Genomic DNA, 144179 nt, shown 5'->3' with positions numbered 1-144179 from the left:
GTGGTACTTCTGGTTTACCGGAATGGGGTTCGATTCCCTGCAGTGCTCTGCTCAATTTGTTGGATTTACATGGTTCATTTTTATTTTCTGCTCATTCTGTTGCCTTTTCATAGATGATAAACCCCAGGTTCTTTACTGTGTTTGCATACTATGAAACTATAAAACCATGGGCTATAGCCCCTACCGTACGGCATACTATAGCACGCTGTTTTTCATCATTTTTGAGGATTTGTAAAAAATTCAAAATTTCAAAAACATGGGTTATAGCCCATCGTTTTTAGAAATTTTGATTATTTTTTTAACCTTGTTTTTCATCATTTTTGAACATGGGCTATAGCCCCTACCGTACGGCATATTATAGCACGCCGTTTTTCATCATTTTTAAGGATTTGAAAAAAAAATCTAAATTAAAAAAAAACATGGGTTATAGCCCATCGTTTTTTGAAAATTTGAAAAATAATTTCAACCTCGTTTTTCATCATTTTTGAACATGGGCTATAGCCCCTACCGTACGGCATACTATAGCACGCCGTTTTTCATCATTTTTGAGGATTTGAAAAAAAGAAAAAAAAATCAAAAACATGGGTTATAGCCCATCGTTTTTTGAAATTTTGATTTTTTTTGATAGCCCATGTTCATTTTTGAACATGGGCTATAGCCCCTACCGTACGGCATACTATAGCACGCTGTTTTTCATCATTTTTGAGGATTTGTAAAAAAATCAAAATTTCAAAAAACATGGGTTATAGCCCATTGTTTTTTGAAATTTTGATTTTTTTTTTAACCTCATTTTTCATCATTTTTGACCATGGGCTATAGCCCATACCATACGGCATATTATAGCACGCCGTTTTTCATCATTTTTGAGGTTTTGAAAAAAATGAAAAAAAAAAAAAAACATGGGTTATAGCCCATCGTTAAAAAAAAACAAAAAAACAGTAACCTCGTTTTTCATCATTTTTGACCATGGGCTATAGCCCATACCATACGGCATATTATAGCACGCCGTTTTTCATTTTTGAGGTTTTGAAAAAAAAAAAAAAAAACATGGGTTATAGCCCATCGTTTTTTGAAAAAAAAAAAAAAAAAGGTAACCTCGTTTTTCATCATTTTTGACCATGGGCTATAGCCCATACCATACGGCATATTATAGCACGCCGTTTTTCATCATTTTTGAGGTTTTAAAAAAAATGAAAAAAAAACAAAAACATGGGTTATAGCCCATCGTTTAAAAAAAAAAAAAAAAAAAAAAGGTAACCTCGTTTTTCATCATTTTTGACCATGGGCTATAGCCCATACCATACGGCATATTATAGCACGCCGTTTTTCATCATTTTAAGGTTTAAAAAAACAAAAAAAAACAAAAAAAAAAACATGGGTTATAGCCCATCGTTAAAAAAAAAAAAAAAAAAAAAAAGTAACCTCGTTTTTCATCATTTTTTACCATGGACTATATCCCATACCATACGGCATATTATAGCACGCCGTTTTTCATCATTTTTGAGGTTTTGAAAAAAATGACAAAAAAAAAAAACATGGGTTATAGCCCATCGTTTGAAAAAAAAAAAAAAAAGAAAAGTAACCTCGTTTTTCATCATTTTTTACCATGGACTATATCCCATACCATACGGCATATTATAGCACGCCGTTTTTCATCATTTTTGAGGATTTGAAAAAAAGAAAAAAAAATCAAAAAACATGGGTTATAGCCCATCGTTTTTTGAAATTGATTTTTTTTAACCTCGTTTTTCATCATTTTTGAACATGGGCTATAGCCCCTACTGTACGGCATACTATAGCACGCAGTTTTTCATCATTTTTGAGGATTTGTAAAAAAATCAAAATTTCAAAAACATGGGTTATAGCCCATCGTTTTTTGAAATTTTGATTTTTTTTGATAGCCCATGTTCATTTTTGAACATGGGCTATAGCCCCTACCGTACGGCATACTATAGCACGCTGTTTTTCATCATTTTTGAGGATTTGTAAAAAAATCAAAATTTCAAAAAACATGGGTTATAGCCCATCGTTTTTTGAAATTTTGATTTTTTTTTTAACCTCGTTTTTCATCATTTTTGAACATGGGCTATAGCCCCTACCGTACGGCATACTATAGCACGCCGTTTTTCATCATTTTTAAGGATTTGAAAAAAAATCTAAATTTAAAAAAACATGGGTTATAGCCCATCGTTTTTTGAAATTTAGAAAAAGAAAATTACCTCGTATTTCATCATTTTTGAACATGGGCTATAGCCCCTACCGTACGGCATACTATAGCACGCTGTTTTTCATCATTTTTGAGGATTTGTAAAAAAATCAAAATTTCAAAAAACATGGGTTATAGCCCATTGTTTTTTGAAATTTTGATTTTTTTTTTAACCTCGTTTTTCATCATTTTTGACCATGGGCTATAGCCCATACCATACGGCATATTATAGCACGCCGTTTTTCATCATTTTTGAGGTTTTGAAAAAAATGAAAAAAAAAAAAAAACATGGGTTATAGCCCATCGTTAAAAAAAAACAAAAAAAAAGTAACCTCGTTTTTCATCATTTTTGACAATGGGCTATAGCCCATACCATACGGCATATTATAGCACGCCGTTTTTCATCATTTTTGAGGTTTTGAAAAAAATGAAAAAAAAACAAAAACATGGGTTATAGCCCATAGTTTTTTGAAAAAAAAAAAAAAAAAGGTAACCTCGTTTTTCATCATTTTTGACCATGGACTATATCCCATACCATACGGCATATTATAGCACGCCGTTTTTCATCATTTTTGAGGTTTTGAAAAAAAAAAAAAAAAACATGGGTTATAGCCCATCGTTTTTTGAAAAAAAAGAAAAAAAGAAGTAACCTCGTTTTTCATCATTTTTGATGAATTTTTTTCAATTCCTCAAAAACGATGAAAAACGGCGTGCTATAGTATGTCATACGATATGGGCTATAGCCCATGGTCAAAAATGATGAAAAACGAGGATAATTTCTTTTTTTCAAAAATTCAAAAAACGATGGGCTATAACCCAACTTTTTGAAATTTTGAATTTTTTTCAAATCCTCAAAAATGATGAAAAACGGCGTGCTATAGTATGCCATACGATATGGGCTATAGCCCATGGTCAAAAATGATGAAAAACGAGGATAAAAAATAAATTCAAAAATTCAAAAAACGATGGGCTATAACCCAACTTTTTGAAATTTTGAATTTTTTTCAATTCCTCAAAAACGATGAAAAACGGCGTGCTATAGTATGCCATACGATATGGGCTATAGCCCATGGTCAAAAATGATGAAAAACGAGGATTTCTTTTTTTTCAAAAATTCAAAAAACAATGGGCTATAACCCAACTTTTTGAAATTTAGATTTTTTTTCAAATCCTCAAAAATGATGAAAAACGGCGTGCTATAGTATGCCATACGATATGGGCTATAGCCCATGGTCAAAAATGATGAAAAACGAGGATAAAAAATAAATTCAAAAATTCAAAAAACGATGGGCTATAACCCAACTTTTTGAATTTTTGAATTTTTTTCAAATCCTCAAAAATGATGAAAAACGGCGTGCTATAGTATGCCATACGATATGGGCTATAACCCATGGTCAAAAATGATGAAAAACGAGGATATTTTCTTTTTCAAAAATTCAAAAAACGATGGGCTATAACCCAACTTTTTGAAATTTTGAATTTTTTTCAATTCCTCAAAAACGATGAAAAACGGCGTGCTATAGTATGCCATACGATATGGGCTATAGCCCATGGTCAAAAATGATGAAAAAAGAGGATTTCTTTTTTTTCAAAAATTCAAAAAACGATGGGCTATAACCCAACTTTTTGAAATTTTGAATTTTTTTTAAATCCTCAAAAATGATGAAAAACGGCGTGCTATAGTATGCCATACGATATGGGCTATAGCCCATGGTCAAAAATGATGAAAAACGAGGATATTTTTTTTTTCAAAAATTCAAAAAACGATGGGCTCTAACCCAACTTTTTGAAATTTTGAATTTTTTTCAATTCCTCAAAAACGATGAAAAACGGCGTGCTATAGTATGCCATACGATATGGGCTATAGCCCATGGTCAAAAATGATGAAAAACGAGGATAAAAAATAAATTCAAAAATTCAAAAAACGATGGGCTATAACCCAACTTTTTGAAATTTTGAATTTTTTTCAAATCCTCAAAAATGATGAGAAACGGCGTGCTATAGTATGCCATACGATATGGGCTATAGCCCATGGTCAAAAATGATGAAAAACGAGGATAATTCTTTTTTCAAAAATTCAAAAAACGATGGGCTATAACCCAACTTTTTGAAATTTTAAATTTTTTTCAAATCCTCAAAAATGATGAAAAACGGCGTGCTATAGTATGCCATACGATATGGGCTATAACCCATGGTCAAAAATGATGAAAAACGAGGATTTTTTTTTTTTTTTAATTCAAAAAACGATGGGCTCTAACCCAACTTTTTGAAATTTTGAATTTTTTTCAATTCCTCAAAAACGATGAAAAACGGCGTGCTATAGTATGCCATACGATATGGGCTATAGCCCATGGTCAAAAATGATGAAAAAAGAGGATTTCTTTTTTTTCAAAAATTCAAAAAACGATGGGCTATAACCCAACTTTTTGAAATTTTGAATTTTTTTTAAATCCTCAAAAATGATGAAAAACGGCGTGCTATAGTATGCCATACGATATGGGCTATAGCCCATGGTCAAAAATGATGAAAAACGAGGATATTTTTTTTTTCAAAAATTCAAAAAACGATGGGCTCTAACCCAACTTTTTGAAATTTTGAATTTTTTTCAATTCCTCAAAAACGATGAAAAACGGCGTGCTATAGTATGCCATACGATATGGGCTATAGCCCATGGTCAAAAATGATGAAAAACGAGGATAAAAAATAAATTCAAAAATTCAAAAAACGATGGGCTATAACCCAACTTTTTGAAATTTTGAATTTTTTTCAAATCCTCAAAAATGATGAGAAACGGCGTGCTATAGTATGCCATACGATATGGAATATAGCCCATGGTCAAAAATGATGAAAAACGAGGATAATTTTTTTTTTCAAAAATTCAAAAAACGATGGGCTATAACCCAACTTTTTGAAATTTTGAATTTTTTTCAAATCCTCAAAAATGATGAAAAACGGCGTGCTATAGTATGCCATACGATATAGGCTATAACCCATGGTCAAAAATGATGAAAAACGAGGATTCTTTTTTTTTTTTAATTCAAAAACGATGGGCTCTAACCCAACTTTTTGAAATTTTGAATTTTTTTCAAATCCTCAAAAATGATGAAAAACGGCGTGCTATAGTATGCCATACGATATGGGCTATAGCCCATGGTCAAAAATGATGAAAAACGAGGATAATTTTTTTTTTTTTAATTCAAAAAACGATGGGCTATAACCCAACTTTTTTAAATTTTGAATTTTTTTTAAATCCTCAAAAATGATGAGAAACGGCGTGCTGTATGCCATACGATATGGGCTATAGCCCATGGTCAAAAATGATGAAAAACGAGGATTTCTTTTTTTTCAAAAATTAAAAAAACGATGAGCTATAACCCAACTTTTTGAAATTTTGAATTTTTTTTAAATCCTCAAAAATGATGAAAAACGGCGTGCTATAGTATGCCATACGATATGGGCTATAGCCCATGGTCAAAAATGATGAAAAACGAGGATTTTTTTTTTTCAAAAATTCAAAAAACGATGGGCTATAACCCAACTTTTTGAAATTTTGAATTTTTTTCAATTCCTCAAAAACGATGAAAAACGGCGTGCTATAGTATGCCATACGATATGGGCTATAGCCCATGGTCAAAAATGATGAAAAACGAGGATAATTTTTTTTTTCAAAAATTCAAAAAACTATGGGCTATAACCCAACTTTTTGAAATTTTGAATTTTTTTCAAATCCTCAAAAATGATGAAAAACGGCGTGCTATAGTATGCCATACGATATGGGCTATAGCCCATGGTCAAAAATGATGAAAAACGAGGATAATTTTTTTTTTCAAAAATTCAAAAAACGATGGGCTATAACCCAACTTTTTGAAATTTTGAATTTTTTTTAAATCCTCAAAAATGATGAAAAACGGCGTGCTATAGTATGCCATACGATATGGGCTATAGCCCATGGTCAAAAATGATGAAAAACGAGGATAAAAAATAAATTCAAAAATTCAAAAAACGATGGGTTATAACCCAACTTTTTGAAATTTTGATTTTTTTTCAATTCCTCAAAAACGATGAAAAACGGCGTGCTATAGTATGCCATACGATATGGGCTATAGCCCATGGTCAAAAATGATGAAAAACGAGGATAATTCTTTTTTTCAAAAATTCAAAAAACGATGGGCTATAACCCAACTTTTTGAAATTTTGAAATTTTTTTAAATCCTCAAAAATGATGAAAAACGGCGTGCTATAGTATGCCATACGATATGGGCTATAACCCATGGTCAAAAATGATGAAAAACGAGGATATTTTTTTTTTTTTTAATTCAAAAAACGATGGGCTCTAACCCAACTTTTTGAAATTTTGAATTTTTTTCAAATCCTCAAAAATGATGAAAAACGGCGTGCTATAGTATGCCATACGATATGGGCTATAGCCCATGGTCAAAAATGATGAAAAACGAGGATCATTTTTTTTTTTTTAAATTCAAAAAACGATGGGCTATAACCCAACTTTTTTAAATTTTGAATTTTTTTTAAATCCTCAAAAATGATGAGAAACGGCGTGCTGTATGCCATACGATATGGGCTATAGCCCATGGTCAAAAATGATGAAAAACGAGGATTTCTTTTTTTTCAAAAATTCAAAAAACGATGAGCTATAACCCAACTTTTTGAAATTTTGATTTTTTTTTAAATCCTCAAAAACTATGAAAAACGGCGTGCTATAGTATGCCATACGATATGGGCTATAGCCCATGGTCAAAAATGATGAAAAACGAGGATTTTTTTTCTTTTTTCAAAAATTCAAAAAACGATGGGCTATAACCCAACTTTTTGAAATTTTGAATTTTTTTCAAATCCTCAAAAATGATGAAAAACGGCGTGCTATAGTATGCCATACGATATGGGCTATAGCCCATGGTCAAAAATTATGAAAAACGAGGATAATTTTTTTTTTCAAAAATTCAAAAAACGATGGGCTATAACCCAACTTTTTTAAATTTTGAATTTTTTTTAAATCCTCAAAAATGATGAAAAACGGCGTGCTATAGTATGCCATACGATATGGGCTATAGCCCATGGTCAAAAATGATGAAAAACGAGGATAATTTTTTTTTTTTTTAATTCAAAAAACGATGGGCTATAACCCAACTTTTTTAAATTTTGAATTTTTTTTAAATCCTCAAAAATGATGAGAAACGGCGTGCTGTATGCCATACGATATGGGCTATAGCCCATGGTCAAAAATGATGAAAAACGAGGATTTCTTTTTTTTCAAAAATTCAAAAAACGATGAGCTATAACCCAACTTTTTGAAATTTTGATTTTTTTTTAAATCCTCAAAAACTATGAAAAACGGCGTGCTATAGTATGCCATACGATATGGGCTATAGCCCATGGTCAAAAATGATGAAAAACGAGGATTTTTTTTCTTTTTTCAAAAATTCAAAAAACGATGGGCTATAACCCAACTTTTTGAAATTTTGAATTTTTTTCAAATCCTCAAAAATGATGAAAAACGGCGTGCTATAGTATGCCATACGATATGGGCTATAGCCCATGGTCAAAAATTATGAAAAACGAGGATAATTTTTTTTTTCAAAAATTCAAAAAACGATGGGCTATAACCCAACTTTTTTAAATTTTGAATTTTTTTTAAATCCTCAAAAATGATGAAAAACGGCGTGCTATAGTATGCCATACGATATGGGCTATAGCCCATGGTCAAAAATGATGAAAAACGAGGATAAAAAATAAATTCAAAAATTCAAAAAACGATGGGCTATAACCCAACTTTTTGAAATTTTGAATTTTTTTTAAATCCTCAAAAATGATGAAAAACGGCGTGCTATAGTATGCCATACGATATGGGCTATAACCCATGGTCAAAAATGATGAAAAACGAGGATATTTTTTTTTTTTTTAATTAAAAAAACGATGGGCTCTAACCCAACTTTTTGAAATTTTGAATTTTTTTCAAATCCTCAAAAATGATGAAAAACGGCGTGCTATAGTATGCCATACGATATGGGCTATAGCCCATGGTCAAAAATGATGAAAAACGAGGATAATTTTTTTTTTTTTTAATTCAAAAAACGATGGGCTATAACCCAACTTTTTTAAATTTTGAATTTTTTTTAAATCCTCAAAAATGATGAGAAACGGCGTGCTGTATGCCATACGATATGGGCTATAGCCCATGGTCAAAAATGATGAAAAACGAGGATTTCTTTTTTTTCAAAAATTCAAAAAACGATGAGCTATAACCCAACTTTTTGAAATTTTGATTTTTTTTTAAATCCTCAAAAACTATGAAAAACGGCGTGCTATAGTATGCCATACGATATGGGCTATAGCCCATGGTCAAAAATGATGAAAAACGAGGATTTTTTTTCTTTTTTCAAAAATTCAAAAAACGATGGGCTATAACCCAACTTTTTGAAATTTTGAATTTTTTTCAAATCCTCAAAAATGATGAAAAACGGCGTGCTATAGTATGCCATACGATATGGGCTATAGCCCATGGTCAAAAATTATGAAAAACGAGGATAATTTTTTTTTTCAAAAATTCAAAAAACGATGGGCTATAACCCAACTTTTTTAAATTTTGAATTTTTTTTAAATCCTCAAAAATGATGAAAAACGGCGTGCTATAGTATGCCATACGATATGGGCTATAGCCCATGGTCAAAAATGATGAAAAACGAGGATAAAAAATAAATTCAAAAATTCAAAAAACGATGGGCTATAACCCAACTTTTTGAAATTTTGAATTTTTTTCAAATCCTCAAAAATGATGAAAAACGGCGTGCTATAGTATGCCATACGATATGGGCTATAGCCCATGGTCAAAAATGATGAAAAACGAGGATTTCTTTTTTTTCAAAAATTCAAAAAACGATGGGCTATAACCCAACTTTTTGAAATTTTGAAATTTTTTCAAATCCTCAAAAATGATGAAAAACGGCGTGCTATAGTATGCCATACGATATGGGCTATAGCCCATGGTCAAAAATGATGAAAAACGAGGATAATTTTTTTTTTCAAAAATTCAAAAAACGATGGGCTATAACCCAACTTTTTGAAATTTTGAATTTTTTTTAAATCCTCAAAAATAATGAAAAACGGCGTGCTATAGTATGCCATACGATATGGGCTATAGCCCATGGTCAAAAATGATGAAAAACGAGGATAAAAAATAAATTCAAAAAATCAAAAAACGATGGGCTATAACCCAACTTTTTGAAATTTTGAATTTTTTTCAAATCCTCAAAAATGATGAAAAACGGCGTGCTATAGTATGCCATACGATATGGGCTATAACCCATGGTCAAAAATGATGAAAAATGAGGATTTTTTTTTTTTCAAAAATTCAAAAAACGATGGGCTATAACCCAACTTTTTGAAATTTTGAAATTTTTTCAAATCCTCAAAAATGATGAAAAACGGCGTGCTATAGTATGCCATACGATATGGGCTATAGCCCATGGTCAAAAATGATGAAAAACGAGGATTTCTTTTTTTTCAAAAATTCAAAAAACGATGGGCTATAACCCAACTTTTTGAAATTTTGAATTTTTTTCAAATCCTCAAAAATGATGAAAAACGGCGTGCTATAGTATGCCATACGATATGGGCTATAGCCCATGGTCAAAAATGATGAAAAACGAGGATATTTTTTTTTTTCAAAAATTCAAAAAACGATGGGCTATAACCCAACTTTTTGAAATTTTGAATTTTTTTTAAATCCTCAAAAATGATGAAAAACGGCGTGCTATAGTATGCCATACGATATGGGCTATAGCCCATGGTCAAAAATGATGAAAAACGAGGATAAAAAATAAATTCAAAAAATCAAAAAACGATGGGCTATAACCCAACTTTTTGAAATTTTGAATTTTTTTCAAATCCTCAAAAATGATGAAAAACGGCGTGCTATAGTATGCCATACGATATGGGCTATAACCCATGGTCAAAAATGATGAAAAATTAGGATATTTTTTTTTTCAAAAATTCAAAAAACGATGGGCTATAACCCAACTTTTTGAAATTTTGAAATTTTTTCAAATCCTCAAAAATGATGAAAAACGGCGTGCTATAGTATGCCATACGATATGGGCTATAACCCATGGTCAAAAATGATGAAAAATGAGGATTTTTTTTTTTCAAAAATTCAAAAAACGATGGGCTATAACCCAACTTTTTTAAATTTTGAATTTTTTTTAAATCCTCAAAAATGATGAAAAACGGCGTGCTATAGTATGCCATACGATATGGGCTATAGCCCATGGTCAAAAATGATGAAAAACGAGGATAAAAAATTAATTCAAAAATTCAAAAAACGATGGGCTATAACCCAACTTTTTGAAATTTTGAATTTTTTTCAAATCCTCAAAAATGATGAAAAACGGCGTGCTATAGTATGCCATACGATATGGGCTATAGCCCATGGTCAAAAATGATGAAAAACGAGGATTTCTTTTTTTTCAAAAATTCAAAAAACGATGGGCTATAACCCAACTTTTTGAAATTTTGAATTTTTTTTAAATCCTCAAAAATGATGAAAAACGGCGTGCTATAGTATGCCATACGATATGGGCTATAGCCCATGGTCAAAAATGATGAAAAACGAGGATAAAAAAATAATTCAAAAATTCAAAAAACGATGGGCTATAACCCAACTTTTTGAAATTTTGAATTTTTTTCAAATCCTCAAAAATGATGAAAAACGGCGTGCTATAGTATGCCATACGATATGGGCTATAGCCCATGGTCAAAAATGATGAAAAACGAGGATTTCTTTTTTTTCAAAAATTCAAAAAACGATGGGCTATAACCCAACTTTTTGAAATTTTGAATTTTTTTTAAATCCTCAAAAATGATGAAAAACGGCGTGCTATAGTATGCCATACGATATGGGCTATAGCCCATGGTCAAAAATGATGAAAAACGAGGATAAAAAATAAATTCAAAAAATCAAAAAACGATGGGCTATAACCCAACTTTTTGAAATTTTGAATTTTTTTCAAATCCTCAAAAATGATGAAAAACGGCGTGCTATAGTATGCCATACGATATGGGCTATAACCCATGGTCAAAAATGATGAAAAATGAGGATATTGTTTTTTTCAAAAATTCAAAAAACGATGGGCTATAACCCAACTTTTTGAAATTTTGAAATTTTTTCAAATCCTCAAAAATGATGAAAAACGGCGTGCTATAGTATGCCATACGATATGGGCTATAGCCCATGGTCAAAAATGATGAAAAACGAGGATTTCTTTTTTTTCAAAAATTCAAAAAACGATGGGCTATAACCCAACTTTTTGAAATTTTGAATTTTTTTCAAATCCTCAAAAATGATGAAAAACGGCGTGCTATAGTATGCCATACGATATGGGCTATAGCCCATGGTCAAAAATGATGAAAAACGAGGATAATTTTTTTTTTAATTCAAAAAACGATGGGCTATAACCCAACTTTTTTAAATTTTGAATTTTTTTTAAATCCTCAAAAATGATGAGAAACGGCGTGCTGTATGCCATACGATATGGGCTATAGCCCATGGTCAAAAATGATGAAAAACGAGGATTTCTTTTTTTTCAAAAATTCAAAAAACGATGAGCTATAACCCAACTTTTTGAAATTTTGAATTTTTTTTAAATCCTCAAAAACGATGAAAAACGGCGTGCTATAGTATGCCATACGATATGGGCTATAGCCCATCGTCAAAAATGATGAAAAACGAGGATTTTTTTTTTTTTTTTTTAATTCAAAAAACGATGGGCTATAACCCAACTTTTTGAAATTTTGAAATTTTTTCAAATCCTCAAAAATGATGAAAAACGGCGTGCTATAGTATGCCATACGATATGGGCTATAGCCCATGGTCAAAAATGATGAAAAACGAGGATAATTTTTTTTTTCAAAAATTCAAAAAACTATGGGCTATAACCCAACTTTTTGAAATTTTGAATTTTTTTCAAATCCTCAAAAATGATGAAAAACGGCGTGCTATAGTATGCCATACGATATGGGCTATAGCCCATGGTCAAAAATGATGAAAAACGAGGATAATTTTTTTTTTCAAAAATTCAAAAAACGATGGGCTATAACCCAACTTTTTGAAATTTTGAATTTTTTTTAAATCCTCAAAAATGATGAAAAACGGCGTGCTATAGTATGCCATACGATATGGGCTATAGCCCATGGTCAAAAATGATGAAAAACGAGGATAAAAAATAAATTCAAAAATTCAAAAAACGATGGGTTATAACCCAACTTTTTGAAATTTTGATTTTTTTTCAATTCCTCAAAAACGATGAAAAACGGCGTGCTATAGTATGCCATACGATATGGGCTATAGCCCATGGTCAAAAATGATGAAAAACGAGGATAATTCTTTTTTTCAAAAATTCAAAAAACGATGGGCTATAACCCAACTTTTTGAAATTTTGAATTTTTTTCAAATCCTCAAAAATGATGAAAAACGGCGTGCTATAGTATGCCATACGATATGGGCTATAGCCCATGGTCAAAAATGATGAAAAACGAGGATAATTTTTTTTTTTTTTTAATTCAAAAAACGATGGGCTATAACCCAACTTTTTTAAATTTTGAATTTTTTTTAAATCCTCAAAAATGATGAGAAACGGCGTGCTGTATGCCATACGATATGGGCTATAGCCCATGGTCAAAAATGATGAAAAACGAGGATTTCTTTTTTTTCAAAAATTCAAAAAACGATGAGCTATAACCCAACTTTTTGAAATTTTGATTTTTTTTTAAATCCTCAAAAACTATGAAAAACGGCGTGCTATAGTATGCCATACGATATGGGCTATAGCCCATGGTCAAAAATGATGAAAAACGAGGATTTTTTTTCTTTTTTCAAAAATTCAAAAAACGATGGGCTATAACCCAACTTTTTGAAATTTTGAATTTTTTTCAAATCCTCAAAAATGATGAAAAACGGCGTGCTATAGTATGCCATACGATATGGGCTATAGCCCATGGTCAAAAATTATGAAAAACGAGGATAATTTTTTTTTTCAAAAATTCAAAAAACGATGGGCTATAACCCAACTTTTTTAAATTTTGAATTTTTTTTAAATCCTCAAAAATGATGAAAAACGGCGTGCTATAGTATGCCATACGATATGGGCTATAGCCCATGGTCAAAAATGATGAAAAACGAGGATAATTTTTTTTTTTTTTAATTCAAAAAACGATGGGCTATAACCCAACTTTTTTAAATTTTGAATTTTTTTTAAATCCTCAAAAATGATGAGAAACGGCGTGCTGTATGCCATACGATATGGGCTATAGCCCATGGTCAAAAATGATGAAAAACGAGGATTTCTTTTTTTTCAAAAATTCAAAAAACGATGAGCTATAACCCAACTTTTTGAAATTTTGATTTTTTTTTAAATCCTCAAAAACTATGAAAAACGGCGTGCTATAGTATGCCATACGATATGGGCTATAGCCCATGGTCAAAAATGATGAAAAACGAGGATTTTTTTTCTTTTTTCAAAAATTCAAAAAACGATGGGCTATAACCCAACTTTTTGAAATTTTGAATTTTTTTCAAATCCTCAAAAATGATGAAAAACGGCGTGCTATAGTATGCCATACGATATGGGCTATAGCCCATGGTCAAAAATTATGAAAAACGAGGATAATTTTTTTTTTCAAAAATTCAAAAAACGATGGGCTATAACCCAACTTTTTTAAATTTTGAATTTTTTTTAAATCCTCAAAAATGATGAAAAACGGCGTGCTATAGTATGCCATACGATATGGGCTATAGCCCATGGTCAAAAATGATGAAAAACGAGGATAAAAAATAAATTCAAAAATTCAAAAAACGATGGGCTATAACCCAACTTTTTGAAATTTTGAATTTTTTTTAAATCCTCAAAAATGATGAAAAACGGCGTGCTATAGTATGCCATACGATATGGGCTATAACCCATGGTCAAAAATGATGAAAAACGAGGATATTTTTTTTTTTTTTAATTCAAAAAACGATGGGCTCTAACCCAACTTTTTGAAATTTTGAATTTTTTTCAAATCCTCAAAAATGATGAAAAACGGCGTGCTATAGTATGCCATACGATATGGGCTATAGCCCATGGTCAAAAATGATGAAAAACGAGGATAAATTTTTTTTTTTTTAATTCAAAAAACGATGGGCTATAACCCAACTTTTTTAAATTTTGAATTTTTTTTAAATCCTCAAAAATGATGAGAAACGGCGTGCTGTATGCCATACGATATGGGCTATAGCCCATGGTCAAAAATGATGAAAAACGAGGATTTCTTTTTTTTCAAAAATTCAAAAAACGATGAGCTATAACCCAACTTTTTGAAATTTTGATTTTTTTTTAAATCCTCAAAAACTATGAAAAACGGCGTGCTATAGTATGCCATACGATATGGGCTATAGCCCATGGTCAAAAATGATGAAAAACGAGGATTTTTTTTCTTTTTTCAAAAATTCAAAAAACGATGGGCTATAACCCAACTTTTTGAAATTTTGAATTTTTTTCAAATCCTCAAAAATGATGAAAAACGGCGTGCTATAGTATGCCATACGATATGGGCTATAGCCCATGGTCAAAAATTATGAAAAACGAGGATAATTTTTTTTTTCAAAAATTCAAAAAACGATGGGCTATAACCCAACTTTTTTAAATTTTGAATTTTTTTTAAATCCTCAAAAATGATGAAAAACGGCGTGCTATAGTATGCCATACGATATGGGCTATAGCCCATGGTCAAAAATGATGAAAAACGAGGATAAAAAATAAATTCAAAAATTCAAAAAACGATGGGCTATAACCCAACTTTTTGAAATTTTGAAATTTTTTCAAATCCTCAAAAATGATGAAAAACGGCGTGCTATAGTATGCCATACGATATGGGCTATAGCCCATGGTCAAAAATGATGAAAAACGAGGATTTCTTTTTTTTCAAAAATTCAAAAAACGATGGGCTATAACCCAACTTTTTGAAATTTTGAATTTTTTTCAAATCCTCAAAAATGATGAAAAACGGCGTGCTATAGTATGCCATACGATATGGGCTATAGCCCATGGTCAAAAATGATGAAAAACGAGGATATTTTTTTTTTTCAAAAATTCAAAAAACGATGGGCTATAACCCAACTTTTTGAAATTTTGAATTTTTTTTAAATCCTCAAAAATGATGAAAAACGGCGTGCTATAGTATGCCATACGATATGGGCTATAGCCCATGGTCAAAAATGATGAAAAACGAGGATAAAAAATAAATTCAAAAAATCAAAAAACGATGGGCTATAACCCAACTTTTTGAAATTTTGAATTTTTTTCAAATCCTCAAAAATGATGAAAAACGGCGTGCTATAGTATGCCATACGATATGGGCTATAACCCATGGTCAAAAATGATGAAAAATGAGGATATTTTTTTTTTCAAAAATTCAAAAAACGATGGGCTATAACCCAACTTTTTGAAATTTTGAAATTTTTTCAAATCCTCAAAAATGATGAAAAACGGCGTGCTATAGTATGCCATACGATATCGTTAGCCTCATAGGATAAATGCCTAAGTCATTTTTTGGCGAAATTGAGATTTCTGCCTACAGGTGCTCTCCTGGGGCTGCTGCATCGTCCTGGATTAGCGCCTATGTCCTCAGCCAATCACAAAGCTCACTATCTTCAAAAATGATGATCTGCCTAAGTCACTTGTGTGATTTGAGCATTTTTACGTTGCCGCCTAACTCACTTTGTGTGACTTGGGCATTTTTACATTGCATACACAGCAAACAACAGTTACTCTAATAGACCCCCAGGTGTTTAGTATGGAGTTAACATCACTCTAATAGACCCCCAGGTGTTTAGTATGGAGTTAACATTACTCTAATAGACCCCCAGGTGTTTAGTATGGAGTTAACATTACTCTAATAGACCCCCAGGTGTTTAGTATGGAGTTAACATTACTCTAATAGACCCCCAGGTGTTTAGTATGGAGTTAACATTACTCTAATAGACCCCCAGGTGTTTAGTATGGAGTTAACATCACTCTAATAGACCCCCAGGTGTTTAGTATGTAGTTAACATCACTCTAATAGACCCCCAGGTGTTTAGTATGGAGTTAACATCACTCTAATAGACCCCCAGGTGTTTAGTATGGAGTTAACATTACTCTAATAGACCCCCAGGTGTTTAGTATGGAGTTAACATCACTCTAATAGACCCCCAGGTGTTTAGTATGGAGTTAACATCACTCTAATAGACCCCCAGGTGTTTAGTATGGAGTTAACATTACTCTAATAGACCCCCAGGTGTTTAGTATGGAGTTAACATTACTCTAATAGACCCCCAGGTGTTTAGTATGGAGTTAACATTACTCTAATAGACCCCCAGGTGTTTAGTATGGAGTTAACATTACTCTAATAGACCCCCAGGTGATTAGTATGGAGTTAACATTACTCTAATAGACCCGCAGGTGTTTAGTATGGAGTTAACATCACTCTAATAGACCCCCAGGTGTTTAGTATGGAGTTAACATCACTCTAATAGACCCCCAGGTGTTTAGTATGGAGTTAACATTACTCTAATAGACCCCCAGGTGTTTAGTATGGAGTTAACATCACTCTAATAGACCCCCAGGTGTTTAGTATGGAGTTAACATCACTCTAATAGACCCCCAGGTGTTTAGTATGGAGTTAACATCACTCTAATAGACCCCCATGTGTTTAGTATGAAGTTAACATCACTCTAATAGACCCCCAGGTGTTTAGTATGGAGTTAACATTACTCTAATAGACCCCCAGGTGTTTAGTATGGAGTTAACATTACTCTAATATACCCCCAGGTGTTTAGTATGGAGTTAACATTACTCTAATAGACCCCCAGGTGTTTAGTATGGAGTTAACATCACTCTAATAGACCCCCAGGTGTTTAGTATGGAGTTAACATCACTCTAATAGACCCCAGGTGTTCTGTATGGAGTTAACATTACTCTAATAGACCCCCAGGTGTTTAGTATGGAGTTAACATTACTCTAATAGACCCCCAGGTGTTTAGTATGGCGTTAACATCACTCTAATAGACCCCCAGGTGTTCTGTATGGAGTTAACATTACTCTAACAGACCCCCAGGTGTTTAGTATGGAGTTAACATTACTCTAACAGACCCCCAGTGTTTAGTATGGAGTTAACATTACTCTAATAGACCCCCAGGTGTTTAGTATGGAGTTAACATTACTCTAACAGACCCCCAGGTGTTTAGTATGGAGTTAACATTACTCTAACAGACCCCCAGGTGTTTAGTATGGAGTTAACATTACTCTAACAGACCCCCAGGTGTTTAGTATGGAGTTAACATTACTATAATAGACCCCCAGGTGTTTAGTATGGAGTTAACATTACTCTAATAGACCCCCAGGTGTTTAGTATGGAGTTAACATTACTCTAATAGACCCCCAGGTGTTTAGTATGGAGTTAACATTACTCTAATAGACCCCCAGGTGTTTAGTATGGAGTTAACATCACTCTAATAGACCCCCAGGTGTTTAGTATGGAGTTAACATTACTCGAATAGACCCACAGGTGTTTAGTATGGAGTTAACATTACTCTAATAGACCCCCAGGTGTTTAGTATGGAGTTAACATCACTCTAATAGACCCCCAGGTGTTTAGTAGACATGTATTAAAAAATGCCTAAGTCACAGATTATTTTCTTGAAAATGGCCTAAGTCACTTTTTTTTGTTATGGAATGACTCTCATGTTTATCTTTTTGTAAAAAACATTTTGTTAACCCCTCAGGAAGCCATTGTAAAAATCTGCATTAAAAACTCTTACATACTTGCGAGAAAATGTGTTTTTTCTTATTATCCGAAAACCATAAAAAATGACTTAGGCATTTATCCTATGAGGCTAACGATATGGGCTATAACCCATGGTCAAAAATGATGAAAAATGAGGATTTTTTTTTTTCAAAAATTCAAAAAACGATGGGCTATAACCCAACTTTTTTAAATTTTGAATTTTTTTTAAATCCTCAAAAATGATGAAAAACGGCGTGCTATAGTATGCCATACGATATGGGCTATAGCCCATGGTCAAAAATGATGAAAAACGAGGATAAAAAATTAATTCAAAAATTCAAAAAACGATGGGCTATAACCCAACTTTTTGAAATTTTGAATTTTTTTCAAATCCTCAAAAATGATGAAAAACGGCGTGCTATAGTATGCCATACGATATGGGCTATAGCCCATGGTCAAAAATGATGAAAAACGAGGATTTCTTTTTTTTCAAAAATTCAAAAAACGATGGGCTATAACCCAACTTTTTGAAATTTTGATTTTTTTTTAAATCCTCAAAAATGATGAAAAACGGCGTGCTATAGTATGCCATACGATATGGGCTATAGCCCATGGTCAAAAATGATGAAAAACGAGGATAAAAAATAAATTCAAAAAATCAAAAAACGATGGGCTATAACCCAACTTTTTGAAATTTTGAATTTTTTTCAAATCCTCAAAAATGATGAAAAACGGCGTGCTATAGTATGCCATACGATATGGGCTATAACCCATGGTCAAAAATGATGAAAAATGAGGATATTTTTTTTTTCAAAAATTCAAAAAACGATGGGCTATAACCCAACTTTTTGAAATTTTGAAATTTTTTCAAATCCTCAAAAATGATGAAAAACGGCGTGCTATAGTATGCCATACGATATGGGCTATAACCCATGGTCAAAAATGATGAAAAATGAGGATTTTCTTTTTTCAAAAATTCAAAAAACGATGGGCTATAACCCAACTTTTTTAAATTTTGAATTTTTTTTAAATCCTCAAAAATGATGAAAAACGGCGTGCTATAGTATGCCATACGATATGGGCTATAGCCCATGGTCAAAAATGATGAAAAACGAGGATAAAAAATTAATTCAAAAATTCAAAAAACGATGGGCTATAACCCAACTTTTTGAAATTTTGAATTTTTTTCAAATCCTCAAAAATGATGAAAAACGGCGTGCTATAGTATGCCATACGATATGGGCTATAGCCCATGGTCAAAAATGATGAAAAACGAGGATTTCTTTTTTTTCAAAAATTCAAAAAACGATGGGCTATAACCCAACTTTTTGAAATTTTGAATTTTTTTCAAATCCTCAAAAATGATGAAAAACGGCGTGCTATAGTATGCCATACGATATGGGCTATAGCCCATGGTCAAAAATGATGAAAAACGAGGATAATTTTTTTTTTAATTCAAAAAACGATGGGCTATAACCCAACTTTTTTAAATTTTGAATTTTTTTTAAATCCTCAAAAATGATGAGAAACGGCGTGCTGTATGCCATACGATATGGGCTATAGCCCATGGTCAAAAATGATGAAAAACGAGGATTTCTTTTTTTTCAAAAATTCAAAAAACGATGAGCTATAACCCAACTTTTTGAAATTTTGAATTTTTTTTAAATCCTCAAAAACGATGAAAAACGGCGTGCTATAGTATGCCATACGATATGGGCTATAGCCCATGGTCAAAAATGATGAAAAACGAGGATTTTTTTTTTTTTTTTTTAATTCAAAAAACGATGGGCTATAACCCAACTTTTTGAAATTTTGAAATTTTTTCAAATCCTCAAAAATGATGAAAAACGGCGTGCTATAGTATGCCATACGATATGGGCTATAGCCCATGGTCAAAAATTATGAAAAACGAGGATAATTTTTTTTTTCAAAAATTCAAAAAACGATGGGCTATAACCCAACTTTTTTAAATTTTGAATTTTTTTTAAATCCTCAAAAATGATGAAAAACGGCGTGCTATAGTATGCCATACGATATGGGCTATAGCCCATGGTCAAAAATGATGAAAAACGAGGATAAAAAATAAATTCAAAAATTCAAAAAACGATGGGCTATAACCCAACTTTTTGAAATTTTGAATTTTTTTCAAATCCTCAAAAATGATGAAAAACGGCGTGCTATAGTATGCCATACGATATGGGCTATAGCCCATGGTCAAAAATGATGAAAAACGAGGATTTCTTTTTTTTCAAAAATTCAAAAAACGATGGGCTATAACCCAACTTTTTGAAATTTTGAAATTTTTTCAAATCCTCAAAAATGATGAAAAACGGCGTGCTATAGTATGCCATACGATATGGGCTATAGCCCATGGTCAAAAATGATGAAAAACGAGGATAATTTTTTTTTTCAAAAATTCAAAAAACGATGGGCTATAACCCAACTTTTTGAAATTTTGAATTTTTTTTAAATCCTCAAAAATGATGAAAAACGGCGTGCTATAGTATGCCATACGATATGGGCTATAGCCCATGGTCAAAAATGATGAAAAACGAGGATAAAAAATAAATTAAAAAAATCAAAAAACGATGGGCTATAACCCAACTTTTTGAAATTTTGAATTTTTTTCAAATCCTCAAAAATGATGAAAAACGGCGTGCTATAGTATGCCATACGATATGGGCTATAACCCATGGTCAAAAATGATGAAAAATGAGGATATTTTTTTTTTCAAAAATTCAAAAAACGATGGGCTATAACCCAACTTTTTGAAATTTTGAAATTTTTTCAAATCCTCAAAAATGATGAAAAACGGCGTGCTATAGTATGCCATACGATATGGGCTATAGCCCATGGTCAAAAATGATGAAAAACGAGGATTTCTTTTTTTTCAAAAATTCAAAAAACGATGGGCTATAACCCAACTTTTTGAAATTTTGAATTTTTTTCAAATCCTCAAAAATGATGAAAAACTGCGTGCTATAGTATGCCATACGATATGGGCTATAGCCCATGGTCAAAAATGATGAAAAACGAGGATAATTTTTTTTTTCAAAAATTCAAAAAACGATGGGCTATAACCCAACTTTTTGAAATTTTGAATTTTTTTTAAATCCTCAAAAATGATGAAAAACGGCGTGCTATAGTATGCCATACGATATGGGCTATAGCCCATGGTCAAAAATGATGAAAAACGAGGATAAAAAATAAATTCAAAAAATCAAAAAACGATGGGCTATAACCCAACTTTTTGAAATTTTGAATTTTTTTCAAATCCTCAAAAATGATGAAAAACGGCGTGCTATAGTATGCCATACGATATGGGCTATAACCCATGGTCAAAAATGATGAAAAATGAGGATATTTTTTTTTTCAAAAATTCAAAAAACGATGGGCTATAACCCAACTTTTTGAAAATTTGAAATTTTTTCAAATCCTCAAAAATGATGAAAAACGGCGTGCTATAGTATGCCATACGATATGGGCTATAACCCATGGTCAAAAATGATAAAAAATGAGGATTTTTTTTTTTTCAAAAATTCAAAAAACGATGGGCTATAACCCAACTTTTTTAAATTTTGAATTTTTTTTAAATCCTCAAAAATGATGAAAAACGGCGTGCTATAGTATGCCATACGACAGGGTACCCCAATAGGCGGCCCGCGGGCCATTTGCGGCCCACAGAGCGCCCCCTTGTGGCCCATGAAAGAATTTTTTTTAAGGGTCCCAGATTAAATTAAATGGGGGTCAGTAGCCTATGCATGTCAAACTGGGCATCCTTTTCAAATGGGGTCTTGCCCTGAAAATGAATTTTCAGGGCAAGACCTCGACCTCGCGCGTGCAGACTCGGCCCCCAGCCTGGTACGCTAGTCAAAATATGGCCCTTGAGGAAAATTAATTGGGGAACCCTGCCATACGATATGGGCTATAGCCCATGGTCAAAAATGATGAAAAACGAGGATAAAAAATTAATTCAAAAATTCAAAAAACGATGGGCTATAACCCAACTTTTTGAAATTTTGAATTTTTTTCAAATCCTCAAAAATGATGAAAAACGGCGTGCTATAGTATGCCATACGATATGGGCTATAGCCCATGGTCAAAAATGATGAAAAACGAGGATATTTTTTTTTTTTTTTAATTCAAAAAACGATGGGCTATAACCCAACTTTTTTAAATTTTGAAATTTTTTTAAATCCTCAAAAATGATGAGAAACGGCGTGCTGTATGCCATACGATATGGGCTATAGCCCATGGTCAAAAATGATGAAAAACGAGGATTTCTTTTTTTTCAAAAATTCAAAAAACGATGAGCTATAACCCAACTTTTTGAATTTTTGATTTTTTTTAAAATCCTCAAAAACGATGAAAAACGGCGTGCTATAGTATGCCATACGATATGGGCTATAGCCCATGGTCAAAAATGATGAAAAACGAGGATTTTTTTTTTTTTCAAAAATTCAAAAAACGATGGGCTATAACCCAACTTTTTGAAATTTTGAATTTTTTTCAAATCCTCAAAAATGATGAAAAACGGCGTGCTATAGTATGCCATACGATATGGGCTATAGCCCATGGTCAAAAATGATGAAAAACGAGGATAATTTTTTTTTTTTTTAATTCAAAAAACGATGGGCTATAACCCAACTTTTTTAAATTTTGAATTTTTTTTAAATCCTCAAAAATGATGAGAAACGGCGTGCTGTATGCCATACGATATGGGCTATAGCCCATGGTCAAAAATGATGAAAAACGAGGATAAAAAATAAATTAAAAAAATCAAAAAACGATGGGCTATAACCCAACTTTTTGAAATTTTGAATTTTTTTCAAATCCTCAAAAATGATGAAAAACGGCGTGCTATAGTATGCCATACGATATGGGCTATAACCCATGGTCAAAAATGATGAAAAATGAGGATATTTTTTTTTCAAAAATTCAAAAAACGATGGGCTATAACCCAACTTTTTGAAATTTTGAAATTTTTTCAAATCCTCAAAAATGATGAAAAACGGCGTGCTATAGTATGCCATACGATATGGGCTATAGCCCATGGTCAAAAATGATGAAAAACGAGGATTTCTTTTTTTTCAAAAATTCAAAAAACGATGGGCTATAACCCAACTTTTTGAAATTTTGAATTTTTTTCAAATCCTCAAAAATGATGAAAAACTGCGTGCTATAGTATGCCATACGATATGGGCTATAGCCCATGGTCAAAAATGATGAAAAACGAGGATAATTTTTTTTTTCAAAAATTCAAAAAACGATGGGCTATAACCCAACTTTTTGAAATTTTGAATTTTTTTTAAATCCTCAAAAATGATGAAAAACGGCGTGCTATAGTATGCCATACGATATGGGCTATAGCCCATGGTCAAAAATGATGAAAAACGAGGATAAAAAATAAATTCAAAAAATCAAAAAACGATGGGCTATAACCCAACTTTTTGAAATTTTGAATTTTTTTCAAATCCTCAAAAATGATGAAAAACGGCGTGCTATAGTATGCCATACGATATGGGCTATAACCCATGGTCAAAAATGATGAAAAATGAGGATATTTTTTTTTTCAAAAATTCAAAAAACGATGGGCTATAACCCAACTTTTTGAAAATTTGAAATTTTTTCAAATCCTCAAAAATGATGAAAAACGGCGTGCTATAGTATGCCATACGATATGGGCTATAACCCATGGTCAAAAATGATAAAAAATGAGGATTTTTTTTTTTTCAAAAATTCAAAAAACGATGGGCTATAACCCAACTTTTTTAAATTTTGAATTTTTTTTAAATCCTCAAAAATGATGAAAAACGGCGTGCTATAGTATGCCATACGACAGGGTACCCCAATAGGCGGCCCGCGGGCCATTTGCGGCCCACAGAGCGCCCCCTTGTGGCCCATGAAAGAATTTTTTTTAAGGGTCCCAGATTAAATTAAATGGGGGTCAGTAGCCTATGCATGTCAAACTGGGCATCCTTTTCAAATGGGGTCTTGCCCTGAAAATGAATTTTCAGGGCAAGACCTCGACCTCGCGCGTGCAGACTCGGCCCCCAGCCTGGTACGCTAGTCAAAATATGGCCCTTGAGGAAAATTAATTGGGGAACCCTGCCATACGATATGGGCTATAGCCCATGGTCAAAAATGATGAAAAACGAGGATAAAAAATTAATTCAAAAATTCAAAAAACGATGGGCTATAACCCAACTTTTTGAAATTTTGAATTTTTTTCAAATCCTCAAAAATGATGAAAAACGGCGTGCTATAGTATGCCATACGATATGGGCTATAGCCCATGGTCAAAAATGATGAAAAACGAGGATAATTTTTTTTTTTTTTAATTCAAAAAACGATGGGCTATAACCCAACTTTTTTAAATTTTGAATTTTTTTTAAATCCTCAAAAATGATGAGAAACGGCGTGCTGTATGCCATACGATATGGGCTATAGCCCATGGTCAAAAATGATGAAAAACGAGGATTTCTTTTTTTTCAAAAATTCAAAAAACGATGAGCTATAACCCAACTTTTTGAATTTTTGATTTTTTTTTAAATCCTCAAAAACGATGAAAAACGGCGTGCTATAGTATGCCATACGATATGGGCTATAGCCCATGGTCAAAAATGATGAAAAACGAGGATAAAAAATAAATTAAAAAAATCAAAAAACGATGGGCTATAACCCAACTTTTTGAAATTTTGAATTTTTTTCAAATCCTCAAAAATGATGAAAAACGGCGTGCTATAGTATGCCATACGATATGGGCTATAACCCATGGTCAAAAATGATGAAAAATGAGGATATTTTTTTTTTCAAAAATTCAAAAAACGATGGGCTATAACCCAACTTTTTGAAATTTTGAAATTTTTTCAAATCCTCAAAAATGATGAAAAACGGCGTGCTATAGTATGCCATACGATATGGGCTATAGCCCATGGTCAAAAATGATGAAAAACGAGGATTTCTTTTTTTTCAAAAATTCAAAAAACGATGGGCTATAACCCAACTTTTTGAAATTTTGAATTTTTTTCAAATCCTCAAAAATGATGAAAAACTGCGTGCTATAGTATGCCATACGATATGGGCTATAGCCCATGGTCAAAAATGATGAAAAACGAGGATAATTTTTTTTTTCAAAAATTCAAAAAACGATGGGCTATAACCCAACTTTTTGAAATTTTGAATTTTTTTTAAATCCTCAAAAATGATGAAAAACGGCGTGCTATAGTATGCCATACGATATGGGCTATAGCCCATGGTCAAAAATGATGAAAAACGAGGATAAAAAATAAATTCAAAAAATCAAAAAACGATGGGCTATAACCCAACTTTTTGAAATTTTGAATTTTTTTCAAATCCTCAAAAATGATGAAAAACGGCGTGCTATAGTATGCCATACGATATGGGCTATAACCCATGGTCAAAAATGATGAAAAATGAGGATATTTTTTTTTTCAAAAATTCAAAAAACGATGGGCTATAACCCAACTTTTTGAAAATTTGAAATTTTTTCAAATCCTCAAAAATGATGAAAAACGGCGTGCTATAGTATGCCATACGATATGGGCTATAACCCATGGTCAAAAATGATAAAAAATGAGGATTTTTTTTTTTTCAAAAATTCAAAAAACGATGGGCTATAACCCAACTTTTTTAAATTTTGAATTTTTTTTAAATCCTCAAAAATGATGAAAAACGGCGTGCTATAGTATGCCATACGACAGGGTACCCCAATAGGCGGCCCGCGGGCCATTTGCGGCCCACAGAGCGCCCCCTTGTGGCCCATGAAAGAATTTTTTTTAAGGGTCCCAGATTAAATTAAATGGGGGTCAGTAGCCTATGCATGTCAAACTGGGCATCCTTTTCAAATGGGGTCTTGCCCTGAAAATGAATTTTCAGGGCAAGACCTCGACCTCGCGCGTGCAGACTCGGCCCCCAGCCTGGTACGCTAGTCAAAATATGGCCCTTGAGGAAAATTAATTGGGGAACCCTGCCATACGATATGGGCTATAGCCCATGGTCAAAAATGATGAAAAACGAGGATAAAAAATTAATTCAAAAATTCAAAAAACGATGGGCTATAACCCAACTTTTTGAAATTTTGAATTTTTTTCAAATCCTCAAAAATGATGAAAAACGGCGTGCTATAGTATGCCATACGATATGGGCTATAGCCCATGGTCAAAAATGATGAAAAACGAGGATAATTTTTTTTTTTTTAATTCAAAAAACGATGGGCTATAACCCAACTTTTTTAAATTTTGAATTTTTTTTAAATCCTCAAAAATGATGAGAAACGGCGTGCTGTATGCCATACGATATGGGCTATAGCCCATGGTCAAAAATGATGAAAAACGAGGATTTCTTTTTTTTCAAAAATTCAAAAAACGATGAGCTATAACCCAACTTTTTGAATTTTTGATTTTTTTTTAAATCCTCAAAAACGATGAAAAACGGCGTGCTATAGTATGCCATACGATATGGGCTATAGCCCATGGTCAAAAATGATGAAAAACGAGGATTTTTTTTTTTTTCAAAAATTCAAAAAACGATGGGCTATAACCCAACTTTTTGAAATTTTGAATTTTTTTCAAATCCTCAAAAATGATGAAAAACGGCGTGCTATAGTATGCCATACGATATGGGCTATAGCCCATGGTCAAAAATGATGAAAAACGAGGATAATTTTTTTTTTTTTTAATTCAAAAAACGATGGGCTATAACCCAACTTTTTTAAATTTTGAATTTTTTTTAAATCCTCAAAAATGATGAGAAACGGCGTGCTGTATGCCATACGATATGGGCTATAGCCCATGGTCAAAAATGATGAAAAACGAGGATTTCTTTTTTTTCAAAAATTAAAAAAACGATGAGCTATAACCCAACTTTTTGAAATTTTGAATTTTTTTTAAATCCTCAAAAATGATGAAAAACGGCGTGCTATAGTATGCCATACGATATGGGCTATAGCCCATGGTCAAAAATGATGAAAAACGAGGATTTTTTTTTTTCAAAAATTCAAAAAACGATGGGCTATAACCCAACTTTTTGAAATTTTGAATTTTTTTCAATTCCTCAAAAACGATGAAAAACGGCGTGCTATAGTATGCCATACGATATGGGCTATAGCCCATGGTCAAAAATGATGAAAAACGAGGATAATTTTTTTTTTCAAAAATTCAAAAAACGATGGGCTATAACCCAACTTTTTGAAAATTTGAAATTTTTTCAAATCCTCAAAAATGATGAAAAACGGCGTGCTATAGTATGCCATACGATATGGGCTATAACCCATGGTCAAAAATGATAAAAAATGAGGATTTTTTTTTTTTCAAAAATTCAAAAAACGATGGGCTATAACCCAACTTTTTTAAATTTTGAATTTTTTTTAAATCCTCAAAAATGATGAAAAACGGCGTGCTATAGTATGCCATACGACAGGGTACCCCAATAGGCGGCCCGCGGGCCATTTGCGGCCCACAGAGCGCCCCCTTGTGGCCCATGAAAGAATTTTTTTTAAGGGTCCCAGATTAAATTAAATGGGGGTCAGTAGCCTATGCATGTCAAACTGGGCATCCTTTTCAAATGGGGTCTTGCCCTGAAAATGAATTTTCAGGGCAAGACCTCGACCTCGCGCGTGCAGACTCGGCCCCCAGCCTGGTACGCTAGTCAAAATATGGCCCTTGAGGAAAATTAATTGGGGAACCCTGCCATACGATATGGGCTATAGCCCATGGTCAAAAATGATGAAAAACGAGGATAAAAAATTAATTCAAAAATTCAAAAAACGATGGGCTATAACCCAACTTTTTGAAATTTTGAATTTTTTTCAAATCCTCAAAAATGATGAAAAACGGCGTGCTATAGTATGCCATACGATATGGGCTATAGCCCATGGTCAAAAATGATGAAAAACGAGGATAATTTTTTTTTTTTTAATTCAAAAAACGATGGGCTATAACCCAACTTTTTTAAATTTTGAATTTTTTTTAAATCCTCAAAAATGATGAGAAACGGCGTGCTGTATGCCATACGATATGGGCTATAGCCCATGGTCAAAAATGATGAAAAACGAGGATTTCTTTTTTTTCAAAAATTCAAAAAACGATGAGCTATAACCCAAGTTTTTGAATTTTTGAATTTTTTTTAAATCCTCAAAAACGATGAAAAACGGCGTGCTATAGTATGCCATACGATATGGGCTATAGCCCATGGTCAAAAATGATGAAAAACGAGGATTTTTTTTTTTTTCAAAAATTCAAAAAACGATGGGCTATAACCCAACTTTTTGAAATTTTGAATTTTTTTCAAATCCTCAAAAATGATGAAAAACGGCGTGCTATAGTATGCCATACGATATGGGCTATAGCCCATGGTCAAAAATGATGAAAAACGAGGATAATTTTTTTTTTTTTAAATTCAAAAAACGATGGGCTATAACCCAACTTTTTTAAATTTTGAATTTTTTTTAAATCCTCAAAAATGATGAGAAACGGCGTGCTGTATGCCATACGATATGGGCTATAGCCCATGGTCAAAAATGATGAAAAACGAGGATTTCTTTTTTTTCAAAAATTCAAAAAACGATGAGCTATAACCCAACTTTTTGAATTTTTGATTTTTTTTTAAATCCTCAAAAACGATGAAAAACGGCGTGCTATAGTATGCCATACGATATGGGCTATAGCCCATGGTCAAAAATGATGAAAAACGAGGATTTTTTTTTTTTTCAAAAATTCAAAAAACGATGGGCTATAACCCAACTTTTTGAAATTTTGAATTTTTTTCAAATCCTCAAAAATGATGAAAAACGGCGTGCTATAGTATGCCATACGATATGGGCTATAGCCCATGGTCAAAAATGATGAAAAACGAGGATTTTCTTTTTCAAAAATTCAAAAAACGATGGGCTATAACCCAACTTTTTGAAATTTTGAATTTTTTTCAAATCCTCAAAAATGATGAAAAACGGCGTGCTATAGTATGCCATACGATATGGGCTATAGCCCATGGTCAAAAATGATGAAAAACGAGGATTTTTTTTTTTCAAAAATTCAAAAAACGATGGGCTATAACCCAACTTTTTGAAATTTTGAATTTTTTTCAAATCCTCAAAAATGATGAAAAACGGCGTGCTATAGTATGCCATACGATATGGGCTATAGCCCATGGTCAAAAATGATGAAAAACGAGGATAATTTTTTTTTTTTTAAATTCAAAAAACGATGGGCTATAACCCAACTTTTTGAAATTTTGAATTTTTTTCAAATCCTCAAAAATGATGAAAAACGGCGTGCTATAGTATGCCATACGATATGGGCTATAGCCCATGGTCAAAAATGATGAAAAACGAGGATAATTTTTTTTTTTTTAAATTCAAAAAACGATGGGCTATAACCCAACTTTTTTAAATTTTGAATTTTTTTTAAATCCTCAAAAATGATGAGAAACGGCGTGCTGTATGCCATACGATATGGGCTATAGCCCATGGTCAAAAATGATGAAAAACGAGGATTTCTTTTTTTTCAAAAATTAAAAAAACGATGAGCTATAACCCAACTTTTTGAAATTTTGAATTTTTTTTAAATCCTCAAAAATGATGAAAAACGGCGTGCTATAGTATGCCATACGATATGGGCTATAGCCCATGGTCAAAAATGATGAAAAACGAGGATTTTTTTTTTTCAAAAATTCAAAAAACGATGGGCTATAACCCAACTTTTTGAAATTTTGAATTTTTTTCAATTCCTCAAAAACGATGAAAAACGGCGTGCTATAGTATGCCATACGATATGGGCTATAGCCCATGGTCAAAAATGATGAAAAACGAGGATTTCTTTTTTTTCAAAAATTAAAAAAACGATGAGCTATAACCCAACTTTTTGAAATTTTGAATTTTTTTTAAATCCTCAAAAATGATGAAAAACGGCGTGCTATAGTATGCCATACGATATGGGCTATAGCCCATGGTCAAAAATGATGAAAAACGAGGATTTTTTTTTTTCAAAAATTCAAAAAACGATGGGCTATAACCCAACTTTTTGAAATTTTGAATTTTTTTCAAATCCTCAAAAATGATGAAAAACGGCGTGCTATAGTATGCCATACGATATGGGCTATAGCCCATGGTCAAAAATGATGAAAAACGAGGATAATTTTTATTTTTTTAAATTCAAAAAATGATGGGCTATAACCCAACTTTTTTAAATTTTGAATTTTTTTTAAATCCTCAAAAATGATGAAAAACGAGGATTTTTTTTTTTCAAAAATTCAAAAAACGATGGGCTATAACCCAACTTTTTGAAATTTTGAATTTTTTTCAAATCCTCAAAAATGATGAAAAACGGCGTGCTATAGTATGCCATACGATATGGGCTATAGCCCATGGTCAAAAATGATGAAAAACGAGGATAATTTTTTTTTTTTTAAATTCAAAAAACGATGGGCTATAACCCAACTTTTTGAAATTTTGAATTTTTTTCAAATCCTCAAAAATGATGAAAAACGGCGTGCTATAGTATGCCATACGATATGGGCTATAGCCCATGGTCAAAAATGATGAAAAACGAGGATAATTTTTTTTTTTTTAAATTCAAAAAACGATGGGCTATAACCCAACTTTTTTAAATTTTGAATTTTTTTTAAATCCTCAAAAATGATGAGAAACGGCGTGCTGTATGCCATACGATATGGGCTATAGCCCATGGTCAAAAATGATGAAAAACGAGGATTTCTTTTTTTTCAAAAATTAAAAAAACGATGAGCTATAACCCAACTTTTTGAAATTTTGAATTTTTTTTAAATCCTCAAAAATGATGAAAAACGGCGTGCTATAGTATGCCATACGATATGGGCTATAGCCCATGGTCAAAAATGATGAAAAACGAGGATTTTTTTTTTTCAAAAATTCAAAAAACGATGGGCTATAACCCAACTTTTTGAAATTTTGAATTTTTTTCAATTCCTCAAAAACGATGAAAAACGGCGTGCTATAGTATGCCATACGATATGGGCTATAGCCCATGGTCAAAAATGATGAAAAACGAGGATTTCTTTTTTTTCAAAAATTAAAAAAACGATGAGCTATAACCCAACTTTTTGAAATTTTGAATTTTTTTTAAATCCTCAAAAATGATGAAAAACGGCGTGCTATAGTATGCCATACGATATGGGCTATAGCCCATGGTCAAAAATGATGAAAAACGAGGATTTTTTTTTTTCAAAAATTCAAAAAACGATGGGCTATAACCCAACTTTTTGAAATTTTGAATTTTTTTCAAATCCTCAAAAATGATGAAAAACGGCGTGCTATAGTATGCCATACGATATGGGCTATAGCCCATGGTCAAAAATGATGAAAAACGAGGATAATTTTTATTTTTTTAAATTCAAAAAACGATGGGCTATAACCCAACTTTTTTAAATTTTGAATTTTTTTTAAATCCTCAAAAATGATGAGAAACGGCGTGCTGTATGCCATACGATATGGGCTATAGCCCATGGTCAAAAATGATGAAAAACGAGGATTTCTTTTTTTTCAAAAATTAAAAAAACGATGAGCTATAACCCAACTTTTTGAAATTTTGAATTTTTTTTAAATCCTCAAAAATGATGAAAAACGGCGTGCTATAGTATGCCATACGATATGGGCTATAGCCCATGGTCAAAAATGATGAAAAACGAGGATTTTTTTTTTTCAAAAATTCAAAAAACGATGGGCTATAACCCAACTTTTTGAAATTTTGAATTTTTTTCAATTCCTCAAAAACGATGAAAAACGGCGTGCTATAGTATGCCATACGATATGGGCTATAGCCCATGGTCAAAAATGATGAAAAACGAGGATAATTTTTTTTTTCAAAAATTCAAAAAACTATGGGCTATAACCCAACTTTTTGAAATTTTGAATTTTTTTCAAATCCTCAAAAATGATGAAAAACGGCGTGCTATAGTATGCCATACGATATGGGCTATAGCCCATGGTCAAAAATGATGAAAAACGAGGATAATTTTTTTTTTCAAAAATTCAAAAAACGATGGGCTATAACCCAACTTTTTGAAATTTTGAATTTTTTTTAAATCCTCAAAAATGATGAAAAACGGCGTGCTATAGTATGCCATACGATATGGGCTATAGCCCATGGTCAAAAATGATGAAAAACGAGGATAAAAAATAAATTCAAAAATTCAAAAAACGATGGGTTATAACCCAACTTTTTGAAATTTTGATTTTTTTTCAATTCCTCAAAAACGATGAAAAACGGCGTGCTATAGTATGCCATACGATATGGGCTATAGCCCATGGTCAAAAATGATGAAAAACGAGGATAATTCTTTTTTTCAAAAAATCAAAAAACGATGGGCTATAACCCAACTTTTTGAAATTTTGAAATTTTTTTAAATCCTCAAAAATGATGAAAAACGGCGTGCTATAGTATGCCATACGATATGGGCTATAACCCATGGTCAAAAATGATGAAAAACGAGGATATATATATTTTTTTTTATTCAAAAAACGATGGGCTCTAACCCAACTTTTTGAAATTTTGAATTTTTTTCAAATCCTCAAAAATGATGAAAAACGGCGTGCTATAGTATGCCATACGATATGGGCTATAGCCCATGGTCAAAAATGATGAAAAACGAGGATAATTTTTTTTTTTTTTAATTCAAAAAACGATGGGCTATAACCCAACTTTTTTAAATTTTGAATTTTTTTTAAATCCTCAAAAATGATGAGAAACGGCGTGCTGTATGCCATACGATATGGGCTATAGCCCATGGTCAAAAATGATGAAAAACGAGGATTTCTTTTTTTTCAAAAATTCAAAAAACGATGAGCTATAACCCAACTTTTTGAAATTTTGATTTTTTTTTAAATCCTCAAAAACTATGAAAAACGGCGTGCTATAGTATGCCATACGATATGGGCTATAGCCCATGGTCAAAAAAGATGAAAAACGAGGATTTTTTTTCTTTTTTCAAAAATTCAAAAAACGATGGGCTATAACCCAACTTTTTGAAATTTTGAATTTTTTTCAAATCCTCAAAAATGATGAAAAACGGCGTGCTATAGTATGCCATACGATATGGGCTATAGCCCATGGTCAAAAATTATGAAAAACGAGGATAATTTTTTTTTTCAAAAATTCAAAAAACGATGGGCTATAACCCAACTTTTTTAAATTTTGAATTTTTTTTAAATCCTCAAAAATGATGAAAAACGGCGTGCTATAGTATGCCATACGATATGGGCTATAGCCCATGGTCAAAAATGATGAAAAACGAGGATAAAAAATAAATTCAAAAATTCAAAAAACGATGGGCTATAACCCAACTTTTTGAAATTTTGAAATTTTTTTAAATCCTCAAAAATGATGAAAAACGGCGTGCTATAGTATGCCATACGATATGGGCTATAACCCATGGTCAAAAATGATGAAAAACGAGGATTTTTTTTTTTTTTAAATTCAAAAAACGATGGGCTCTAACCCAACTTTTTGAAATTTTGAATTTTTTTCAAATCCTCAAAAATGATGAAAAACGGCGTGCTATAGTATGCCATACGATATGGGCTATAGCCCATGGTCAAAAATGATGAAAAACGAGGATAATTTTTTTTTTTTTAATTCAAAAAACGATGGGCTATAACCCAACTTTTTTAAATTTTGAATTTTTTTTAAATCCTCAAAAATGATGAGAAACGGCGTGCTGTATGCCATACGATATGGGCTATAGCCCATGGTCAAAAATGATGAAAAACGAGGATTTCTTTTTTTTCAAAAATTCAAAAAACGATGAGCTATAACCCAACTTTTTGAAATTTTGATTTTTTTTTAAATCCTCAAAAACTATGAAAAACGGCGTGCTATAGTATGCCATACGATATGGGCTATAGCCCATGGTCAAAAATGATGAAAAACGAGGATTTTTTTTCTTTTTTCAAAAATTCAAAAAACGATGGGCTATAACCCAACTTTTTGAAATTTTGAATTTTTTTCAAATCCTCAAAAATGATGAAAAACGGCGTGCTATAGTATGCCATACGATATGGGCTATAGCCCATGGTCAAAAATTATGAAAAACGAGGATAATTTTTTTTTTCAAAAATTCAAAAAACGATGGGCTATAACCCAACTTTTTTAAATTTTGAATTTTTTTTAAATCCTCAAAAATGATGAAAAACGGCGTGCTATAGTATGCCATACGATATGGGCTATAGCCCATGGTCAAAAATGATGAAAAACGAGGATAAAAAATAAATTCAAAAATTCAAAAAACGATGGGCTATAACCCAACTTTTTGAAATTTTGAATTTTTTTCAAATCCTCAAAAATGATGAAAAACGGCGTGCTATAGTATGCCATACGATATGGGCTATAGCCCATGGTCAAAAATGATGAAAAACGAGGATTTCTTTTTTTTCAAAAATTCAAAAAACGATGGGCTATAACCCAACTTTTTGAAATTTTGAAATTTTTTCAAATCCTCAAAAATGATGAAAAACGGCGTGCTATAGTATGCCATACGATATGGGCTATAGCCCATGGTCAAAAATGATGAAAAACGAGGATAATTTTTTTTTTCAAAAATTCAAAAAACGATGGGCTATAACCCAACTTTTTGAAATTTTGAATTTTTTTTAAATCCTCAAAAATGATGAAAAACGGCGTGCTATAGTATGCCATACGATATGGGCTATAGCCCATGGTCAAAAATGATGAAAAACGAGGATAAAAAATTAATTCAAAAAATCAAAAAACGATGGGCTATAACCCAACTTTTTGAAATTTTGAATTTTTTTCAAATCCTCAAAAATGATGAAAAACGGCGTGCTATAGTATGCCATACGATATGGGCTATAACCCATGGTCAAAAATGATGAAAAATGAGGATATTTTTTTTTTCAAAAATTCAAAAAACGATGGGCTATAACCCAACTTTTTGAAATTTTGAAATTTTTTCAAATCCTCAAAAATGATGAAAAACAGCGTGCTATAGTATGCCATACGATATGGGCTATAGCCCATGGTCAAAAATGATGAAAAACGAGGATTTCTTTTTTTTCAAAAATTCAAAAAACGATGGGCTATAACCCAACTTTTTGAAATTTTGAATTTTTTTCAAATCCTCAAAAATGATGAAAAACGGCGTGCTATAGTATGCCATACGATATGGGCTATAGCCCATGGTCAAAAATGATGAAAAACGAGGATAATTTTTTTTTTCAAAAATTCAAAAAACGATGGGCTATAACCCAACTTTTTGAAATTTTGAATTTTTTTTAAATCCTCAAAAATGATGAAAAACGGCGTGCTATAGTATGCCATACGATATGGGCTATAGCCCATGGTCAAAAATGATGAAAAACGAGGATAAAAAATAAATTCAAAAAATCAAAAAACGATGGGCTATAACCCAACTTTTTGAAATTTTGAATTTTTTTCAAATCCTCAAAAATGATGAAAAACGGCGTGCTATAGTATGCCATACGATATGGGCTATAACCCATGGTCAAAAATGATGAAAAATGAGGATATTTTTTTTTTCAAAAATTCAAAAAACGATGGGCTATAACCCAACTTTTTGAAATTTTGAAATTTTTTCAAATCCTCAAAAATGATGAAAAACGGCGTGCTATAGTATGCCATACGATATGGGCTATAACCCATGGTCAAAAATGATGAAAAATGAGGATTTTTTTTTTTCAAAAATTCAAAAAACGATGGGCTATAACCCAACTTTTTTAAATTTTGAATTTTTTTTAAATCCTCAAAAATGATGAAAAACGGCGTGCTATAGTATGCCATACGATATGGGCTATAGCCCATGGTCAAAAATGATGAAAAACGAGGATAAAAAATTAATTCAAAAATTCAAAAAACGATGGGCTATAACCCAACTTTTTGAAATTTTGAATTTTTTTCAAATCCTCAAAAATGATGAAAAACGGCGTGCTATAGTATGCCATACGATATGGGCTATAGCCCATGGTCAAAAATTATGAAAAACGAGGATAATTTTTTTTTTCAAAAATTCAAAAAACGATGGGCTATAACCCAACTTTTTTAAATTTTGAATTTTTTTTAAATCCTCAAAAATGATGAGAAACGGCGTGCTGTATGCCATACGATATGGGCTATAGCCCATGGTCAAAAATGATGAAAAACGAGGATTTCTTTTTTTTCAAAAATTCAAAAAACGATGAGCTATAACCCAACTTTTTGAAATTTTGAATTTTTTTTAAATCCTCAAAAACGATGAAAAACGGCGTGCTATAGTATGCCATACGATATGGGCTATAGCCCATGGTCAAAAATGATGAAAAACGAGGATTTTTTTTTTTTTCAAAAATTCAAAAAACGATGGGCTATAACCCAACTTTTTTAAATTTTGATTTTTTTTCAAATCCTCAAAAATGATGAAAAACGGCGTGCTATAGTATGCCATACGATATGGGCTATAGCCCATGGTCAAAAATTATGAAAAACGAGGATAATTTTTTTTTTCAAAAATTCAAAAAACGATGGGCTATAACCCAACTTTTTTAAATTTTGATTTTTTTTTAAATCCTCAAAAATGATGAAAAACGGCGTGCTATAGTATGCCATACGATATGGGCTATAGCCCATGGTCAAAAATGATGAAAAACGAGGATAAAAAATAAATTCAAAAATTCAAAAAACGATGGGCTATAACCCAACTTTTTGAAATTCTGAATTTTTTTCAAATCCTCAAAAATGATGAAAAACGGCGTGCTATAGTATGCCATACGATATGGGCTATAGCCCATGGTCAAAAATGATGAAAAACGAGGATTTCTTTTTTTTCAAAAATTCAAAAAACGATGGGCTATAACCCAACTTTTTGAAATTTTGAATTTTTTTCAAATCCTCAAAAATGATGAAAAACGGCGTGCTATAGTATGCCATACGATATGGGCTATAGCCCATGGTCAAAAATGATGAAAAACGAGGATAATTTTTTTTTTCAAAAATTCAAAAAACGATGGGCTATAACCCAACTTTTTGAAATTTTGAATTTTTTTTAAATCCTCAAAAATGATGAAAAACGGCGTGCTATAGTATGCCATACGATATGGGCTATAGCCCATGGTCAAAAATGATGAAAAACGAGGATAAAAAATAAATTAAAAAAATCAAAAAACGATGGGCTATAACCCAACTTTTTGAAATTTTGATTTTTTTTCAAATCCTCAAAAATGATGAAAAACGGCGTGCTATAGTATGCCATACGATATGGGCTATAACCCATGGTCAAAAATGATGAAAAATGAGGATATTTTTTTTTTCAAAAATTCAAAAAACGATGGGCTATAACCCAACTTTTTGAAATTTTGAAATTTTTTCAAATCCTCAAAAATGATGAAAAACGGCGTGCTATAGTATGCCATACGATATGGGCTATAACCCATGGTCAAAAATGATGAAAAATTAGGATATTTTTTTTTTCAAAAATTCAAAAAACGATGGGCTATAACCCAACTTTTTTAAATTTTGAAATTTTTTTAAATCCTCAAAAATGATGAAAAACGGCGTGCTATAGTATGCCATACGATATGGGCTATAGCCCATGGTCAAAAATGATGAAAAACGAGGATAAAAAATTAATTCAAAAATTCAAAAAACGATGGGCTATAACCCAACTTTTTGAAATTTTGAATTTTTTTCAAATCCTCAAAAATGATGAAAAACGGCGTGCTATAGTATGCCATACGATATGGGCTATAGCCCATGGTCAAAAATTATGAAAAACGAGGATTTCTTTTTTTTTCAAAAATTCAAAAAACGATGGGCTATAACCCAACTTTTTGAAATTTTGAAATTTTTTCAAATCCTCAAAAATGATGAAAAACGGCGTGCTATAGTATGCCATACGATATGGGCTATAGCCCATGGTCAAAAATGATGAAAAACGAGGATAATTTTTTTTTTCAAAAATTCAAAAAACGATGGGCTATAACCCAACTTTTTGAAATTTTGAATTTTTTTTAAATCCTCAAAAATGATGAAAAACGGCGTGCTATAGTATGCCATACGATATGGGCTATAGCCCATGGTCAAAAATGATGAAAAACGAGGATAAAAAATAAATTCAAAAATTCAAAAAACGATGGGCTATAACCCAACTTTTTGAAATTTTGAATTTTTTTCAAATCCTCAAAAATGATGAAAAACGGCGTGCTATAGTATGCCATACGATATGGGCTATAACCCATGGTCAAAAATGATGAAAAATGAGGATATTTTTTTTTTCAAAAATTCTAAAAACGATGGGCTATAACCCAACTTTTTGAAATTTTGAATTTTTTTCAAATCCTCAAAAATGATGAAAAACGGCGTGCTATAGTATGCCATACGATATGGGCTATAACCCATGGTCAAAAATGATGAAAAATGAGGATATTTTTTTTTTCAAAAATTCAAAAAACGATGGGCTATAACCCAACCTTTTGAAATTTAGAATTTTTTTTAAATCCTCAAAAATGATGAAAAACGGCGTGCTATAGTATGCCATACGATATGGGCTATAGCCCATGGTCAAAAATGATGAAAAACGAGGATAAAAAATAAATTCAAAAATTCAAAAAACGATGGGCTATAACCCAACTTTTTGAAATTTTGAATTTTTTTTAAATCCTCAAAAATGATGAAAAACGGCGTGCTATAGTATGCCATACGATATGGGCTATAGCCCATGGTCAAAAATGATGAAAAACGAGGATAAAAAATAAATTCAAAAATTCAAAAAACGATGGGCTATAACCCAACTTTTTGAAAATTTGAATTTTTTTCAATTCCTCAAAAATGATGAAAAACGGCGTGCTATAGTATGCCATACGATATGGGCTATAGCCCATGGTCAAAAATGATGAAAAACGAGGATAATTTTTTTTTCAAAAATTCAAAAAACGATGGGCTATAACCCAACTTTTTGAAATTTTGAATTTTTTTTAAATCCTCAAAAATGATGAAAAACGGCGTGCTATAGTATGCCATACGATATGGGCTATAGCCCATGGTCAAAAATGATGAAAAACGAGGATTTCTTTTTTTTCAAAAATTCAAAAAACGATGGGCTATAACCCAACTTTTTGAAATTTTGATTTTTTTTCAAATCCTCAAAAATGATGAAAAACGGCGTGCTATAGTATGCCATACGATATGGGCTATAGCCCATGGTCAAAAATGATGAAAAACGAGGATAATTTTTTTTTTCAAAAATTCAAAAAACTATGGGCTATAACCCAACTTTTTGAAATTTTGAATTTTTTTCAAATCCTCAAAAATGATGAAAAACGGCGTGCTATAGTATGCCATACGATATGGGCTATAGCCCATGGTCAAAAATGATGAAAAACGAGGATAATTTTTTTTTTCAAAAATTCAAAAAACGTCAAAACGTCAAAAAATAGACGTCTAAAACACGTCTAAAAATAGACGTGTTTTAGACGTCTATTTTTAGACGTTTTTTAGACATCTATTTTTAGACGTTTTTTAGACATCTATTTTTAGACGTTTTTTATCCCATTTTTAGACGCACGTCAAATAGGCGGCTATTGCTCAGTGGGATGGTCAAAAATGATGAAAAACGAGGATAAAAAAAAAATTCAAAAATTCAAAAAACGATGGGTTATAACCCATGTTTTTTTTTTTTCATTTTTTTCAAATCCTCAAAAATGATGAAAAACTGCGTGCTACAGTATGCCGTACGATATGGGCTATTAGACGAGCGTCTAAAAATGGGATAAAAAACGTCAAAAAATAGACGTCTAAAACACGTCAAAAAATAGACGTGTTTTAGACGTCTAAAAATAGACGTGTTTTAGACGTCTATTTTTAGACGTTTTTTAGACATCTATTTTTAGACGTTTTTTATCCCATTTTTAGACGCACGTCTAATAGCCGGCTATTGCTCAGTGGGATGGTCAAAAATGATGAAAAACGAGGATAAAAAAAAATCAAAAATTCAAAAAACGATGGGCTATAACCCATGTTTTTTTTTTGTTTTTTTTTTCAAATCCTCAAAAATGATGAAAAACGGCGTGCTACAGTATGCCGTACGATATGGGCTATTAGACGAGCGTCTAAAAATGGGATAAAAAACGTCAAAAAATAGACGTCTAAAACACGTCTAAAAATAGACGTGTTTTAGACGTCTATTTTTAGACGTTTTTTAGACATCTATTTTTAGACGTTTTTTATCCCATTTTTAGACGCACGTCAAATAGGCGGCTATTGCTCAGTGGGATGGTCAAAAATGATGAAAAACGAGGATAAAAAAAAAATTCAAAAATTCAAAAAACGATGGGTTATAACCCATGTTTTGTTTTTTTTCATTTTTTTCAAATCCTCAAAAATGATGAAAAACTGCGTGCTATAGTATGCCGTACGGTATGGTATGGTATATAGCCCATGGTCAAAAATGATGAAAAACGAGGATAAAAAAAAAATTAAAAAATTAAAAAAACGATGGGCTATAACCCATGTTTTGTTTTTTTTTCATTTTTTTCAAATCCTCAAAAATGATGAAAAACGGCGTGCTACAGTATGCCGTACGATATGGGCTATTAGACGAGCGTCTAAAAATGGGATAAAAAACGTCAAAAAATAGACGTCTAAAACACGTCAAAAAATAGACGTGTTTTAGACGTCTATTTTTAGACGTTTTTTAGACATCTATTTTTAGACGTTTTTTATCCCATTTTTAGACGCACGTCAAATAGGCGGCTATTGCTCAGTGGGATGGTCAAAAATGATGAAAAACGAGGATAAAAAAAAAATCAAAAATTCAAAAAACGATGGGCTATAACCCATGTTTTATTTTTTTTTCATTTTTTTCAAATCCTCAAAAATGATGAAAAACGGCGTGCTACAGTATGCCGTACGATATGGGCTATTAGACGAGCATCTAAAAATGGGATAAAAAACGTCAAAAAATAGACGTCTAAAACACGTCTAAAAATAGACGTGTTTTAGACGTCTATTTTTAGACGTTTTTTAGACATCTATTTTTAGACGTTTTTTAGACATCTATTTTTAGATGTTTTTTATCCCATTTTTAGACGCACGTCAAATAGGCGGCTATTGCTCAGTGGGATGGTCAAAAATGATGAAAAACGAGGATAAAAAAAAATTCAAAAATTCAAAAAACGATGGGTTATAACCCATGTTTTGTTTTTTTTTCATTTTTTTCAAATCCTCAAAAATGATGAAAAACGGCGTGCTATAGTATGCCGTACGGTATGGTATGGTATATAGCCCATGGTCAAAAATTATGAAAAACGAGGATAAAAAAAAAATTCAAAAATTCAAAAAACGATGGGCTATAACCCATGTTTTGTTTTTTTTTCATTTTTTTCAAATCCTCAAAAATGATGAATAACGGCGTGCTACAGTAAGCCGTACGATATGGGCTATTAGACGAGCGTCTAAAAATGGGATAAAAAACGTCAAAAAATAGACGTCTAAAACACGTCTAAAAATAGACGTGTTTTAGACGTCTATTTTTAGACGTTTTTTAGACATCTATTTTTAGATGTTTTTTATCCCATTTTTAGACGCACGTCAAATAGGCGGCTATTGCTCAGTGGGATGGTCAAAAATGATGAAAAACGAGGATAAAAAAAAAAATCTAAAATTCAAAAAACGATGGGTTATAACCCATGTTTTTTTTTTTTTTTTTTTTCAAATCCTCAAAAATGATGAAAAACTGCGTGCTACAGTATGCCGTACGATATGGGCTATTAGACGAGCGTCTAAAAATGGGATAAAAAACGTCAAAAAATAGACGTCTAAAACACGTCTAAAAATAGACGTGTTTTAGACGTCTATTTTTAGACGTTTTTTAGACATCTATTTTTAGACGTTTTTTATCCCATTTTTAGACGCACGTCTAATAGCCGGCTATTGCTCAGTGGGATGGTCAAAAATGATGAAAAACGAGGATAATTTATTTTTTCAAAAATTCAAAAAACGATGGGCTATAACCCATGCTTTTTTTTTTTTTTTTTTTTTTTAATCCTCAAAAATGATGAAAAACGGCGTGCTATAGTATGCCGTACGGTATGGGCTATAGCCCATGGTCAAAAATGATGAAAAACGAGGATAATTTCTTTTTTCAAAAAATCAAAAAACGATGGGCTATAACCCATGTTTTTTTTTTTTTTTTAATTTTTTTCAAATCCTCAAAAATGATGAAAAACGGCGTGCTACAGTATGCCGTACGATATGGGCTATTAGACGAGCGTCTAAAAATGAGATGAAAAACGTCTAAAAATAGACGTCTAAAACACGTGTAAAAATAGACGTGTTTTAGACGTCTATTTTTTGACGTTTTTTAGACATCTATTTTAGACGTTTTTTAGACATCTATTTTTAGACGTTTTTTATCCCATTTTATCCCATTTTAAAAAACGTCTAAAAATAGACGTCTAAAACACGTCTATTTTTAGACGTGTTTTAGACGTCTATTTTTAGACGTTTTTCATCTCATTTTTAGACGCTCGTCTAATAGCCCATATCGTACGGCATACTGTAGCACGCCGTTTTTCATCATTTTTGAGGATTTGAAAAAAATGAAAAAAAAACAAAACATGGGTTATAGCCCATCGTTTTTTTAATTTTTTAATTTTTTTTTTATCCTCGTTTTTCATCATTTTTGACCATGGGCTATATACCATACCATACCGTACGGCATACTATAGCACGCCGTTTTTCATCATTTTTGAGGATTAGAAAAAAAAAAAAAAAAAAAAGCATGGGTTATAGCCCATCGTTTTCTGAATCTTTGAAAAAATAAATTATCCTCGTTTTTCATAATTTTTGACCATCCCACTGAGCAATAGCCGGCTATTAGACGTGCGTCTAAAAATGGGATAAAAAACGTCTAAAAATAGATGTCTAAAAAACGTCTAAAATAGATGTCTAAAAAACGTCAAAAAATAGACGTCTAAAACACGTCTATTTTTACACGTGTTTTAGACGTCTATTTTTAGACGTTTTTCATCTCATTTTTAGACGCTCGTCTAATAGCCCATATCGTACGGCATACTGTAGCACGCCGTTTTTCATCATTTTTGAGGATTTGAAAAAAAAAAAAAAAAAAAAAAAAAAAAAACATGGGTTATAGCCCATCGTTTTTTGATTTTTTGAAAAAAGAAATTATCCTCGTTTTTCATCATTTTTAGCCCATACCGTACGGCATACTATAGCACGCCGTTTTTCATCATTTTTGAGGATTATAAATTGTCCTCGTTTTTCATCATTTTTGACCATCCCACTGAGCAATAGCCGGCTATTAGACGTGCGTCTAAAAATGGGATAAAAAACGTCTAAAAATAGATGTCTAAAAAACGTCTAAAAATAGACGTCTAAAACACGTCTATTTTTAGACGTGTTTTAGACGTCTATTTTTTTACGTTTTTTATCCCATTTTTATACGCTCGTCTAATAGCCCATATCGTACGGCATACTGTAGCACGCAGTTTTTCATCATTTTTGAGGATTTGAAAAAAAACAAAAAAAAAAAACATGGGTTATAACCCATCGTTTTTTGAATTTTTGAAAAAAAATTTAATCCTCGTTTTTCATCATTTTTGACCATGGGCTATATACCATACCATACCGTACGGCATACTATAGCACGCCGTTTTTCATCATTTTTGAGGATTTGAAAAAAATGAAAAAAAAAAAAACATGGGTTATAGCCCATCGTTTTTTGAATTTTTGAAAAAAGAAATTATCCTCGTTTTTCATCATTTTTGACCATGGGCTATAGCCCATACCGTACGGCATACTATAGCACGCCGTTTTTCATCATTTTTGAGGATTAGAAAAAAAAAAAAAAAAAAAAGCATGGGTTATAGCCCATCGTTTTTTGAATCTTTGAAAAAATAAATTATCCTCGTTTTTCATCATTTTTGACCATCCCACTGAGCAATAGCCGGCTATTAGACGTGCGTCTAAAAATGGGATAAAAAACGTCTAAAAATAGATGTCTAAAAAACGTCTAAAAATAGACGTCTAAAACACGTCTATTTTTAGACGTGTTTTAGACGTCTATTTTTTGACGTTTTTTATCCCATTTTTAGACGCTCGTCTAATAGCCCATATCGTACGGCATACTGTAGCACGCAGTTTTTCATCATTTTTGAGGATTTGAAAAAAAAAGAAAAAAAAAAAAAACATGGGTTATAACCCATCGTTTTTTGAATTTTTGAATTTTTTTTTTATCCTCGTTTTTCATCATTTTTGACCATGGGCTATATACCATACCATACCGTACGGCATACTATAGCACGCCGTTTTTCATCATTTTTGAGGATTTGAAAAAAATGAAAAAAAAAAAAACATGGGTTATAGCCCATCGTTTTTAGAATTTTAGAAAGAAAAAAAAATCCTCGTTTTTCATCATTTTTGACCATGGGCTATTTAGACATCTATTTTTAGACGTTTTTTATCCCATTTTTAGACGCACTTCAAATAGGCGGCTATTGCTCAGTGGGATGGTCAAAAATGATGAAAAACGAGGATAATATTTTTTTCTAAAATTCAAAAAACGATGGGCTATAACCAATGTTTTTTTTTTTTTTTCATTTTTTTCAAATCCTCAAAATGATGAAAAACGGCGTGCTATAGTATGCCGTACGGTATGGGCTATAGGCCATGGTCAAAAATGATGAAAAACGAGGATAAATGTTTTTATCAAAAATTCAAAAAACGATGGGCTATAACCCATGTTTTTTTTTCTTTTTTTTCAAATCCTCAAAAATGATGAAAAACGGCATGCTATAGTATGCCGTACGGTATGGGCTATAGCCCATGGTCAAAAATGATGAAAAACGAGGATAAAAAAAAAATCTAAAATTCTAAAAACGATGGGCTATAACCCATGTTTTTTTTCATTTTTTTCAAATCCTCAAAAATGATGAAAAACGGCGTGCTATAGTATGCCGTACGGTATGGGCTATAGGCCATGGTCAAAAATGATGAAAAACGAGGATAAATGTTTTTATCAAATTCTAAAAACGATGGGCTATAACCCATGTTTTTTTTCATTTTTTTCAAATCCTCAAAAATGATGAAAAACTGCGTGCTATAGTATGCCGTACGGTATGGGCTATAGCCCATGTTCAAAAATGATGAAATACAAGGTTACATTTTTTTTTTCAAAAATTCAAAAAACGATGGGCTATAACCCATGTTTTGTTTTTTTTCCCATTTTTTTCAAATCCTCGAAAATCATGAAAAACGGCATGCTATAGTATGCCGTATGGTATGGGCTATAGCCCATGGTCAAAAATGATGAAAAACGAGGATTTCTTTTTCTTTCTAAAATTCAAAAAACGATGGGCTATAACCCATGCTTTTTTTTTTTTTTTTTTTTTTTTATCCTCAAAAATGATGAAAAACGGCGTGCTATAGTATGCCGTACGGTATGGGCTATAGCCCATGGTCAAAAATGATGAAAAACGAGGATAATTTCGTTTTTCAAAAAATCAAAAAACGATGGGCTATAACCCATGTTTTTTTTTTTTTTTTTTTTTTTTAATCCTCAAAAATGATGAAAAACGGCGTGCTACAGTATGCCGTACGATATGGGCTATTAGACGAGCGTCTAAAAATGAGATGAAAAACGTCTAAAAATAGACGTCTAAAACACGTGTAAAAATAGACGTGTTTTAGACGTCTATTTTTTGACGTTTTTTAGGCATCTATTTTAGACGTTTTTTAGACATCTATTTTTAGACGTTTTTTATCCCATTTTTAGACGCACGTCTAATAGCCGGCTATTGCTCAGTGGGATGGTCAAAAATGATGAAAAACGAGGATAATTCATTTTTTCAAAAATTCAAAAAACGATGGGCTATAACCCATGCTTTTTTTATTTTATTTTTATTTAATCCTCAAAAATGATGAAAAACGGCGTGCTATAGTATGCCGTACGGTATGGGCTATAGCCCATGGTCAAAAATGATGAAAAACAAGGATAATTTGTTTTTCAAAAATTCAAAAAACGATGGGCTATAACCCATGTTTTGTTTTTTTTCATTTTTTTCAAATCCTCAAAAATGATGAAAAACGGCGTGCTATAGTATGCCGTACGGTATGGTATGGTATATAGCCCATGGTCAAAAATGATGAAAAACGAGGATAAAAAAAAAATTAAAAAATTAAAAAAACGATGGGCTATAACCCATGTTTTGTTTTTTTTTCATTTTTTTCAAATCCTCAAAAATGATGAAAAACGGCGTGCTACAGTATGCCGTACGATATGGGCTATTAGACGAGCGTCTAAAAATGAGATGAAAAACGTCTAAAAATAGACGTCTAAAACACGTCTAAAAATAGACGTGTTTTAGACGTCTATTTTTAGACGTTTTTTAGACATCTATTTTTAGACGTTTTTTAGACATCTATTTTTAGACGTTTTTTATCCCATTTTTAGACGCACGTCAAATAGGCGGCTATTGCTCAGTGGGATGGTCAAAAATGATGAAAAACGAGGATAAAAAAAAATTCAAAAATTCAAAAAACGACGGGCTATAACCCATGGTTTTTTTTTTCATTTTTTTCAAATCCTCAAAAATGATGAAAAACGGCGTGCTACAGTATGCCGTACGATATGGGCTATTAGACGAGCGTCTAAAAATGGGATAAAAAACGTCAAAAAATAGACGTCTAAAACACGTCTAAAAATAGACGTGTTTTAGACGTCTATTTTTAGACGTTTTTTAGACATTTATTTTTAGACGTTTTTTATCCCATTTTTAGACGCACGTCAAATAGGCAGCTATTGCTCAGTGGGATGGACAAAAATGATGAAAAACGAGGATAAAAAAAAATTCAAAAATTCAAAAAACGATGGGCTATAACCCATGTTTTTTTTTTTTTTTTTTTTTTTTTTAATCCTCAAAAATGATGACAAACGGCGTGCTATAGTATGCCGTACGGTATGGGCTATAGGCCATGGTCAAAAATGATGAAAAACGAGGATACATTTTTTTTTTTCAAAAATTCAAAAAACGATGGGCTATAACCCATGTTTTGTTTTTTTTACTATTTTTTTCAAATCCTCGAAAATCATGAAAAACGGCATGCTATAGTATGCCGTATGGTATGGGCTATAGCCCATGGTCAAAAATGATGAAAAACGAGGATTCTTTTTTCTTTCTAAAATTCAAAAAACGATGGGCTATAACCCATGTTTTTTTTTTTTTTTCATTTTTTTCAAATCCTCAAAAATGATTAAAAACGGCGTGCTATAGTATGCCGTACGGTATGGGCTATAGCCCATGTTAAAAAATGATGAAAAACAAGGTTAAAAAATAAAATCAAAAATTAAAAAAACGATGGGCTATAACCCATGTTTTTAGAATTTTTTCATTTTTTTCAAATCCTCAAAAATGATGAGAAACGGCGTGCTATAGTATGCCGTACGGTATGGGCTATAGCCCATGTTCAAAAATTATGAAAAACGAGGATAATTTTTTTCAAAAATTCAAAAATGATGGGCTATAACCCATGTTTTTTTTTTCCATTTTTTTCAAATCCTCAAAAATGATGAAAAACGGCGTGCTATCGTATGCCGTACGGTATGGGCTATAGCCCATGTTCAAAAATGATGAAAAACAAGGTTAATTTCTTTTTCAAAAATTCAATAAACGATGGGCTATAACCCATGTTTTTTTAATTTTTAATTTTTTTCAAATCCTCAAAAATGATGAAAAACGGCGTGCTATAGTATGCCGTACGGTATGGGCTATAGCCCATGTTCAAAAATGATGAAATACAAGGTTACATTTTTTTTTTTTTTAATTCAAAAAACGATGGGCTATAACCCATGTTTTTTTTTTTTATTATTATTTTCAAATCCTCAAAAATGATGAAAAACGGCGTGCTATAGTATGGCGTACGGTATGGGCTATAGCCCATGTTAAAAAATGATGAAAAACAAGGTTACATTTTTTTTTTTTTTTTCAAAAAACGATGGGCTTTAACCCATGTTTTTAAAATTTTAATTTTTTTCAAATCCTCAAAAATGATGAAAAACGGCGTGCTATAGTATGCCGTACGGTATGGGCAGCAACATCTGCAGTGACTATCAGGGGTGACAATTAACACTTTTTCTTTTCTGCATTTAATTGCAAAAAAATGTTAGCCATCCAGTTATTGATGGCTGATAGGCATTCATGTAGTGTAGTCGATTATATCAGTCTTTCCTGGCTTGAATGAGCAGTAAAGCTGTATGTCGTCGGCATAACAGTGGTAGGAAATACCCTCAAAACTGCTTATTATTGGTCCTATGGGAAGTAAATATAAAGCAAATAGAAGTGGACTAAGACCGATCCCTGTGGAACACCACATGATAGAGTGGAGGACTCAGAGGAGTAGGGACCAATGGTCCGATAGATAGGACTGGAACCAATCTAAGGCGGTCCCGGAGACACCGACCCACTTTCTGAGCCTATCAATTAAAATATGATGGTCTACGGTGTCGAAGGCGGCACTTTCAAGCAACACCCCGATAGAGCAATCTCCGACATCGGATGACATCATAATGTCATGTGTTACGCCAAGTAGAGCCGTTTCTGTGGAATGCATTTTACGGAAGCCTGATTGGAATTTGTCGCAGATATTGTGTTGAATTAATGTCATTGAGCTGACTGGCCACTGCCTTTTCTAAAACTTTAGAGATGAATGATAGTTTGGATATTGGCCTGTAGTTTAATGGTAGGGATGGGTCCAGGACAGTTTGGTTTTTTGAGGAGTGGTTGAATGATTGCCCTTTTTAAATTAGATGGAATGTGGCCGGATGTTAGTGACGAGTTAATAGCGAGTAGGCAGGGGCCTACAGACGAAAATACATCCTGAGCATAAAGCTCTCAATGGTCAGGCAACACAATCTCAAAGAACTCATCGATCCCTACAATCTTAACGGAACAGTGTTCATAGTTTACAAAAATGTTTAGTCCTGAATATCAAAAGTTACAATAGGAGGCAGGGCGTTTAAGTCCCGGGCACCCGTCCTCGGCGGTGACACTGCACAGTCAAGACTAGATTAAAAATCACACCCGTGTGAACTGAGTGGTGCAACTCCCCTCAGCCCTCCTCTCATTAGCAGGCAACAGTGCGTGCAGCACTAATACTATCCGTTTCTGGCAACAGCGCCCCTACTGTTACTCATTAACGTCATTAACGTCACATAGGTAGGTGAACACGGACATTGCTGTTCCTTGGAGTGGTTGCACCACTCAAAAACCTCTATGACAAAGGTCACCAGACAAAGTAAAAAGGGTGAGAAGAGAACCCCTCGGCGTGGTCATGCCGCCAGGGCGAGTCACTGTTGTATATTGTGTACACGTAATAGAGGCTAGTATTTTATAGAGAAAAGGTTTTATTATGTGAAGGGAGTTTAATTGTGTGTTACTTTGCATATACAGTATGAAAGGTCTTGTAGTTTACAGTTTTGCCTCATTCTATAACCCACTGAGTATTTACTTTAATAAAGATTGTTATACATGTAAAACCCTTGTCTGCGGTCCTTCCAGGTTCGGACAGGACTACAGTTCTTTTTTTTTTTAGACTTAATTTTCGTATAGAAATGTTTAGGCATTTTGAGCAAAGACCCCGGGAGGAGAGAAATACAATTCAGATAAAGTCAGAATACGAAAGTGAGGCAAGAGGAGACACATGGGTAGGGATGGAGCTCGTACATTTGTATTGATAACGATCAGGCTTAGAGCAATTTCTATTATTTTGTGGAAAGACGGGAGACCAACTCTGAACAGAACCAGTATCTTATACTAGGGCAATTGACCTTTTTACCAATAAAATATTAAAGAAACTGTTAACAGGTTAATATATGTTTCGCCACTTTAAAAGCGTAATTGTGTTTACCAGGATAGTGCTGGTTGGAATTTATTGATCGCCTCTTGTCTTGATCATTTAAACATGACCGGGCCACTATGCTCAATAACAAGCTCGATAAGCCCAACGCTTATTGATAACGGGTACTCGATAAGCTTATCGGATTTTTTCGGTTATCAAGCTCCATCGCTACACATGGATATCAACGTTTTATTGCTCACGGTCAAGTGGTTCATGAGCTATGCCCGTTTAAAGTTTCAGTTGAGTGCTATAGCGCCACCCATTGGTGAAAATCGTAAATGGAAGATTTACGAGGGCTACCATATCGCCAAGATTCATGAAAACCCGACAGCACAGTTCAGCCAGAACTGACATTTTTGGTGGAAGGAGGAGAAAAATAAGGGACCAAGAGTCCCTTCGGGCTTAGTCCCTAAATAGACTTGTAACCCAACTGTAGGGAGTACAAACACAGTAAAGAACCTGGGGGTTATCATCTATGAAAAGGCAACACAATGAGCAGAAAATGAACCATGTAAATACAACAAATTGAGGGCACCGCAGGGAGTTGAACCCCGTTCTGGTAAACCAGTAGTACCACACCAGTGCCTTAGTTTTTGTTTTATAATTTACAGGTCCAAATCAGTCATTAGTTTCAATTTTGCAAAATAAGTTTTAAATGTACTCTTGCCGACCTCATGCAGCAAGATATTAAAAAAAAAAAAAAGATAGCCTACACACTCAATTTGAATCAAGACTATAAATGATAGCCATGATCATGTCTTTATACAATTGAAAACCGGAAGACTCACTCCACACATACCTTCAGGAAAACTCCTCAGACATAAACTAAGACATTTTATTTTGTGATGCTCATAAAGTGCTGCAAAGTGCTAAAAGTGAAAAGTGCAGCAGAAAACGTTTGGGTCATAGGCCCATCGTCAATACCTTGCCTACTGACCGACATGGATGAAGTTTTAGCTGCAAATGGCAGCATAAATAAATCACATCAATACACACCACATAATGTGATGTTAACTGACGCGATGAAGCTTCACTTGCACATTATAAAAGACATACATCACATCAACCAACATCACATACCTAACCCTAGCCCTAACCCTAAGTTCATTATGTGATGTGGGATGACATGATGAAGCCTTACTCGCAAATGTGAAATGAGACAAGACATAAACACACATCACATACCGGGCCTGTGTTCATAGGTGATGTGGGCTTACATAATGAAGCTTTACTCACAAATGAGATCTGATAATATAGCAGCGACAATGGTCTTATGACCTAGATGTTTGCTGCTGCACTTTTCACTTTAAGCACTTAGAGCGCTTTATGAACATGAACAAAATAGATTTTCTTGGTCTCTGCCCAAGCAGTTGGCCTTAGGTTTTCGTGGCACAAGTATTTTTCTATCTAGACTGTACAATTTATGCCATTTGTGGACGATTGACATAAATTATACGAGGTAGCAGCATTCTTTGCGCCCCAGTATTTGTCAGCAATACTATGAACATTAGTACACAACATACAATAAACGTATAAATTCATATGGCGTGAACAATGCCGACAGACGTGAATGACGAGCTATCCGCAATTGCTGTGAAATATCACCTTTTAAAAAACTCACATAAATGCAAATCACATACCAGGCCTGTGTTCATATCTGATGTGAACTGACGTGATGACGCTTTACTGGTAAATTACATGAAACAGCTCCAAATGAGAAACTGTACGCGAGACACGACCCGAATCACACATACACTAGTGAAGAACTAGTGTCATAGATGGGCAAGAAATAATTAAGAAATTACTAAAAAATAAAGCAAAATGCGATTAAAAACTCTGAGACCACAAAAACCAATAACTTTATTAAAGCAAAGAATAGAAAAGAGAAAAGATGGTTGGGTAGAAACCTTGTACGTCCAAAACGTTTACTCTTCTGGACAAAAAAATAAACAAACTGTGATGCAATATTATTAATATAATAATGTGTTCCAATGTTATTATTTAGTCACAAGCTCTAGCTGATATTTCACTGGTTCGATATATTAAAAAAACAGAATACTACATTAAAAAATTCGAAATATTCAATAATGTATTATCTTTGCTTCGTGAGATTGGCCATTTGCTACTTGTGTGCGACACTGTAGCATGACCAAGTAAGGAAATTAATTTACAAAAGAAGATTGAACTATGGAGATACAAGGTTTCTGCCCGATAGCCAAGGATAATAAACTACACCACTTACCTTTAATATCAGCCAGTAAACTCAAAACACACACCAACCAAGGAAGCAAATGACACAGCGGCCATCATTTGCTTCCTCTTGTTAGTTTGCACAGACCTACAGCATAGTAAGCTGTAAACACAGTGTTAAGGGGCTACATGCTACCATAATGACACAAGACATGAATCACATACCTCCACATCACATTTGTACACATAAAAACACTAGTGAAGAACTAGGGCAATAGATGGGCAAGAAGAAAGAAATTACTTAAATAAAATAAAGCAAAATGCGATTAAAAACTATAACAAAAAAAAAAAACTTTATTAAATCCAAAGAATAAAGAGAAAGGAGACGCAAGAAAACATACATATGTGATGTGGACAGACTTTACCCGTAAATTATGTTAAACGACAAATAAATCACATGCCTCCACAAACATCACATAACGGTGATGTGGACTGGCATTATACACACAAATTAAGTGAAACTATGGCGCGAAAGACAACCTACGGTATGGTAGCATGTAGCCCACTTAAACAAGCAGCAGGAATCAGACGGTTAACTAACCTTCACCCAGCAGTGGCAACAGCATAGAGTTCACCCAACAGTGGAAACAGCATAGTTCACCCAGCAGTGGCAACAGCATAGAGTTCACCCAGAAGTGGAAACAGCATAGAGTTCACCCAGCAGTGGAAACAGCATAGAGTTCACACCTCCAGTTGGCTTCACTTTCTGAAATGGCAGGGGAAGAAAATAATTAGTTGTCGGCCTACAGGCTGACATTTTGGAAGTCATAACAGGCACTGACAGGGCTGTGTCACCATTATTACACAATTTCCTGGGGTTTTATGTGTACAATATGTTTTTTCCACGACACCCTGGACACTTTAAAATACCAAAAAATCTAAACTCATATTGCCCACATAAAATCACTAGGAAAGCGTTTTTGATCTCCCAAAACTCATTAACACTAGGAAGTCTGAGCAGCCGTTCTGACCGAATTTGAAATTTCAACGTTTATTTTCTTAGCCCATGGAGTCCAGAGAAAGTTCCCCTTGCATGACTTTGTCTAAATATTCGGTTGAAATCATCTGTTTTTTTCCCCATTTGAAACATTTTGTAAATATGATTTTAGGCATATATCTCTTACTCAGTCTGACTATAATCGGCCCAATCGACCGCCGTCACCCTTTCTCCCCCTCTCGTCTTTTGTTTGCGCTGCTTGATAATGGTGTTAATGGTGATTCCCCGACATTTCCTTTTCACTTGATATCGTTTCGTAGAGAGCGCCTACACAACCGATTTATATACCAAATGAAAGCCCCAATTCCATAGTTTACATGGTATTTTGATTTTTTTTAAATGAGCAAATAATTAGCGAGTTATGGTGGTTATGGTGGTAGGGGTGGAGAAAAAAAAAAGAACACAAACAGACAGTTGGATCGAGACGGCATTGTTGTTGTTGTTCAACCCTGCATTCCATGTCCAACGAATTAAATCATATACGTTTGGCTGGTTAATTAACTTGGAATTTGTTTATTATTTTGATAAGATAATAGGAATATGAATACAATGATTATTATCATTGTTATTATTATTATTATTATTATTATTATTGAATGCTCGGTTAGACTCGACCCGACATTTACTTTCCATGAAGCGAGAACGCTTGCCGATGCGCGATACAAAATAAAAAGTGTTTGAATAATTCCAACCAGATAGACCTCCCGAACCGCTAAATGTTTTGTCAGTCAAAAGAACAGTTCTTTCTGCAAGCGACGTGGAACTTATGTAGGCATGCTGCTGTGGATTAATTTGTTCTGGCATATAGGCTCAATATCGCCAGCTCTTTGTCAGTCAAAAGAGTTCAGCCTGTCCGTCCTTCTTTATCTGTAAACTTTTTCTCTCTCTCTCCCTCTCAGGGAAGCATGCAAATGTTCATGAATTCAATAACTGCACGATATGTTATAAACAGCAGCTGAGCTGGTGTTTCTCCTCAACATGCAGTGCATTTCACGTGTGGAGTTTATTTTTTGTATCACCAGGCTGCAGGCTTTCTATTTAGTGTGCAAGGCTTACATCCGGTAAGCCACTGTATGCGCTGTTTTCCATACACAACACATACACGAACCGTATCCTCTCCTCACCGGATGTTGAATTCACAGTGCTAACGGCATTCTGAACGATGTTTTTTATTAATTAAACTGATATAACAACATAACGTGGCTAATAATTGTTTATTTGGAATGTACTTTGGCTGGTAATTTAGGTAAATATAGCGCGACTCACTTGTATAAGTAATTTACCGCGGACAGGCCGCATTTAATGCAATACATTGGCTTTAGTAATGTTGTTAGCTTATAATATTAGCAACTGTAAGCTAACGGCTGGAGGACTACGGACAATCCGGTCAATAACATCATTACACTTAAACATTAATACAATTATGTCATGTTTACATGCCTAGTCAAGCAGTCTGTACATCGCGTGGGGTCACATATATTAATTACATTGATAACACACAAGAAAAGACAAGTGATCTTGCTCTTTTGGAAGGAAAAAAATAACAACAAAAGGCAGCAACGTGACACTCTTCCATGGCTATGTTGCAATATAGTACTAACGGGCAACGGCAAAATATATATTTTTCACATGTATTATTAGTTTTATACATTTTAGGAGTGAAAACATGTGTTAAGAAACATATTATGATTTAATTCGTTGGAAATGGGATGCAGGCTTGAACAATGTCTTCTCCAGCTGGAGAGGGACGTGTGGGGGAGAGAGTGGCCAATCAAATCGCACCAAAAACACGGTCCCCCTGACCGTTCAGCCGACTGAGTAGTAGTGATTTTTTTTCAGACTTCGTAGTGTTAAAATAAGATCTGCTTGCAAAAGGGGTGAAGTGTAATGTATTTTTGGAAATGTATAAATGCAATTAATGCATAATTAGTCTAGCCCTAGAATGTCTGATCATTCATATACTATCATACATTCCTGTATACACAGATATAGAACACCCCGCATTGCTTCTGGTTGCAGCGCAACATGAGTGGCATAAATGTGATAAATGCTCAGTTTGTACTCAACCATTAAATAATTCCAAAGACGTAGAGAGAGATATTGTCCTCTAGTTTCATATCCATGTGAAAGTTCCAGCACAAAACGTGTATTTAGTCAAATATCTCCACAGCATTCACACGGACACCTTTCACTCCGGGCAAAGGGATCCGGAATGACAGCTTGACTGAATTTACCAAAACTTCCTCTGATCACCACACACACGTCATCACCAATTGACCAGGGAAGCACAAATGTTAGGGGCACACAATCGGCAGGTGCGTTGCGATAGGTGCTGGGTAATTAATCACACCACCTGCCAATTGTGCACCAAACTCGTTTCCCTGATGACGTTTGTGATGATCAAAGGAAGTTTTGATAAAGTCCAGCTGTCATTCAGAGCGCCTTCGCCCGGAGAGAAAGCCGCCTGGGTGCAGCTCGTGATAAAGTGGAGATATTTGACTAAACAAACATTTTATCTTAATGACTTTCACATGGATGTGAAACTAGAGAACCATATCTGACTCCCAACTCTTCAGATTTATTTATTGAGCGAGTACACATGAGTACAGACCACATTTATGCCGCCGTTCTGCCACTGCAACCTCAAGTATACAGCAGTGATCTATGAAATACTGCAACCTCAAGTCTACGGCAGTGATCTATGGCTCTGGTATGTGAAATACTGCAACCTCAAGTCTACGGCAGTGATCTATGGCTCTGGTATGTGAAATATTGCAATGTATGGAACAGACATTCTAGTGCTATAATCTGCCTTGTGCAACCATTTATTTTATGAAGCCTAAAAGTTATAAAGAAATTAAAACTTCGCATTCATATGTTCAACAGCAAACACAATTACAATTGTTAATCACAATCCTTTGTATGACAATGAATGGTCAACTTAACATGTTGTAATGGTGACACAGCCCTAGTTTCTACTACTACTATGTAATCCAGGTACATACCGTGGGGGGGCTTCCATCGCTCGGTTGAAGATGGCCGGTATTAATAGAGCCGCGTAGGTTGTATGGCACAATACGTCCCGAGCACCGTACGCCTCGTAATCTCAGGGAGCGTTCGTTGACACCGTTATTCGTTTCAGCCCAGCCGAGTAGACACTCTATTACCAATACCAGCCATCTCCTGATGACTGCAGCCAAGGTCACCGCATGACACCAAGGTCACATGATCAACCTGTAAGACACAAACATACGCCAACATTACTCTTTATCCAGATTTTATACATCTTTAGGAAATTCTTGCATTTTTCTTTTGCAACCAGATGAGCAGTGCCTGGCTGTAAACAAGTTATTGAGCTTAGTCCAGTTACCCTGGGTAAACATAGTACCTTTCATCTTATTTTAATGATGTTTGGGAGACAAAAAACACTTCCTGGGGTTTTTAGATATTTCAGTATTTCAAAGAGTCCATGGACTCCATGATGTCATGGACACTGGGCTCACTTCCTTCCTGGACTACATGTTGTCTCAGTAAGACAGCCCTCCCCCTATCCACAAGGAGGAGCAGTGGCCCAAAGCATTGTGGGAATTGTAGTTCAGGAAGGAAGTGAGCCCGGTGTCCATGACATCATGGAGTCCATGGACACTTTGAAATACTAAAATATCGAAAAACACCAGGAAAGAGTCTCAAAAATCATTCATATAAGAACTGGTTGAAAAAGGGGTGAAGTGGCCCTTTAAAGTTGAAATGAAGTTGCTCTGTATGGTAGAAATGGGCTTGTAGATCTGCTACTTTTGTATTCTGAGAAGTTTGTACATTTGAGTTTTCCATCCAGCAGAGAGACATTTAGTTTAGCCTAATCTTATGAATGTGTCTGAGACAGTTACAACTTGTGTTACCATTATGTACTAAAGTAAAAGGGCATGGCATAAAAATGTACTTAAAAATGACCAAATGTAGGCTACTCATTACACAGAATGTCCCATTTCAAATGTTTGAAAGAAAATCTGAAAATAGCAGATCTACAATATCACAATTGATTGATTGATTGAAATATTTATTAACAGTTTGTAGAATTTACAGTACATTTTAAGCACAAACTCAATACAAAGACTGTCAACTGTGAGTGGACGACCCAATTAAGCATTACACTCGTTTACAACAGGGTCCACATTGTTCAATTCATCAAAACATTTAAAGACATACAACCATTTAGAGACATACAAATAGACATTTCTATGTAGCTAAAGAACAGAATAGGAATTCATCATATGGGAAGCAAAAAAGGGAAAATATACAAGCACTGGGAAAATATACAATATACAGTGAGGGAAATGGGGTGGGGGGGTGGGGGGGATTCAGATTTTACAGAGGCCAGTTTCAAATTGCAGCCATCCGTAGGTGCCCTTTGAAATTGAGAGCGGTTTTGAAGGAGTCAAGGGATTCACATGTCTTAATGACTGTTGGTAGGGCGTTCCACATTTTGGTGGCATAGGAGCGAAAAGAATTTAGTCCCTTGTTTGTGCCGAATCTGGGTTGTACATGGTTTGTTGCACTCCCTCTGGTGTTGTGGGTGTGGACTTCGTTTACATTAAGGAAGTATTTAGACAGGTACATGGGTATCTTGGTGGTGTATCGAATCTTGTGGACCAGACCCATTGCAAGATGCTGTACTCTGTCGACGACCCTAAGCCATCCCAGCCTGTCAAAGTGGGCAGGGGTGAGGTGGGTTCGGGGGGTGAGGCCAAGTAGGAGCCTGACCAGTTTGTTTTGGGAGGTCTGGAGCCTTGTTTTAAGGGCCTTTGAGGTGCTGTGGTACCAAGAGGTGGATGCATAGTCAAAGAAACCTTGTACGAGGGCTCCTGTTAAGGTCTTCAAGGTGTTTTTGCTGACCAGTGAGGAGATCCTGTAAAGGAATCTTGTTCTTTGATTGACTTTTTTGATTACGTTGGTGGCCATTTTATCACCGGAAAGATTAGCCTCCAGGATGGAACCTAGGTAGGTAATTTGATCTTTTCGTGTGCAATGCATTGTGAGATTGTAGATCAGCTACTTCCAAATGGCCAAAATGAGGTTGTAGCCCAGTGGTAAATTGCAATGTAGCCAATAAGGATATATAATTTTAAATAATCCAAATCTACAAAATAACTAGTATAGTGTCCAAATAATAGAATATAAAAGTACAATAGGCTATATTGTCCACAGTACTTCAGTAGATGTAATCATTTACTTTCTACCCGTTTTAGTTTATTTGTTTGTGTCTCAAAAAGTACCAACACATTCCTCATATTGTTGTCCTTTTAGAGTCACAATAAACAAACATTCCAACAGTCCTTCTAACAACACTAATGTTTAAACAATAACAGAGTTAATGTTGGCTAAAAACCATGCGGTTCTCAAACAAACCTCACCTTTCAGCAGCTGCCCCAAAAAACACTCTGCTATGCACCGCGTGCGGCTCGATTTTAAATCATAAGCCCCGCCTACTGTATCCGTACCTAGACCGTCGGTCATTGGTCCGTCAGAGTGAATGGTTCACAGCTGTGTGGATTTACAAGCCGCACGCATGCGCGTGCACACACGCACGCACACACACTTTGAATGGGCTTTCTAGGTGTAAGTATGTAGGACTAGTAGCAGTAAATATATAACCAAATGTATATATTTCTCATATTTGGTTTCGGACGGCATAGGCCTATATATAGCATGTCGTTTTTCGTGATTTTGGAGGATTTGAAAAAAATATGAAAATCATGAAAAAAACCCAACATACTGTAGTGTAGTCCATGGTTTCAGACGGCATACTATAGTATGTAATATTTTCATGATTTCGCGACACTATGTCAGAGCCAGGACTGCTGCAGGAACCTGCAGCCTCCTGATTCCCAGGCAGGCTCTGTACCCAGTGAGTCACTGTGCATGCTGTTCTCAAAAGGCTAATAAACATTCAGAGTCTAGCGATTAACAACAGCAAAAGAAACAATAGACAAATCTCCTGTTATTTTATTTTTGTATCATTGTTATGTTGTTACTCAAAGGGAACAGCAGACTTTGTGGCAGCCTTGAGCCTATAGTATGTAGTTTGGCTTTGCTGGAATGACCAACAAAGCCAAACTACAACAGCAGATGGCGACTTACCTCTGTCTCTCAGCTATACTTGTCTCATTGCAGCCTGGAATTCACTACTGAGAAAGGGACAAAGGTGCAGCTGAACTGTTACACCAGCAGGTGGCTTAGGAGTTAGGAGTAGGCTACAGTTACATAGGCCTTTTTGAAAATTATATTGATCCTACATTAACATTATACAGTTATATTCTAATGTTGTAGGTATAGGTCTACGTGTCATGTAGGTCTACTCTACATGTTTGTCCCTCCACTTTTTTGAGCAGCGCAGTTCAAATCATGATTCAGAATTCAAATGCTGGCGACAGTGGCGAGTATCAAACAATGCGTTCCCAACATCAAGTCCGCATTTCTGTAATTCACTTAAATGTGGACGTGATGAACAGACTAAGCCAAGTAGCCTATAGGGTGACCAGATGTCCCCCTTTGCCTAGCCTGGCTAGCCCTGAATCGCTACCATTAACAAAATATGTCCTGCGGCGATTCAGGAAATTCAGCATTCAGGGTGAATAATGAAGTGAAACGAAATGAAAATTCAGACTGCTGTGTGTCACTGTCTCTCAGGCTTTCCAAGACTTCTTCCATATTTTGACTGGCACTGTCTGGCAGGCATCACGCCGCATCAGTGTTCAAATGCCCTAATGAATCTAATAGTTGGCTTTCTGTTTTAAAGCTCTCTCATTGTCTCTTTTCCTCCAAGATGTAGATGTGTTTTTATTAAGCCTGTTAAAATATCCCCCTAGGCTAGTAGCCTGCTACAGTAGCCTACCAAGTCGGTCATGGAATGATTGGCATTCCATTAGCATTTTAAAACAATGCGAGATGCCAGAGGGGTTTATAACAAAAACAAAATTATACGCAATATTAGTAGGCCTATATGGTTGAATATGACATCAATATGTAATAACTTAATTATTTCTAAATTATAACCCGTCCTGTCCTGGCCGGGGTTTATAACAAAAACAAAATGATACGAAATATTAGGGCTATGGTTGAGTGAACAGTTTGGAATTTGGATCTGAATCACCCTAATTAAGGCGCCTAAACTAAAGCCAAGGCATATACTGCACCCAGCCTACGCACACGCGCGCACGCACACGCACACACACACACACACACACACACACACACACACACACACACACACACACACACACACACACACACACACACAAACAATATGAAGACTTTTGAAGAGCCAAACCATTAGCTTTTTCCTAGAAATCACTTCTGAAAACTTTTCTTCCTCTCTCTAGTCTTCTGTGCTTTTTAGCCGTTCTGGCCAAAATTGGTCAAGACTCAATAAGAGGGCGGGTGTATAGGATGCTGAGAGAACGCTGCTGATTGGTGTGTCAGTGATGCGCGCATGTGGGACGGGAACTTCGAGGAACCCAGCTCTGCTCCTCTTACAGTAAGATGACTGGACCATAAGAGGGACGACAGGCAAGGCAAGCATCTCAGATAAAGGCAGGACGAAGGACTGCTACTCACACTCACAGCCCAGCTGAGTTCAACAAGTCAACAGCCCGACGTCTGCTTATTGGAGTGCGTCCCGCGGTCAGAGTAAGTGTGCCTTTTTATAATTAGAAGTGGCTACTGTACACTCCGTTTTACTGTGCACTGCAGTGCACTTCTTGGAAAGTAAAACTATATGCTGCATAATAGTTTAAACAGAGACATATTCTAGCAGCTAGAATGTTTCAAATTATGATTATTTTCTACATTTAATAATAACTAGATTTACATACCGCCCTGGCCCATGCCAGGCTACCAACGTGTTGCATTGCATTTAGGCTACTGCACACAACTGCAGGTAATCTTTATTCTTAACCATTTATCAGACGTTCTGTATCTCCTCTGAATTCTTCAGAGCGTGACCAACATTAATTGCAACATGTAGGCCTATTACCTCATCTGAGAGGAAGCCTCGCTGGGTGGGAGGGACGTGGAACAATAATATAACTCTATGATGTGAAATGATGGGCCTTAATTAATAACGTAAATCACTGGCTATATATATCCAGAGGAGATTGTTGTGATATGGACTGTCCATGAATTCAACTTCACACTTTGTTGAGTTTTTTTTGTTTCTCTGCTGTTACTATATATGTAATACCAGATTTCATTGAGTAGCACAGCTGTACATTCTCCATTCAGAGAAAGGAAACATGTAAGACATTTCAATGGAGCAAGAGTTCGATTGAACATAGCCTGTACTTCACTTGTTGATCATTTATTTAATCCAGGAGACTTCTATATGCTTCAAATCTGTCATCTCAGCAGTTTGTTTGACCGTCACCATGACGAAACCCTGCTGCTCCCCCCAAACATCTGCTTAGTTTATACAGTACATAGCCTACACCCCCTCCCCTCACCTCCCCCATATTCACATCTTCCTTTCATTGCGTTCCTTCCCTCCAGGAGTGTTCCCTTCTTTTGGTTCCCTAACCTAACTCCTTTGACACTTTCATGGTCTGCCATGAAATATCTAGGCAGACTGGAGCCCACCACATTCCCTCTGAATCTGCGGCGCACAGCCTGCGGGTGCGGATGAACGCCACAGATAGCAGCTCAGCCTGCAGGAGCAGTGGACTGAACTCCCTGCATGCATGAGCCTACAGTTACTCTTATTATAGGCTGTCAGAGATACAGTAAAGAATCAATGCCACAGTAAAGCCGCCTTTCCCAAACCCTTAGCATGACCAGAGTACAGACTCCCAATCTCCCATCCCTCTGCGTCTGTCTGTCTTTAACAGTGAAAACTACTTTTTGTTGCTCTTGGCTCCATGTGGGACAAATTCTGTTCATTAGTTTGTGGTTCTTGAGGTGGGAGTCAGGGGGTGTTCTTTGGATGAATTAGGATGGCCAAACTATACAGTTGCTGGGCTGAAAAAGTGACTTTATATTGAAAATTCTCCTATGCTTAAATTGCGGACTAAACTACCCAATGACCACAAACTGCTGTATGTCTGCATATTGCCTAATAATATCTGAAAATATTTCACTTTCAAAGCCTATTTAATACAGATTTCATATGAATCTGGATAGGGAAGGGAGGGGAAGGCCATGGGAGCCAGAAGGTTCCCAGTTCGATCCCTGGCTGGCTCCTCCAAGCTTTGTGTCGAAGTGTCCTTGTCTGAGCAAGACATTGAAACTCCTGCTCCCTATGAACTAACTGCCTTGCGTGGTTGCCTCCAGCCTCCAGTGAATGGGTGAATGTAATGCACATTGTAAACGTATAGGGATGTGGCTTATTGTCGGTATCAGCCTGTAACACACAGGAGTCTGTCCCCGTTACAATGTGCTAGACCCCTGGGAGATGGATTGCTGAGGTGGAGCACCACACCTACTATCAGGTCCCAGTACTTCCCGCACATCTGGCTACACCCAAGCTACACCCAAGCCTTGCCACTCATATGCTGAGTTGGTGGTGCCCGGGATCGAATCCATGAACGTGTGATCCAAAGGCGAGAGCTCTGTGTGTCTGTGTGTCTGAGCTACTCAGACACATTGTACACAACATTGTAAAGCTTTTCATTAAACAAGGTGCAATAGAATTTATGCAGACCATATCATGTACTAATCTCCCTACCCTCTTGGTCTTTATCTCTCTATAGGAAATTGTGTCTGTTAAATCCTGTGCAATGCTGTACCCGACCGCTATCCAGTGTCTCTTGTCCACCTTGCTGTCCATGTGGGGTCTGTGCCACGGCCAGTCGGACTCCAGCACGCCTGTAATTCAGCTACGGTTGTCGGGGGAGAAGCGCAAACACTACGAGGGTCGTTTGGAGCTGTACTATAATGGAGAGTGGGGGACGGTGTGTGACGACGACTTTTCACTCTACGCTGCCCAAGTGGCATGCAGGGAGCTGGGCTTTCTGGATGCAGCGTCATGGTCGCCTTCCGCCAAATATGGAAAAGGAGCAGGTAAGAGAACCAGCATGCGTTATGCCATTCTGACCTGAGATCAGATTCTAAAAATGTCTTCTACATCCTGACAGTTTTCTGAAAAAGCCATGTTTCTATGTCAGTCGTTCTTCGATTTTTCAAAAATAGCAGACCTACAAGCTCGTAGCGCGCCACTCGGTGGGGCGCTATGAGCTTGTAGATCTGCTATTTTTCAATAGCTAAAGCATAACATAATGCTAACACCAAAAGGGGTTCCCGCCTAAAATGGGTTAACTCTATAGTCAGTTTCAGGTAGTAAAGCAATATCACTCCTGTCCCGAACAGTCTAACCTTTTGTCAACTTTGTTTGTTTACGAGATCTTTTTTTAGCAATTAATGATCTTAATGGATGGATGGAATGGAAAATGAGGATGAGGATGTTGTCTTGTTTCAAATGCTTCACTTGTGTGAAGTGAGGGGTGAACACTGTGGCTGCCACATGACGTCATGAGTGGGGTCCTGTTTAAAGACAAACATTAAAAGTCCATAGACTTGGCTGCTACATGACGTAATTTCTGAAAGCCAGTAAAGTGAGCTCCCGCTATCAAGTACATGACATCATAGTAATCTATTTTTCCGTTGACTTGAATTGGGATTGAGGCATGGCACATATAGTACATGATGTCACAGGGGTGGAATAGACATAAACACACAAAGCCAAAGTTGAAATCTATCTATCTAATCAAACATTGTTACCTTCTTAATATGTCATATTTTCAAGTAAAACGAAAAACAGAATAAACTGAACCAAATGACATTTATTAACCATTCCACCCATATACGGTTATGACAATACCAAATAAATAAAATATGACAATATATACCAAAATGCTGCAAATCATTTCCCTCAAAAGATGACATGGGTCATTACGGTGACGACATGAAACTTTTAAAACAGGGATCTAGTTTATTCTGATTGTCAGCTCAAAAGACCTGGGGCTTGTATGGGTCTGTATGCATTACACGGTCTCCAGTCTAAAAAACTCTGTTGATCTCAGCCAGCTAGCCTGCAGCCAGGCAGTCCACCACACACATTCAACAGCAGTATATCTCCTCAGACAGTTTCATATGTTCCATGGAAATCCTTGAATTCAGCACACGTTTACCCAGTGCGATCGCTAATCCCCTCAAGCACTGGTGGTTTCCACATTAACCCATTTTGGGCGGGCACCCCTTTTGGTGTTTTAAACATTATGTTATAATTTAGCCATTGAAAAATAGCAGATCTACAAGCTCGTAGAGCGCCACCGAGTGGCGCGCTACGAGCTTGTAGGTCTGCTATTTATGAAAAATCGTGAAAATGCGCCTAAAATGTGGAATATATTTTTTCAGAACAAACGTTTTTAACTCAAATCTTTGCTTCTGGGGAGGGTCCCTGGAACAACATACTTTCAGATGGGGGTCTCGGTGGCCAATTACAGATAATTTTTGGGGTCCTTGACATGAAATATTGAGTGATATAGGCCTAGAAACATAGGTATTTCAGAAAACTGTCAGGATTTAGAAGACATTTTTTTCAGGCCTGAATGGGTTAAAGGACAACTGAGACACACCAATCTGTGCAGTTGAGCACGAGGGGGACGGACTGGAAAGAAGGGGTGTAAGCCAGACACGTGTAGACTAGACATCGTCTCCCCTCTTTTTGCCTTATATGAATTCCTTCATAACTGTAAAGTGACAACTTAGTTACCAAACTCCATAAATATGATAGTTGCTGGTGGTGGAAGAAGGGTAAAAGAATGAGTCAGATGAAAGTTGTCATTCATTTATTATCTCTCATTAAAGACACGTGTTTTCCTACTGAGTTAACCACAGCGAAAGCATCCCACATGTCTGTGGGATGCTTCGCTGTTTGTTTCCGTATGGATGAGAACAGTTCCTAACCATCTGAGACATCACATGCATGATGTAATGCATGGGGAACAGCCAACATCCCAGTAAACATGGGATTATTATACACTTTGCATGGCATGTATTATTACTGTATATATAATATGAAATAATAAAACAAGTTACATCAAATAAAATAAAACGTATCTATAATAAAAGCACATTTAAAAAATAACTCATGTTGACCAAGAGGCTCAGAGGCATCTGTTATATAAGAACGAAAATACATTGCATGGATGCACCTGGGACGTATCCTCAGTAATGTATCCCAAGGTCATCAGGGTTTCGGGTCTCTCAACATCATACCCCTCACTCAGGTGACCCAGCCGGGGTGATCAAGTCCCAACTTACGTCCCAGTAGCTACCCTCGATCAGACCCACTAGAGAAAGACCAGTAGCTACTCTCGATCAGACCCACTAGAGAAAGACCAGTAGCTACCCTCGATCAGACCCACTAGAGAAAGACCAGTAGCTACCCTCGATCAGACCCACTAGAGAAAGACCAGTAGCTACCCTCGATCAGACCCACTAGAGAAAGACCAGTAGCTACCCTCGATCAGACCCACTAGAGAAAGACCAGAGCCACACAATGCACCGCTCCTGAACTACTCCGTCGGGACTGGTAGGGAGACCAATCTGGCGCATGGAAGGAAGGCTCTGTGGGTTGACTCCTGTCCAGGCCCCTCCTACGTCTCACCAGGTCCTGTTATTGCGACCGAAGGTCGCAGTTAACTATGGAATCATGCGTTTTTCGTCACTCATAAATCCCCATACATGGGGCGTTTTTCGTCAAAATCGCCATACACGAGGAAAGCCCCCATATATTGTGCCCAGGTCTCATGACATAACTATGACATCATCATCCCCATACATGGGGAAAGCCCCCATACTGTATATTGTGCCCAGGTCTCGTGACATCACTATGACATCATCATCCCCATACATGAGGAAAGCCCCCCATATATTGTGCCCAGGTCTTGTGACATCACTATGACATCAGGGATATTAATATTATTAAGCCAACATACGGAAATGTCCCCATATATGGTCTCAAACCTCAAACCCTTAGATCTCCATATGGACCTGTTCTGACATTCCATATGTTGATCCTTCCCCATCTGACTGATACCGGTCCATTTAAGCTCTAGACGGGCCTGCCCCAAAGTCATTAGTGCAGCAGCGCCCGGCAGCCGGCGAAAACTAGAGTTCTCAACAGGCCCAAAAAATTACATTTTACCCCCCATGCCAAAGCACCAGCGCTCAACCCAGCAGTCTGCTGTCACCCAGGCGGATATGTTGATCTGACTCCCCATTCCAAAGCGCCAGCACTCACCCAGCAGTCTGCTGTCACTCAGGTGGATGCGTGCACGCGACCTTAGGCGTCGTCTTACTGGTAAAATACTGTAAATAGAGTCTTGAGCCTGGACATAGAGGGATAAGATCTGATAGGGAGGGGAATGCTGTTGCACAGTTAGTTGCACAGTAGGCTATAGGCTGCAGCAGCAAAGGCTGAACTCAGGCGAGCCTGAGTTTAGTTCTTGGGACAGCTAGTACCCTCATGTCAACTGACCTGAGGGAGCTGGAGGTTGTAGGAGAGGTTAAAAGGTCAGCAGACTATACCAAACACAAAAAGCAAATAAACCAGAATAGAAGTTCCACCTAGACCATAATACATACTCATCATACAAGCAAACATTTGTATGTGGGGAACAAACATTTGTATGTGGGGACTGGGGAAGATGGTGGAGCTACTAGAGCATGGTGACCTGTCTCTGAACTGGCTTCCCCAGGCCATGTCCAAACAAAGGCCATTATTCGACTCGGCTTCCAATAGCTTCCACTTTTGCATTTTTCTATGGATGGCAAATTGTACAGTAAAGTAGCCTTACTTGTGCCTGCGTCACAATAGGGATCGAGGAGAAAATCTCCATTTTGTTCTTGAGTACATTTTAGTTTTGGCTTGTGGGAGACCCAGATTTACAGAAATGCTGCACATGGTAAAAAAACATTTTTTATTTGAGTCCAAGTCCTTGTTGCTGACGCTGATGCATTCTGATAACTGCGGTTTGAACAAGAGGGTTTTCCATTTCCTGCGATCATGAATTCAGCCTTGACGAATGAAAAGAACCATTGTAATTTAAGGCATATAAACACACTAGCTGAAGTGTTTTCTACATTTGAATGGGTCGAAACAGTAGTTCTTCCCACGGTTCTCATGTATGATCCCAGTTTGAAAAGGTCTTGGGTCAGAGGCTACTCAGTTTTAGACTACAACTGATATTGAAATAACGTTTACAGGAAGAGTTGTGATTCTGTAACTGTAACTTCACCAATATTCAACCATAATATGGTTTGGTCAAATGAGGTTTTGGTGTTTCTGTTAAACTCATGACCATGTTATTTATTTATTAAACAATGATCTATTTTATTCAGATCTCCCAGCTTAACCCTACTATAGCCTGAGTTGAGTAGCATTAAGCTCTGTCCAGTGTGGTGAGATTCTGTGGTGAGTCTTATAAATCCCTGTAAATGCTCGCTTCTCTTTTCACTGGCTTGCGTTCCCATAAGCCTTGCAAATGATAGCTTTAACAGAGCAATTCAGTTTTTATCATACCTGGCAATGTTTGATATTTGTTTGGACATAGCTGTACAATGAAATGTTCACTCTGACGTCGAGCTGGAACTCAGAAACTCTGTTATGTTTCAGTGCCAGAGCTGTTATGTGAATCTTCCAAATCAGTGGTTTTCATGTCAAGGACCCCTAAAATGACACTCATTAGCCTGCGGACCCCCAATAGAAAATATATGCCAGGGACCCCCATAAGAGAAGACTTTTACAGCTCTAGCAGTGATTTTCAACTATTTTCATTTCAAGGACCCCCCAGTTTGATATGCAACAGGCTACGGACTCCCATTTAATGGCATTTATTCATTATTATTATTGTTTTATGCCATTTATCTCTGAGACCTCAATTTATATTGTAAAATCAATGTTAATGTGACTCTGAGAGTGTACAAATGGAACCATATGGACCCATTAGGGTCCATTTGGTTCCATTTGTACACTCTGAGTTACAGACCCATAAGGGTCCATTTGGTTCCAAACTATCATTTAGCTGGGGACCCCCCTGGAACTCCCTCAAGGACCCCTAGGGGTCCCCAGACCCCACTTTGGGAACCAATGTTCCAAATGAAGCTATCGTCTGCCTGGAGGCTTGCTGCCTACGTTTATAACGAAGTGTACTCTATGAGATGAAGTCACGTTGTCGGTATGAGCAGGTTGTTCTCAAACAACAACATGTTCAGACCGTCTGCACGGCGGAGAAGTCCATTTGGTGGTTTCCATGGTCACGGTTATGAGGTTCCCCTCCTGGCTGACTCATTACAGCCAGCTGGGCTGCACATGATGTACTGAACCAGTGGTGAACACCTTCAGGTTAGGGGTGAAAGAACGTGACAGGATGTGGTGAAGTCTCCATGTGAGTTGGTCTCCTGTCTCTAGTAGGATCACGGCTTCAATAGAAATACTCAAATAGATGTCAATGGGGTGTGACACAGGACTTCTAGTTCTAGTATGAGGTATTCTAACATAACGTATTATTTTGTGTTGGCATATGTTGGCGGTCTTTGATCCTGTGTGGCCATGCATAGCTCAGTGGAAAGTTGTTCTAATACTTCCAGGGTATAGTAGAGGATCAATGCTTGAAAGAAAACACTCATTAATTAGTAAATTAATTGGTCCGCCTGGTCAATTTAGGAAAACAAATGCACATCTCTGGTATGTTTAAAGTGGTCTTTGTGCATTACTACAAAAATATTATAGAGTAGCTGAAATAAATGCAAAGTGTGCTATGAAATATACAATGTCATAGAATATCTTATAACTAAAACTAAACTTAAATGTCCAAAAAAAAAAATCCAAATGGAAGCCAGTCAATGCTGTGTAGTGGTCTCCTCTTACCATCCTTTACACCAGGGGTACTCAACTGGCGGACCGCGGTCCGCGACCGGACCGCGGACCACCTCTTTGCGGACCACCACTTTTTTTTAGGTTAATAATATAAATAACATCAGATGGTACATTTCTCATGTGAAATTGCTGCAAAGGCCCCCAAAATGTCCCCCAAGGGCCCCCAAAATTCAGGCCAAATTCAGGCCAGGGCGCTATGCGCGCGCGCAGTGTGGCCTGCCAGGGCGTATAACTCCCGGCCTGATTTGGAGTTCCACTCCGGGCCTGCACTCTGCACCCCATTATTGGTTGGGTGGAAGGGGATCTGATTTGTATAAGCTTGGCTTGACCATACTAAACGGGCATAGAGCCCCGCTCTCCGATGGAGAGCATGGGACCGGACCTCGGTCTTATTCAAAAAAATATTTGTGGACCTTCATCATTTCTAGTTGAGGACCCATCCTTTACACTGTTCCGATTTGGGAAATATTCCTCTTGCTTCTCCAGTAGCCTGTCTGTCTCTCTGTTCACCTCCACCCTGGACTGACAGAGTCAAACTCTCCAGGTGGCCCAAACATTGTGATTGCCACGGCTTGTTGCCATAGCAACACATGCTTCTCACTGGCTTCTTGTAGCTAGCATATAGTCCTGCAGATAAATAGGAAAATTTCGTAGAGCAGCGGATTGGTAGAAAATAATAAAATACATAGAAACAATGTGACTCTGGGCACAGAGGTTACAATCTGTAGTCTGAAACTAAAAGAAGTATCAAAATCTGGGTTGTTTTTCCCACCTCAATACCATGATATCCGAAAAACGGCATGTATAATTCATTCATGTCTTTACTTCTCTCTCTCCATTCCAGGTCGTATCTGGCTGGACAATATCCACTGTAGGGGCACAGAGAAGAGTCTGGCAGAGTGCGAGTCCAATGGCCTTGGTGTGAGTGACTGCAAACACTCTGAAGATGTCGGGGTGGTGTGCAACCAGAAACGCATTCCTGGTTACAAATTCATCAGAACCATGGACAACAGTGTGGAGGTAATATACACACAAATTAATATATACATATAATACAAATGCATTAAGCATAAACAAGCATAAACACATATTGATGCACACTAACTGAACAGATGTTCAATTTAACAAAAGAGGTAAACAAAGAAGAACAGGCCTAATATTCTTGTTAGCACTGCAGTGTCTTTTCTGGTCTTTTTTAAAGATTTTAGTTTTGGGGGTTTTAAGCCTTTATTTCTAGGACAGTAGACTGACAGGAAATGGGGAGAGAGAGATGGGGAGTGACACGCAGCAAAGGTCGTCGGGATTGGGATTCGAAACCGCGACATGCTGTCAGGTGCCCAGACCGCTACCCCAGTAGTGAGCTACATTAGAAGCTAATGCCCTTCATTAATAATAATAATAATAAAACTTTATTTGTATAGCACCTTTCATGACATGAAATGCAGCTCAAAGTGCTTTACAGAACAATGGAGAATAAAAGAAAAGCAAGGCAACGACATTAAAAAAACAAGCAGTAATGCAATACAGTGAGGACATGATTAACAAAAAAATAAATGATCAATTAAAAGCAATGTTGTAGAAGTGGGTCTTGAGCTGAGCTTTAAAAATGTCTACATAGGCTGCCTGACGAAGGTAAAGTGGGAGCTTGTTCCATGCCGACGGCCCGTAGAAGCAAAAAGCTGCTTCCCCGTATTTTTTAGTTGCCATTTTTTTAGGCAAAGCGAGCAGGCCAGCAGTGGAAGAAGGTTTGGGACATATTTAGGCAGGCAGTCATGTAGGTAGGAAGGTGCGAGACCATTGAGAGCTTTATAGACAAGTAAAATAATTTTAAAATCAATCCTAAAAACAACCGGAAGCCAGTTCATTGACATCAATGGAGAGTTATTTGCTGCTTGTCAGTCTCATTACGCTCTGGAAAGCGGTGAGCAGATCGTATCTCCACTGCCTGCAGCTGTGCTCAAAGTACATTTGACCCCTCCAGTTGTTGACCTTTTTAATCAAGATAGTGCATAGTTGTAAACACTGAACCAACCACCTTTGCGAACGCAAGACAGAGTAAAATGTGTTACGTACAGAGAGAGAGAGAGAGAGAGAGAGTGTGTGTGTCAGGCTTCTATCCCAGGTAAGGATCCAAAATGCAGAACTCACAGACACAAGGAATAAACTTAAAGTCTTTACTTGGCAAAAGTAGAAATCAGGTACACCATTACAAGGCAAGAATAAATGAATACACAAGGCAGAGCAAACTGATAAACCAACAACCAGACAACAACAACCTTGAGAGCATCAAGGGCTATACAGTATATAGACTAGGTTCATTAGGGAGCAGGTGAGGTGAGACACACAGGTGGGCCCAGGTAGTCATCAGGGCAGTGGATGAGTGGGTGTGGCACAGACTGTGGCCAGGGCTGTGACAGAGAGAGAGAGAGAGAGAGAGAGGGGAAGAATGTAAGAGAAAAAAGTGAAAAAAGAGAGAATGAGAGAGTGATATTTTAAAGAGCGAGAGGAAGGGAGGGGAGAGGTTTCTTAATAACAGACACACTCTGAGTTTACTATAAACAAAGATGGCTGGTATAATTAAGCAATATTACACGAGAGGGTGTCAGGGTGTGGGTTAACGTGATTATTGCCACGACAGGGATGCGGTCAGGAACGAGACGTAGTCGAGTTCCGCAAGCATCACTGAAGTGGCAATAATCACGTTAACCCACACCCTCCAGTGTAATATTGCAATTCTACCACAGTTACCCTTAAAAGTAAGAAAGAATATATTCTTTTAATGACAGATGTAGTCACTACGACCACAAATGTCCCAAGAAACTAGCTAGCCTAGCCATCGAGTTTGCTAGCGCTCTGGGAGAACAGAGCGGCTGAATTCTTTGTTTTGATTAGGTGGTGAACAGTGCTGGTTTAACCCACGGCTAGAAGGCTGTTTCAACCAATCAGATTGCTTCCTCGAAACGACCTGTGGTAGAATGTCACTTAAATACCTACAAATATTTATTTGTAGAAGAAAGGAGCAAGTCCTTCCCAACTGTATGTCCTAGGACAGGAGAGAACTACGGATGTTTGTGTGGTGTGGCTAGCTGCCTGGAGACCAGGAAGAAGAACGTATTTATTGAAAAATACATCCCTCCATTTGTTATGAATTATCTTCCTAAAATGATGAAACATGTCCTGAAATCAAAACCAAATGTAAGACTGGTGCTTACAGTAAATATCCAACAGTCCTGACTCATTATTTAAGGTGTATTTCAGTCAGACAAGGCAGAGTCTATTTTGCTGTCTAGACTCTAGGTTTGTCACTTCCTGCAAGTACAGACCATAAAGCTTGGACAATGAGATCAGACAGTGGCTCTAGTAAGATTGTTCCCAGGTGAAATCTAGAATCAGCATCAACAGGTGGATGTTGGGGTGGAGGACTAGAGGTGCAGGTGATGAAAGGCAAGAATGGTGAGCAGCAGCAATAACTGTAGCAGTATAATCGTTGCAATCTGAGCAATGGAGCAGCAGCATAGTTGGAGTGGGATAGTGATCAAATGCATTTAACAACTTAAATGAATGCTTTGTTAAAGAGGGTGTGTGTTGAAGTGAGAATGTATCACGTGTCTCAAGTCAACTTCCTGGACTACAGTAAGTTCCAGTGAATATTACTGGATATGTACTGGGTTAATATTGGTATTTCCCTCCACTCTGTTGTTTGCTTATTTTTTACACAATTTCAGTCATTTCAGATAAGGACCTTTAATGGCCGTTACACCAGACTTGCATGTCTCATAGACTCCTCAGGGTTAGGGTAAAGAATTTTAAGAGCACATGGTGAAGACATTAGGGGGCACAGAACGCTGTCAGGACACGGTGATGTCATAGCAGGGTACGGATCTCCTAGGTGGGCAGAGTCTCAATATTTCCATGCAGTGGTCATATTTGTCCACAGGAACCCAGTGAAATGATAGAAGAGTCAGCTGGAATGACCTCGCCGCCATTTGGACCATAATGACTTTGCCAGGTCTCTGCTCGTCTATCCTCACTCACACTAGACCCCCACTCTGCTGTCTGGGAAATCTACACGCACGCACGCAGCCACGCACGCACGCACGCAGCCACGCAGGCACGCACGCATGCACACACACACACACACACACACACACACACACACACACACACACACGAACACACACACACACACACACACACACACACACACACACACACACACACACACACACACAGCTCAGTACAAGGGCACAGAATACAAACAAAAACATGTCCTCAGACCCCACTGAAAGGAACGGAACAAATGATGTAACTGTGGCATGCTCTCTCTTCAGACACACACGCACGCATACACACACACACACACACACACACACAAAGAGAGAGCGAGAGAGGGGGAATACCATCCTGTCTGGGCCGGATGGAAAGTGTGCGTGGGCTTGCAGACATGAGGGGAGAAAGGGAGGAGGGAATTCCTTCTGACCTGTATGCCAGTAAGAGATAATCGAAAACCACTGCCTCTGACCGACAGAACCAACCAGATAATAAAACCAGATGATAAAACCAATATCCTCAATATCCGTGAGGATATTGCCCCCAAATATTTGGCAAAACACTGCAATTTAAATTTAACAGCCAGCTAGCAGTGCTTAAACGAGCATGATGGAACACCTAATCAAAACATAAGCTGTGCTGAGTGTCACTGCTCTCGGGGGCAGACGTACTAACAGTCTGACATACGTGGACCTAAGATATGCACCTGATACTGATCTCCCAGAGAAGGTGGCTAGGCTAGCGATTCTCTTTTTTTTATATATTTATTTGGGGGGCTTTTTTGCCTTTATTGCTAGATATACAGTAGCTTGATAGGAAACAGGGAGAGAGATGGCGGGAAGACACACAGCAAAGTTCGTCGGGATCGGGACTCGAACCCACGATACACTGTCATGCTGGATTACCAGCCAAGGTGCCTGGACCGCTAAACCGGCCCAGGCCAGGCTAGAGATTTTCTTGGGACATTTTCGTCCGCAGTGGCTACATCTGTCATTAAATTATGATTTTGTTTGATCGAATATCTTAGTTATAAAGAAATTGAGTTGATGTGGGGTTTATTAAGGGTGACTGTTGTATAGTCACAATATTACACTCGAGGGTGTGCATTACCGTCATTAATGGGACTTCTGCACTGCCTACGGAACTCGGCGATATTAGAAATGTTACATTGCTGAAAGTAATACATACAGTACTGTAACTAATCTGATTACTCGACCACTGCAATGAATGGATCCAACACATGTTCTGTCTCCATTATTAAATTAATTCATGCAATTGTTTGACCCCCTGCACTGCTGTAGTTGTTTGTCCATGCTGGGCTGTAGTTGGTTGTGCTTCCAGTCCAGTCCAGTCCAGTCTGTGTGCGATGGCCAGCACAGTGTCTGTGTTTTTCTTGGACTATGAGGCAAGGGAAAGGAAGGAGAAAGAGGAAAATCTCTCTAAGTCTCTTTGAGAGTAAATTGAAATGCACACTGCCGAACAAAATTCACAACAAGTTCCAACCTTATTCTTTTGAAGTGGCCCGTCTATAATGTATTTTTGTAAGCAGTGGCCCCTTGTTGACTATTTGTCCTGTTGACTTTAGCGTCTCCAGGGTGTTATTGGAGTTCAGACCCCCACCCTGTAAATATTCCCTTGGACCACCGTGGCCTTTGAAGTTGCAGTGGAGAGGAATGGTGAAAGATCCTTGATGTGACGTCAGCAATGAACAGCCCTGCTGCATGTTCCTGCATTCTGTTTATTCACACGATGAATTGGCATTCTGTGCCTGGTCTGGGAAGGTTACACCCATAACCATGTCAAAATATTACAAACAGTTCTAACTAATAGAGACAAGCAGTTGGTATTTCCGCTTTCTCCTAAATGATTTTTAAATTTAGCTAAATAGCTAAAGCTGTTGAAGCATGTTGCTCTTGTGGGCCAAGCAGGAGAATATTATGAGAACATGTGAACATGAGGTCATATATTAGAACTCGAAACTGTAATTATTATTATTAAATTCAGCTTTGGTCACAAATGGTAGGCCATATTGAAAACAGTTGCTGGATGCTCATGTGAGTTGATAATCTCAGTGGAAAGAGTCGAAACTGTATCAAATTCCAGTTAAAAAATGCAATTATCCTGGGAACAGAACCACATTAAGCCATGATAGTGTACTGTATCTGTATGGCTTCTTCTATCTCACTCATCATTTACTGAAGAGCCTATCATTCCTCTGGCTTAACTCTAGAAACCAGATTCTGACACTTCTCAGAACTGTCTGTTAACCTCTAACCTTCCTAAGGTCTTTTTCCAGTAAGTGATGTCCATCTTACGTCTCAATCTCCTGTGAGCTCTAGAGACATGTGCTATGTCTTTGTCTTGTGTCATTCTTCAGTGAGATCAGGAGATGTGTGCTACTGTATGTCTTTTGACATTCTGTGTCGCAAACCAGTTGTCCAGTCCACTCTTTAACTGAACACTTTTCAGCAAGTGTCAAACTGTGTCATTCTAATTAATGTTTAGATTCCATTGATTATTTGAGCACAGCAAATGTGGAATGTATTTGGATAGAGTATACAGTGTCTGCAGAGTATACGAGTGCTAAAATCCTCTGTGTTATTTATCCATTTGTACAATGTTAGAGTTAAATGAACACAGATGATTTTATGTTCCTGTTGCAGCCACTAAGTTGCTTATAATATCGTCTGGATGTTCTGTTATGGTGAGTTAGTCTCTCTTGGACGCTAACACAATGAATAAACAAATGAAGTCATTGACGAACAGGGGGTAGGGCCCAGGGGTGCGTATGTTTCTTTGCAGAAGCAAACACTGAGATGCCAGAGAGCTTTGTTTATTTGTCATCTGTTCAGGGATGACTCGGCTCACTCCACACCATGTCAGGTCGCCCGGTGTTGATGGGAATGGCATGCCACACGTGTTATCAATCTCAATGAACTCATGTTCTGGCTCCTGAAGCCTGATTTATACTTTGCAATACAACTGTGTCGTGCGTCAAACATATCCGATTTACAAGCTTGTAGATCTGCTATTTTTAGTGAGCGACAAAGACGCTGACATCAAGTATAAATTAAGCATAATTGTCGAACTGGAAGGAACAGACATTAGTTCCAAGTGGTGTTTGTTAGAGGCTGACAGTTGTCATTTGATGTGAATTATAGGATTATGGCTAAGTGAGATGGAAATCATAGCAGATTTCCTCTTCTTGTCCTAGTTTTTGATTGATTGAACACTTTATGAGACAGAAACGCAAACAGCAACAGAGTATGCAACTATACAGTCAAACACTTGGTCTAAGAGGATAGCATCCTTGCGGTCTTGTTTTCATTCGGATTCCTAAGTCAGTTGGCATGACATAATGATTTAATAATATGAACTCTAAAGGTTTTGAGCATGTGGGTTCCATCCGGAGTGCTTGTCTAATCTTGTCTTGTTTCTGAAGACTATATTGTTTATACAGCGTGTAGAATATGAAGACAAATGGAAAAGGTGACCAAGTTCAGGTCATTGATGCTGCATGCCAGAAGCTAATGTACAGTTACTGCTATAGACAGAGGACAGGTCTAGGCGAGTTGCTTAGCGCTGAGGTCTTCCACCTGAGGTGATGATGTCAAAGGAACGATGGGATGTGAGATACTTTTACAGCATTTAAGGAGGATAAATTACTAGCACCAGCAGCAGAAGCAGCTGGATGTGCCCCTCGGTCCCTTTTATAATGACCAAGTGTCACTTCCTGCAAAAACGCTTGTCTGAAATCAACACAACGACGTCTGCAACCAGTTGTAATAACAAAATGCAACGAGTAAGAGCTGTTTTGACTCTAGTCTCCACACAGCTAAACAGGACAAAGGCTGCATTTCTCCACCAGGGCTAAATGGTGTCCGTTTTCAAGCATGTCAGTTCCTTCGCATGCTCTGCTGTTTTTAACAAAGGGAAACCCGAGCCAAGTTTGGTTTTTCAGGAGGTTAGCAAGAGGCTTGTGAGGAGGCAAGTGATCGAGAGGAGGATAGGTCGATGCATGTCAGACTGTACAGCTGGGGTTGTTCTCCCTCCCAGACAAGCAGAGAACGGCTCCAGAAGAATCCTGAAAAGCACTACCAAGTTCCAAGCACATGTTCAACAGCTGGGTCCCACCGTGTTCTCAGCTCTCCTGCACAAGGCCCAAGAACATCTAGCACGTTTATAGCTGGCATTGTAAATGGATTACCGTACTCTACTTGAGGGCTAATGCATACAGTAGATACAAGATTTGTGTTTGTGGATGCGAGCATACATATGTGTATGTGAGTGCGTGGCCTGTGTGTGCACGTGTGAGTGTGGACATGTGTTTGTGTGCATCTGTGCGTGCATGCATGCGAGTGTGTTAAAGAGCTGTTGGCTTCCTCTTCTCTTCTTTATCATGAGCTACACTGCAATGGATATAACACACATCAGCCCTTCTCTCTCTCTCTCTCTCTCTATCTCTCTGTCTCTCTATCTCTCTCTCTCTCTCTCTCTCTCTCTCTCTCTCTCTCTCTCTCTGTCTGTATGCCTATCTCTCCCTCATCTGTCTGTCTGTATGTCTGTCTGTCTGCCTAGTTATCCATCTGTCTGTCTGTCTGTATGTCTGTCTGTCTAGTTATCCGTCTGTCTGTCTGTCTGTCTGTATGCCTAGTTATCCATCTGTCTGTCTGTCTGTATGCCTAGTTATCCGTCTGTCTGTCTGTCTGTATGCCTAGTTATCTGTCTGTCTGTCCATCTGACTGCATGTTTCTCCCACGCGCACACACACGTGCGCACGCACACACGCACACGCGCACGCGCACACACACACACACACACACACACACACACACACACACACACACACACACACACACACACACACACACACACGCACACGCGCACACGCGCACACACACACACACACACACGCACACACACACCTATACAAACACTTGTCTGCTGCTTAAAGTGGGGGCTATGGGGACAGCTGTGAAAGTCATTTCAAGGACCCGTGGTTCTTTCCCTGCTTCTGTACTTCCCGCCCATATGGCGCGGCTACCATCGGCTTACTACAGGACAGGAGGAGGGCTGCATGCACGTGTAGCAGAACGTGAAGCGGCCGGTTGGAGGGTTGAAGAAGACAAACGCAGTGGCTTTGGCATTAGTCAGACCCTGGCCTGGCTAGACCGTATAGTCTCAAGTTCACACACCTCTCTATTGAGACGAAGCACAGTCAGGAAAACAAGTTGTTTCCAGAAGGAAATAGTTCAGTAATTGGTTGTTTGGACTCTCACTTTTTAAGGGACTTACTACTGGATAAATACATTACTGTACATTTTTGTAGGGTTTTTTCTTTTGGCAAGTGAGATACATATTTGGGCTTCTATTCAAAGGAACATTTGTATTATCGGAAAGAGGCCCCAGCATGCAGTATATCAGTAAGGAATGCTATCATAGAACTCTTACCGTGGACAGGGCACTAAGAGGAGGGATTACTGTACATGAATGTACAGATTCACATCAATCTTACAGATGGAAACGTTGCATAACAGCGTCTGAGCTACACCAATCTTCTTTGAATTTTGGGAGATAGATTTATTTGATGAAAGGGCCAGAGAGGTCGACTGGGACATCTCTGTTCGGTCCCATTATCTTAATCCATTCTGACCTGAGATCAGATTCATACGAGGTTTCCACTGGACACACATTGGTCTGATTGACCCATTCTGACCCGAGATCAGATTCTAAAAATGTCAGTCGTTCTTTGATTTTTCAAAAATAGCAGACCTACAAGCTCGTAGCGCGCCACTCGGTGGCGCGCTATGAGCTTGTAGATCTGCTATTTTTCAATAGCTAAAGCATAACATGATGCCAACACCAAAATGGGTGTTCAGAATGGGTTAAAGATATTATTTTGGCTTTTTCTGCCTTTATTGTACAGTACACAGTATAGAGAATAGGAAATAGTTATAGAGAGACGGGGAGTGATACGCAGCAACGGTCGTTGGGATCGGGACTCGAACCCGCGACACTGTCAGGCTGCATTGGAGCCTAAAGTCGAAGTGCCTGGACAGCTAGGCCTAAATGCATCTATACATCTTACATGCTGTATGATACAATACAATCCTCAGGGTTCATTTAAGAATGGTGAGAGTTAAATCAACACATGATAGACTACACATTGTGTAGTCTAAACTCTAAAGTATGTCTCAACCAGCATGACTCATCTCATCTCTGATAAGTTACTTATCGAAATGATATAGAAGTGGTCATTGCTGTGGTTGGAATATCTTGCATTTCTTTCCAAAAAAGGGGTTAGTTATTAAAATGGGTAAAGGGGATTATGCTGATGTTATGTCTGCGTGTCTGGGTTCTGTGGGGGAAATGTTTCAACACATCCCATCTGAGGCTCTGCTGCCACTCTATAGACATCCGTTAGCTGGTTTCCTCTTGGAACTTCCCCGGCCAAATCAAACGCTTGTAACGCCACTTCAGTTTCACCTCAAAGCCCTCTGTCTGGCCAACGCACGCACGCACGCAAGCACGCACGCACAGGGCGGTATTTTGCGTGTCTCAAGTACCAGGTCTTATTCCCTAACTTGAGTAAACTAAAGACCTGGAGGCGTGATCAATGCCATTTGGCTATTCTGAGTGGCCAAAGAGCATTGATCACGCCTCCAGGTCTTTAGTTTACTCAAGTTAGGGAATAAGACCTGGTACTTAAGACACGCAAAATACAGCCCACAATCTTTACCTTCTTACTTTTCAATTTTCATATTGTCATTGCTTTTTAAAATCTCATTTACAACCTGGTTTACATCCCTTCATTTACAGTTAAAGTCATGTTCTTCATTGTTAATTTATTCTGTTTCTTTTGATTAGCCCAAGATATTATACATGCCAATTAACACATTCACTTTTTTTTTTTTTTTTTACATCTCGTTGATGTGGATAATTAACCCTCATAACCTTTTCAAAGGCCCACGGTCATGAAGAGCACCTTGTCCTCTATACTCAAGTGCACCATCACACTGATGGAAAACATTCTGTCATACCATGACCAACAGGATTCATTTAATGAAAGAGCAGTTTCACCCCCCCCTCCCCCACCCCCCCTCCCTCCCCCCCCTCCACCCTCCCAGTCACGGTGGTCAGCAGGAAGACTGGGGTCAGTGTTGATACAGTCTGACTCCGGCTCACGTTTTCTCTGCCGTCACATTCTCTAGTGTTGAGTGTGCCTGAGGCCCTGAACATTCCCGCAGGCTGACGGCATCTCAGGAAACCACCGTCATTAGAACGGCTCGGTGTATCTGGGATATATGAGTCTTGGCTTTCTTGAGTGCTAGTATAAGGCTGGCTGTTTTGCGAAAGTGCTGAGATCAGCCTTTTTCACTGCACAAAGTTGTTCAAACCTTTGCATGCCAAGGACCCACAAATTGACATTTATTAGCCCGTGGACCCCCCATTTGAAAAATATATGCCAGGGACCCCCCCCCCCCCATTAGAGAATAATTGCATGGCTCTATAGCAGTGATTCTCAACCATTTTCATTTCTAGGACCCCCAGTTTGACATGCATTAGTCTACTCTACGGACCCCCATTTAATGGCATTTTCTTTCTCTGAGACCCAAATTTATATTGTAAAATCAATGTTAATTGAACTCTGAGATTGTATAGCTACAATGGAACCGTTCCAAACTTTAATTTACCCCATGGCGGTCCCTAGACCCCAGTTTGGGAACCACTGGTTCAAAGCATTGGCTCTCATTGGTCCTTCCAATGAAGGCCGATGCCCAGCCCAGAACAGTCCATTGGCTCTAAGGAATGAACAATGGCAGTTCTTGGGGAGACATAAAACATTAGTGGTCAAAGGTTACCATGCCTCCTCTCTGGGGGTTTCAGGACAGATGGGGTTTACTGTACGTGACCCTAGACAGGACAGATGGGGTTTACTGTACGTGACCCTAGATTGACCAGTTGTCTTTACAGTCCTTTATACAGCAGGCTGTGTGGACCTCCCGCTGACACACTTCCACAAATAGAACCCTAACTGCTTACTATAGCTTTTGTCTTTGCTTGTTGTAAACAGTACCATTAGCCATTTGTGGACAATTCGAATTTTATGGATTTGTACATATATTGTTTTCAAATCAATCTTTTAATTCCCCTAACCCAGGGAGTTAATGGTTCATGGTGTTGTTTAAAGCAAGTGTCCCTAGATTCCTTTCATGCTTTACATTACATAAGCCCCACTTTTCATTTCCAAATAAGTACAGTATTATGCATCCTACATTATATCCTTCTTTGCCAGTTTTACTAAAAGAGTGTCCTCTAACTGAACACAGGGCGGTTCCCAAACATGTTCAGCTCTAGACCCAAAAGATACATTTGGCGTCTCCCCGTCTCAGACTTAATAATACATTATGAATGAACCCTCTGGCCTATTTTAAAATACAGAATGACTATCCTTTTTTCTTCAGGGCTGACATGGCCGACTCTCACTAAAGCCCTATTCCAACAATTTCACAAAAAAGAAAAAATATATAATATTTTGTTGTAACTGAGCTCGCAAAGCTGCTACTTTCACTATTTTTGAAATTCTTTGAATATTTCTGAGATTTTCTTTATATGTTTTTATTGTTTTGTAAAGATTTATTTTGTTAAATGAAATTCTGTAAGTGAAGACAGTGTGCGGGACTTTTTTCCTACTCTTCCAGTTCATTTCTCACACGCACCTGTCCCTCCGTAGGTAGGTATGCAAGGACTTTTCTTTTTTCAAAGATTTCGGAAACGAGTCACGACCCATGCAAATGGATCTGTGACCCAAAATGGATCCTGACTCCTTGTTTAGGAAACACTGCTCAGTAGCAGTGCTGACATATTTTGTGAAAGAAATACACAACCAGGTCTAGGAAAACAAGTCAAAAATAAGCGACTATAGGCCTGTAGGTCACATGAGCACTTTAAACAGCAACGTTTCGTGAGCTTGTAGAATCGGCCATTTGAAAATAGCCGGTGTACACAAAGCCAGTACTGGCACAAAACATTTTCAGGTGGTGGTTATGGACAAATACATTATTTTGTGGGTTAAATAGTAATTCAAAAAATGGAAGCATGCCCGCCCCAAATACGCAACTACACTTTAGAAAAACCCGCAACCACCAATGTTTACAAGAAAATTTACAGGAAAAGAAGCCCAAAGTGACTTATAATAAGCACACACGGCAACACTGCATATAAGGATTTGAGAGAAAGCCTGTGCTGCCAGTAGTGAATGATGGATGTTCTCAACCAATCCCCTGTTGGGCCTCACTTCCCTGGATAAAACTCTGAGCTGAGGGCGACAGAAATGGAAAAGAATTCCAGACATTCAATCTGACCTACAAGATCCCACGGCAATACAGTTTGAAAGTAGAATATGTTTCGATATATGTTATTATATAGATCGATCTGCACAATTTGCCATACATCATGAGATGTTTTTAGCCAATATCTATACCTTCACACACATACAGACTGCCATTGATGTGTTATTAAATTGTAAACTTTATCTCATTCCTTATTAGCATCTCTTTTTTTCTTCTTTTTTTTCTTCCGTTTTTTAACTTTTTCATATCCAGTATTATTGTTGTTAATGTTTTAGCACTGTCTTGTGGACCTTGCCACACTGTAGTTGTTTTTACTGGTTGTTCCAGAGGTGGAAAGAGCAGCGGTGTTACAGTAAATCATGGTGATCAGGTTCACCTGTGCTGCCGTACAGTAACTTTTGTTAGAGCAGGTCCTTAACCTCAAGGACCTAAAGAAGAACAAAATCCCTTTCAGACACGTTCTGAGTTTGCTGTGACCTGTTTAGTGTAGCCCACCAACAGTGCTGTGTTCTCAGTATTCTAAAAGAAAAGAAAAATGGTTTAACTCCCATTACACTATGTACTCCCACACACGTCAATGCAATGCACATGACTTTCACTATTTCTACTGTCATTTATTCTATAGTAAAATAACACCGAAAAAGGGCAAAGCCTTCACTTCAAGCGATGTTACGGAAGTTCCAGCAGAATTAATGGAACTAAAGTTACGTTGAAATCCAGGCGCATGCTGATAAAACCATCTCCCGTGATCTATTCCACAGAGTATGAATGTCCAGGTGGAGGAGGTGAGAATCAGAGCCACCTACTCTCAGAGGAAAAGAGTGCCTATCACTGAGGGCTTCGTCGAGGTGAAAGACGGAGGAAAGTGGAGACAAATCTGTGATCAGGACTGGAGCTCCATGAACAGTCGGGTCATCTGTGGCATGTATGGGTTCCCTGGGGAGAAGAGATTCAATAACCGTGGCTACAAGTGAGTATTTTTTTATTATTATTTATTAACTATAAGGTCAAAGGGCTTTTCATACTATATTGTTCACTATTGTCTTCATTGTAGTTGTGGTGTGGACTCTGATGATTTTTTAAACTAGTTATAGTTAGTGTGAACTGCGCTCAACACATCCGGGTTTCTTTTATAAAAAAAGAGAAAATCCAAATAAAATAATAATAATAATAAAAAAAGAGTAGAAAACCCTAGCCTTAAATAAATAACTTTTATTCAAAACGCTGTTTTGCATTCTACGTTTGTACCTATTTAGGAGTAATTCTATATTCAGGCATAATATATACTTTGAAATTGAAGCCATGTGTGACAAAAACATTTATGTTGATGTCAAATAAGAATGCTTGACATATTGGTGTAACACAAACACTCTAACATCTGTCTAGTTCAAGAGGATCGGTTTATCGGGCCAGCCTGATGCAAGTAGCTGAATTACATAACAGGGTTTGTTTGTCGTAGCTGTAACCCATCCTACATCCATCTTCAACTTGTCTCTGAGACTAAACAGTCTTTGGTCATACACCGTCATAGAGATTCTTGAACTAAGTCCAGCCATTGCTGTATACTAGGGATGTCGCAGAGAGTGAGCGATGCAGTATGGCAAACGAGATGTCAGACAGCAGTTCTTGGCTTTATCTGTTGTCATCTCCCTAACAAAATTAAGTACCCTGTGTTACACTTCTTCTCAGCTGTCATGATCACATAATACTATGCACCATCACAAAAGACAGTTTTCCAACTAAACCTAGCAGTGTATAAAAATATAATTGTATATGATTTGTTTTCATCAACTTGCATGCAGGGAGTGGAAACAGTTGCATAATGACTACATAACCACACAAGCAATTCTCAACTATTCTCAGACAGAAGTTTTTGGTAGAAAAGAGGACTTCCAGAAAAAAAAAGTAGTAGTTGGTTTGTCATTTCAGTTTTCAAATAGAGAATTTATTGTCCAAGTACTACACAGATTTCCCTGTCCATATCTGATATTTGACATTCTTGATTGTAAAGATATTTGTTAAAGGACAAACTTTCACCTGAATCCTATTGTTCTCTTGTGAGCAGGCCGTGCGGACATCTGACATAACCCTTCTCAATGCGTTCTGTTTGTTGAGCGCTCGCTACCAAGGCTCTGCTCTGGTAATTCTCCACTTGCCAATGTAAAACATATCGGAACACGCCTGTTCTTTTTCCCCAGCACACTGTCAACACAGAGTGTTATTTAGAAAGATTAATGTTTGATATCTACCTGCTATCTTAGTAAGTTTTGTAGCACTTACTGTACTAGTGTTCTTGGCACACTGTTTAGTTAACTGTACCCTGTTGTTGGTTGACTAGATCAGAGGTTCTCAACCTTTTTGGCTGGGGACCCCCGGTCCCGGAAATGCTTTGGCCATGTCTCGCTAGTACAGTGGTCTAAAAGGTTCTCCTATAATAATATCTTTACATTAATTAGTAGACGAGTCATAATGGTCATATAAACGTGCTTTATGTTGGACCCGGAAACATTTATTAAAAATGTATTAAAATGCTTTCTTTTCGAGCCTCAAGCTATACAGGGCAGGTGTGTTAATATAATATGATGTATAATCAAGATTGAGCAACTGCATACAATTTGATCATTAAGTATTTGTTGTTGACTGTAGAGGTTAGGTTAGAGATCATTTTTAGACAAGCTGCTATTCTTGTTCTCACAAGCTGCTCTGCCACTGGCTAAATCGCTGTTAGACCTACATCCCATAGCCTGTAGGGATGTTGGCTCACACATGCATGTTTTGAGCTTGTGAGCTTGTAGATCGGCTATTTGTGGTGTGCAATACAACACCAGAACTTAACAGTAGGTTGTAAATGTAGCCCATGCTGTTTTAATTACTTGGTCTGCTTCATTCAAGGGGCAGGGAAGGAAAGGCCCTGATTTAGTTATTGTACTGTACTCAATTTCCTTAGTTGATGACTTCCATTTAATTGTGAGCCAAGGTATTCCAAGGTATTCCCTCAACAATACTGCCATTGTGCTTCACAGTACCAGATGGGAAGTTCTAACATCAAATATCCCTGCTCCCCTATCCAAGTTCAAACAGAACAACTCTGTGCCTTGATAACATAATTAAATAGGTGAAATATCCACTCCTCATATTGCCTGGAATTCCAGGAAGATCTTGGCAGAAAAAAAGTAACCAAGTATGCATTCTTAATTATATGCATTGTTCCTGAGCCTGAACATATAGACCAACAGATGTATCCCTGGTTTAGCATGGTTAGAATTCCCACAGAACATACAGTATAGTTGTTTATGTAAATAACTTGGTTTGTCTCTCTCTCTCTCTCTCAGGTTGCTAGCCAAGCGTCGTAAGAAGAACTACTGGGGTTTCTCTGTCAACTGTACAGGCAACGAGGCTGACCTGTCCGACTGCAAGCTGGGCAGAGAGATAGAGCTGAAGGGCAACAGCACCTGTGAGCAAGGCATGCCAGTGGTGGTGAGCTGTGTTCCTGGACGGGCCTTTGCTCCCAGTGTTAGCACTGGCTTCAGGAAGGCGTACAGGGTCGAGGTAAGATATATGTAGTATGTACACGTGGTTTGCAAACGCTGCTTGCCTGCAGGTGACTCCCATATTTAACCCATTCTGACCTGAGATCAGATTCTAAAAATGTCTGTTTGAAAATGACAGTTTTCTGAAAAAGCTATGTTTACTATGTCAGTCGTTCTTCGATTTTAAAAAAATAGCAGACCTACAAGCTCGTAGCGCGCCACTCGGTGGCGCGCTATGAGCTTGTAGATCTGCTGTTTTTAAATAGCTAAAGCATAACGTAATGCTAACACAAAAAGGGGTAGTATATATATATATATATATATATATAGTCAATCAGTGACCTCAAGAATTGGGATATATATATATTTTACATTTAGACCAGTAGGAAGTTGTCAATCAAGAATTGGGATCGGACAGAACAATCTGGCATCGGTCAGGCTTTTAGTGAGAAGTCTACACACAGTAACATCCTTAGTGCTAATTTAACAAATGGTGTTATCGTAACAACTGGGGCCCAGGTGTCACTTTCTACACTCCGGGTCCAATTTGTTCCATTTGTATATACTCTCGGAATGTGTGATTAGTGTACAAATGTACTCCTACAAACCCTCCCGCGCACTCAGATCAGCCAACGCAGGGAAACTGGAAGTACCCTCACTAAAAACGCCGGGACAACGCTCCACACGTCCCAAACTCTTCTCCCTTCTGGCTCCAAAACTGTGGAATGCACTTCCCATTGCAGTCAGAACTGCAGCATCACTCCCAATCTTCCGCCGTAGCCTGAAAACCCACCTTTTCAGACTCCATCATGGCCCATAGCACTTACCCTACCCCCTTAGATAGCATTTCTGTAGACTTAGATAGCATTTGATACAGACTTATAGCATGTTATGTAGACAGCACTATAATTGTATTGTATATAGTCATAGCACGCCATAGTACATATGTATAGCATAGTAGTAAATATGTATAGTTTATACATGTATAGTGTATGTATAGTTTCATTATATAGATATTCCACTGTTACTTTCTTAGCTTACGCATGTTTCATGATAAATGCTTTTATGTGATGTATTCCCATGCTTTTGTTCTTGCTTAAATGTAAGTCGCTCTGGATTAAGAGCGTCTGCTAAATGCCTAAATTGTAAAATGTACTCGCAGGCAGTAACCACTAATCATGTAAGCCAGTGTGCGACAACTAACTGATTAAAGCAAGAGCTAGAATGGCTTTTTCAGCATGAAGAATAAGCCAGTGCACACTTACTACAGTATGAACATCTTACAGAATAATGCAACACAGACTGTAACCTAGTACAGGGACAATAGAGCCTCGTATGTTTAGTTTGTATTTGAAATAAAATGTACATAATGTATTACATAATGTAATACATTTACATAATGTATTCTTCAAGGACAAACCAATCTGCAAGAGGTATTGTCTTCTACCGGGAGAGAGAAAGTAAAAAGTAAAAAAATAAAATAATAAAACAAAACCATGAATGAATAATACATTCCTGACATCTGAGTGGTAATATTGAGTTGAATTGTGAATTGATGGCACCAGATGGCTGGAATGAGTCTTGGCATTTGAGGCTAGACACGACAGCTGTTATTTGCGCACTGGTTCAGTCTGTTTCTCACTTCTAGTGTAAAGCTGCATTTATTTATTTTAGAATCACAAACTTTAAACAACCAACTGTAGTAGACCACATTCACATGGTGGCCATTGTGCTGTTAAGTCATACTCTGTTTTTGGGGGGGGACCCAACCCTACCCTACCCTATTATATAATGTTACCCTATTATAATATTTCCAAAGTGTTAATGAGGTTGCTTAAAGTCAAACATCTGGGAAAGGTTTTATGTGTGAGCACTAAACATCAGAGACATCCAGCTGTTAATTTACACATTCTCTGTATTCTGTCTTTGTGTAAAACCTCATTGAAGATATCCAGTGGAGGAAAAAATACTCAACCCCAATACTTTAAAGAGTTAAAGTATAGAGTAGCCATGCCCATATATGGGCATGTTACGTTTGTGACGTCCCCACAAGGCAATTTTAATGTGTATTTATTCAAATAGGGCTAAAGAAGTGGTTAATTCATGATGTACCTTTTCCCTTCCTAGAGTCAAAAGTACAAATCGGCCTTTGAAATGTACAGTAGTTTAGTGAAAGTAATAAGTATCCAAAAATACAAATACTCAACTAAGTACAGTTAGTACAGTTACTATAATGACTTATTTAACGAGAGTACTCAAGTAAATATACTCCATTACTGTCCATCACTGAAGATGTAAAAGGGGTGCAGTACTTAGTTCAGACTATAGTCATTGGTCCGACAAACGACAACTAATGGTAATGTTTTCCCTAATCATCTTCTGTTTCGTTGTATTGGTCCCATAGCAACCCCTGGTACGTCTACGAGGCGGCGCTATGATAGGAGAGGGGCGCGTGGAGGTGCTGAAGAACGGAGAGTGGGGGACCGTGTGCGACGACAACTGGAACAACCGGGCCGCCACTGTAGTGTGTCGAGAACTGGGATTTGGCAGTGCCAAGGAGGCTCTGACTGGCGCCGGACTGGGTCAAGGTACACCATCCATTAACCCATTCTGACCTGAGATCAGATTCTAAAAATGTCAGTCGCTCTTCGATTTTTCAAAAATCGCAGATCTACAAGCTCATAGCGCGCCACTCGGTGGCGCGCTATGAGCTTGTAGATCTGCTATTTTTGAAAAAAAAAAAAAAAAATAGCTAAAGCATAACGTAATGCTAATACCAAAACGGGTCCCTGCACAAAATGGGTTTTAAACTAAATCTTTTTTTCACCTTCCCTTCCCCAATTTTTGGCATGTCTTTATACGTTTTAAAGAAAAAAAAGATCAATAAGCTTGCAACACGTCGCGATATGATGCATTGTGTGCTTGTAGATCTGCTATTTTTGATTTGAAGTACAGACAACTAAGAAAATAATTGATGGCTGCAGCCCTAATACAAAGGCTATCATATCCAAGTATAGCCTTCCAAATAGCATTGCAATATCATGGAGCATTGAGAACCATATGTTGTGACCAGATTTGACTGAGAGACTGCCATCGCGTAAATTCCACCAGAGGAGTTTTTTTTTTTTTTTTTTTCAAAAATGAGTTTATAGCACAGGCAGATTATTCACATAAATAAAGTAAATATGAAATAAATGCCCAAACATGTAGCTAGGTGTAATGTTAGAGACCACAGAAGTGAACCTTTCAAGCCTGTTTTCTCAACTCGCTGTTTTCCGCAAGACATTACTCTATAAGCCATATATCCAAAACGGGTGGGTCAAACTGAACAACCAATATGTCAATTTGAAGCTATGATTCCCTGCTTTCATATGACATGAAAAAACGAAAATTCAAAAAGAATCCAATGGCAGTCCCTCAGTCAAATAAATGTAGTCACATATGTTGATACTAGCTTTTGAATGACACTCCACATTCAAAGCAGTGTATCAGTACATCATTCAACACCACTTGAAAGAAGCTTGGTAGAAACCATTGCCATCTGTGAAAATGAAATGTAAGGGTTGAAATGGAGGCATGCATACAGTATCCTGCTGCTTATCTAAACCATTGTCCAGCGTCTGCTCTGTGCTATATGGGAACCCTATATGGATCAGCACTTGTGCTCCGTGCTAGTTTAATCGCTCCAGACCAAAATCAGCACATAATGGCACAGTGGTCGCTCTGCCTGGTTTGGTTTGTTTTATATGGCATTCAAATTCAAACAATAAAACTTACACATAAATAATGAAATACTGTAGAAGCAATAGCCTAAGAATAAAGCATTAAGTTGGTATCGTATGGGCTGCTTATTTCTTATTGCATTTAATCTCTTATTAAGCTACAAGAATTTCACTGCATGCCACCAGCTGTGTTTCATGTGCATATCATAAAACTCACTGAACCTTATTCCCTTTCTTATTTGAGAGAGTTCATAAAAAGGTTAAAAATGTACAAGAAGAAACTTGCACATCAGAAATGTAAACAGAATGAAATACTAGGATTAATACTATATGTATTAGTATTCCATGAGTGGGGAGACATTTCTTAAGCTTGGTTTTTAAAGTGAATTACTCTCTGTGGTGAATTATAGAGTAGCATAACCATGGTTCATACTTCATACAGTATGTACCGGTACTGTGTCTCTCATTATGCTCAGCAGAAAAGAACATGCTGTACTCTCTGTAGAATAATACTTTGCAGTATATGCTTTGATGTGAAAATCTATTCCAGTAAAAAGTTATTTCCATGATCTGACCTCTGGTTCCAAGCCCTGCCCGCACAAACTGCACTTGGACTTTCAGAAGTCATACCAAAGGCCCAAAGCAGACAACTGTCAATAATAAGTAATGATAGTTGGGATGGATTCCAGGATTAGAAAGGAACTCTGAGATCTTTCTGTTCTTCTCTTCAAATAGTTACGATTATATTGCGCTACACTTAATATGCACTTGAAAAAACACATCTAGCAACTTCTAACTGGTAGACAGACATTTAATTTTGGTTAATGACTATATGGATTTTGGGCCAACATTTTACTTGTAGGCCTATTAAGTATATCTCTTTTTAAAAATCAGTTTGGACACATTTGACACACACTTGGCCTATAGTTGTTGAAAGATTGATAGAAGTTTTACTAGAAAACTTGGATTATATCATAATTATATTTCATGCAGGGAGGTTGAATGCACATGGAATGCCTGTCTCATTCAAGCCAAATTTTGACTCTGTGATTCATAGGGAACGCTGTTGTGTCAGTTATGTATTTTATCCATTGGCTGTCAGCCTTTCTAAATATCATCGCTGTCAGGTGGAAACCTTGTATATCCATATGCTTTAGTTTACATTTCAGGAAATGGTTAAAAAAACAAACCACACACCTAACCACTTTCACTTATATAACAGATCTACAAGTGCACTACTGTTTTGACTTGTGCATCTTCTATTTTTCCCTACTTTTGTGTCACAATGTAGTATGAAGATAGCCTGGCTCCAGCCCTGAATCACTAGCCATGCCCATTAAGAAAATATGTTTGAAACGAAATTAAAATTCATTGTGTCAGGCTAGTATGAAGAAGTAGAGGGCATTCATTTACGAAAAAACATCAAATTTGAAATATGGAGAATGGAGATACAAGGTTTCTGCCCGACAGTGATGATAGTCGCTATAGTTCCAGCGCTAACATCACTAGAGAAACAAAGCAGCAGGGATGCAGCAGTCAGACTTGTTATTGTGGAAAAGGTGAAAAAAGCAGGGGGGGGAAAGAAGAAAAACTGTTCCCTAGTCTCTCGTTTTAATTTGACAGAGATGGAGCTGCTTATTTGCTTACATGGTGCTGGGAACAGGAAATCTTACATCTCTCTTTGGACCATGACTTGGTCCTCCAACAAAATACACACAGACACACACACACACACTCACACGCACGCACACACGCAAGTGTATGAATTTACAAAGATATTATAGAATTCCAGATTATTTATTTTGAAGCTCTAAAACATGGCTTCATGAGCATATATGAGCTGATATCCATATATATCTTTTGGGGAAGCTGACCCTAGTCTATTCTAATTTGGATATAGTAATATTAATGGCCACCATTCTGTGTAAAAAATAAAATCACACCTGTGTGAACTGAGAGGTGCAATTCCCCCCCTCCTCTCCTCTCTCTCTCTCATTAGCAGGCAACAGTGCAGCACTAATACTATCTCTCTCTCTCTCTGTTTCTGGCACAACAGCGCCCCTACTGGTAGTCAGTCATACTGGCGCTCATGAACACATACAGGTGAACACGGACATTGCTGTTCCTTGGAGTGGTTGCACCACTCAAAAAACAGTGGCAGCTGGTGGCTCTGTGTTTAACAAAACTGTGACGATCTAAGAGTTATGAACACGGTCTCCCCAGTGGCATAAACCGCTGACCAACAAGGAAATAAGATCCAAGGCACTCCATCACTCAATCGTCAAGTGAAAAACAAAACAAAAAAAACCACACACGCACGCACACATGCCACATGTATGCATGCACGCACTCGCGCACGCACATATATGGCAAGGCAACTAGGTGTTGGTCATTTCAGTAGCCTATCGTGGTCAGTATACTGGTGTCTGTGAAGTACAGGTGTAGACTGTAGAGGCAGTTCTGTGTACTAAAATAGATTTTTGTCTTTGTTGGTCTGCAGTTTACGCCACTGGGTCGACAAATCAACACTTCTTGGACTTTGTGTTTATGTATAGCTACCTGTTCCACCAAAGAGCACCTGAGCCATTCAATCCGTGCAGCACTTCCTTCCTTTGTTTCAAAGAGTTCTGTTTGTTTGACCACAGGGACCGGGCCTGTCCACATGAATGAGGTGCAGTGCTCAGGGTTTGAGAAGTCCCTGACTGAGTGCTACTTCAACCGTGAAGCGCTGGGCTGCAGCCACGAGGAAGATGCTGCAGTCAGGTGTAACATTCCAGCCATGGGATTCCACAAAAGAGTGAGTTTTTCAACAGCAGAGGATTCAAAAATAACTATAGAGGGTATGCGCGTGACATCGTCGTACCTGGAAGTTATGCGGGAACGCCCACTGAGTGGCAAAAAACTACTTTCTGGCATTGACAGCCCATTCATCCAAACAGAAAAGTCCTGTCTGATTGCATAAAACAATGTTGAACTCACCAACATTGCAGCTGTACGAAAAGCTTGAATTATCCTCTATGTGCAAAGTTTTTGTTTCATAAAAATCCACCATAGAAACGTTATGAGCTACTTTATGTCAAGAAATGCCCTGCATTTGATTGTTTTTCCAAGTGTCAGAGTTTGGAAGTGCTTGTTTTCAATAACACAACATTTAGCTGCCTCCTGCACTATGTGACATTTAGAAACAGGTGGTACGGCAGGACGGTTGAGTGATTTCCAACGAGCGCTTCCAAACTCCAGCACTCCATGCTGCTCCATGTTTTGCCACTCAGTCTAGATGAGGGGGGGGGGGGGGGGGGGGGGGGGGGCGTGTCCTGATGGGAAAATCATGCATGTGCATTCTCTCTATTAACAAATTTCAACAGGCTGCCAAACTGGTTCTCAAATGTTTTTAATTTGAAGGACTAGCATAACTTTACACTCTCAGAGTTACAAACCTGCAAGGATCGATTTGGAACACCCTCAAGTAACCCAGAGAGTCACTGAACCCCACTGCATTAATCTAATAAAAGTGGGACTTCAGATTACACTGATTACGGTAGTATTTTCAGTGCTCTTGTATTGTGTGTTGTTCTTATTCTAACCATGACTGGGGCATCCATCTTTCTCTCTCTGCTTTTAGTTGCGCATAGGTGGTGGTCGTAATCCCTATGAGGGCCGTGTGGAGGTACTGGCAGAGAGGAACGGTTCGCTGGTGTGGGGCACGGTGTGCAGTGACAGCTGGGGTACCATGGAGGCCATGGTGGTGTGCAGACAACTGGGCCTTGGTTTTGCCAGCAATGCTTTCCAGGTAACAAGTCTTGAACTGTTGTTGTCCGTCAGTCTGGGCCTATTTCAGCCAGCATTTTTGTCACTTAAACCCTATATTATGCTTCTATGTTTTTCCATAGGAGTATAGCCTACTCTTAGCTAGCCTCGGTCCCAGCCTTACTCATCTGTGAAGAGAAAAGCCTGGTCACAATATAAGGCAGAGAGTGCATAGGCGGAAATGTTGGGACGGAACATCCGTCAGATGTATTTCCCCCGGATACAATATTTTTCGACCAATCACAACACCCGTTTCATTCACGGAGAATGTAAACAGATTTGTAAAGCGTCAACGTCATTTCCTTGAGCGGTACTTCCGCCCAAATCCTGCTACTTCCGCCAAATTCCAGCTGTGCACTCTACAGCGTATATTGTGTCCAGTGTGACTCTAAGGGCCGATTCATACTCCTATTTTAGAGCCGAATAAAAGTCGGTTCGGCTCTGTAGAGCCTACAATGTGACGTCATTTGGCTCTGTAGAGCCTACAATGTGACGTCATTTGGCTCTGTAGAGCCTACAATGTGACGTCATTTGGCTCTGTAGAGCCTACAATGTGACGTCATTTGGCTCTGTAGAGCCTACAATGTGACGTCATTTGGCTCTGTAGAGCCTACAATGTGACGTCATTTGGCTCTGTAGAGCCTACAATGTGACGTAATTTGGCTCTGTAGAGCCTACAATGTGACGTCATTTGGCTCTGTAGAGCCTACAATGTGACGTCATTCGGCTCTGTAGAGACTACAATGTGACGTCATTTGAGGTTCGGGGGGGGGGGGGGGGGGGGGTACCGTCCTAAAGTCGGCTCTTCGGTGCTACTGACAATTTCTGACGAGCTGAAATCATTTCGGCACTACAACGCCGAAACAGCGGTAAAATAGGAGTATGAATCGGCCCTTCGCCTACTCTTTCCCGAAAATAGCTGAGCTTGTAGCTCTGCTAATTATGACAAATGGGTTCATGTGGTTAATGCTCATTATTCCATGACCACCGACAATACTCATTTCTGATTGGCTCAAGAGCCTTTGTGTTTAAAAGAGGAAATTACGCATTCTAACCACCATTAATTTGTGCGTCTTTAGAGTACATTTTGCTTATGGGGATGAGATGCTGTGTACTTCATGTAAACTGTGGGAAAGAAATCTTACAGTCCGAACATTTTCAATCTCCTCATTACTGGCTCCAACTTGTTACAGTAGAAATCAAAGAAGTTTCTCTCTTTCCTAAAGGTAGACAGCCAGGTTTTGTATGATTGATGACTACTTTGAAGTAAGGCTATTCTGAAGATGAAATGCACATGAGTTTTAAAATATTGAATGAACTGGTGAAATGGAAAGACACCAACATGCATGCACATATCTCAGTTCCAGAAAGGAGGAAATGGGTTTGATTATGCCATGAAATCATTCCTATCCTCTCTCAACCCTCCTTTTCATCGCACTTCAAAGTTAAACCAAGCAGATGGTTCAATGACTGCAATTCGTCCCACCTGTGGTCCCGCCCCTCTTGGTCTTAGTAAAATATTTACCAGCTCAGTGGCATGGTGGTTAGAGTGTCCGGCCTGAGATTGGAAGGTCGTGGGTCGGTGTTCGATTCCCCGGGTGGGTCATACCAAAGACAATAAAAATGACACCCAACAATGCTCCCTGCTTGGCACTCAGCATCAAGGGTTGGATTGGGGGTATAATTACTGGCATCATGTCCAGGGGGTGTCTGGTGTACATCGTGGCTGGGGGATTGCTACAGAAACAGAAGTTAGGTTGCCCAATGAGCCACGTGGCTCAAAAAGGCTTACTTTACGTTAGTAAAAGGAACGTCTCAGTTGCAATTTAGTTACTGGGCATATAGTGGGGTTTTTCCCCCAAACACTGGATATTTTTCTCGTGTTTAGGGAACTCAGCATAAAATAACCGCTGCTATGTGGTAGGATTGCTGCTGATTGGTCGGTCGGTCAGAGACCAATCAGAAGGCTGACAATGGGTCAGTCACAGGTGAAATGCATTTTTAGTCACACTAGTCTAGCAGCTGGGCTCTAAAGATGGCTGTCAGTTGGTCTCAAATGACATATGGCGACAACTTGGCTGGACTGCAATGGGATCTGCTGCGTACCATCATGCTCTGCAGAGTATGACCAGTGCCACTAATTTTGGTGACCTCCCTGGACTTTCTTCCCTTAGGTTGAAAATTAAATATCCACTTCACAAAAGATATTTTAAAATCGAATGGATTAAACTTGCTCTCAGGATGAACCCTAACCATTTGAGTGACCTTGTTTCATCTAGTGCCAATCTCAGGCCAAAATTACATCTTCGTCCACAAGAGACCTTATAATCAAGATTGCAGGATAAAGCGCTGGCGTGGCGCAGTTGTAAAAGTCATATTTTAGCCTACTTCACAGAGAGAGGGAAAATGGCTGGTAGGATTACAAGTAATTATACAGTATATGGATGTCAGGCCCTGTCACATCAGGCTCATCTCACAGCACTGAATGGCAGGGCTGTTGTTATGGCCCTGTCACGTCACCACGGTAACCTGTTATGTTACCATGGTAACATGAGACCACTATGGTAACCATGGTGACATGCTTGTGTGTGTGTGTGTGTGTGTGTGTATACACAGAGTGTATGTACTGCACTGCGCACGTGTGTGTGTACATGTGAACAAGTTGGTCATGTGAGCTGTGGATGCCATTAACTCTCACTCTAACAAGCTTGATCTTTATTGAATCCCAAGGGGGGGAAAGTAAAAGTCAGCGTTAAAAACATCAGAAACACAGCTACTGGTCATAATAATGTGGCCTGGGTCATGGCTGTAAAATGCTATGACACAAGTGAACAGCATGCGTGTCGGCGGGGGGGCTATGGGGGGGACACCATGACTCTGTTTGAAGTTTAGAGGACCCTCTAAAACAGCTCAGCCTCTGGCGGATATTACGAGGCATGGAGTAAACGTCATGGATGGTTCTGCTTACGTTTTAGAGGATTCCTTCATGTCATATGGTGAGACGTTAGAGAGAACCCCCCCTTTAAGTGGCCATTACAGTCTGCTGTGTTGGGGGTCTGAAGTCAGGTTGGTAGGATAGTTTCCTGTTTATCGCTGTGTTGGGGGTCTGAAGTCAGGTTGGTAGGATATAGTTTCCTGTTTATCGCTGTGTTGGGGGTCTGAAGTCAGGTTGGTAGGATAGTTTCCTGTTTATCGCTGTGTTGGGGGTCTGAAGTCAGGTTGGTAGGATAGTTTCCTGTTTATCGCTGTTTTGGCCGCTGGTGATACAAGTCTGGAAAGTATGTCTGAATCATGGAAGAGGTGCTTTGATAATGGGAGGGAGTTTTATGAGTGGAACTTGGACTGGCAGCGTTAGGATCTGTTTAGCTGAATAAGCATGATTGGGGTCATTATGTGTGATCCACTTAAGGAAGATTGTCATTTATTTCAACATGTTCTAATCTACAGTGAATGCCCACTGTCTGAGATGCCCAAATGTTAATTTTACTACTAAATTGTTGTAATTGCCCAACAACAACATTGACAAACTTTCTTTAATTTGGCACCCTATGCCATTTTCTATGCCAAGTGAAATAGTCAGGTAGATGTTGGCACAAACAACGGGTGCCATTATGTAAGAGTTGTCATATGAACTGTATTCTAATAAGAATAATGGCTGGTTGTTATCATAGTACAACTTGGAGTCATTACACATGGCTCCCTGATGGTCTGTGACGGGCTCTAGCCTCTCTTTCCTGTCTGACGTGTACAGTAAGTACTCCTGCAGGCAAACTTAACCTCCAGATGGAAAACGTGACATCAAACTTAAACCGTACAACTGTATATCTCAGTCTAAACCGTCATGAAACCCACCGACAAGCACTCTCTCCCATGCACACACACACATAATTCAAGCCTTTTCTTTCCTGTGCTCAGTTTAACTTGAGGTCAGCCTTGGAAGATCCTGGAAAATATACTGTAACCCCTTCATTGGGGTTTCCCTGTGGTCTCAAATATATTATAAATCAGTTGAGTCAGGATAATGAGAGCCAAAGTGCATTGCTCTTTGTCGCTCTCTTCCTTCCCTCTATCCCTGCCTTTTCTCCTGGTTCGTACCTAACCTAACATCACTGAAAGGGGTTCTTAAAGTAAAGAACAAGATAATATTAATCTGCCAAATAATTGAAATGTTTGAACAAATGGCATGTCAGATTTGTAACACACAACAGCAAACACTGATGTTTTAAAGGTGTTTTGGTGGCCGAATAATTATTAAATATTATATATATAATAGTTATATAACTTTGGATTAGATTTTATTCTTTGACCAATGATTGTTGTGTATATTTATAATGATCTCATAGCTGTATTATACATTTAGTTGTGTATGCTTTGGTCTGATAGCCCCCTCTTCTGTTCACCTGCAGCATTGCTACTTGTCTGACACCTTTGAGTGGATGTATTTATCCATGTGTGAGAAATATTGGCTAGTGTATACATAGTGGTTGCACCTTCTATGTATGATCCTGAAGAAGACAGCATGGTCATTAATAGTTTAATAGGTCATTTATAGTTTACCAGGCTACCAAACACCATGAAAAACACTCACTTATCAATTCTGACTTTCAATTAATTTAATATTGGCAATTAATCATACATTTTATGAACAATTATGCAATGATTAGTCAATCATTTGCATCATAAAATGTATTTTAATGTATTTTCAAAATACGTATTTGCATCTCAAAAACATTTCTCAGACTGACACATGTTTAAAAGGCATGTCCCAGATATATGCCTTTAAAATAAGATTTAGTTTAAATCTCATCTTGCCATCCCCATTTTGTCACTGACCTATATGTTATTGCATGTGTTCTGTTTCTCCGAATAGGAAACGTGGTACTGGGCAGGAGACGTGACAGCTGATGAAGTGGTGATGAGTGGGGTGAGGTGTTCAGGAACTGAGCTGACCCTGGACCAGTGTCTCCACCATGGGAAGCATCTGGACTGTCCCAGAGGAGGAGGACGCTATGCTGCTGGTGTCTCCTGCACGCAGGGTAAGACCATGGATTATTACCTTTACTGAAATATAAGCTCTAAAAATGGTTTGATGACTACATTAAAATGTGATATGCTGGATCTGGTCTTTTTCCCCCATGTCTGTTTTAGACTTTTCGTGATATCGTTTTAAATGTGTAGCATAAAGTGAAGCTCATTGCTGCATTTACAAAATGTGCTATAGGCTATGAGGTTTGACTAATTGATTGCTGTACTACCAGTGTGTTGTTTTGCACCTTTTTAATTATGTAAAATACACAGTAAAATGATTAATTGAACTCAGGAGTATTACAATTTAAATCTCATCTCATCTAGATGAGAGGCTTCAGCCAATTTTGAGATCTTATCTTTCAGAGCTGTATTCTACTAACTGCATCATAGGTCCTCTCAGTTAGACTAACATTGAGTACTTTGCAGCATGCTAGTTAATCCATTCTGGGCGGGAACCCCTTTTGGTGTTAGCATTATGTTATGCTTTAGCTATTGAAAAATAGCAGATCTACAAGCTCATAGCGCGCCACCGAGTGGCGCGCTATGAGCTTGTAGGTCTGCTATTTTTGAAAAATCGAAGAACGACTGCCATATAGAAACATGGCTTTTTCAGAAAACTGTCAGGATGTAGAAGACATTTTTAGAATCTGATCTCAGGTCTTAATACTGACTCACTCTCTCTCTCTCTTCCCTCCCATGCAGCGGCCCCAGACCTGGTCCTGAATGCCCAGGTGGTGGAGCAGACCACCTACCTGGAGGACAGGCCCATGTATGCCCTGCAGTGTGCCCATGAGGAGAACTGCCTGTCCAGCAGCGCCGTCAAGGCCGATTCTACCTCCTACCGACGACTGCTGCGCTTTTCCTCGCAGATCCACAACAACGGCCTGTCAGACTTCAGGCCGCGGGCATCACACCAGTCCTGGGTCTGGCACGAATGCCACAGGTTAGACCTCGATTCATTCAGCTTGCCCACAAATAGGCTCTGGCCTGACAGCAGATATCGCATGTTCGAGTCCCCGTTCATGACGACCTTTGCTGCATGTCTCTCTCCCCTTCTTTCCTGTCCATCTTCACTTCAACTGTCAATAAAAGGCAGAAAAGCCAAAAGCTAATCTTAAAAACCAAAAGGATCTCGATTAAAAACTTCCATTATACGCCATAGCATTTTTACAGTATTGACAGGTCTAGACTGTCCAACTGCTAAAAGAAAATATCCTGTGGGCCAAACTGGACCCCTTCGTGGGCCGACAGTTTGACACCCCTGCATTATATCCACTACAATAAACTAGACTTCTCTACTGATGGACAGTATCAGTAAAATATTTAAGCACTTTTTCCATTGGGTCAAAGGAGACAATCTTCTGGTACAATGTCTCGTCTAGTTTTCGTCATTTGAAAAATGTATTGACAATAGTTTTTGTTAACAAAATCATGCTCAATTTATGGTTCATACTCCCCCTTGTGGTCAAAATCGGGTGTGCATGGTACATGGTATAATCGAATGTGTTTGAATTTGTATAAGTGAGCAGCAACCTTCAAAATGTTCATTGTAAAAAGGTTGAGTTGAAATGTCGACCTCTCACTGCCTCCAGTGTAGACACTGTTACTAATTTTGTGGATATATCTGATAAGTTAAAATATGCTTAAAGTGTAATATGACTGTTGCAGTAGGGCTCACAATGCTTCTGTACCGATATAAAATATAATTTTTGAACTTTCATTACTCCTTAGAGTATGTAAAAATAGTTTTTTGCTTAGATATGTCTTAGTTTGTTAAAACCTAGGGTTGCCTAGATTTCTTTGTTTTTCTTTTCAATTTATCTGATGAATTAAGCTCTTTGAAGCTTAAAAGGGTAGGCAAAATAAGCCTCGGCTTCAGCCTACACCTTTTCGGTCCCACTTGTATAAGTGGACTTTAATGTATCTAATGTATGTATGTATGTATATATATATATATATATTTTGCTTTTTCAAATGGACCGAAATAAAGATTTACTACTACTAATTTGTAATATTTTGTCTGTCTGCCATATTCAGGCATTTCCACAGTATGGAGGTATTCACCCACTATGACTTGATGAGTCTGAATGGTACCAAAGTGGCAGAGGGACACAAAGCCAGCTTCTGTTTGGAAGACACTCAATGTGATGAGGGTAAATACAAACATAGTTAATCCATTAATATACCCTGGTTCTTTACTTAATACTGAATTGTTATTGGATACTACTGTCAGCACCGTAAAGTTAGAATAAGATATAATACAGCTAAATAGTTTAGGTTATGGACAATGTATGACAATGTTTATCTTTGTAAAAAAAACATACAGTAGGTTGTAAAAACTAAAGTTGGATTTGATTTGATGATATATATTAAAAAAAAAATGGTTTGTTGTGTGTAGGTATTCAGAAGAGGTACGAATGTGCCAACTTTGGGGCTCAGGGCATCACAGTTGGATGCTGGGATACCTACAGACATGACATAGACTGTCAGTGGATCGACGTGACAGATGTCTCGCCTGGGGACTACATCTTACAGGTAACCAACTGCCTCTACTTGTGTTTTTCGCAATTATGACATAATAAATTATGCATCTCCGATTCTCCAGCTTTTTTTGGCACATTAACTTGTATTATTGTGAAAGAACACTTAATGGTATACACTTTTTTTGTTGCTACTGTACCATTTACCACTACTACTGTATGTTCTTCCAGATTGTAATTAATCCAAACTTTGAGGTAGCTGAATCGGATTACAGCAACAACATTATGAAGTGCCGCAGCCGATACGATGGACATCGGATATGGACATACAACTGTCATATAGGTAAGACCCTTGGATCCCTTAAGATAAGGAACTCGTACTGTACATCGAAGCCTAAATTAGTGCAACTCTGCCATCATGCAACCCAACATGGTTATAATTTTAAGAATGTAGGGTCGCGCTATTCAAGCCAAAATTCACCTTAGATTCTTTTTTATTCACAATATGTACTTTTATGTTTAAGATTAGATATTTATTTCCAATGCCAGAAAAGCTAAGAAAACAAAAACAAAACCACCCTTATTACTAAACTCAAATAAAGCTTTAATAAGATTATTTACAAGATTAAATACAACATTCACACAGGATTAAAAATAATCCTTTAACACTAAATTAAGCTGTAAATGCTCTTCTTGACTGATGAGGAATATCAAGTATTAAGGTGGTTGCACACCGGCCGCGTTTTTCGGAAAACCGATGGAGAAACGCAGCTAAAAATCCGAATTCGCATCCGATTCGCGCCCGGTGTGTGGAGACCTTTACTTTTGCTATACTAAGCAAGACCTGTAGTGCCCTCTTTAGGTTCCCTTTCAAACAATACAAAATAAATACAAATAAATGGTTTGTCAAAACAATCCGTATAAAAGGCCTTTTAGAGACACTCGCACTTAATAAATAACAAAAATAAGAAATTCTTGGCATCCTGTAAAATAAAAACTGTTCTTTTAAATTAAATTACTGAATGGAAAAAACAAACAAATGAACTCAAGTCAACATAAATGGGACATCCATTAAAGCAGGGGTCTTCAGTTACTACAGGGGGGCCAGCAATTATTTGTGAGAAAGGATATTACTTTTAACCCTAGCATACTTATTATGAAGAGAACTTTAGCCGAAATTAGTAGATCTACAAGCTCACATCGGTTTTGTGTAAGGGGGGTATTGAGGGTTTAAGTGGTAAAAGGTCTGAAAATCCACATTAACATTAATCAAACATCTTAACCTATTTAGACCTGAGGTGCATTCTAAAAACGCCTTCTAAAACCTAAAACTCTTATTAAAAAAATACAAAACTATGCTGCTAATGGTATAACAACGTACTGTATAGGCAACACCAGGTCTAAATGGGGTAATAATAGAAAATATGCCGTCAAACACAAGTGTACGATGACGCGATCTGTGAAATCTAATCTTCCTCATGTCACAGCTAAGGGGTTCTTTATACTAAGTACTACTAGTAATACTTTATATATTTTAAAGTATTATGAAATATAAATGTCCCTTTTGAGAGCTTCATAAAATCTAAACCTTATATATTTAAAGCGTACTTCAAATAAAACAGGTGGAAGGGGGAAAAAAACACCCTCCTGTCACAAGTTCTGCATTCACAACTATATTTGACATCGACTTCTGCACACAAACTGTTCTTAATCAACTCTCTGAATTCAACCAAAAACAAGATCAGCGTCAGCTGAATGAAATCTCCCATTAAACCTGGACAGCTCCTGTAGATCCATTTCTGTATTGGCTCGTTGCCATGCCTAGAAGAAATTAGAATGAATCAGATTATATAATATATAAAGGAATGTCACATTTTAAGCTATATTATGACAATCGGTAGAAAACCATTCCTAAATATAAAATGTTGTGACAGCACTGTTTTAGTTTCTGGATAAAAGTTGATATTTGGACCTCTCTACCACCCTCAGGTGGCTCACTAAGTTCAGAGACAGAAGAATCGTTCCCTGGGATGTTGACGAACCAGCTGTGACACAGGTAGGCACAGTAAGACAGACTTGGCAGTTGGACATTAAACACAGCAACAGGTGGAGGATATCATTGAAGCAGCCACGCCAAATGAACACTTGACAACAACCACTAGTGGAGGCTGTACTCCTCTTCCACCTCTCATTGCTGGATTGGTGCCTCAGCTCAACTTTTACAATGGACAATAATGGAAGAATGAACTGCTTGCTTGCTGTTGCTATTCATTATATGGTGAAAACTGCAATATAAACAGGGTCTGAAAAAAGAAAAAGAAAAGCTCACCAGCCCAATGTTAAATTATTCCAGACAAAACATAAAATAACCATTAGATTTGTGTCGCATATCATAGAAACATTTAGTCTGCATAATAACATATTATGGTTCTGATTAAAAAACATTGGTTTGTAAATGGAGGGTCCAGATTCAAAGAAATTAACCACTAGTTACAAGGATCCTAGTCTTAAAACACAATCGACACATTTATTCTTCAGGACAGAAAAAGGTCTATGAAAAAGATGTCTAGGCAGTGAAGTGATACAATGGAGATTTAGTGATGTGTTAGATGTAACACAAGCCAGCATAATGAAACCAGACAAGTGACCGATTATGAAACACTAAGACATTACCAGTACAGTACAGTACAGTACAGTACAGTACAGTACAGTACATCAAAGGCTGATACTTTGTTAGAAACCTTAATCACGATGAGCCATCAATGCTGATATTTTAATGCATAAAAGTCAACCGTACTATGAGCCATGGCTGAACCATCAAAGCTGTTATCTGTTATTTTGTTGCAAAAAGCAAAGGTCACCCGTCACCCTTAAAATGCAAAATGTGGTCATGGGTGGTACGGCCGACTTAGAAGGATGAAAGTGTTGTGTGGCTTCCAAAACGTACAAGCCAAAAGTAATGTGTTGCTTGGCTGATATTAATTTCAGACCCTGGGTATAACCAATAAATGTACTGTACAATCTGCCCTTGTTCTTAATTACAGATCTGTCAGGTTGGGCATGCACAAGATCTTTTGAACAAGTTAAAGATGGAGTGCCACAATTTTTCCAGTTTTTTATGTGTCTATGAGGTGACAGTACTTCATTAGACACCCTGGAGTCGTTTTTATGTGCAATGGCGTATTAACTTTTGTATTTAGGGTTTCTTCCTGGAGGGTGAACCCTTGACAGTCAAACGGGCCAATGAAATAAACAGTAATATAGTGACAACACACTATCAGCTCCTCCCCTAACCCCTCCCCCTTTATCATACAACTACAGCTGTGGGTGCGGCAGGCAAACCAGGCATACTTAATGAACTGGTGGGCGTGTCCACATAAAAGCATGATTTTAACAAATACTGTACACTTTTTGGAAAAGTTCTTCCTCATATTACCTGATGATCATGTTTTAGGGTGGAAAAGAATCGTGGCACTCCATCTTTAAGCACCATAGTTGCCATTCCATTTGCATTCATGCAATTTTCACTTTAAGAAAGCTTCCGACCTCCTCTGACTATGTGATGGACATTTCAGCCTGATATAATAAAAAGGCATGAACCACAGTCTAGTCTGGTGCTGAATCTAGTTCTCGGAATTTTGTAGCGTTTCTTCCCTTTCTTAAAGCAATCTTGAATGAGCAACATATCCACCGTCACACAAATATGCACCTATGAAATAGGATATTTAAGGGTTTCAAATGGATAGTTTGTTTTTTGCACGCACACACACACACACACACACACACACACACACACACACACACACACACACACACACACACACACACACACACACACACACACACACACACACACACACACACAGTGAGCGTAGCTTATTTTAGCTCAATCCCTGGATTTCTGTGGGCTCATGTTGCAGCTTTAAAGCTTCTCCAAAGCTGATGATTTAATGCTATGTACTCATCAAAACAGTGTAGAGAACATTTGGTATGGCTTTCAAAACAAATAATTTTACTGTATATAGTATTATACATTGATCCTGTGGCTTTTTGTAATCATTACTTTACTTTGCCAATAGTTATTACTTACATTCTTTATAATGTTGTTTGTTAGACCAGCAATGCATCTTCATGCCAGGTTTTCCCTACTTTAAAGAGCTGCTGCTAATTCATCTCAGACATCCAGGAATTAAAGAAATTAGGCTATGCTCACTCACTATTCACCATACTAAACCCCCCATACTACACAACAAAAACAGACTTATCCCTTTATGCTGTGATTGTAAACGCCCCCAGGGTGAAATAAGTGCCATATCATTGAAAATAGCTTTGAAAGTAAAATGTATTCTGTTTGTACAGCAGATTTATCTTCATCCCCTCAGCCTCTCTTCTCCCCCCCATCCCCATATTTTTTTTTACTTTTGTTAAATTATTACCGTCAGGGACTTTCATATGATTTCTTGGATGTATTGTAAAAGCCACGTTTTGTGAAAATTCCTTTGCATTGTCATTGTTTTTGTGATGTAAATGAGGCTCTTCATTTTACAAGGGCACTCATCAATAGCCGAGATTTAGCTGAGTGTTTGGACAATTTGTGTGCATTGTTGAATGTGGGAAAAGCAGTTTTCTGTAATAAAAGAATGGAAGCAGATGACCTCAATGTCTATGATGAAAAGGCTAATATGTTGTATTGTCTCCTGGAAATGGACATGTTGCATATAACTTGTAAAAGAAACAAATCTAATCATTACAATACCTTAGTGCAAGTTATTTCTTTGTCTAAAACAAAGTTGTGAAAAGGTTAAAGCTTTATATTCTGATAGTAATCAATTTCATCCAATTAGGAGAGAGAACCCATTATCAGCTTAGATTGTATAGTTCCAGTTACACTTTTGTCTGCTCATTTCTTTGTGTCATCACTTCCAATTTCACTTGTTGGTATCGCAAACTGTTGTTTACCAATGAGCTGAGACAGGAAACCTCTGTTACTGAACAAACACTCTTTAGCAATGATTACAATCTATTTAAAAGCTATTTAACACTTATTTTAACCAACCAAATCCACTTACTTCACCAGTTCATTTAGAGTAGACTACCAGGACACAGCAGAGAAAGCTTTAGAAAAGCCTTGCCAACAATCAAAACAAAAGCATCTGCAGCCATCCCAACTGTGACTACATCCCTAGTGACTGACAGGTTTGTTTTGTGAATTTCAAGTGTATGATGCTGGTGGCTTTATTGATACCCTCGAAGTCTCATCACCTGCGTTAGGCAACAGTGCTCCTCTTTAGAATCGTCTAGTTCGTCCTCCTCCTCTCTGCAGCCCCAGGGCTCTTGTCACCATTCGCCTGGCAACAGTAGAGTCTGTCCGAGGACGCTCCTTCACTGGCTGGATAAACTCTTAACAGGCAAGAGGGAGACAAGCATTTTCAAATGACACTCTATGACTAGGTAGTACATGGTGTTGCCTGTAACATTTGTTTCACCACGAAATATATGGTGTTGGGTAGACTGCACTCTCCCATGAGCACCAATGGCATACATTATGTAAAAAATGTAATTGTACTTTGATTGGCGTTGACGATATTACATTGTCTGTTTAGAGCACTTATGACTTAATCGTTTGCCAGGCAAGTCTATGAACTACTTGTTTAGGGCACGAAATTAAGACGTAAGCCATCATGACATGTGGCTGATATAAATACAGTGGGTGCCCCCCATTTTAGAGGGACCAGACAGGTTTATGCCCCGGCATGTCAAGCCCAATCAACTCCCATTACCATGTAGGTGGCAGTTGTCTAGCAGTTTACCACTAATGGTAAGCTGAGGCAGACACACCTACAGTACATAGAGTATAGACAATTCCACGGAGGCTCATGGGTGTCTGGGCGCAGCCATTACTGAGGTGTACTATTAGCAGTGCCCTGTAGGCCAGTGTAGCGTGGTAATGTTGAAATGAAGCATCATTTTGACTTTTAGAAAACTGGCACACCGGGGCTCCACCGGGCGCGTCAGCGTTGCGTCTCCGTCACCGTCAGGGAATGTTCCCTTTTTAATCAATGAAGGGTGGCTCCACTGCCCGCGTTGCGTTGCGTGACTGCATTCAAATTGCCCCGGTTCGTTTTTTAACGCACGCAACAGAGAGTCAGAGACGCAACGTGCCCGGTGGAGCCCCGCCGTTACCTTCATTCATTGCAGATTCACTGCCACGTTACAAATGCAGTGCGTTGTTATTGTATAATAAAACAAAATAACAAGATGTATTTATATTGACCACATGACGTCACACGTCAGTACCCTTACGCTATTCAATATTTGTTAAGGGTGCGCACTGTTACCCTTACCGGCTCGTCTGATGGCCTTGCTTTGAGCTTTTTTGCTCCCTTTAGACAGCGTACGTGTCTTCAGTAGAGGATGTTGGATGGAGAGGGCATGGAGCGCTACATGCAAAACAAACAAAGGTATACTTTAGAATAGTTATTTTGTAGCAATGTTTTGGCATTATTCACTATCAATAGAGACGATACCTGCACATTTGCTGGAGAAAACACCCAAGGCATGCGTGTTGTCTACCCACTTGATTTTAATCCCACAATCACTGAGAGAGAAAGAAATTACTATGTTAAAATTAAAAAACAGTTATTTGACAGGTAAATGTGGTGAACTGTGAAAGCGTTTAGGTTAAGATTTGTTCTACTCTGACCTGTAATCTGCAAAGGCATCCAGCAGGTCATCATTTGTGAAGGTTGAAGGAAAGTCATAGATTTCAATAACATGGCCAAACTCATCCGGGTCTAGCCACACATTCTCAAAACAGGAGTAGTCGTTATGGGCCTGTTCAAAGCAGACGTCCACATGTTTCAGGTATGGTATGATCTGAGAAGGCATAAAGAACAGTTTTTAAATCATTAAAGCCAACCTTCATGTATAAGGAAGAAACATTGCCAGAATTCACATTCACAGGAAATAATAATCACACTCATTGAAAAACATGAATGATGGCTTCATCAGGTTTGTTTTTAATTAAAACTTTCTTCAATGCTAAAAATGGTTTTAAGACAATGAAAATTATGTCAACAACTGTGCTTAGTAGGACCTACCTCTTCAGTGGAAATGGTGGTGTCTGTGTCCGTCGTTTTAGGGCTACATGACAAACCATCCTGTCCGTTTGAGTCTATAGTTTTAGGACTGCATGACAAACCATCCTGTCCATTCGTGTCTGCTGTTTTAGGACTACATGATAAACCACCCATGTGCTCCTTCCCATCGTCCTCCAGAGTCATGGCAATGAAATATGATATAGGCATGTCCCAGACCTCGTCTGGCTTTATATGCATGTTGTGCTGCTCTTCGCCAGGACAGGGCAGCGAGACGTGGCTGGAGATGTCGTCGACACAGTTGGCTACGCCATTGGGCGTGCTGGGGAGTAGTGACTCACCGTTGGAAATGTTTGTGGATGTTGTGCTCTCTGCAATATCAGAAGAGGAGCACGAACCTGAACCGGAGTCTGAAAAGGCGCAGCAGTTACAACAATCTTTGCTGGAGAACTTCTCTCTGGGAGCCGGCACGCTTGGGAGGGACTGCCGCTCCCTGGACGCCCTTGGTATATAGAGCGGCTGGTCAGGCTTCCGAGGTGCACGGTTGGGCTTTGGGGTCGATGACTTCGACCTGGTCACTCTCTGCATTCCCCCTCTTGGCCATGAGGGATCCTCACACAGGCTGTTGTTCACCTCTGTGTCACTGTCTTCGTCTAACTCACCCCTATTACAAGATAATGTTAAATAAAATGTTACCCTTGTATCCTATCCTTAAAATAAAATAAAAAGACACCATCTTTTTTTCGCCATAGGCTTTCAACTACGCGCCCCTATCGGTTGGGAGGTGTGTTGCACTCCGATACACTGGGTGTGTTCACTTCCGGTGTGCAACTGTGAGTTTTTTCAAACGCACCACGTTTGAGAAAAATATCTGGTGCGCTCAGATAAAAATGCCTTTTATTAAACAACGCAGAATGCACTGGTGCCGGGCATTCAACCAGCAAAATGTTAACATCGGTGTCACTTGGGTGAGCGCTTTATATTTGAAATATGAACGCTTATTTTATTTACACATTTTGCTCTGTAATGTAGCGGTCCCAAAAAACAGCCATGACAGTCATGTTTCAAGGCTACCCCAATATAAGACACAAATTACAGCTACTAAAAGAAATGAGCAGGGCATGAAATGGCATGTACTTTTTGCTTTAAAAGCTATTGTTAGAGCGAGAGAGCAAGATAGAGAAATAGATAGATCTTTGTTTATCATGTGGGGGACATTCGGTCATCAATGGCAGTTACAGTGGTAAAAGGAGATACAGGGCATGTACAGGCAAAAATAGAAAGTCAATATATTTACAGTACCATGTAGTGTGTGTATTTATCTTGATTAAAAAAAAAGCATACCTGAGCTCAGAATAGCAGACTACCACCCTGCGGCTCCAGCATTCCCCTACTGAGAAGGTAACAAGCTCTGGGTGGTTTTCTGAAGTCTTGTGGGTCAGGTATCGAAGTCGGCTCGACAGAGCGGGGAACAGTAGCACACTGAACAGAGGACATGACAGATATGTGGAAATGCAACAGTGCCATAAGTTAATGTTTTGGTTTTATTGTCGCATTGTGACATTAGTGACATTACATATATGGACCAGGTAAGCCTGCTCACATCAAATAAACTTGAGGTTGAGAACAGTCAATTAGTCTTACCTTTTGTGGTTCCCTTTTTTCTGGAATGAGTCCAACTCCTCAAGGACAGTATGGACGAACTCATTCTCCTGTTTAGGGAGGTAGGTCCCATCAAAGCAAGGAAACGCCAGGGTGGACAGATAAAGATGTATCCTATCCTGTTGACAGTACAGTAAAATTAAGTGTAACCTAGACACACAATTTTTTGATTATTCTAGCTCAGTGGTTCCCAAAGTGGGGTCCGGGGACCCCCAGAGGTCCTTGAGGGAGTTCCAGGGGGTCCCCAGCTAAATGATAGTTTGGAACCTCCAATTAATGTCTCAGAGATAGAAATGGCATTAAATGGCAGTCCGTAGACTAATGCATGCCAAACAAGGGGTCCTTGATATTAAACGGGTTGAGAATCTCTGCTAGTAAAAATCTTCTTTGATTGATTTATTAACAGTTTGCAGAATTACAGTACATTTCAAGTACAAATCAATACAAAAACTGTTAACTGTGAGTGGACGACACCATAAAGAATTACACTTGTTTACAATAGGGCCCACTATTTTCAATCCATTTCAATTTCAATTATTATGGGGTTCCCCAACTTCCCTGGAATATCTCTTCAAATCTGGGTCGGATTTAGTGTCACGTTGGGGGTCCATGACATGTAAAGGTTTGGGAACCACTGTTCTAGCTCAGTCAGTCAGTGGTTCAAACCTTTGACCCCCATAACTGAGTCAGTGACACATATTTGGATCCATTTGGAACCCCCTCACGGAACCATGATGAGAACCACACTAGCTAAAGCAATAATTAAGCCACATTGCTGATTGAAATTGATTGAAATGTTTATTTCACAGTATGTAGAATGGGTACATTTCAAACGTAAAAAACACAAGTCAATACAAAATACAGTAATAGTGGCAGTGGTAGCCTACTTGTGGACGAACCATGATAAAGCACTACTGAGACTTGTTTACAACTGAACAGGGTCCACCATTTTCATTTCATCAGAATAATTGCAGACGTACTACATTACAAATATACACTTCTACTGCTTTAACGCTTTCTGTTTCTTTGAAATAGCTAGGCCGAGTTATAGCCTCGCGTAGCGATACTAATGTCACCGGCCGTCTCACATTTTATAAAATAGTTCAACACAAACAATTATTAAGTCACGTAGAATAAACGTCTTCGCCTACAGATCATTACTTTTTGTCCAAACTATAAATTAATAGCAGTTTATTATTAGATCGCAAGCTGTTATAACTAACTGCCACTTGGTTTCCGAGGCTATTAAACTGCCACTTTGATCATGTTTCTGTTAAATTGGTTCTCTTCAAGATTCTAGCCTAACTAACGGTGCAGACGAGTAGCTCTTAGCACGCGATATGCTAGAGAAAGGATACTATAGGTTGCCGATCCATTCGATACACTAACACACACACAGCTAAATTAAAACAAATTCATCAAGTGTACACGTACCAGAAAGGAATAGTTTCAAGTGTAGCGAAGGTACGGCACGATATATATAGTAGTAATGGCAGTAACAGTTCTACTTTACTGAAGAAGAAACACGACACACCGCTGGCGGGCAGCGTCTAGTGAGCAGATCTAAGGCAGCGTCTAGTGAACAGATCTAATGAACAGATTTAAGGCTTCCGGTGGACGATCTCTTCAAAATAAGAGTACCCTCTAGAGTATTGAAAATAAGTTTCATTTGCACATTAAAACTACAAATTAAGCATTTAAATGATGCTATATGATGCTATAAGACACACATTATGTTTCTGTGTAAAAATAAGTAATTAAATCATTATAATAATAATAATAATAATAGTTATCTAAATGGATAAATGCTATTCACTGGAGTGCATGGACTTTATAAAGTGGACACTGGACAAAAGACGGCTCCGCGAGGCAACTATCTGGACATACCCACGCGTTCAGGGAGATGGCCTCTACCACACCCCACTCTCCGCTAAGCGGGAGAGGTGTAAAATTCACAGCAGCAGACCTTCTACTGGGGTCAACACTCAACAAAGTACCGTTTCCAGACCCAGAATGGACACTGGACAAAAGACGGCTCCGCGAGGCAACTATCTGGACATACCCACGCGTTCAGGGAGATGGCCTCTACCACACCCCACTCTCCGCTAAGCGGGAGAGGTGTAAAATTCACAGCAGCAGACCTTATACTGGGGTCAATGCTCAACAAAGTACCGTTTCCAGACCCAGAATGGACACTGGACAAAAGACGGCTCCGCGAGGCAACTATCTGGACATACCCACGCGTTCAGGGAGATGGCCTCTACCACACCCCACTCTCCGCTAAGCGGGAGAGGTGTAAAATTCACAGCAGCAGACCTTCTACTGGGGTCAACACTCAACAAAGTACCGTTTCCAGACCCAGAATGGACACTGGACAAAAGACGGCTCCGCGAGGCAACTATCTGGTATGGCTTCACACATATTGTCATTTAGACTTTCATTGCATAAAGCCACATCATCATCATCTTCTTCCAAATTGTCCTCCGTTATTGTTCTGTTATTATCCTTGTCTATTGTGATGCCAGCATCACCACATTTCACATAGAAATATAAGCACCCATTTACTTTTGACTCTCGCACAGCATTTGCTGCTGGTAAGATTTCTATCATTGTGTCATTTGCTTTAATTACAACATTGTCATAAATCAAGTCTGCCCAAAAGTGTCCAGTTTTGGCCATAGCGCCTGTATGACAAATGATTGAGGCCAACTTATACTTAATTTTACCGCCGTCACAAATAGGAATTTCGATTACACCAGATGGTTCTACATGCTTGCGGCTCACCGCCCCACGATCAGTAACACGCGACAGAGAAAGAGTAATGAAATCAGGAGAGTCATTCCAACATATTTGTCGCTTCATATCACAACCACATGCTGTACATTTGTCTGGACTTACACCTTCCATGATTGAGTGTTCGAAAAGAGAATTGAGGGACTCTCTTTTCTGTGGCAGCGGTAATGCAAAAAATATTAGTAATAGAAGAATTGCTTTCAACTGTCCAGGCACAGAATATACAGATGTCTGTATGTTTTGCTTGAACAACTGTGTGGACACCACACATACTCAACCAAACTACTAGTTTGTGTATAAAATCTAATGGGTCATTGTGCATTCCTAAGGCCAAGTCTGGGATGCTATTCACTAGTTGTTGAGTGACACCACGGATTGTTTTGCAATCAAATGTGTGACCTGGAATTTGAAAAAACGCTTGAATGAGAGCTGCTAAATTCCCCGGCATAGATGACAACTGAACCATCGAAGTAGGTGTCAATGGTTTCAATTTATCTTGTACTACTTGTAGATGCAGTATAGATTGTAGAGTTGCATTTAGCCAACAATTATTTTCATTATTTGCAAACCTGCGTAGGCATATACTATTGCAAAATCCTGTCTCTGTGCCTCTGATTTGTGGCTTTGTTTTGTCTGGCACACTAAACTTGCTGAGCTTTGATTTTGTAAGAACATCTTTGAATGTGGGGATGGCCGGTGTTGATAAGAGCCCTCTAAATCTTTGTTATCTGCCTTTCCTACCACTATTCTCCAGCAGCGTAACAAGTACATACTCATGCTATCTTGATTGAAGATACGCATACTGGCTTTTAAAAGCACTATGGACCTGTCACTATTTATCTGAATCGGTGTTGTGTTTGTACCAAATATCTCCTTCTCTTTGCATCTCAATTGTGTGAGTAGTTCCTCTATAGCCGATTGAGTATGTTCTTCAGAGATCATGAATGCAACAGGAGTTGATGAATTAAATGAACTTACTATAATTTCATAATACAAAATCCTTTTCTCTGTTAGTTTAGTCTTAATGATCCCCCCTGTGGCATCCCATGATGCGGCACATTGTGCTGTCGCATTGTGCCACAGTTTCACTCCTGCTTCACTAAAACATATAACCTTAAGGGGACTAACTTTAATAACTTGAATGAATCCTTTTACAACCTTTTACAGTGTCCCATTCTGAAGACTTCAAAGTAAAGGTAGTAGGTTCAATGGCACTGTGTTTGAAGGGTCCCAATGTAGCACTAGCTAGTCCCATGACACTCTGAACAGTAGGCTACCATCATCTTCTAGACTCTGAGTCTGTACAGACTGATTATGTACAGTGCTCTCATTAAATGCATACGAGTGATCTATTTCTACAGTAGCGAGTGATTTTATAGGCTGCTCATGAACACTGCTAGTTTGATTTAAATGTGATTCATCTACACTAGCGCTGTCTGCCTCCTCTCCATGGTGCACAACTGGCTTTATAGGCTGCACATGAACACTGCTATTCTTTTCAGTATATAAAATCCCCTGTGTCAATGGTTCATGATTGCAAGTGGTGGATAAACACGCATAATTGAGTTTGTAGATAGTTGCCTCGCGGAGCCGTCTTTTGTCCAGTGTCCATTCTGGGTCTGGAAACGGTACTTTGTTGAGCGTTGACCCCAGTAGAAGGTCTGCTGCTGTGAATGTTACACCTCTCCCGCTTAGCGGAGAGTGGGGTGTGGTAGAGGCCTTCTCCCTGAACGCGTGGGTATGTCCAGATAGTTGACTTGCGGAGCCGTCTTTTGTCCAGTGTCCACTTTATAAAGTCCATGCACTCCAGTGAATAGCATTTATCCATTTAGATAACTTTTATTATTATTTAATTACTTATAAGTTATTTAATTACTTATTTTTACACAGAAACATAATGTGTGTCTTTACAATAACTGTAATGTAATAATAATACTAATTGTTATAATAGGTGTCCTATCCTTGTTGGGTGATTCTTAACGAAAAGAACACACTTTCACTAATAATGTAATGTAATAGTTATTTAATTAACGAATTAAAATACTTTATTTTATTCTGAAGGCAACCGGATGTCTTAAATCTGCTAGCTCTCAGACAGAACATTCTAAATTTGCTAATAAGACGGAGCCATTGTTGACTGACTGTTGTTCCGTTCTGTGCTTTTAGTTTTACGGCTGTTGGTATACAGCTAATCAGTGGTGCATCACCGCCACCTTCTGTTCCGGGGTGGGGATAACACTGAGGTGGAGAGTAGCCTCGGTCTCAGGCTTACTTATCTGCGAAAAGATAACCAACTAAACTAACATACTATATAACAAACTATATAATTCGCTGAGGATCAAGCTCCACTGCCTTTTGGAATCCAGGGAGAATTGGAGCTTGAAGATCCTCAGTTAGTGAATTATATAGTTTGTTTAGGTAGTTTGCTCCAAATTGAGCTACTTCAAGGATACAATAAAAGACTGGGTAATGAATGTTGAGTAGAGCGCTGGACAACTGTCATGAAGAGCTGCTGCCAGCATACAAACAAACTTCTTCCACACTGATTCACACACACCTGTGGCAATTTCAGTGGTGACAGCAGGGAGATTGCCAGGTGTCAATCATCATTGAGTGGTGATGGCTTGTCAATTAAGAGTCAATTGTGACACTGGCCGTCACACTAAGTATTTGTATTTTTGGTTACTTATGACTTTCACTCCACTACATTACCAAGACAAATATTGTACTTTTTACTCAATTTCTAGGAAGGGAAAAGGTACATTATGAATGAATCACTTACGCCCCATTTCAAATGATTTTTTGTACTTTGTCAGTACTTTTGAATACTTACTTTCACTTGACCAGGTACTGTAGTTGAGTACTTTGTCCACTTTTGACCACTGATGCCACGTTTGGAGCAACGGGGCCCCTGGTGTAACTATTCTCACGACAGACCCCTGAATCGTGTTCGTGCCAAGGTGTGTCTGGGGCACGCAGGGGCCTTTGGTGTGGCTAATTGGCTATTCTTATGGCAGTCCCCTGAACAGCGTTTGTGCCAAGATGGATGTGGATCTTATATAACTCTATGATGTGGATCGGCACAACATTGTGCTTCACAGGTCCGATGTTACGTTTGTGGCCTCTCTACGCAATTTTAATATAGGATAGGATGTATATTGTGCATGTTGATAACTTGATATTGGAATGACAATACATTTTTGATATATTGTGCAGCCCTACAACCCAGAGATAGGCGCTCTAAGCAAGAGCATGTTTCTAGAGTGCCACATGACGCCCTCGTTGCCACTGGAGCCTGATGACGCCTTTTTGATTTTTTTTTTTTTTTTTTTACTTCATCCAGATTTAGAAAATTCCTCTAATCTGGTGTTCAGGTGATGATTATACACATTACATGCACAATATAATTACAAATTCTCTCTTTTATTTATAATGGGCTTCGGTGGTAACGAGGGACAAAACTGGTATCCACCTGTGGCACAGAGTAGTCTTGGACAGACCAGCCGACATGGAAATCCTTAGATCACTAAAAAGGGCTGTGAACCGCAACATTTAGCACATGATGATGCAACTTTTTTCTTTTCAGCAATTGTTTATTGTTTTTTAAAGATCGTGTAGGAAATACATTAACATACTAATGTTGGACAGACAAGAAAAATAAAACCAATAAAAATGTTTGATTGTAAAGTGGGGCATGAAGTGGGCATTGGGCATGAGGCCAAAAAAATTAAAACTGCACCAAAAGGAAGACAAGAAGAGATGGTAATACAAATTAAAATAATTCACAAGACCAGCATTGGTGGGAAGTGAAAAATATGGACCTATGATGCCTTGAAACTATCCCCAGCTTGGAATGCTGTTTGACCCCAAACGGCATTCCCCAGCAGAATACATGGTTGGTATCATTAAGGACCTCCACTCCAGGTGGTCCGTCCTTCAACACACTGGAAAACATATGATATCTAGAAAGCACACGAGGTGGATTTGGCACACACCTACTCTCCAGGGAAACACTGCCATTTATTTTCAGAATATACAGTTAGCGAAAAACAGACAACACTCTGTCTCAGTATTTAAAGAAAAACATGTTTGAGGCTAATTATTACTAAATTAAATGAAATTGAGACCATGACGGCCACATATTGAAATCAGCGCCACTGTGAGTGTGGGTGTATCTTTAGGAAATTAGTCCATGAACAAAAATAGCCTCACATTCTTTTGTCAATTGATTAAAAAAAATGACAGAAGTGGAAGAAAAATAAACGATATAATTGTTTTATCCATTAAATGCCTAATAGTATAGCAATGTCCAAGCCGGAGTGCTTCTCAAGATCAGTCACTCTGAACCTTGTTTTGACTGCTTGAATATACACATAATTGAGAAATGAAATAAATCCGTGATGACAAACGTCATCAATACATCAACAGCCACAAGGCCCTAATGAGTGACTGAGGCATAGATATGGTTTCTGACTTTACAGTAATTTGATCTCAAACAGGGCAGGAAACATTTTTGAATGATATGGACTGGTATGTCCGCAAATACACCAAATCATTTTAGTTCTCTCAACCAACTAGATTTTTAGAATAGTACGGAATGGCAGGTTGTGTGCCAAGTGAGTTCAGTAGGCCAAGTGAGTTCAGTAGGCCAAGTGAGTTCACATCTCTTCAAACACAGCGAATGGATCACATCAGCAATACAAAATGTCATACCTTTAGTCACCACCAATGGCTCAAGCATAGAAAACACCTCAGCATTGTTTTCATTTTGAAGGAAAGAGGACAGAGGTTTGCAAGGAATATCACCAAATTCACCAAATAAATTTGTTTTTCTCAACCAACTAGATTATTAGAATAGAATGGAATAGATGGCGACTATTAGAGTAGGTCAACTTTTCAAATACAGCTAACAGGCATTAGCATCCATCTGGTAGTCATTTCATTCTCCAATTCAAAATGAGTTTAGTTTAAAATTGTTTCAACTGCAGCGAACTATGACCAACCAACCACCCTGCATTGCTGGTCGAGGGTTCTGTGCATACACAGGTTTACACTATGAAATAAACCGGATCACTGGCTCCCTGTATGTGTATATAACTAAAAACAAAAAGGAAGGCTTTGTGCACGCTGATGAGGCTGCAGTCCAGTCCTCAAAGCAGCCCTGTTAATCTGCCATGTATGACAATACTGTAGCTGCAGCACTGTACAAAGTATTGTCTTGTTTTTCCAGTCAACAATAAAAATAAAAGTAGACAAAACTGCCCACTATTTTCACTATTTTGTAGGCCTATTTTGTGGTAGTGGTAGAACCTATGACAGTGATCCCAACTACAGACTCCTTACCCTTGAAATTTGAAACCCCCAAAAATAACAGTGAAAAGGGGAAACATTTACTCACTTTTTCACTCCTGTTGTACTTATCAAGAAATGTAATGTTACTCATTGTCACTCATATGTAGAATCAAAAAAATACTTTTGTCACAGGTAGACTCAGGAAGTCAGGATATGTAGTTCCTAGACCTGTGTCAACTGGTCACCTAACTGGTTGGTCCTCAGGGACCCCTATGAACTGAAGGCTTACTATCCTACCAGGAAGTTCAATGTGGCAGCAACCCAAGTCTAACTAGATAAATAGATGTGTGACAATCACACATGGGGAACGTGGGATAGTACTTACAGGTCCTGGTAGGATAAAAACCAGCCAGCAGCAATACTAGGGGTCCTGCCGCTGCGTGGGTCAAAAACCAGCGGTATATTAAGACTAGGAATGTAACTGCTAAGCTAGAAGATGAAGACAGATTATGACTAGAGCTCCGTGACAAGAACAAGAGAACTGATATAAATTATGTGGTTGATTTGGGGACTTTGACGGAAAATACAGCCATCTGTTCTACAAAGCCGAACAGGTTAAAGCAGAAAAATGTTACCTCCTGTCCTGTCATATGTATTATTGGCAAGACATTGGTGATAGTATAAAATAGAGATAATAGTGTAATTTGTGACATTTACAGGTGTAACTTTTTGTAGACATGAAACCTAAACGTATACCGTACTTTGAAAAATAAGTTTGTTGTTGTAGAGAACAGTAATTTGGGGTCATTGAAGAAAACCAATCTTTTATATTTTCTCCTAAGAGGGAAGTAAGTAACATCCTTGGTGTGAAGAACTGCTGAAAATAGTTGCTTCTGTTTATCCCAGCCTTCAGTTCAACGGGGATAATGTTGGGGTAGTAAGGGGTAGGTGTGTACTTAGTAGACAGGTTGAGGAGGTTGGGCCAAAGGAAAAGTGTTGTTGAGCAGTAGGTCTTTTTTTCTTAAGGTTATGGAAATCTTGAGGTTGGGTCACTGATACTGTGGCCTAAAGTCTCTCAAGATAAACGGTTGGATCTGAATGACAGGAGAGAGGTTGAGCTGCAAGATTTTCTGGGCTTCCAGCCGGGCTTCAGCCACTGAACGAGAATCGTCTATTTTGATAACTTTCCGTCTCAGATGGAACTTGCTTTTTAGGACATTTAGCCCTCCATTTTCCACAACCCCATGTCCGCTTGGTAAACCATTCTGTTGTTTGTGTCCTCCCTGTGGCCAGTGAGCACCATTCCTCCTCCTAGTAAGCGTCAGTTCCATGTCAGTCTCTGGGAAAATGTGGCCGTTGGCATAGATAACCGGAGCAGAATCTCCTATAAGTGCCCCTCCATCCATCCTGATGGGACAGGACAGGGTCTTCTGGTTCAACAAAGCCACGGCTGTGGTAGGGGGCGACCTGCTGCCATTTTGCAAAGGCTGGTGGCCATTTTGTGAAGGCTGCGACGGTATTCCTGAAAAGGTGAGGGAGTTCTGTTGTTGCTGGGCGGTAGAGTTAGTATCAGAGTCCCAACATGTCTGAATCTGGAGTCGAGCAGTGTGGCCGCCTGTCTGACCCACAATGTTAGTCAGCCTCAAGCATGGCTGTGCTCGAGGAATAACAGGGGGCGGCGACCCAGTAGTCCTGGAGGCATTGGAGGCGACTCGAATGCCGCCATAGAGGAGGTCACGGTGATCCATCAGCGAATCAGGGGGTCGGATCCCCTTGATCCTGGGCTTGGCTCTCTCAGTAGTGCTCCAGGATGGGTGCTGTTTGGATGCGGTCCTCTTCCTTTTTTTCCCGCTCTTCCTCTTCCCCGTTAACTTGTTTCCTCCCCCTCTCTCCAGGGGGTGCCCCACGGCGAGCGGGAGCGTCATGCAGGAGCGATATCGGTAGACGTCTTTGCTGTGCAGCACGGTGGGCCGATGGCCCTCCTGTCTCAGCTCTCTGAGGAATGTCTCTAGCTCTCCCATGTCCAACAGGCCACTGTTGGAGGTCACTGAAGGTGACTGGAGTATATGCAGTGCATCCCGCAGGACAATGTGACCAGCGCTGTTAATACGAGACCAGCTGTGGAAGGGACGCGGCTCCTCAGTGGAGACGCTTGACTGGCATCTGAGTGGAGTGTCTCTACGCACCGTGTCAGCCATGTTGCCAGATTCCTGGCAAGAAGGAAATAGAGACAGCAGTTGTTTAAATTGTAGTAGAAAAAGACAATAAAAAGCAGTTCCTGGTAAAAACTGTCATTGATGACATTTTGTAGAAACACCATTAACTATATATATATATATATATATAAAAAGAAAATGTGTCGGCCTGGTCAGGTAGGTTTTTGAGGGCCAGCAATGTTTGGAAATGGCCAGTCAGGGATGGAGTATGAATCCACCTTGACCACATGAGTATAGATATTTGTGTGTTATTTGGATACAATGGTTAATGGTTGTGTGCACCTTTTACTCTGGTATCCGCTATGTGAACTGTTTGTTGTCTGTACTGTTTCATTCATTGTTTAATGTACTGTCTATGCTGCAACCCAATTTGCCCTTCGGGGACACTAAATAAACTTGAACCTTGAATCTGTAGGAGAAAAATTGGCCTCCTGGTTTCACACCGACCGGTTCATCTATTGGTAAAAATGCTTGCATTTCAAGGTTGTGTAGCAAAGTTGCTCACAGCCTCAGCCTGATGACCTAAAAGTCTAGTATCTCCCCCAGTCTATAGGGAATTCCCTTTAGTCCAGCGGTTAACATGTGACTAGGGATGTCACGGTGTGGGAGATTTCCCACCGCTCAATACATGCATGCACGTCACTCACCACCGGTAACACCGCATAGCCTACTTTAACCCATTCTGACCTGAGATCAGATTCATACGAGGTTTCCGCCGGACACACACTGATGAACCCATTCTGACCTGAGATCAGATTCTAAAAATGTCAGTCGCTCTTCGATTTTTCAAAAATAGCAGACCTACAAGCTCGTGGCGCGATATGAGCTTGTAGATCTGCTATTTTTCAATAGCTAAAGCATAACATGATGCTGACACCAAAATGGGTGCCCGGTCAGAATGGGTTAACTGTTTAAGTGCCAGGGACGTCATCCCGTATCTAAATCAGCTATGCACTGGATGCCATGCCCGTATAGACGTATAAAACGCCCTCTTTTTTTTAATAATGGGAGATCTGGCACTCAGAGCCTAAACTGGTGACCACTAGGTGGCACTGAAGGAGTTTGCTTCCATAAATATATTGTGCGCCGGATGTCCATTGTCAACCACTAGGTGTCTACATTGAAAGGCCTGGCAATGATCCAGAAACGGAAACAAAACCACAGCGCAATTTCCAAACTGAGCTATAAGTAAGTAAGTAGTTTATTTATTTTGGTCATTAAAACAAATCAATACAGTGCCTGCTTTCTTTTTTTTTTTTGCAAAAGAAACATTGACCAAAAAGGTGTAGGCTGAAGCCTAAGCTTATAGTGCCTACCCTTCTAACAGATAAATGGCTTTCATAGGTAAAATAATACAACAAAGCAAACAGAAGGGAAAAAAACAAGAAAACAAAACAAAAACAAACAAACATAACATAAAACAAAGACAGACAGGACAATACAGTTAACAGGAACAAGACAAAAAAGAACAAAAACAACAAAACAAAACACAAAACGAGAAAACAGAACATCATATCAATGTTCTATATGTATCTATTATTTTATGCATCTACTAGTTTATAGTTTGCACAGTAAAACAATACGAGAAGATAAACAAGCCAGCAGCAATCCATAATGACCTTTCACTATTTTATGAACATGTTTCAGCACAAACAGCCTTCATCCAGCATGAGCACACTAATAATGAACATGTTTCAGCACAAACAGCCTTCATCCAGCATGAGCACACTAATAATGAACATGTTTCAGCACAAACAGCCTTCATCCAGCATGAGCACACTAATAATGAACATGTTTCAGCACAAACAGCCTTCATCCAGCATGAGCACACTAATAATGCACAGCCTTCACCCAGCATGAGCACACTAATAATGCACCGCAAGACAGAATACGCTATAACGTGCGTATTTATTTACGCAATTTGATTTGTAATAATTCATCAATTAAGACTTTAACTCACTGACAGACTGGGGGGGAGGGGCTTATCGCAACGCGTTTCACCATGTAGATTGGCTACTTTCGCTATTTGATTTGTCCTAATGTTGGTGCTAATTAACCCTTTAACTAACTGCCAGACTAGGCGGGGTGGGGGGGATTCAGCTCTGACCCAATCCACAGGGGCACGCTTTGAGGATGCACGCACGTCATGATAATTTAGGCTGTGGTGGGAAATTATAGGCTTACGCCAAAGCTCCACCCACTGTCTTGCGTTCGGCTAGTCTTTTTTTACCAGGGCGAATTTTGAAGACACCGCCATCGAACGCAGTGCAATGCAACGTTGGCAGTGGAGCACCATTTATTGATTCAAAAGGGAACATTCCCTGCGTTGACGCGATGGCTACAACATCTATCTCATCTTACAATAAAAGCACCGCGTCTCTGGGAGTATGTGTACGTACGTAAGTCCCGTAATCCACATAACTCGATAACCGTTCGCCCCACGACTTCAAATAAGACATGCGTTCGACACCACCACAGGGAGTGCAGTGTCCGGCCTTGAGTCGGTCGGATACACGGTTGTCCAGAACCACCAGAAAAGGCTCTAGCCCCTCCTATATTCAGGTATTAGTGTAGATTTCTGTCCCACACAAACATTAAATTCCCATTGACAATGAATTGAGAATTTTACGTCAGTGTCTGAGCAAATTGGCTTAGTGTCTATTTTTGTCCTACACAAACATTAAATTCCCAGACAATGAATGGAGGATTTTACGTCAGTGTTTGAGCAAATAGGCATACCGTAGTGTCTATTTTACGTCTTGATGTACGATGATAAGAGCGCCCCTCACTTCCCACAGGTGTGATTTTTGAGGGCCTATATTCAGCCATAGTGTAGAATTTCGTATTTGTTTTAATTATTTTATATGGAGGGATAGACAGTAGACTGACAGGAAATGGGGAGCGAGATGGGGGGGGTGACATGCAGTGACAATGCAGGATCGTACCCGCAGCACACTGCCAGACTGGATTGCCAGCCAAGGTGCCTGGACCGCTGAGCCACGGCCCAGGTAGAATTTCGTCTTACACAAACATTAAATTCCCATTGACAATGAATTGAGAATTTACGTCATATGTAGACGAGCAAATGGACTATTTTTGTCCTACACAATGATTCAATTCCCATTGACAATGAATGGAGAATTTACATAATATGCAATATGTAGCAAATCGGCTATTTTTGGCCTACAAAATTCCCATTCCCATTCCCGGATGAGTGAGAACTTTCTCAAGCTAAATGAGGATAAGACAGAAGTTCTCATAATCGGTTCTAGTGAGCAGAAAGAATCAATAATAAGCAGACTTGGCAACCTAACTGTAGAAACTAACAGTACAGTAAAGAACCTGGGGGTTATTATTGATTCTGAATTGAACTTTAATTCACACATTTGTCCTTGGACGATGCAAAAACGCTAATCCACGCCTTTGTTTTTTCTCGGCTTGATTACTGCAATGCACTTTTTTCAGGACTGCCTAAGAAAACAACTGACAGATTACAACTTGTCCAAAATGCAGCAGCCAGAGTTTTAACTAGAACTAAGATGAGAGAACATATTACTCCAGTTTTGGCATCACTGCACTGGCTTCCGGTTGTTTTTAGGATTGATTTTAAAATTATTTTACTTGTCTATAAAGCTCTCAATGGTCTCGCACCTTCCTACCTACATGACTGCCTGCCTAAATATGTCCCAAACCGCCCCCCTAAGGTCTTAAGCTTTTTGCTTCTACGGGCCGTCGGCATGGAACAAGCTCCCACTGTACTTTCGTCAGGCAGCCTCTGTAGACATTTTTAAAGCTCAGCTCAAGACCCACTTCTACAACATTGCCTTTAATTGATCTTTTATTTTTTTATTTTTCATGTCCTCACTGTACTGCATTACTGCTTGTTTTTTTATGTCGTTGCCTTGCTTTTCTTTTATTCTCCATTGTTCTGTAAAGCACTTTGAGCTGCATTTCATGTCATGAAAGGTGCTATACAAATAAAGTTTTATTATTACTTGCGCAAGCAGAGCGCGCAAGTAATATTTTCGCCCGGTCTCCTTCGTCGTGACAGCTGTTCCGCCATTCGAGGCTTACGCAGAAAAACATCAAATCTGTGCCTGTGTTGCTGGACCAATGATGACGAAATGACCATATTTCTTACGTCATCATTTAGAGCTAGTCATACGTATACTATATACATAAACAGTAAAAAAATAAAATAGCAAATTGTGCCTGATCTGCTGGGACCAGAGTACGTCAGTGGTGTGTATGTGTATGACTAGCTCTAAATGATGACGTAAGAAATATGGTCATTTCGTCATCATTGGTCCAGCAACACAGGCACAGATTTGATGTTTTTCTGCGTAAGCCTCAAATGGCAGAACAGCTGTCACGGTTTTTTTTGGCGCAAAGTAACCACAGTATACCGCTAATCAACTTACAACTACACACTTTATACAGTATAGAGTATAGAGTATATATGTATACATATATAGTATATGCCTATATACTATATATATACTATATATATTTCTTACGTCATCATTTAGAGCTAGTCATACGTATACTATATACATAATCAGTAAAAATAAAATAGCAAATTGTGCCTGATCTGCTGGGACCAGAGTACGTGGTGTGTATGTGTATGACTAGCTCTTAATGATGACGTAAGAAATATGGTCATTTGTGGTCATTTGGTCCAGCAAACCAGGCACAGTCCAGCAAACCAGGCACAGTATATATGTATACGTATAGTATATGCCTATATACTGTATAACATATTTTAATTCAGTTTATATACCTTTTTTTTCAACACATATAAATGATTTATTTGTCTCTTAAAAACTAAAAAGGGATCCAGAATATATCTACAACGATAAAACAGTATTTCTTATAGATAGAAACTTGAATCATACTTAATAATACTAGATGTTTATATGTATAAAGTAGGTAGCAAATAGTTACATCTAAACATTAATCATTTCAAACGTTCCTTCACAGAGATACTGAGATTTGACAGTTTACAGCGGTCGAAAGGACTTGCGCGCTCTGCTTGCGCACTAGTTGGCCATTTATGGCCTACTAGTGTGCAACAAGCAAGTATGCACTCGACAGAGTGCAGTTCTAGTTACTTGCGCAAGCAGAGCGCGCAAGTAATATTTTCGCCCGGTCTCCTTCGTCGTGACAGCTGTTCCGTCATTCGAGGCTTACGCAGAAAAACATCAAATCTGTGCCTGTGTTGCTGGACCAATGATGACGAAATTACCATATTTCTTACGTCATCATTTAGAGCTAGTCATACGTATACTATATACATAATCAGTAAAAAAATAAAATAGCAAATTGTGCCTGATCTGCTGGGACCAGAGTATGTGGTGTGTATGTGTATGACTAGCTCTAAATGATGACGTAAGAAATATGGTCATTTCGTCATCATTGGTCCAGCAACACAGGCACAGATTTGATGTTTTTCTGCGTAAGCCTCAAATGGCGGAACAGCTGTCACGGTTTTTGGCGCAAAGTAACCACAGTATACCGCTAATCAACTTACAACTACACACTTTATACAGTATAGAGTATAGAGTATATATGTATACGTATATAGTATATGCCTATATACTATATATATACTATATATATTTCTTACGTCATCATTTAGAGCTAGTAATACGTATACTATATACATAATCAGTAAAAAATAAAATAGCAAATTGTGCCTGATCTGCTGGGACCAGAGTACGTGGTGTATGTGTATGACTAGCTCTTAATGATGACGTAAGAAATATGGTCATTTGTGGTCATTTGGTCCAGCAACACAGGCACAGATTTGATGTTTTTCTGCGTAAGCCTCAAATGGCGGAACAGCTGTCACGGTTTTTGGCGCAAAGTAACCACAGTATACCGCTAATCAACTTACAACTACACACTTTATACAGTATAGAGTATAGAGTATATATGTATACGTATATAGTATATGCCTATATACTATATATATACTATATATATTTCTTACGTCATCATTTAGAGCTAGTCATACGTATACTATATACATAATCAGTAAAAAATAAAATAGCTAATTGTGCCTGATCTGCTGGGACCAGAGTACGTGGTGTGTATGTGTATGACTAGAAAAACTAAAAAGGGATCCAGAATATATCTACAACGATAAAACAGTATTTTTTATATAGATAGAAACTTGAATCATACTTAATAATACTAGATGTTTATATGTATAAAGTAGGTAGCAAATAGTTACATCTAAACATTAATCATTTCAAACGTTCCTTCACAGAGATACTGAGATTTGACAATTTACAGCGGTCGAAAGGACTTGCGCGCTCTGCTTGCGCACTAGTTGGTAAATGGCCTACTAGTGTGCAACAAGCAAGTATGCACTCGACAGAGTGCAGTTCTAGTTATTATTATTATTGAAAATGGATGTACAAGAGAGCCCCTCACTTCACACAGGTGTGATTTTTCATCTCAATATTTGCCATTGACAATGAACAGAGAAATGACGTCAGAATTCTGCTAAATATGACGTAAATTATCAAAACATTAAACGTCATTGACATTGAAGGGAAAGGTTACGTCATATGTAACCGAACAGATCAGCCAACCAATCACGCTTGGCCAATAAGGGACCACCTTACAGTATGTACCAATGTCAAATGTCCACTAACATAAATTGATGTACAATGACAAGAGCGCCCCTCATTTCACACGGGTGTATATTTTTGAGTGGTGCAACCACTCCTACATCCAGCTTGCAATGTCCGTGTACCTGTGTACCTGTGTACCTGTAACCATGAGCATGAGTGGTGTGCGCATGTGTGAAATTGGAATGAGAGAAGTATGTGACATGGCTGCCACCTGCTGGACGCAAACGATACAGAGAAGAAATTGGAACGATACAGAGAAGAAATTGGAACGATACAGAGAAGAATTTGGAACGATACAAATTGGAATCATACAGAGAACCAATAGACGGGAGTTGCACCACTCGGTTCACACTGGTGTGATTTTTTTTAACAATAAAGGGCAAACTAAGTTACAAGTCAGTGTCATCAATATGGTATGGGTAAGAACATTCAAACCAGGCAGATACTGTAGTAGTAAAGTGTAAATCCAGTGCAGAGATACTTCATTGAGATACGGAAGTCAGAAGGTTTATTATATAATCCCCCCATTCAGTCTCTATCAGTAATTCATTCTACTCCTTTAAATCAGCTGTCTCTCTCCACGTCAACTCCCTTCACGCTCATTCGCTGCCAGCTAACTCACTCACGGCCACATTCAATCAGGTGGTCCTTTTAAGCGGTCACTACTCTGTGTTCAGTCTACATGTCAAGCTGACTCTGTGGTTGTTCAGGTGTCAGCGTTATTCCCTCCACCTCCTCCCTGTGACATTTGTTCTGTAATGGGTGATTCTGTGTTTTATGGATTGCATTATGATCATGTGATATGTACAGTATCTATATGGAATGCATTGAAAGTTATGTTGTTGATGTAATGTCTTAATCTCATGCTCTGCTCTGGGGTTGTTGTTGATATCAGAGCTGTGTCTCGGTGCACAGATAATCTGAGATACTTTACTTTAAATAATAATAATATAAAAAACGATTTAAAAAGGTTTTTTGTTCTGTCGCACAGTAAGAGAAAAGAACAATAAAACATGTTCAGGAATTTTGACAGGCATCTTTATAGAGATATTCTATTTCATCAAATGTATTTTTGAGCTCATCTTCCATTTTAGAATATTCACTGTTCAGGTATTTGGAAAATTTATTTCTGCACATTGGCCCTGCTTTCACTGGTATTTTGCTGACCAAGGAACAGACTCCACCGGCGTTGAGAGGGGAAGCATTTCCTCAACAACATAGGCTACCTAGCAATCATTTTGTCAAGTTGACTCTTGGTGACATGCTACTGTGGCGATTGAAAATCGATATTTCCAACCCCCAAAGCAACCGATCTCGCTGTCATGATCCGCATTTGCCATTTTAGCGTGTGGTACTGCATCATGATTTTCGTTCAACCCGCAATTTCTGTCTGTGTAGTGTCTATGTATGGTTACAAGGGTTTGTGTTTCTGTGACTAAATGTGTTAACGTTTACGACTGCCAGTAAAAGCCCGCCCACCCTGTAGACTGTCTCTGATTGGCTTACCCTGAAATCTGGCCCTACGTCGTTAGCCAATCAATGACCTCTTCTTGCTTTTATCAAGTTAGGGTGTATCAAGCCATGTGGCCTCAGAGGCTAAGTATGACTGCACAAACGAAACTGTCAACACAGAGAGCGCTCTCTCTCTGCACTGCAGTCAGCAGCACAGAGACGCCTGTATGATAGACTCACGGAGCTGCGAGACTTTTCACTGATCACATAAGTTGACATTACGCCATAACGCGGGTAACGCTCGCACAATAACTATAAGGCCGTTATGGAATGGGGAAATGTAAAGCGTTAGGTTACAAGTTACTGCAAATAGTAGTTACGTTATGTAACGTAACGCGATGTAAGGGCGTTAGTCACAACACTGGCCTTCATCCAATCAGGATATAGAGGGGCTTTCCGCTAATCATGATGGAACGGAGGCGGGCCTTGGTGCGTAAGGCCGTTGGCCTGTTGCGTGTCCCCCCACTGTAGAGCGTGTGCATGTGCATATCTTGTTACCGGGCGGACCGGGGGGGGGGCATTGAACCCCTACCATGAAATGTTCTATGAGCAGGGCCTGGCTGTAAACAAGTTCTTGAGCTTAGTCCAGTTACCCTGGGTAAACATAGTAACTTTGCTTTGCTTACCCAAAATAAATCGTTCAAGGTTTTATATGATCCTTAGGGTCATCCAAATAACATTCAAATCACACCCGTGTGAACTGAGTGGTGCAATTCCGTATGGGGGTCCCCGGAACTTCGAGACCCACAGTTACGTGCCCAGGGTGGCGTGTGGGGGGTCCCTGGTGGTCCCTCTAACTGTACTGTCACACCCGAAATCATCATATATACAATGAATGTGTGTGTGTGTGTGTGTGTGTGTGTGTGTGTGGGGGTGTGTGTGTGTGTGGGTGTGTGTGTGTGTGTGTGTGTGTGTGTGTGTGTGTGTGTGTGTGTGTGTGTGTGTGTGTTAAGCTGCACAACATATGACAGTTGGTGGTGAAAACCAACCAAACGCTATTTTCGTGCTCGGACGGACCCAGCCAGTCAGCCAGCCAGGGCTCCAAGCTCTTCAAAAATAGAGTATTATATAAACTAGACCTTATTGTTCTGAATATATGAACACCAGATTATGTACAGTGAGGGTAATGCATCATGTAAATTAATAGATCACATTACTGATTGGGAGGGAATTGTCCTGTTTTGCTATAGCGTATGTAGGCTACATTGGACGTTCAGTTCGTGATTTGTGCCATTATTTGTAAAACAGGCCCCTCCCGCCGATTACAGCCGAACGATACAGACAATGAAAATTCTGCCGTCGTCACAAATGTGGTCATCACATTTGGGCACATTTGGGCAAGTGGGCCGTTTTAGCCCAAGGAGTATTTTCCGTGCAAAACTAATGCTTGCAATAGATTCAGAATCATGAAACCCCCTAGATTGACACGTCACATACTTAAAATTGAATTTTTTGCTTTTTTAATGGTATTAAACTTTCAGACCCTGAATTTACCATGATCCACAATTTATATAAAAATTTGAATATGTTATTGATGATGACATATTCATAAAAAACCTTTAATGATTACTATTGCAATTCATTTTGGGTCAAATCTTAGATTTATTGGCCTAATAGGCACCTTCAATCATCCAGCTGCTATTTGTGGTGAAAGCTGATACGCTTTTATTGTGAAGGCAAACATCTCTGAACATCTCACATCCTGCAAGTTTCAGTGTGCTGAAAAAAAGCTTGCAACGTGTGGCGGTTGCAATGTGTTGTGAGCTTGCAAATCAGTTATTTACAGCATGTAACGTATGTAAAAGGCAATCTTCAACTGTGCCAAAACAACTACCATCAGTCTTATCAGCCATCCCAGCAAAGTCCTTCTGAAAATAATACTGAATAGGTTAAAATTAAAACCTCAAGGTGAAATGATCATAGCTTAAGAACAGCATGGGTGTAGAGCAGGGAGGAGCGCCACAGAACAGATATTCAACTCGAGGATTATCTGCAGCATCAAACACCTTTACCATGTGTTCGTACACTTCAAGAAAGCCTTTGACCGGGTATGGCATGCTGAGCTGTGGGCGACCATGAGCAAATCAGCCCTAACCTTGTCAGTGTCATTCAACAACCAACAAAGCTACCAGCGCAGTTCTCTACAACAGAGCTATCGTAGACTAGTACAGGACAACAACTGGAGTGCGCACCAAGGATGCCTCACCCATTCTCTTACATTTATCTGGAGTGTATCATGACGGATGCCTTGGCAGACCATGAAGGGACTGTCAGCATACAGTAGGTAGCAGACCAAATCACCAACCTCCGTTTTGCGGAGTTGAAAAAGTACTTGCCAGCCTAGAGGAAAGGCTTGAGGCCTTGCAAAGACCATCTTGCAAAGCAACGTACAAGGTGGCAGGAGAAGGAGACAAAAGAAAAGATGGGAAGATAACATGGGAGAATGGACTCACTTGAAACTCAGTGATGCAATGAGAACTGCGGAGGACAGAGAGGGAATCTGTTGTCTGTTAACAGCAGTACTGTACATACAGTACATACATCGCAAAAATCATTATTGCTGTGGAGCTCCCACACCTTTGCACTTGGCTTGTGTGTGATATGCCCAGTTAAGCACCATTCTATGGTACGTAGTTGCAAGCTGCATGGCGAATCATTGGTGTGGTAAGGGGACCCAACACGTGATTTGGGATCACACTGGAATGGTTGGCACGCCAGCCCCCCCCCCCCCCCCCCGAAACGCTGCTAGAGTGTAAACGGCGCCCATACCCATGCCAACCATTCCAGTGCGATCCCAAATCATGCAGCCCTAACCTGCTAACCACACCAACGTAGAGTCGTGACGCAGAGCCAGCTAGCATAACATTGATAGCCACTAGCTAGTAGCCAGTGTTGCCAAATTCTGTTGCAAGAAACAAGCAACCAGGTCTATAGAAATAAGCCAAAAAGAAGCAACAAGGGCAGGTCAGTCTAAGTGCAGTGGTTTTCAACAGGTGGTCCGTGGACCACTGGTGGTCCGTGGAGGTATTGCATGTGGTCCCTGACCATGCATTTAGTAATGTAGCAAAGTGAAGAGTTTGTATTTTCTTCCACGGAACAGTGCACTAAACCTGTTCCGTGGAAGTGCGTCAATGTTATCAGAATTACTGGGAAGTCTGAGGTTAAGAAATTCCACAGAAAAGGGAGACAGAATCTCAAGAAGGGTGACGTGCTGAAGCTTGCCTGATTGAGTCATCATTATTAGGAAATTTGCCCATATAATCATGTCATCATGTGCTATATCTTGCACGTATTTGCCATTTTTACTATATACACACACACACACACACACACACACACACACACACACACACACACACACACACACACACACACACACACACACACACACACACACACACACACACACACACACACACACACACACACACACACACACACACACACACACACACACAGTAAAATGTGGCAAAAAAGTTTAGGGATAAAGGTTAAGGCACGCCAAAGATAGGGCCACATGTGTCAGTAATGTATATCAGTTAAGTCCGTGGACCATGGTTTTAGAAACAGTATTCCATACCAAGTATTACGAAAGCACTAATCTTAGCCCATATCCCATTGCAACACAACAGTGGTCCCCAGGTTGATTCTTAGTCAAGGTGGTGGTCCCTGGTTCACAATCAGTTGAAAACCCCTGTTTTAGAGGGTGCCAGTCCACAGGTTCGTGTACTTTTTATTTGCATTGAAGAACTGTGTTTGAAAAAGAAACCGATCATCCAGGCCTTTTCACTCATATGGATATGAAGCATCGACTGAAGGTGGGAATGTACAAATATACCCAAAGAGTAACACAATAAGCGCTAGAAATGAGTCAAACAACCTAGAGACTACATTTCCTGGTAGGCGGCTGCAGCTGCCCGTCGCACAACAGAAACTGACATTTTTTTATTGATATTTAATGTTTCATGGTTACTACGAGTCGAGTCACTGCCAGCTGAGCTTACGTCAACGAGGAATCACAGGAACGCAATTTGTTGACAGCTGGGTGTGTATATTAGCAGCAAAATTGCTTTCATAGTTTCAAGGCTTTTGCGGCCACATTAATTCCATTTTCTCCAGAAACTGACTATCAAATATTAATGGACATCATTAACGACGCAAAGCCACCCCCCCTGACAGAAAGGCCGGGATGATCGGTATATTTTTCAAACACAGTTCTTATATGAGGCGACCTAAAATCGGTCGGTTGGGGATTTCAATGCAAATTGAAAAATACATGAACTTGTGGACTGGTGCCCTCTACTGAAAGTGACGTATCTATAAACAGATTTCTGCTTCTACAGAAGTATGCTATTAACCAAGTAAACAGAAATGTATTAACGCAATTGTAATAATAACTATTGCCTCTGTATTGTGATACGTATAGGTTGCAGGCAAAAGGTCTATCCAGCCCTAGTATGTAGTTGGGTTTTCCATCCCCCCACCAACATTCACAGGAGTAACATTATGGAACAGCCTCAATAAAGAGGTAAAATTAAGCAGCTCATTACATTTATTTAAAAACACAATATGATAGACAATTATAAAGTGGATTGATATCATAAAAGTATAACCAAAATACTCCTTCCTCCTTTGTGTTTATTATTATCACTATTATCATCATCATTACCATTATTATTATTATAATTTTTGTTGTCCTTCTCCGTTTTTTGTTTGTATGTTTTGTTTTGTCTTGTTTTTGTTTTGTTTTGTTATGCTTGTTTTGTTTTTCTGTCTGTTTTGTTTTTTTGTTTTGTTGTATCTTCATCCTTTTTATAGCTATTTTGAATATTAAAAGGGCTGGCATTATAAGCTAAGGCTAACACTCCCTTTTGGTCAAAAAAGAAAACTCTGAATACATTGTATAAGGTGTGTGTATTTTAAATGACCAATAAACTTGAACTTGAACTCATGGGCATGTTCATGTGTTTCTCCATTCTTCTATTTTTAGGGCAAAAATAATAATTAATTATTCACTTAATCAAAAATAATGAACGAATCAAAATAATTCAATGCACGTGCGCAAAAGCGTACGTGCCTGAAAGCAGGACCATCTGGTTCCTACCCATTCAGCTAATGGCCGCCGTACATTTTTACCAAATTATTTAAATTTAGCTACTCCCCACAATGTGCATGTGCGCAAAAGAATAGCCATTGTCAGATTGGCTACAACTATATTTAAAAATATATATATCTGTTGTACTTTGAGATTAAACTCCTAATCGCCCCCAAAAAATCACATTAATTTGAAGGGAAAATGGGAAATGATAAAAATGTTGACAAATGTTCATAAACGTTAACGGTTCAATAATTAACACTATCAACACTATAAGTTAGACCCGCTGTTGACCTGCCTGTCTAGCATCAAATGTTGGATGAGTGAGAACTTTCTCAAGCTAAATGAGGATAAGACAGAAGTTCTCATAATCGGTTCTAGTGAGCAGAAAGAATCAATAATAAGCAGACTTGGCAACCTAACTGTAGAAACTAACAGTACAGTAAAGAACCTGGGGGCTATTATTGATTCTGAATTGAACTTTAATTCACACATTAATCATGTCACCAAGATTGCCTTTTTTCACCTTAGAAATATTGCACGAATCAGAGCCTATTTGTCCTTGGACGATGCAAAAACGCTAATCCACGCCTTTGTTTTTTCTCGGCTTGATTACTGCAATGCACTTTTTTCAGGACTGCCTAAGAAAACAACTGACAGATTACAACTTGTCCAAAATGCCAGAGTTTTAACTAGAACTAAGATGAGAGAACATATTACTCCAGTTTTGGCATCACTGCACTGGCTTCCGGTTGTTTTTAGGATTGATTTTAAAATTCTTTTACTTGTCTATAAAGCTCTCAATGGTCTCGCACCTTCCTACCTACATGACTGCCTGCCTAAATATGTCCCAAACCGCCCCCTAAGGTCTTCCAACGCCGGCCTGCTCGCTTTGCCCAAAAAAATGGCAACTAAAAAATACGGGGAAGCAGCTTTTTGCTTCTACGGGCCGTCGGCATGGAACAAGCTCCTACTGTACCTTCGTCAGGCAGCCTCTGTAGACATTTTTAAAGCTCAGCTCAAGACCCACTTCTACAACATTGCCTTTAATTGATCTTTTATTTTTTATTTTTCATGTCCTCACTGTACTGCATTACTGCTTGTTTTTTAATGTCGTTGCCTTGCTTTTGTTTTATTCTCCATTGTTCTGTAAAGCACTTTGAGCTGCATTTCATGTCATGAAAGGTGCTATACAAATAAAGTTTTATTATTATTATTATTATATTATTATAATACATAACACTAGCAACACTCTTAACACTAGAAATACTTAACATTATCAACAGTCTTAAATACATCATGAAATGGCTTTTATACTACCTTTATTTTGAAGCTTTCTTCTTAAATGGAGGCTGCGGTGTTTCAGCCAATCAGTCTCAGCCAACCATCCCGTCCCCTCTGCCTATGGGATCGATGGATATACATCAGCTACTGTTTGTGTCTTGCGCACGGTGAGACAGAGGGAGAGAAAATGCGTTTATGTTACTGCATTGATTATTTGTCACTTTAATGTTATTACATATACACAATTTTATGTACCGTTTTAAGTTTCAAACAGCAACAACCACAACACAACAACAACACAACAACACAACACAACACAACACAACACAACACAACACAACACCAACACAACAACAACAACAACACAACAACACAACAACAACAACACAACAACAACACAACAACAACAACAACAACAACACAACAACACAACAACAACACAACAACACAACAACAACACAACAACAACACAACAACACAACAACACAACAACAACAACACCAACACAACAACAACACAACACAACAACAACAACACAACAACAACACAACAACAACACCAACAACAACACCAACAACAACACCAACAACAACCACAACACAACACAACACAACCACAACACAACACAACACAACAACACAACAACAACAACACAACAACAACAACAACACAACAACAACAACACAACAACAACAACAACAACAACAACACAACAACAACAACAACAACACATTTGGAATGGGCAGAAAATACAGATTTTATCACATCAACAGTATATGCAAAAGCCTAGGGGAACCCAGAGCCCTGCCTATGTTTCACGCATATTCCGGATGGGACACAACATCCGCCTTTAATGGAAAGGGTAAGAAGTCAGCTTGGCGGGCCTGGCAAGCCTATGACGCTGCGACAGAAACATTTGTCAATCTGGCAAAGCATCCATTCCAGCAACTAGATGTTGACTGACAGCACTTCCGGGAGCTTGAAAGACTGACGGTCATCTTGTACGACAGATCCAGTTGTTGGGGACAGGTTAGACAGCTTGATGGGTTGCTATGGTTACTATGGTCACGTGGTGTTGTGTGGTGTCAGACAGGTAGTAAAGTCAGCTGTTCACTGGTGTCATTTCATGAATGGAAGGAGAGGGGGTGAACGACGGGGAAGTCCAACTTTGCTGACCGCTTTACAAACGCAAACGCCATGCTGCTATCTGTATAAGATTCTGCACAACGCACTTTGTTACGATGTTTTAATATAACTTTAATAAATGAATAAAAACGTAGTACACTGGAGAAGTGAGTCCTTGGCATGCAGCGCGTCTGGCAGTACATTTCCCCGCTTTTAGCCTCTCGGTGGCTTAATAAGTTCGCCGCCATACATTGTCAGCAAATAGTGACACAAATGGAACGATTGGAGCCATGGAAGGACCCGACAAGTCACACGTTGACGCAGAGCAAACGAGCCACGCAAACAATTGAATGAACACAGCTGAATGAACACAGCCACGGACACACAACCGGACCCGAGCACTTCAAATGACAAGCGGTAATGTAACCCTGTCGCGTTCTGCTGTTGAACTAAAGTTGGTTCGTTTGGATCAGTTTGAGCGGGTTATGCCGCTGAGTGGAAACTGGAAACTGACATTGTCTTTGTTGATGCGCTGTGGATGCAATTGTGCGCCCGCCGGGCTAAACTGTATCGTGTGCGTGACAATTAACGTGCATTGTTCTCTGAGCGATCGCAGATCGCCGTGACTGTTTTCATGTGGCTGGCTTTGCATTGGATTCTCATTGTGTAATTTGCTTGCACATTCAAAATGAGTGTAACGAAAGTGGGATCAAATCAAAAAACAGGACATGGAAAAAAGGAAAATTAATCTCTCTGGAAAGGCTCTTGCAAATAAAATCGAATCAATCCAAAAGGAACACAAAAGGAAAGTGAATGAAATAAAGGCTCTGATAACCTCTATCAAAGAGCTCATGAAAAATGCCGAAAACCTTTCACTGGTTAAAGAACAACTTGATGCTTTGTCGCAATTGTCTCACATTTCTAATGAACTGCATGTTTCTCAAATAACTCTTATTCTACACGATGAACAAGCAAAACAAAATGAATGGTTCTCAAAGGTTAATAAATATAAAGATGGTCTCATTGAGGATGTTTATGCCTGGTTCTCACAAATTATAGGACCCCAAAATAAACCTCAGGCTCAGTGCAGGCCTATTGAAAGGCCTATGCAGCATGAGGCTGCAGAGGAGGAAAATGGAGATCATGGATATGTGGAAAATGTGGTGACTTTGCCCCAGTCACATCATGTTCATGATGCTCAGGAGGATGTTAGGCCATGGGACAGCATATCAAACACAAACAGCGAGAATCATGGTTCAAAGGTGTCCTCCACTGCATCACAATGTGTCATGGCTGAGGCTGAAATGGCGGGTTTAGTGGCTCGGCAAAGGTTGCTTGCACAAAAACATGCTCTTGAAGAACAGGAAGCTCAAATAAGAAAACGAAAGGAACAATTTCAGCTTGAAGCAGACATAGCCGCATCAGCGGCAAAATTAAATGTTTTGAGAACCTCTGGGTCTGGAGTAGGAAGTGCTGCTTCTCAGGAATTGGACGGAATGGAATCCTACTTTGAAAGTGGCCTCAATATTAATACAGAGGCATTATCACACAAGGACAAAGATAAGGATGAAGAGCCAGAGAAGGACAAAGACAAGGAGGTGGAGATCGAGTACGTGACGGAGGAGCCCGAGATCTACGACCCCAACTTCATCTTCTTCAAGAGGATCTTCGAGGCGTTCAAGCTAACTGACGATGTGAAGAAGGAGAAAGAGAAGGAGAAAGAGAAGGTTCCGGAAGTCCTGAAGAAGAAAAGCATCCTGAAAGAGAGAGATCTAGGACTCCAGGCACATGTGGAAGACACGAACCAGAAACCCTCGGAGAGACTGTACATAAAGCAGACTGAGTTGGAGACACTCTCTGCTGAACTGGCCGAGGCGTTGAGCAGTAAGCAGCTTCTGGAGATGAATCTCAAGATTCTTCAGATTCATGAGCATTCACAAGGCGGACTGGAGAAAGCTGTGGAGAAGGAACTCTCTGAGAAACAAAACTCTCACACTGGAGAACTGCATAATAAGCAGTTACAGAAGCCACTCGACGATCAAAAGTCTGCCCAGGAGAGCACCGTAAAGGACATAGAGCCGGTGAAGTGGAAAGCGCAGGAACGACAGAAATGGACGAAGATCAAGCAGAACTTCCTAACTTAACTCATGCCAGACAGGAATGGACTTGTGTGACAGGTTCGGATTAAGACCCGGACCAGCTTCTCTGCAGATCTGCCCTCTTCAGGAGTTGTGAGGGCGTCGCTTCTTTCCATGGATTTGGATTACAAGTGACTTTTTCTTGACATTGGAATACTTTGACTTTTTCATGACTTCGGATTATTCGTGATTTTGCGTGTTGCTCGATTCAAGACCCGCAATGGTCTACTGAACTATGAACTCAATCGCAAAAAGGACAAACGGTTGGAAAAAGAATGTAATGTGTTTTTCTATATGAATTAATGCCTTGATAATTATTACTGTGTATTTATGTGTAATAATTAGGGGCCGGAATGTTGGGGACAGGTTAGACAGCTTGATGGGTTGCTATGGTTACTATGGTCACGTGGTGTTGTGTGGTGTCAGACAGGTAGTAAAGTCAGCTGTTCACTGGTGTCATTTCATGAATGGAAGGAGAGGAGGTGAACGACGGGGAAGTCCAATTTTGCTGACCGCTTTACAAACGCAAACGCCATGCTGCTATCTGTATAAGATTCTGCACAACGCACTTTGTTACGATGTTTTAATATAACTTTAATAAATGAATAAAAACGGAGTACACTGGAGAAGTGAGTCCTTGGCATGCAGCGCGTCTGGCAGTACATTTCCCCGCTTTTAGCCTCTCGGTGGCTTAATAAGTTCGCCGCCATACACCAGTCCTTTGAGCTCCATCAACGAAAAAAGAAAGAAACTCTTCTGTGAACAAAATCGAACGATGGAGAAATTACCTCCCACCCAGGATGCACTCCTCCAGCATGGGAAACGGGCAGTCTACCAAGCGGGCATCTGGGCCACCAAGTGATATAACATGTTTCGCACTATGATGCATATTAATGTGTATTCTTCATTGCAATAAATGTGTTATTGATGATATTTTATGTTCTTTGACTTTAATAAAGTCAAAATAAGTCAACTTTATCACATTTGGAAGTAATCTGATCATTTTATGATGCATATAGTTTGAAAAATACTAGGGGGATTTTCACATATTTCATTGATAGTCTAAATTTCATATTTAAAATAAATATTTGACAAGGGCTCCTAGGCTAAAATTCAATAACTGACCCTAACGAACCATCATGCAAAAAATTACGCTTTTATCCGCAATTGCACCATCCTTAGGAGTATGTGAGCAAATACAGACTCATCCAAGCCTCTTCCATCTGGCAGATTCATATTAACTTGAAATCCCCTCCCATCCACTTGCAGGGAGTAAAGTAAAGGCCCATTCATAGTCTGGATTTTCGGTGGTGAGGTGACCACCGCTCCGGTGGTGAGCTGACCACCGGACCTGAAATAACGTTGAGCGGTGGTGAGTAAAAACAGAGAGAAGGGCTGGAGCGTTGGCGGTAGTTTGCTCTTCACCGCGGCTCGTGACGTCATGTTGTAGTTCGGCGGTCACCTAACCACTCGTTCTAAGGCGTTTATCTATATAAGAAGGTCTTGCTGTTTTCCATTTTTGGAATAGCTCTGGACGGTTGCTAGGCCCGGTTGCTAGGGCCCCACCCGCCCTGTTTGGGTGCACACGCATCTTTAGATGCCATTTTCTCAGAAACTACTGTGGTGTTGATCAGAGCAGAGAGGTTCTCTTTGGCCACAAGGTGGCACTCAAAGTGTTAAAACCAGCACTTGGCATTACCTCCACAAATAAATGTATAATTATATTATGTTGAACAGCCTGTATTGACTATATTACAAAAGTATTGACTGGATTGTTTTGTAGTGTGTAACACACTACACGACTAGTATGAGTGTATTCTCCATTGTGCAGGTGGCTTTATTCACCCTCAGTTGTTCAAATGGACATTGGAGGCTGAATGTATTTGGTGAATGATTAGCCTATCCAACTGAACATGTAAACTGTGGTTTATATAATTTGCATAACCATAGTAAAATCACATCTAATTAAACGAAAACAATGTACACCAATAACACCCTCTTACCAATTGTGCGCGAACCCTCGTTATTCCTTCAATTGGCTCACGAGCGCCCCCACATCGTCGCGAAAAATCTCTTGGTCATTACGTTCCACAAAAATAGCCGCCATACAGCTTTAAAAAAAATGCTGTGCATCACATTCACAACTTCGAGTCCCTCATGGAACACGTCGCAAATTTTCGGACTTGAAAGACTGGCAGCTTCTGGCTTTGCTATTCAAACACCAGGCAATCTTTCTTTCTCTGCTCTATCTCAACAACTAGTTGGTGTTTTTTCTCTTTTTTAAGACTCATTACAAGCAAGTCTCCATCTTTAACGTCAATATTTTAGCCATAGGCCTATTCGATACGCGAATGTTATATATAAGAAGACGTTAAACGATTTGAAAAATAAAAAACATAATAAACGTAGCTAGTTACCGTTTCCAACGGTGCTGTGGGTAGTATCCAGTGTGAGTCTGCCGATAGTACTGCCTAGTAAAATGGCTGCAACAACAGACAGGCAGAGCAGCGGACTCGAGTGGAGAGGGGGACGTGGGGTAATTTTGGCCTGAAATTATTATCGGTTAGGTAGCCCCACACATTCATTATGTATGTAACACACGATTATTAACATTTAACTAATGTTAAACCTTATTTTATTTATCAATATAAATTTGAACTAGGTTTTTTTATATATTTTTCTGACAGCAGAGAAATTAGCTTTACCTGATTATATCTTGAATTTTGAGAATAACTTTGATTATTATAATAAAATGTAGTATTGTTTGAAATTAAGATTGTGTTGCATTGACATTTTTTGATCATCCTGGTGAGCTTTACACGTGCCTTACATGTCAACAGATACATTCAGATTATAGGTTACATGTAAATCCTTTGTTGGGGCAAAAATGTACTCTAATAGAAGGGGTGGAGTCTCCCATGGAGGCAAAGAAGGGGCGGAGACTGTTCTCCCTTGGGTCTGATAAAGAATAGACTTTTCAGTCAAATTCCACGTATATTATTACAATAATGTTTGTACAATCATACCAAGACTATGGAACACATTAGTGCGAGCCACAGCCACTACTATTATCATAATATATGGGTGGGTTTAGATATTTTGGGTCTAGCAAAATTTCCTAGCTCAGCTCAAAGCAGAACAAAACGTTCAGGAAGGGGTGGAGTCCAAGTCTAACTCCAGTCTAACTCCACCCCCTGAATGAGAGTCACAAAACAACCATGCTAAACATTTGACCAAGCCCGAAGGGTCTTGGTCCCTTATTGTTTTTGTCAGTTTTTTTCTACTCCTTCTTCCGCCAAAAATAGCGGTCGGTTTTCATGAAACGTGGCAAAGGCCAAAGGGCTATGCCAAATGGTAAGGACACGAAGCCCACAACGATTGGCCAAATGGTGGCGCTATAGCACTCATCTGAAAATGCAAACTTTAAACAGGCATAGCTCATGAACCGTTTGACCGTTGGCAATGGAACTTTTATACACATGTGTCTCCTCATGCAGAACAACTTCTGACTTTTAATCTCTGACCTTTAGATCACCCGCCATTTTTAATTATATGAAAAACAGTTCAAATCTATCTCCTCCCAGGATTTTTGATCAAAATGCACGAAAACTTCTACACATGTTTGTTTTGACCTATCAGGACAAAAAACCGGAAGTACATTTTTTTAAAGTAAAAAAATTAAGTTTTTATGAGCCAATGAAAATCCACCCCTAATACTTCCCCTAATACATACATGCAGCGTCATATGCTTATGAAACTTTACAGTATGGTAGAGGGTCATGCCAAATAGCACTGAAACCAGTCTTACTCAAATTGGCCAAAGGGGGGCGCTATAGCAATTTATTGAAAATGAAACCTTTGAACAGGCATAACTCATGCCTCGTTTGGCCAAAAGTCATGCAACTTGTTTCTGTCACATCTGTCGCTTTGACCAGTAGGCTCTGCCCTCAGATATTCCGCCATTTTGAGCAGTTTGAAAAGTGCTTATAGCCTACCTTGTACGTGAAATCATGAACAGCGAACACACTGTAATGAATAATGACATGTCCAAAACCAGGACACACATAATTGTCATCAAAAACACTGAATGATTTTGCTCTTAACAATAAAACAACTGGTTGTGTCCACAAGGACCACAAGGTCGTAGATTTCAAATCAGGGCACGCCAAATAAATTTAAATGCACTAGTGATGTTCACTCGAGTCAGCCAAATGGGTGGAACTTATGACCTACCTAGTCCAGCTCTTTTTCTGCCCACACATGACGTTTCATTCAGGGTGTGGTCTGCGCCATTTTGAAATAGGGCTAAATAGTCAGTTGAAAGTTGAAACCATAGTTATAAACTAGAGAGCGGACTGCTCAAAATGTGCCAAGCCGATCCTCATAATAATGATTTTCTCTGTGGCTCCGCCGCTTAACTCTCTTGATGCCACTGTGTGGCTGCGGAGCGTAGGTAAGCCTTGTCAACAGGAATTGGCCATATATTCACTCACTTTCACTTCCGTTTTCCCGGCTCGCAGACCTCCATTGTAAGAAACGTATGTTAGCATTAGCTCACGCTAATCACCAGAAGCGTTAATATTTCAATTGCGATGAAAAATCACAAATCAGATCCAAAACTCAGATTGATAGTCAAAACTACGGACAGCACTTTTTTTCAGAGAAACCGAGGGTAAATCCTATTTTAAATGGGACTCTATGGGATGTGCGCACACGTGACCTCGTGCTGGGGGTATGCAAGGTGTTGCCTAGCAACCGGGTTAGGGTGTTAAAAGTAGATTTTCAGCTAAAAATATATTTGATATATAGCTTTATCTACAAGATATCCCGTAGTTGGCATAGAAAATAACGAGCGCCCGTGTGTGCATCCTGCTCCTTGATTGCTCCAGTGCTCCTTGACTTGGAAAGGAGCCAGCTTAGGTGGTTTGGGAGTACTAGTTGTACTGTTGTTAGGTGTATTCCGGTGGGTAGAGTAACAGGAATGACAGTGACCAGATTTGTGTTCACATCTTCAACACAGTGTGCTTACACCAGAGCATGTGAGCGGAGCAGAGCGGCCGATAATTCCGCTCTTCGCTCTCGACGGCTTTTGTTACGCTCGCTCCGCGCTCACGTTCATCTCCCCTCACGCCGCTCCCCGCTCGCTCAGCGCTCACCTTCATTTACGCATGGAGCGCTCCCCGCTCCGTGCTCGCTCCGAGGCTACACTCAGATGCCCGCTCCGCTCAGCACAGATGCCCGCTCCGCTCAGCAGAAAGAAATGACGGGGGGAAAAATAAAATGCTGTTTTCCTGAAATTGGCTAATTAAACCTGAAGGCCTTCGTTTCTGTCTTTTTTGGAGCATGATGTAAATTAGCTTGATTTCGTTATTTAAAATATCATAGAATAATTAAAACAGACCCAGTTCAAATGTATCAACCGAAGTATGGCATTTGTTTTAATGTACCACTGCGAGCACCATGCCGCAAGTTTGTAGGCTACCCATCGTCATGTGTCCAAATCCAAAAGAACAGATATGTAAACTGTCGACACGCAATGTCTGTCTATTCTCATGGACAGTCCGTGAAGCAGATTACGGGTATGGGCTTGAGAGCAGGCTCGGCGCCAGGATGAAAAACTGAGGGGGCAATTGAGATTTTGAGGGGGCAAAAAAGGCAAAGAGGTTGATTTAAGGGCGCAAATATCCCCCCCATTTGCCCCCCCGTGGTGCCGAGCCTGCTTGAGAGGCAATGAATGATGTAAACTGCTAGCCAAGCTTGCACAGCGCCGTGCCGTGTGCACTGAGCGGCTCGGAGCGGAGGACAGTTCTCGCTCCGAGCGGCTCGGAGCGGAGGACAGTTCTCGCTCCGGAAGTCAATCTGACCCATTTAAAAACCCGCTCCACGCTCACGTCTAAATCCCCTCGCTCCGCTCCTCGCTCGCTCCACGCTCCGCTCCGCTCACATGCTCTGGCTTACACTAGCAAAGGACCACAATGGAAACAAGCCCCCCAGGGCTTTTTGTGTTATCCTTTTAGCATAGCTTTCTAACTGTAGTGCTGTACTTTTTCCCAAACTTCTAAATAAAGTATCCAATCAATCAATCAATCAATCAATCAATCAATCAATCAATCAATGGCTGAAGTTGCCCCAGTGATAACTGGAATTGATGATATTCAGACCTTGCCAGCAAGGTGCTAACTAGCTGCAACTTCCCATAGACAGCCTATTCATCCAAACAGAAAAGCAGAAAAGGTTGAATTAT

General features: G+C 38.3%; 3 protein-coding genes across 7 annotated transcripts; 1 reads left to right on the top strand and 2 right to left on the bottom strand.

Moving 5' to 3' along the window:
* Positions 1-60646: 60646 nt before the first annotated feature.
* Positions 60647-105734, top strand: loxl2a (lysyl oxidase-like 2a). Its single transcript, XM_083772369.1, has 14 exons — positions 60647-60865; positions 62920-63229; positions 69955-70130; positions 83275-83483; positions 85846-86062; positions 88448-88631; positions 92411-92562; positions 93388-93555; positions 98443-98608; positions 99303-99543; positions 100638-100753; positions 100999-101135; positions 101312-101423; positions 103070-105734. The coding sequence occupies exons 2-14, from the start codon at positions 62947-62949 to the stop codon at positions 103129-103131; spliced, it is 2223 nt and encodes a 740-aa protein (XP_083628495.1). The 5' UTR covers positions 60647-60865; positions 62920-62946; the 3' UTR covers positions 103132-105734.
* Positions 101618-112746, bottom strand: r3hcc1 (R3H domain and coiled-coil containing 1; the record flags this gene model as incomplete). The annotated part of the gene is made up of 10 exons (XM_083771190.1): positions 101618-102901; positions 106343-106480; positions 107425-107520; positions 107608-107678; positions 107784-107956; positions 108181-108841; positions 109522-109659; positions 109822-109953; positions 111274-111389; positions 112738-112746. 9 exons carry the CDS (start codon positions 112744-112746, stop codon positions 106368-106370), a joined length of 1509 nt encoding a protein of 502 aa, XP_083627316.1. The 3' UTR covers positions 101618-102901; positions 106343-106367.
* A 3889-nt stretch (positions 112747-116635) lies between these two features.
* On the bottom strand, positions 116636-140405 carry ccdc71 (coiled-coil domain containing 71). Of its 5 annotated transcripts, none has more exons than XM_083772377.1 (3): positions 140353-140405; positions 134709-134829; positions 116636-120134 (listed from the first exon to the last, which is right to left on the bottom strand). In XM_083772377.1, exon 3 carries the CDS (start codon positions 120120-120122, stop codon positions 118974-118976), a length of 1149 nt encoding a protein of 382 aa, XP_083628503.1. In that variant the 5' UTR covers positions 120123-120134; positions 134709-134829; positions 140353-140405; the 3' UTR covers positions 116636-118973. The 5 variants fall into 5 exon arrangements, with proteins under 5 accessions (XP_083628503.1, XP_083628506.1, XP_083628502.1 ...); XM_083772380.1 differs by having other exon boundaries at positions 134709-134816; positions 140353-140399; XM_083772376.1 differs by having other exon boundaries at positions 134709-134816; positions 139929-140390.
* Between the last annotated feature and the right edge of the window lie 3774 nt (positions 140406-144179).

Source organism: Protomyctophum parallelum, assembly GCF_964188405.1.
Source record: "Protomyctophum parallelum genome assembly, chromosome: 8".
NCBI lineage: Eukaryota > Metazoa > Chordata > Actinopteri > Myctophiformes > Myctophidae > Protomyctophum > Protomyctophum parallelum.
The sequence above is the reverse complement of the archived record's forward strand: the minus strand, read 5'-3'. Positions and strand labels throughout refer to the sequence as shown.

Bases quoted from the DNA above. Each gene is read 5' to 3' on its own strand.
- loxl2a (XM_083772369.1), top strand. From the start codon at position 62,947: ATGCTGTACCCGACCGCTATCCAGTGTCTCTTGTCCACCTTGCTGTCC. The intron at 92,563-93,387 runs GTGAGTTTTTCA...CTCTGCTTTTAG, and splicing joins CCATGGGATTCCACAAAAGA to TTGCGCATAGGTGGTGGTCG. The intron at 100,754-100,998 runs GTAAATACAAAC...TGTTGTGTGTAG, and splicing joins AGACACTCAATGTGATGAGG to GTATTCAGAAGAGGTACGAA.
- ccdc71 (XM_083772377.1), bottom strand. From the start codon at position 120,122: ATGGCTGACACGGTGCGTAGAGACACTCCACTCAGATGCCAGTCAAGC.